The 118196-nt window shown below is 33.4% G+C and overlaps 1 protein-coding gene across 1 annotated transcript; it reads right to left on the bottom strand.

Moving 5' to 3' along the window:
- Positions 1–10177: 10177 nt before the first annotated feature.
- ANXA10 (annexin A10) lies at positions 10178–114244 on the bottom strand. The gene is made up of 12 exons (XM_051964214.1): positions 114100–114244; positions 81003–81084; positions 73755–73849; positions 50856–50969; positions 47475–47565; positions 45895–45974; positions 27560–27613; positions 27351–27444; positions 24043–24138; positions 19214–19272; positions 13227–13349; positions 10178–10527 (listed from the first exon to the last, which is right to left on the bottom strand). Exons 1-12 carry the CDS (start codon positions 114115–114117, stop codon positions 10459–10461), a joined length of 975 nt encoding a protein of 324 aa, XP_051820174.1. The 5' UTR covers positions 114118–114244; the 3' UTR covers positions 10178–10458.
- Positions 114245–118196: the final 3952 nt, after the last annotated feature.

Raw genomic sequence — 118196 nt, 5'->3', positions numbered from 1 at the left:
TCTCTCCCTTCCCCCTATTTTCTCCTTTTCTTCTAATCTATGATATCTTGATTTTATTTGCATAAAAATATTTATTTGTATAATGTAATAAAAAATTTCTGTTTTATATCTCATAATGTTTTCTCTCTTGTTTATTAATAAAAAATTATCCTATACATAAATCTGGTAGGCAAATGTTTCATCTTCTTTTAATTTTTTTATGATATGTTCCTTTATATCTAGGTTACATATCAATTTACCAAAATTTTGCCTTGGTAAAAAGATACTAGTCTATACCCCATTTCTGCCAGACTGCTTTCTAGTTTTCCCAATAATTTTAACCAAATTGTGAATTTTAATCTCAAATAAATATATTAATTTATTACTTGTATATTGTATATCTATACTTTCTACCAATCCACCTTTCTGTTTCTTAGTCAGTAGCAGATAATTTTGATGATTTCCTCCTGATAATAAAGCTTAAGATTTAGTATTTCTAAGCCCCTATTCTTTGCATTCCTTACTTTGACATTCTTAACCTTTTGTTCTTTCAAGTGAATTTTGTTATTATTTTTAGCTCAATTGTAGAGAACTCCCAGACAGCTAGAAACTTCAGTAACTGGGGTGGTTCCCCTCCTCCTAAGATTAATTAAGGATGCATTTAAGCTTGAAATCAAGAGAAAACATAAGATCCTGGCACAATTACTGGGACATTGTGAACTTTATGAAAAATTGAGTCACTAGAAACTAACAACATGCTTCAGAGAGCTACTTCATAGAAAACCAAAACCAGGATTGGCCACAGAACAATGCTTTTCATAATGACATATGGTTTTTAAGATATATAAGCAGCATGATTTCTTTTAATAAAAGGCTCTGTTGAATTATCAGCAACCCCGTCTCCTTATTTTCATTTGCCACTAGCCCCTTTGTGTTGTGCTGGTTACAACATTCAGTAAACTAAAGTTGTTATGGCATTGAATACGTAGATTATTTTAGGTAGAATTGCTATTTTTATTAATAATGACTGCCATCTATAAACAAAAAATGTTTAATTATTTAAATCCAATTTTATTTGTAGAAAAATAGTTTGTAATTATATTTCTGTAGTTCCTGGGTTTATCTTGACAGAAATTCCTGGGTATTTTATGTTATCTATGATTATTGAAAATGGTTTATCTCTTACTGTCTATTCTTGAAGGGTTTTGTTGATGATATAGAAATTCTGATGATTTATATGGGTTTATTTTATACCCTGTTCAGAATACTCCTCTAGTGGAGGAGTAATGAGGTGAGACTCACAAGGATGGTCAAATCCTCTCACCTTGTATATCCTAATATCCTTATATAACCAAAGCAACATTGTGCATACACTAACTATATCTTGTTCATGGGGGACCCCATAAACAACTTACTATTGTATGTAGATGACTCTTCACCACCTGGTATCACTCTGCTTCAACCACAACACAGGTTGTCACTACCCCCTGACTTTTCAGGAAGGCTGAGAGCCCTTAGGGGAGATGGGGAGCTGAGCCAGACATTGTTAGCAGGTTCCCTCTGGGCTGAAGGGTCTTATACCTCACCCAGAGTTCCCCCACTATCTGTGGCCCTCTACACTCTGCTACTTTGCTAAAATTATTATTTTAATTTATTTTTTAATTGAACTTTTGGGATTTTCCAAGTATATCATCATATTATTTGCAAAATAGATCTTTTGATTTTCTCATTACCCATTCTGATTTCTTCAATTTCTTTTCTTTTCTTTTTGCTAGCATTTCTAATAAAATATTGAGTAATATTTGTGATAATGGGCATCATTATTTCATTTCTGATCTTATTGAGAAGATTTTTAAATAATCTCTATTACAAATAATATTTGGGATGGTTTTAGGTAAATGCTTCTTAACTTTTTTATGGAATGGAATATAATACATTTCTCTATCTTACTGATGTAAACATTTAGAGATATAAGTTTTTCTCTAATTACTCTTTTTGCTGCATCACATAAGTTTCGGTATATTGTCTCAACATTCTCTTTACTAAAATATTTTATTGTTTCTATGACTTGTTTTTTAACCCATTCTTTAAGATTAGATTATTTAGTTTCTAATTAATTTTAATGTTTCCATGATCCTTTATTAAATATATATATTTTATTCCATTATGACCTGAAAAATATGCATTTAATATTTCTGCTTCTATGACTCTAAAGCTTTTATCCCTAATATATGATCAATCTTTGTAAAGGTACCATATACCACTGAGAAAAAGATATATTCCTTTTTATTGTCATTCATTTCTCTTCAGATATCTATCATACCTACCTTTTTTTAAAGATTAAATTTATTTAAGATTCATCCACTCCATTTTTATTTATTTGTTTGGTTAGTTATCTCATTCTTATTTCCACCCATAATTCATTTACTTTTTTCTTTAGCAATTCACATGCAAAACATTTGATGCACCTATGTTTAGTATTCTTATTGCCTGTGTTATTATCTGTGATACTTTAACTAAATCTATTTTAGTATCAACTTTGAAATCATAATTGCTTCTTTTTTCTTCTTTTTCTCCTCCTCTTCCTCCTCCTCCTTCTCCTCCTCTTCCTCCTCTTCTCTCTTCATTTTTTTTGGAGCATCTGCTGAAGCATAATAAATTCTACTTCATATATTTATTTTTACTTTATGTGTATCTTTCACTTTAAAATGTGTTCCTTGTAAAGAACATATTGGATTCTGTTTTTTTTTTTTAATGTGTTCTGCAAGACTTACATGAACTGATGCTAAGTGAAATGAGCAGAACTAGGAGATCATTATATACTTCAACAACTATACTCTATGAGGATGTATTCTGATGGAAGTGGATTTCTTCGACAAAGAGAAGATCTGATTCAGTTCCAGTTGATCAATGATGGACAGAAGCAGCTACACCCAAAGAAAGAACACTGGGAAATGAGTGTAAATTGTTTGCATTTTTGTTTTTCTTCCCAAGTTATTTTTACCTTCTGAATCCAATTCTTCCTGTGCAACAAGAGAATTGTTCGGTTCTGCACACGTATCTAGGATATACTATAAACATATTTAACATGTATAAGACTGTTTGCCGTCTAAGGGAGGGGTGGAGGGAGGGAAGGGAAAAGTCCGAACAGAAGTGAGTGCATGGGATAATGTTGTAAAAAAAATTACCCAGGCATATGTTCTGTCAATAAAAAGTTACAATTTAAAAAAATGCATTCTGCACTGCTTCCATGTTATAAATGAGTTTATCCCTTTCAAAGTTAGATCGATTATAACTGTCTCTATCCTATTTTTCTTCATTGTTTATCCTTTTCTACCTCTCTTTTATCCTATCCTTCTTCAGATGTCTAATTTATTTCTGACCACTGTCTCTCTGATCCACACCTTATTCTTTCTTTTTATCCTCCTATTACTTAATCCAACTATTCTTCTAACAGTCGCTCTCTTATCCTGTCCCCTGGTCCTCCTGTTCTTTAAAATAAATTAGAAGACTTTGATAGATGTATATGAAATTCCCTCTTCATCACAATTTTTAATAAGAATAAGGTTCTAGCACTGCCAGCCTTTCACACCTCCTGCTCTCCACTGTAATGGTTCTTCCATTCATCCTTTGTTTATATGAGGTAATTGCTTCATTTTACCGCTCCCTACCCAATTTTACTTTATTTTTTAGAATCATCTCATCATATTTCTAACTAACCTTCTTTCAAACTATGGAAGTGATGATAACATTCTTAAGAGTTACAGATAATGTTTTCCCAAATAAGAACTAAGTAGTTTGATCTTAATGAATCTCATAATTGAACTTTCATATTTACCTTCTTATATTTCTTGTTATTTTTGCAGGCCAAATTGTCCATTCAATTCTGATCTTTTACTCACATTTACTCACATATACCTGAAAATTTTTGAATTAATTAATCAATTTCTAACCAGTATTACACTCAGCTTTACTGGATAATTTATTCTTAATTGCAAATCCATCTCCTTTGCTCTTTGGAGTATCATGTTTCATGTCCTTCAGTCTTTTCATATAGAAGATGCTAAATGTTGTGTTATACTATTGCTCCATAGCATTTAACAATTGTTTTTCTCTGATTGCTTGTAATGTTTTCTTCTTTAATTTGGGAACTTTGAAACTTAACACTAAGTTTCTTTCCCTGTTCCTTTGAGTTTTTCATCTTGAAATTTAGGTGGCAGTCAGTAGATTTTTTTCAACTTATATTTTGCCCTCCATTTCTTGAAATAGTGTGTCTAGGTTTTAAAATTATAACTTTCAAGTAATCTAACAGTTCTTATTTAGGCTTTCCTAAATCTGTTTTCCATTTTAATTTTTAATGAGATATTTCACATTTTCTTCTATTTTTCATTCTTTTAACTTATTTTTATTGATGTTGTATGAAGCCATTAACTTCCTTGCCCCATATTTTAAATTTTAGAGAATTATTTTCTTCTGTAAATTTTTGGACTATTTTTATTTAATATTTTTGTTTTTCCCAGTTATATGTAAAAACAATTTTTTACACTTGCTTTTAAAACTTTGCCTTCCAGATTTTCTGTCTTTCTCCCATCCCCCATTAGTAAGACACATATGAAGTTATGGAAAACATTTACATAAAAGTCATGTTAAGAAAGAAAACAGATCTTTGCTACCTCCCACCCCCTAAATAAAACCTTCAAGAAAAATAAAGTTTAAAAAAACACTATCCTTCAATCTATATTCAGACACAATCAGTTCCTTTTCAGGGCATGGACAGAATTTTTCATTATTAGTCCTTCAGAGTAGTTGTGGATGGTTGTACTAATGAGAATAACAAAGTCATTTACAGATTGTCATTGCAGAACATTGCTATTACTTTCTATACACTATATTTTGCTTTGTTAACTTTCCAGGTTTTTTTTTCCTGAGAGCATCATGTTCATCATTTCATAGAGAACAATAATATTCCATTGCAAACACACACCACGGTTTATTGAACCATTCCCCAATTGATGGGCATCCCCTCAATTTCTAATTTTTTTTTGTCCTGAGAAGAGAGCTGCTATGAATATTTTTTATACATATAGGTCATTTTCCTTTTTTTCTTTTCTTTTTTTTTCAAATCTCTTTTGGAATTCATTCCTAGTAGTGGTGGTATTGGGTGAAAGGATATGGATGAATTAGCTGCTTTGGGGGCACAGATCATATCTTTTGATCATTTATCAATTGGTCATGGCTCTTAATTTTTTATCAATTTGACTCAGTTCCCTCTATGTTTGAGCAATGAGGCTTTATCAATTGCTTTGAATTTTTTTTTACAATTAATTACTGTTCTCCCCCTTATTGTATTCCTCCCTTATTCTCTCTCTACTTTCACCCTGTCACTCCACAAAAGTGTGTTGCTACTGAATACTCTCGCCCAACATGCCCTCTCTTTTATTACCCTCCTCTTCCCATATCCCATTTTCTCCCATTTTCCTGCAAAGTATGGTAGATTTCTATATTCTTATTGAGTATGTATGGTATTTTTATTTGAGCCAATTGTATATCCCTATTTTTCCCTTTATCTCTCTTACTTGTTTTTCAAAGTCCCCTTTGAGCTCTTCCATGACCTGAGACCACTTCTTATTTTTCTTGGAGGCTTTGGATGTAGAAGCTTTGACTTTGTTATCATCTTCTGAGTGTGTGTTTGATCTGCCTTGTCATTATAATAACTTTCAATGGTCAGAAATTTATTTTTCTTTTCTGTTCATTTTCCTAGTCTATTACTGTGCTTCTAACTCTTTGTTAAAGTAGGGCTCTGTTTCCAGGGTGGAGGTACACCAAGCTATAGATCTATTAAGATCTGCGTGTGCTGTAAAATCTGGCCAGGGCAGGGGCTCAGCTGAACAGGACTACTCTAGGACTGCACACAAGACCTCCACACATTGCCACAAAATGCCTCCACGGACCTTTTGAGTCCTCCTTGGTGTTCCTGAGAGATCCAGAAACCTGTAGCACTGCTGCAGATTTAAAGGTCCTACCTTACTGATGCTGGGGTCTAGGTGGGAGCTGGGGCCAGAGTTGGGCCTGCCCTGGGATTGTGGGCTGGGCTTTCTCTTTGGTTCCACAGACCTTTTCTGATTGTTCAGATCCTCTTGGGTGTCTCTGGGCTGAGAGATCTGGAAGCCACCAGAACTGCCACTGATTCAGTGGTCGATCAGACTAGAGCTGGGACTGCATTATGTCCTGCCTGGGATTGCAGGCCAGACTCCCACCCTACAGACTTTTTCTGCTGAGCTTCTAAATTGTCTTCAGCTGGAAAATCTTCTTCTCTATCTTTTTGGCTGTCTTGATGCTCTAAAATTTATTTAGTATCATTATTTAAAGGAATTTGGAGCAGTTTGAGGGAGAGGTTGGGCAAGTTTCTGCCTTTACTCCATCATCTTGGCTCTATTGCTCTTTCTTTTTCTTTTAATCTCTTTTGGGATTCATGCTTGGTAGTGGTATTATTAGGTCAAAATATATGCATGATTTTATAGCCCTTTGGATATAGTTTACATTTATTAATAATTTATCAATTGGGCAATGGCTCTTTTTAAATATAAATTTGACTTATTTCCCTATATATTTAAGAAATAAGGTCTTTATCAGAAAAACTGGCTTCAGAATTCTTTTCACAATTATTATTTATAATTATATTTCTCCTACCCTTCCCATTTATTCTGTTCTCTCTCTCCCTTCACTCTTTCCTTCTTCAAAAGTGTTTGTTACTGACTACCTTTTCTGCCAAATGCCTTCTCTTGTATTACCCCCTTCCCCTTTCTTGAATCCCCTTCATCTCCTACTTTTCTGCAAGATAAGACAGATTTCTATTTTCATATTGAATATGTAAGTTATTTCCTCTTTGAGATAATTCTGATGAGAGTAAGGTTCATTCAGTCCTCCTCTCCTCCCCCTCTTCTCCTTCACTGTAAAATCTTTTTCTTGCCTCTTTTTTGATGGTAGATAATTTATATCATTCCACCTCTTCTTTTCCTGTTCTTCCAGTACATGTGCATACACACACACACACACACACACACACACACACACACACACACATACACTCTTTCTAACTCCCATAATAATAAGCAAGTTTTTATGAGTTACAAGTATTATCCTCCTATGTAGGGAATATAAACAGATAAACCTTATTAAACCTTTATGATATCCCTTTCCTGATTACCTCCTTATGCTTCTCTTGAATCCTGTATCCGAATAACAAATTTCCTGTTTAGCTTCTGGTCTTTTCATCATGAATGTTTAAATGTCCTCTATTTCACTGAATATCCACCTTTTCCCCTGAAGGATTATATTCAGTTTTGCTGGGTAGGTAATTCTTAGTTGCTGCTGTCTAGACTATCGGATTCAAAGCCTTTTGATTCTTTAATGTAGAAGCTGTTAAATCTTGTATCATCCTGACTGTGGCTTCATTATACTTGATTGTTTCTTTCTGGATACTTGCAATATTTTCTCCTTGACCTGTAAGTTCTGGAATTAAGCTATAATATTTCTGGAATTTTCACCTTTTTTAGGAGGGGATAAGTGAATCCTTTTCAGACCCTCTGATTCTGAATATCAGGGCATTTTTCCTTGATAATTTATTGAAATTTAAGTATGAAGAATAATATCTCAAGTTTCACTTTTTCATGCTATTGATTTTTTAGTTCTATCTGAGAGACTGACCTAAGGTTTGCCTTTCTACTCCTGAGCCACAACCAGGGCTCCCAATAATGTTGTCACCACAAATGCCTTTACTCTCTGTAGTCTCCTCTATGGCTGCAAACTTCAGCTTACCCTTCTAGAATCAAAATCAAGGACTCTTCTTTCCTATGTGTGCCCTTCTGTGACTATACTCAGTATGCCCTTACCTCCTCATTTATAGCCATAGCTTGGGATTGCATCTGGTTAGCTCACCTGAGTCCCAGTTTAGTGCCAGAGGAGGGCCCTGCAATCTTCCCTTCATCAGCTGTTTGGCCCTCATACTGTCCATGAGGCAAAAATTCTTGAAGCCGAGGTCCCTGCACAGCTACCCCCAGGGCATATTGTTTGTTGATTCAGTGGTATCTTCCTGGTGCTATCTGAACATCATTCAGGACAAACTCCTCCCCAGAGGTCAGGTCTTTCCTAACATTTTAAGTTAGTTTATACTATATAATTCATTGTTTTGCTCCAACTTTTAATTATCTCTGTCACTCAAAGTTCACATTGAGTCATTATTTTAATTTATTTTTAGGGGAATTAGGACAGCCTTTCTTATCTTATTCTGCCATCTTCCCAGAATCCTCTGAGGCAGGAATATTTTTAAAAGACTTTATTAACAATGAAGAAAAAGAAGCCAAAAGAAAAAAAAAACCTACAGAATATATGTCTGTTAAGTTATAGAACAAAGAAATATTATCTGGGAAAAATACCTAATTCAACCTCATAAACTAGCACAATGTCTTGCTTTTATCTGCTATCATTATGACTATATCATTGATTATCATTGATGTAAAGCATCTTATATTCTCAAAGTCCAATGCTAACCATATTTTATCCAACTGCCTATTGACCAAACTTCTAACTACTCATTACATTCAAAGTATGATCTTTTCCTTCAAAACTATTATATTTCTCGGGGAGTGCTTCTAGCGTTCACTGGTCTATTACTTTGAAAATGCTCTAATAGCTCCAGTGAGTTATATTTCAAGTATATCCCATCCCCATTCAATAAAACAATAACATCCACATACAATTCTCACCAACTGTGAGAAATAGAACATCTTAGCAAACTCAAGGACTATGTCTAAGACAATAATGATAAATTAAAAGAAAAATAAAACAAATGAGAAAAATCTTCCTTTTATAAAATGTCTGTTTTTGTATGTTTTAAATTATTTAACAGTGTTTAATCTAAGGCAACTTGTATTATACAGTATGTAATCCTGGTTATATGGTGCTAATCAGTGATATTATTTATATACTTAATAACTGATTTGTGCCATTTAATTGAAATATTTATATGTAAATTGAACTTATTGATACATTTATTGTAATTCCTTTTAAAATAATATTTATTTGTTGACAACTCTTTATATTATTTTATATCACATCCCATCTCCTTTGACAACTTCTAAAATTAAAATATATCTATACTAGATTATAGATACTCATTTGTTGCTATATACATACACATAACTTATGTTCATACATACATAAATACATCTATCTAGTTGTTATTTGAGAAACAGCCTAGCTAAATTTGATGACAACTTTTTTTTTCCAGCCAAGTAATGTATGAAATTATATTGCAAAGTGAAGAAAAGATGTAGTTTTCAGCAGTGAAATGAAAGTCATTATGATCATTATGAAACCACTTATCCCTGAAGACAAAGTGCTGGATGAGATGCAAAGTTAACCATGCTCCTTAAGCTCATAAAACTTAGAATGAAAAATAAAAAGGAAAAAATCTTACAGGGGAGAAGGAATACTTTCCACAGAGAACATATACTCCAGTGGCTCTATGATATTATCAGTGTAGAAAGAAAGACATGTTTCAGGTGAAGACAAAACTGAAATACTAAAGATGGGAGATATTACCTTATCTACATAGTCAATCTTGCCAGATACTACCAATTTAGTGGTGGCATAAGGAGAAATATCATGTGACAGTTCAGGAAGATGATCCTGGCCCAGAAATTTATGTTGCCATATCTTATTTTGGGAAACAAGATAGCTTATGAGCAGTGACTTAGAGAGGTAACCATATTAGAATAAGGATTGAAGCTGTTTCAAGTTTGCTAAACAAATCCCTTATGGTTTTATTATGTGTATATGTATATATATATATATATATATATACATATACACATGGATGTATACATACATACATAAACATTATTTGTGTATAATGTCTATCTATTTACATACATATCTGATAAAAAACATAATTATTCAATCAGAAATTCCACACATTTTTAAACTGCAAGCAGTCTTTTGTATAACTTCTTTTTCTCTTTCAGTTCCCTTTGGATATTCATTTTAACTTTATTTTTCCAGTACAAAAGATTAGAAGGTAGAGATATGGGACCATACTCTCTGTTGTAGGCTCTGAACCTCGCTTTGGGATTGCTCTAAATTGACCTCTCATCCTGCCTGATCATTAATTTAATGTTAATAAATAAGTTTAAATAAATACATTTAAATCTAATTTTTTTATTATTCCATGATTCATAAATTTGTGAAGTCCTATATTTAGAAAAGATACATTTAAAAGAAATAAACATGTACCCTGACAAATACATATTTTTGGTTCAGTTTTTTATAAAAGAAAGAAAGAATGCTAATTCAAAGGAGGATCTTGTGATTCTTCCAAATTCCTTTCAGAGATAATCAACAGCCTACATTTGTGAAGAAATGTCAATATTTGGAGACCTCTTTAAAGAATGGGGTTGTGGTCCAAAAATCTTTTTTCTTTTAATAGTCTTCAACATCACCAGCACAGATGGCAAGTAAAGCTTTTTCATAATGTCCTGAAGCAAAATTCTGAAATGCAAAACATAATGTTTACAGAGAGAAAAATGTGGCAATATTCCAAAAAACATGATTCCTTTATTTTTCAAAGGTAAGAGAGGTTTCAGTATTCTGGAATTCTCTACAAAAATCTTAAATGATGTGTAAAATAGCCACAATAGATATTATCATAAAGATAAAGTGAAATCACAAATGCAATGCTTTTGTAAGAACTTGGATGAAGTGATAAATCTTGATGTAAATGACTGATTGGAGCAGAAAACCATCTTCTCTCCTTCCCCAAACCCACAACCGTATGTATTATAATGCAACCTATCATATACTTAGTCCAGAAAAGTAGTTCTAAATGCAAGTAAAATCTCTCCACTCAGTATTAGTTTATAAATTAGTTTCCAATTATGAAAACTCTTTATTAAAAGCTGTCATATGAATATTCTCTCTTGAGCTAATGACATCCCAACTGACAACATCTAGATACACAGAATACAGCTGTAGTAACTACATGTAAGTATTAATGTACACTAATGGGTTGCTGAATTATAGTGAATGCCTCAGAAGTAAATATGTCAAAATACTTTTTTTTCCTTACAGGAAAGTAAGCATAATAAGAAATATTCAATTCAATTTAAAAAGCATTTATTAAGTGTCTACAATACTAATTTCTGGATTTACCAAGAAAAAGCAAAATTGTGGCTGCCTTCAAGAAGGGAGGAAAGTACAACATAAAGAGAAGTTAATGTGTGTGCATGTGTGTGCAAATACACATATATACAAAAAGATGTGTATATCACAAATTAATTAGTTACAAGAAGTTAGAAGAGGGAATGACAATTGAGGGAATTAGTAAAGGTCTTTTACAGGTGCTAGCATTTGACCTGAAGCTTGGTTCCTAAGCCCTGAGGTAAAGAGAAAGAACATTCCAGGGAAGGGATCTGTAACATGTACAAAAACACAGATTAGGGATAAAAGGCCCTGTACTGAGAATCCTAAGTAGGTCTATGTCGGGGGGAAATGTGTACATATGTGGAAATAGTGGTTTTGAGTTTGTGTGTGCATGTGTTTTATTTTTTTCCCCATAAGATAATGATAGGTCAGAGATTTTACTCTCTGATTTACTCAAAACTGCACATAAAACCTATCTATTATTCTTTATTTTATCTTCTGCCAAAACCCAAAAGGCATCCTGTCTCCTTATCTGACTCCTACTAATATCATTTCCATAATTTATAATCTTGTAGACTGTTAGCCTTCTAGCTAAGCCCCACATTTTTAGTATAATAACCCCTCCCAAACTATTTCTAATTTGCTAAACTTTCTTTTGACGCTAGCCCATCAGCTTGACACAAATAAACTCTCTTGAGATTTTAAGAGAATCTTTTTGATTTCTTTCAAACTAGAATGTGAGAATACTGAAAAGTTAGGTTTCCACAGAATGTTGTAATCTTCAAGGTAATGTGAGATACCACCTATAAGTACCACTGACCAATGGGTTTTCAGAATATGAGAAATTAGGGAAGGTTAAATTTCCACAGAACAATTGAGTTTCAATTTCTCGAAAGCCTTGAGCAAACAAGGAATTGGGAGCTAGGAAGGCACAGGTGGTTTCAGCCAATTAGAAAAGAGTCTTATGGTTTTGAGAAAACCACAAACTTAAGATAATTAAGATAATTTCAGCCCAAACTAGTTGGCATCATTGACTTGACTTGACCAAATCCCTATTGTATTTACTTAAACAACACATCCCATAGGAGGAATTTTCTGCCATTTGTGAACATGGTATGTATGAAGAAGAAGGGGGAACATGCTTATACATATTTAGGGGGAAACACACTGGACATATCAGAAAGATTGTAACCTAGAAGGGAATGGACTCAGTCTCTAGAGGGAGGGACTACACTGAGCTGATAAATAAAAAGTTTCTCTGGCTTCTGTGTTCAGAAGCCTCTTCCTGAAGAGAAATAGGACCCACTTCTGGCCAGAAATGTTGAAATGATTCCTTAAGATTCTTCTTTGATTAATTTTCCTCAATATCTGATTTTCATTGTCAAGTGTGTTTCTAATACTATGACCTATGAGTCTTTCACACTTCAATAAGATTGTTTTTAAAAATCTAGCTTTAAACAGATCAGACAAAATGGAATATTTTACTTGGAAATAAGAGGGTTCAAACATAAAATAGTCCAACAATTCAATTCGGCACATTTATTAAATGCCCATTGTGTATAAGATACTGTATTAGTATTAAAAATGAGAAAACAAAACAATATTCTCTGCCCTTGAGTAGCTTACAGCCTATTTACAAACATGTCAATAAAAGATAATTTTAGGATCAAAGGAGCAGCAAAAACTAAGGATCTTATCAAAGAATGAGAAATGAAACGACTTCGGAGTATAACCCAATTATAACCCAAGCTTTTTATAGATGAAGAGAATGAGACCTAAATAGGTCTTGCCTATATTCACAGAAGGAGTTAGTGGCAGGACTGGGATGAACTCAAATCCTGGGATTACCAAATCCATTAATCTTTCCCTATACCCTGCTTCTTTCTCCTTCCGGAGGTGGGAAATTTGGACAAGTTTTAGGTGGGGAAGATAATGAGTTCCATTTTGGATATATTCAATTTGAGATTCCTCAAATCAGAGCTATAACAAATATAACTATCAGAAATATAACTAAAGCACAAAGTCTAATAAAAAACTAAGAGACTTACTTTGATATCATGAAACAGAGATTTTCCATATCTTTCTTTATATCTTTTTCTTATATTCATCAGATCTATTTCACTTCTGGCAATTAGAATCCTGATAACGGTTTTGTTATGGAAACCAAATTCCTAAAAGAAGAAAAGAAACTCCTAAAATGAGAAAGTCTAAGGTTTTTCTTTTTCCCCCCTTCCCATAGATTTGACTGGAAAAAAATGTCATGTTAAAATCTGGGCCTTAGAAATCTTTTTTAAAATTTTGTTTTGAAACATAACATCTGAGGAAAGAAAAGAAGCCAAAATAAATAGACTTTGAGAGAGAAAGAGAGAAATAGAAGCAGAGTTGAAGAAAAAGTTTTCTGTGAGGTTAAAGTAGCAAATCTCAGTACAATAGAGAGTAATAGGAAAATTCCCAGAGGATTTTGCTAAGATCAGTGATTGAATATGATGGGTGAAGACTTTGGACAAGGCTAACCTTGGTGAAATTAATATTACATGTCCAGGACAAAAGAGAGAGTGGAGTCATGGATGTCTGAAAGCTGGCCTGGAAGCCAGGGAGACAGCTTCCAGGTAGGTTTGTATTCTACCTTTCAAGTGCTATGTGCCCACTCTTTCCCCTTCTCCAGGAACAGTTCTAGTCAAGTCTTAACAAGGAAAGGCAGAGAACTGTCTCAACCTGCATTAATAGAGGAGGCTCCTCACCAAGAGTTTTCCACACTCAAGAAATTCCAGCTCCAATCCCTATCCCTATCCTTATATGGCATATAAAGACCAGAATAGTCCAATTTAAACTACTTTTTAATTTATATCTTAATGGGGCAATGCTGACATCTAGTGGCCAGAGAGGCTAATCTCAGTTTGGGGGGCTGAAAATTCTAGTGATCTTACTAATCAATAATGTGTGTTCTAAGGAAGATGGAGGAGAGTCCATTTAAAAAACTTTTTCCATTCACAATCCAACATCATCTGTTGAAATTTACTGGAAGACTTTTTTTAATCCCATGGCAATATGTACGGTTTCAAACTCTTTTTCTTTTTTTAACTTCGTGCAAGAAATATTTATTAAGCATATCTTATATGCCAGAACCTGCACTACATACAGGAGTTAGAGACAAAAATGAAATGAATGAAATAACTCTTGCCTTTTAAAAAAAACTTTCATTCAGCTGAGTGTAGTATTTGCACTAGGCTTTTATTCTATCTTTTATGCCAAAATACTAGAATAAAGCACTTTCCTTATCCTGACTCAATTGAAAACTCTCTTCTTCTATTCTTCCTCCCCCCCCTCTTCCCCCTTCCCTTGATATCTCCTTCTGTCTCTTCTCTTCTTCTTTGACTTTTATCTTTTTTTCTCCTTTCACTTACCATTTTTCTGTTTCTTCAACTTTCTATCTCTGTATATTCTTTATCTCTATCATTCTCTCTGATCTCTTTCTGACTGTCTTAATCTCTCTCTCCCTTTGTTCTTTTTCATTATCCCTCACTTTGTTTTTTTTTTCTCTCTGTTTCTCTTTGTCTTTCTGTGTATCTCTCTCTTTCTCTGTCTGTCTGTTTCTCCCTGCCTCTCTCCTTCCCTCTCTCTCCCACTTTCTCTGTCTCTCTATCTCTGTCTGTCTGTCTGTCTCTATCTCTCTCTGTCTCTCCCTTTGATGTCTCCTTCTGTTTCTCTTCTTCTTCGTCTTTTATCTTTTTTCTTCCTCCCTCTCTGTCTCTCTCTTTTTGTTGTTGCTCCAACTTCCTAGCTCTGCATATTCTTTGTTTCTATCATGCTCTCTGTGTGTATCTCTTTCTGTCTCTCTATCTTAATCTCTCTCTCCCTTCATTCTTTCTCATTATCCCTCACTTTGTCTTTCTATCTCTCTGTTTCTCTTTGACTGTCTTTCTGTGTACCTCTCTCTGTGTGTCTGTATCTCTCTATCTCTATCGCCTCTCTTTCTCTCCTCCTCTCCTTCCCTTTCTCCCTCCTCCCCCGTCTCTTTTTCTCCCTTTCTGTCTCTCACATCAGGTCCTTGGGATTTTATTAATGCATAGCATTCTCAATGAGGAAGCACCCTCTGCCAGTGCAGATCAGTGCCTTCCTTGAAGTTTATAGTGTGAAATTGGACGAAGTATAATGGGTAACTTGCTCACAGTCCCAAAGCTAGTTATCATATGTCATACATATGACTTGAATCTGTCTCCTGTCTTCCAAGGTTAGTGTTCTATGTACTCTATCATTCGATCTCAGCATACATTCATCAAGATTTACAAGCACCCACATATTCAAAAATGCATTACTTCCTAGGGTGCCCCCCTCTCTGCCCTGCAGGGGTACAGCCAATTTAACCTCAAAAACAGGCACTGTTTTTGGGATTGGGGGAAATGTTATGGGTAATTCTTCCATTCCAACTCCCAAAATAAAGTTTTCTCCAGCAGCAGTGACTTGTTCTGTAAAGCATCATAATAATGGGTATATTATTCCCTATACAAGTATCATCTACTGGGTTCCAGATCTAAAGTAGATTTATTTTGCCTGGGAGACCTTGAGTTTAAAATTTGGGTCAGCGGAAATAAGCATCTACTGTTTACCAGGCAGTGGGCTAATTGTATTACAAACATTATCTCGTTTGATTCTTACCACAACCCCTGCAAAGTGGTGCTATTTTCTCATATTACAGGTAAGGATACTCAGTGTCACATGGCTAGTAAGTATCTGAGGCTGTATTTTAACCCTGATTTTCTTGACCCCAGGACTATAATGCATTATCCACTCTGCCAGAGGAAAAAGCGCCCCAGATTTAAAGTGAGGAGTCTGATTCAAATTCTATACTTAGAATTATTAGCTATTAACTTGAGCAAGGCCCCACATTTAGAATTAGGGGTTGGAATACTTATATTAGCTATGTCTGACAAAGCCACACAGGAGAAGCATGTTTTACACATTCAAGTCATTTTACAAACCTTAAGGAACATCATAAATTTGAGTTATTATTATCATTGTTGTGACTTAATCAAGGTTACACCGCTAGTATCTGTCAAAGATAGATTTTTGAATCCAGATCTTTCTAGCCAGTGGTCTTATCTACAAGTAATTGAAGAGTTTGCTACATAAAGCACTGAATCAGAAGGATCTGAATTAAAATATTGCCTCAGACACTCATTAGCTATGTGATCCTGGGCAAATCACTTAAACTCTTTTTTTTCATCAGTTTCCTCATCTTTAAAAAAAAAAAAAGGAAATAATAACAGCACAGTTCATAGGCATGTTGAAAGGATCAAATAAAATGACATTTGTAAGGTGGTTTGTAAATCTTAAAATGATATATAAATACTAGGTATTATTATTACTTTCAAATGCTGCTTTTTATGTGTTTTACTTTAATTAAAGCATAAATATGAATCTATTTCAAGTTCTTTGGGTAAGGGAAACATCTGTCCTAGTGGGCAAATAATTTTTATGGCCCTTTAAGATTTATACAATGCTTCTCCTATATCATCAAGTTGGCATTTATACAAAATCTCAAGGTTTGCATTATAAATATTTTCTTGTTGTAAACTTATGTCAACACTGGGAAGGAGATATTATCACCTTCCCAAGTGAAAAAAAAAAAAACCCGAGGTAAACCCTCCATTCTGGAGAGCAATTTGGAACTATGCCCAAGGATTATAAAACTGCATATCCTTTGACCCAGCAGTGTTACTATTGGGCCTGTATCCCAAAGAGATCTTAAAGGAAGGAAAAGAACCCACATGTGCAAGGATTTTTGTAGCTACTCTTTTTGGAGTAGCAAAGAAATGGAAAATGAGTAGATACCCATCAAATGGGGAATGGTTGAATAAGTTATGGTATGTGAAAGTAATGGAATATTATTATTCTATGAAAAAATGATGAACAAGCTGATTATAGAAAGACCTGGAAAGATTTACATGACCTGATGCTGAACAAAACAAGCAGAACCAGGAATATATTGTACACAATAAGAGAAAGAATGTGTGATGATAAACTATGAAAGACTTGGTTCTTCTTAGTGATTCAGGGGTCCAAGATAATCCCAAAAAAGTTTGGACAGAAAACACCATCTGCATCCTGTGGAGACTGAATGTAAATAACTACATCCTATGCTCACTTTTTTCCCCCTTTTCCTTCTGTTTTATTTTTCTCTAGGGGATTTTTCCTTTTTATTGTGATTTCTCTCTTCCAACATGATTCATAAGGAAATATGTAAAAAAAGACTGGATGTATATGTATAACCAAAAAAATTTTTACATGTAACTGGTGAAAATAAAAATAAACAAATTTTAAAAAAGAAACTGAAGTAAACAGAGTTAAGCAAATTGCACAGGATCACCTAGCTAGTAAGGGTCTGATGCTGTATTTTAATTCAAGACTTTCTGAGTCCTTTATCCATTGAACCTCCTTGATCATCAAGTAGAAGCATTATTCTTGCCACTTGACAGAGGAAGAGCTTGAAGTTCAGATATGTTAAGCAACTCAATATCATTAGTGGTATGAATCCAGGTTTTCTAACTTCAATTTGGGTGTTATCTATTGCTTTACAATGCATTCTGTAGAAAAATAATGCTTATTATGTTAGCATTAAAAAATGATTCTCAAGATAGATGGTCATGCTGGAAGTTTAATAGCTACTTAGGAAAAGTTGATGGCTTGTAAAAAATGGCTTCTATTTCAAGTTTTAATCTTTTGAGAATACTAATAGATTTGCTCTCCATATTTTTTCCTGTTCATGAATCTATGATACCTGTACAATTAAAAATAAAATGGGATGCAGAATCTCCACTTGCCCCTGAAAGCTTTGTTGTCATTAAAAATCTTGTTTCACTGACCACATGCTGTTTAAATCATGAAGTCCCTAACCCCATTTAATTCAATATTATTTTTGAGGCTTTTCTTTGGAAGAAAGCCAGCTGACACAATTGATAAAGTGTTAGATATGAAATCAGAAAGACCTTAATTTAAATTCATGCTTACTAATTAGCTATGTGAGTTACCTGGATGATGTTTACCTCAGTTTCCTCATCTATAAAATGGGGAAAATAATAGCATCTATTTCCTAGGCTTCTTATAAGGATAAAACAAGATAATATCTGTAAAGCACTTTGTAAACATTGAAGAGCTATATAAATGCTATTTATATTTAAATAATTTTATTAAAACAACATTAAACTAACATGTGATTTAATAGAAAGGAGAGGGAAATTTATTTCAGAAATTAGGTAAGCTTCACATTTATCAAGAAAATTCTCATTGTGTCCAGTATTTTGGGGATATCCAGAAGGATAGATATTATTGCTTTAAAGCACTATGTTAGTAAGTACTCAAGACTGTATTAGGTGATTGCTATTAATTCTTATCAATTTGTAATGTGTTATATTCTTTATAGGACAGATAGGAAGTATAGTGGAAGGAGGACGAGCCCAGAGACAGGAAGATCTGAGGCCTTAAACACATACTAGTGTGACCTTGACAAATCACTTAATCCCTATTCACTAGTTCCTCATCTGTAAAATGGGAATGCACCGAAGAAGGAAATGGCAAACCATTCCAGTATCTTTGCCAAGAAAATCTCATGAACATGGGGTCTCATAGAGTTGGACATGACTGAACAATAACAATTTGTTTATATCATATTTTATTTCAGGTAAATTTACCTTGCTGTGAAAGTGTGACTTCCAAAGAAGCCTACCAAACACTACAGCTGTAGATTAGCTTTAAAACATCTTGGGGCAATTCAATTCTCAGAAAAGACTACTTCTGCAACCTGATATTATAAACAAATATGAAATATGAGAAAGATTTTTTCATTAAATTTGGAGATTTTTTAAAATCAAGAAGTTCTTTGGGATACACGGTGTTATAATATTTGAAACTGATATGATTCCATAGACTATAACAGATGAGTTTCATTTTAATTAAAGAAAATAGCTAGTTAATCCTTTGGAGATGGGGGCATAGCTCATATAGAAAACTGCTTAAATACATAGAGAATAATACTTACATGGATTGCACTGTACAGCTTATAAGCAAAGAAGGCAGGTTTGTCCCGGACACAGAGAACTATAGGATACAAAAGAGGAAATGCTTTGAGATTTGGGGAAGATTCTTGTATCCATTTTCTTCCACATTTCTGATGAATACACAATCAATTTATGGATTAGTTAGTTATTGGTTAGTTGAGGCTGGTTACCATTAGGGAATACTTATAAGTGATGTTCTTTGTAGATAATTATGTTGCAAATTTTAAGCCAGTCTAGAGAGATGGTCACACTAAGACCATTTGAGAACCTATATTAGGATAGGAACGTCAGTGCCCCTTGGCAATATTCTCATTGAGTTTCTTTTCCAAAAGCACACTCAAAATTCCATATATAGAATGATTAAATTTGGAAGGGAAGTTCCCCCTTGCTCTTCTCATTTCTAAAATAAAAACTTCATTTTAACTCTGAAGATTTTTGGTTCTATAAAGACAAGAACTGTGAAAATCAAAATGAAATAGCAGACACAAGGGGTCAGCACTGTCACAGAAATGAACTTAGAAATATACATGGCCCGTCCTCTGTGCATTTTCAGACCACCACTTCACATCCAGTCAGTTGTAGTCTTGTTCTATCTTAATCATTCCATTTGGCATAGTGAATAGAAAGTTAGCCTTGGAATCATGATGGCTACATTTAAAATTTTTTTTGACATATATTTGCAAGTAATCCTTACCAAGATATTTAAGCTCTTTGTACCCCAGGCAGCCTTCTAAGATTATGAAAGGCAGAGAGAAAGCAAATTCACATTGTTAGAGGGAATTATCTCATCCTAGAGATCCCTAAACCATTAAAATCACAAGGTTCATAAAAAATACCACAACAAAAAATTCTCCCACAAAACCCAATCAAACAATAAGAACAACAGCAACAACAAAGACAATTATAATATGTATCCCACAAGTTTTGTGCAAAGCTGAAATGAGATAATACATATAAAGTTCTATGTAAATGTTAGTGTTATCATTATTTTCAGGATTTTTTTTAAGCTTTTGAGCTTTCAATAAACTGACCATTGGGGATCTCTGAGCAGTTGGTCTTAACCTAATGCTAGAGGTAACCAAACCAAAATTGTATTGGGGCTTGATGGTGTGTAAGTCTAGAATACAAGAAACAGATAATCGTGCAGTAGATTTATTTTCAGAAGACCAATGATCAGATTCAGAAGACAGGGTCTGTCATTTTAAAATCTCTCTGTCAGCCAGTTGACACACATTTATTAAGTAATTGCTCTGTTCTAGGCCTGGGCTAAATACTGAGGATACAAGGAAAGGCAAAAACAAGACAAAGTGCTTACATTTTAATGGGACAAAATCATAAGGAAAGGGGAAAAGAATAAGAACTCATTAAACATCAACCAGGTGTTGTATTAAGCACTTTGGAAATATTATCTCCTTTGAAACAACATGCAAATTGCTAAGTGTATGAAAGATATAGACAGAATAAATGGAAAGTAATTTGAAAATGGAAGGTAATAGGAGCTTGGAGAAATGAGAAAGACCTTCTGCAGAAGGTAGCATATGAGTTGATTCTTGAATGAAGCCATGAGGGGCAGCTGAACTGAGGAATAGCATTCCACATATAGGACAGCCAGTGCAAAAACAGAGATGAGAAATGGAGTGTTTTGTAGGCAGAATGGCAAGTAGGCTAATGACCTTGAAATTGATGAAGGCACTAAACCTCCCTCTATATCTTCATCAATTAAAAGATGGTCTTGGGTTAGATGATCTCTAAATTCTCTTCAATCTCTAGAGTAATCATAACCAGTTATGTGGCACATAGTATATATATATAGTCTGGACCTCATTATAGGATAACTACTGATATAGGTAAACCTCTCAGGCTATATAAACTTTATTAAGCCTAATTGAGAGCACCCAAAATGCCATATCTTGTCATTGCTATTGAATACTTGTGTATTTGGAAAAGGAAAAAAAATAAAAGTATTGTGTTTCTGCTATTTTTTCCTCGAAGTGTCCGATTCAATAATATTGTGAGACAATAAACTCTCCATTTTGCCTTAATTACCTTTAGGATTTGAGTTTATAGGTGGAATGGAGAGAGCGAGAGAAAATAAAACTCTGTCATCTCAGGCTGCATAAGATTAGAACAGTCTCAATATTCCTTAAGATACACAGGTTTCTGGGTGTTATATTGTGTGTGTGTGTGTGTGTGTGTGTGTGTGCATGTGTGTGTATGTGTGTGTATGTGTGATGTATATTGATATATTTGATAACTTAGGTTGTATACCCCATAGTACTTCTAGAATAGTGTATAATGAAAATTTCCATTCTCATTTTTTCTTTTTTTTTCTTCATTTACAAGTGAAAACAACTTTAATATTTAAAACCATCTGTTCTGATTTTTTGTTCAATGGCTAGAGTAATAACTTTGATAAAACTTCTAATTATTTATCTTTTACCTTTTCCCCCAGTTGTGAGTTCAGTAGAGTGACAAACTTCCAGTATAGACAATGCAGATTGTCCATTCATATGTAACTTAGACGCTGAAAGATCTGACTAGAACTCTGAGAATTAAGTGACTTGGCTTGGTCATACCATTTGTTTGTGTCAGAGATAAAACTTGAATCCAAGTTTCCTTAGAAATTTTTACTGGATATACAGCTATACTGGCATAGAAATTAAACATTTATTTATAATTAATCATAATTTCATGACCCTCATGTTCAGTTACATGACACCAACTCATAGTTTAAAAAGCTTTGTTCTACTCTACCTTATACTCAGAAATACATTGATAAATAACTATTTCTTCAGAGAAAAAAAAGGATATAGAACAGACTTTTAAGTTTAATCTGAATTATTAATGTTTTCTTTCAATTTCTTAAAGCTTAGAAATCAACAGAACAATAAATCAAGCCCCAACTTATTATATTTGTCAATTACTGGGATGCAAATACTCAAACTGGACACTTAACAATCAGCTCTTAGAAGCCATCGCAAGCTAATTTTACCACAGCTCTGTGTTATGCTGATTACATGATAAACATAAATCTATCCTCCTAGGAGCTTCTTTCATTCTAAAAGTCTAGTTGGGCTTCTGGCATCCAAGAGTTCTTTGAAATGGGCTAGAAATGTTTTCTTGTTTTCTAGGAAGCATTGTATAGAAGAAAAAGAAAAACATTTTGAGTCATTGCCCTAAATGACTCACCATTCATGTTGACTATCAAGTTTTATGAGACAGGGCAATGAACTGTCTACACTAGAGTTCTTAGCTGTAAAGTGAAGGGCTTGGGCTCTTTGACCCATTAACCGTCTCTGAGTATGTCTTTTTACTTTTAGAAAGGTACATTTTATTAATTATGTATATTTAATTAATATTCATTTATTAAATTCATTCATTTATTTAGTTTGCTTGGTTTATTTATTTAATTAAATTTTATTAATGAATTGCATATTCATATTTTTTATTGATTCATTCTTCAGATCAATATGTATTAAGCCCACAATATAATTCTCTCATTGTATTTTGAGAATCTTTCATTGTCATACTTCAAATTATCAGGGTATCTTAATCTTTCTGCTTTAAGTATGAGGCAAGTCTCCAAGTAATAAATTAGGTTATTTTCTCTCTCTTTTTTTTTAATGTGCAGGAGCTGTGTCAACTCCTTACCTGTTTTATTTTTGACATACTTGAATGGGGTAGTTATGCTCTCTAGGATGAGGTAATAAATAGTTCTCTCTCTCCAAGCAGGCTATTTGGCACATAGCTAGGGATTGTTTGATGATCGCTTCCTCCCCCTCCTTTTTTTTTTTTTTTTTTTTTTATTCCAATAGAACTTACAGGAAAAATACAGAGTTTTTAAGATAGGAGTTGAGAAGAGATAGAAGAGATAAGAAGCTTAGTTAGAGGAGGTCATATTAGAAGTATCTTTTATTCCCTTGAATTAATTAAATTAATATAAAAATAAGATGAATAGAGTAGTAGGTATAATTACTTGTGAGAGATGTTTCAGTGGTTAATATTCATATTTCTAAAAGATGAACTAAATGCTGTTTGAGGTCATGAAGCTAATTTTGTACCTCCTTGTTATACAGAACCACTACAGATGCAGACATCTGCAGACATTTATACTAAGAACAAAAGCTGTAGTTCAAAGGAACCCTGGAGATCAGCTAATTGAACCCCCTCACTTTGCAAATGGGAAAATTGTGGTCTATAGCAGTGAAATAATTTGCCCTGTATCACCTAAGTAGTGATTAGGAGAGCCAGAATTTGAACTCAGTTCCCATGGCTCTAAGCTCAGCACTCCATGTTCAGTTTTCTTAAACTTGTACATGGACAGTTATCCCCTTGACAATATCTTGGACTGATGATTGTCATCTATCTCTGCTTGAAGACTTCTACTGAACCCTTTATTTCTTGAAGAAGTTTATTTTAATCTGGAACAGTCATGATTATTAGCAAATAATCTATTTATATGGAGTAGAAATCTGCCTTTCTGCATCTTTCATTGTTCCAAATTTTGTCTTTTGGGGCCAGGCAGAAAGAAAAATTAATACTTTTCCCTCATGATAAGTGTGTAGACACATACATGGAGCTGAACAAAATGGACAAAAAACAAATAATAATAAAAAAAACCCTTCCAACTCTGAAAGTCTATGTTACTTAGATCTCTTCAAATGGTTAAAGTGTTAGTGCTGTTTAAGATTCCTTTAGAAAACCAGATTTATTCTCCTCCATACTATACAAATACACAATTTATTTTAATCAGAAAAACTTTAGCTTATGGGAGTTTTGAAAGTTATATACCTAATGATTTTCTACTTACCTATTGCCACAAGTAGCTCCTGAAAGTATCCATCGTAACATTCATTAATGGCATCTACCAGGTCTTGTCCAGAAATATTTTGAAATTCCTGAAAAACTTTTTAAAAATTGTACAACTTACATATAACTTTGCAAAGATTAAATATATCATAATAAATATTGGTTGACTAGGTTTTATTGATATATATTTCTCTCAAACAAATCTCCAAAAATTATTTAATATTTACATTGATGCATACTATCATAAAGGTAGGTATTCCTTTCATTGGTATGGATACCAATTCTTCTGTGTCCTGTTCTTCTACAAATTCTTGCCTGAATAGATCTTCAATGATGGATTTACCTTTTGCACTAGAGGCCTTCTTCTAGGTAGTTTTACTTTTTGTGCATACCACCAGAAAAAATACTGGAGCTGTCCACCTGCTATTCCTCATTCCTGCCACAAACTTGTACACATACTACTATCTATTTGTGCCCATTATGTATCCAACCATTATTAAAGAACACAATTGGCATTCCCTTTTAATGCAGATCTTTCCATTTTTGGACAGCATCAATGACAAGATGGGTCAAATATAAATCTAATTCTTTGGGGACTGTGGTGTTTTAAGATTAGGAATTATATATGTGAGTCAATTAATATGTGAGAGAATATGTGAGTCTATTAAAAGAAGACTTTTTGTGTCGGGGAATCATCTCTTGGGATCATTAAAAAGCACAGCATAATTTCAAATGCAATTCTGTTGGCTTTCTATTCTCCTATTCATTTCTGGGTTCATCTCATCATTCCATTTCAGTGCCTGGTACATATGCACGGGTATAATTCAATGTCCAGTCCATCAAACTTTATGCCATAATCTTAATGAGCATTTTTCATAATTTGTTTTTTTTCTCTTTGCTTTGTTAAACCTATTGCTTTTAAGTGATTATCATTAAATAGGCCCTATAATATTCCAGACTGTTTTTCTAAGAACACAACATGATCTATGCATAGAAGCATTTGTTGGACCTCACTCTCTTTGTAGAATTCCTTTCCTATTTGGAGCAAGGTTGGTCATTATTCTCAAGAATGAAGAATACATTTGAAGAGCATACCGTAGGTCTTCCTGCTTTATTTCTCACTTGGCAATAATAACCAGAGGAACATTGAGCAGCATATTTTTATCTTTTTATCAAAAAAGTCTTATTTTACTTTAAACATATATATATATATATATATATATATATATATATATATATATAGGATAAAACTTGTTGAAAGACTTCTAAAGTTGTATTTTACTTTCCTGAATCATTTTCTTATTCTTAGAAAATGTGTAAAGTAGATAATCTAGCATTCCCTAATTTCTAGTCAATTTCATAATGATAAAGATATGATTTACCATAGAAAATAATTTTGTCAAAATGTGTGTATTTCATATTTTCATCTAACATAACCTCAACATATATATGTATATATATGCATATATGTATACATACATATACATATATATCAATGATACTCATAAATAATTTTTTAAGTGAGAAAGGAGATTTATAGGTCAACAGTTATGCTCTGATGATTTTGGTAATATCTTTGATAGTAACATCTGCCATGATTCCCACCCCCATTCTTTTTGATATTTTTTCCTTTCTAAGATAGTTTACAAAGTGATTCCTTGATATTTTAAATATTGTATCACTTTCAACACAAATTTCCTCTCTCTAAATTTAGTCTGATCTATCCAATCTTCTGAATGTCATCCTCTTAAGTGTCATTTCTTCTATGTTATATATTATATGGTAGAATGGAAGGGCTCACATGTTATAATCACAGTGTGGTAGTTTTACCATTATTAATGATAAAGTAGAAATGTGGACATCTATTCTATTTTTTTAATATTTGGCCTTTTATTTTCTTCTATGAATATTCTTAAGACTCATGTTAGTATTCTGCAGAATTTTCAATGCTTCTTCTTCTTCTTCTTCTTCTTCTTCTTCTTCTTCTTCTTTTTTTTTTTAACTGTTCCATGAGGCAGAACTTCTAATGTTTTGCAAATATTTGCATTTTAAACTGGCACTTATTTCACTTGATATGTGTCTCTATTTAGTAAGAAGATCAAGTGTTTGTCAGTAAAAGCAGTTTCTGGGTTCTGGGTGAATGTCTTTTACTGATTAAACTTTTGTAGAAAGTGGTGATTATCAAGGTCAATATCTTTACTTTTTTCTATTTTCCATTTTAAGAACATATAAAGCTTCTTTGAATATAGGGTCTTAAATTGTTCCTAATTATACACAATAGTATCTCCTTGTAATCCTTTTTTAAAATTCTACATTTATTTTAACCTAACTGGTAAATGATCTAGTTGTACAAGTAAAGTTAATTATGCCATGACTTCCAAATTAGTAAACAATCATTTTTTTATCTATCAAGTTAGAGTAAATTTCAATTTGGGGAATGATTTTTTAATATAATGTTTATTTAGAAATTTCCTTTGTGAATATAGTATTCATGATACAGTGGTGTGAAGGTATCCCTGGCTCCTTCTAGACTATACCTTGGGGAAGGGAGTGGGAAACTAACAAACTAAGGAAAAAAGCAAAACTAAATTCTGGCACATACAATACACTGGGATAATAAACTTTAGGAAAATTTCAATCTCTATTACTAGAGGGAATATCCAGACAGATCAAGTTACAAGTCTTTTAAAGCATGGGAATATGAAATGGATCATGGATTTCATTGGTATATAGAACTCCATAACAGGTCAACAATTTCTCTGTAAATTAAAGTCTTAGTTGCTTAAAACACTGAAAAGTTAAGTGACTAACCCAGGGTCACACAGTCAGTATGTGCCAGTAGTGAGATTTCAATACAGATCCTCCTGCTTTTAAAACTGCCTCTCTATCCACTATTCCAAGCAGCCTTTCATTTGAAATATATCTTTTTTTTTAAAAGTCAAGATGAGTCTTTAATGCATTGTTTAAAAATTCCCATCAGTAATTAAGTTTTTAATCAAAAAGTTTTTAGTGCTTTTATCCATCATTAAAACTGTCTAATAAATGTAATTATGAATCGGGAATCATGTTAATCACTGGATGTATTCTAAGAATTGAGCTATAGAATTTAATTTCAGTTATCTGGAATATTCACTAACATGAAAAAACTTTCCTGTTGGAGCTGGAAAAATAAGGCTTGCTACATATAAATAAATTAAATTTAGATTAAGTGGTTACTACAGTTCATATTTTCCTATCTATTCATTTAGCTACTTGTCTTTCATTACATATTTAGATAAGGAAGCAGAAATAAAAATGATTAATAATTACCCATCCATAATTGCTGGTAGCTCTTGTTACAAAGGATCATTTGTAGCATAGTTTTATGTTCTCCTGTCTTTTGTTGACAAGCTTCCCATAGAACCTGGAAGATTATGAGACCAGGAAGGATCATCAGTACAATCTCAAACCACAAGGAGAAGTATCTTCAGGGAAAGAGCTGGTTTGGAATTTTGGCTTTTTTGATTGATTGGACTTACCATTGCATCCTGGGCAGCCATAGCAGGATTGGTGTAACCTTCTTCCCTGGTTCCCTATAAAGAGAAATACAATGTTTGTTCCTTTTGTTGTTATAACTAAAATTGCCACAAATTAAATGAGTCGCTTTTATATTTATTTTTGGGATTTTTGAAATATTATAAGCATTGATAATTCCCAAGAAAACTCCCCTGGACCTATGAGAGAGTGATGTCTTTAAAGTACAGATCATCCTCTTACTCTCTTGTTCAAGAAACTTTAGTGGCTCCCTATTACTGCTGATAAAGTGCCAATTATCATTTTGGCCTTTAAAGACCTTTATAATCTAAATTCAAGCTAAGTCTTTTTAGGCTATTTAAATATTGCTCCCTTTTGTATTTTCAGTGTTCTAGCCAAACTAGATTTCTGAAAATTTCTTATAGATACGAATTCATTTCTCATCTTTCTATCTTTGCACAGACTATTTTCCATGCACAGAACTCTTATTCTTCACTCTAACTGCTTAGAACTTTTAGTCCCTAAGCTAAAGCTCTATTCATCTGCCAACTTTCTTGATTTTCCCAATTCTTAGTGCTCTCCTTTTCATCCCATTTCAACTACCTATTGTTTATTTTGAATATATTTTATATTTACTTATTTCCAATATTCCTTTTCTTCTCCTGTCCCAGTTTTCTTAAGAGCAGGTACTATTTCTTTTTATTTTTAGAAACAGAAGCTAGCATAGTATCTGACATATAATAGATGCTAAAGAAATACATCTTTCTGAATTGAATCATCTCTTCATGTCCAATGCTCTGTCAGTATCAAATGCTACCTAAAGGTCAAGGGGAATGAGGCCTGAGGAAAAAGGTCACTGGATTTAGTATTAAGAGGTAGATAATGACCTTTTACATGAGTTATAATAAAAGGGTGGAGTTGAAGCAGAAAGAAATGGCTTGAGGAGTTTGTGGGTTATGACAAAGTGGAGACAGTGAACTATTTCTGGAGTTAGGAAATTTAACAGTGAAGGTAAGAAAAAGGACAACTGAACATATTTGTTGTTGTTCCTCCTTCTTTCTTAAAGTGGACCAAAGATGTCATGAGACCCATGTCTTGATTTGCCCTGAATTGGATTTAAATGAGATAGAGCTGCTCAAAGTCATCAGCCTCATTCCCTCCTCCAATCACTGAAGTCTAGTGCAGTGGTTCTCAAAGTATGGTCCAGAGCAGCCTGAGAAACTCTGAAATCTTTTCAGAGAGTCTAAAATTCATAATTAGTCTTTATTTTTAACATGATCAATATCTATAACATAATCCACATAAACAAAAACTCTTTGGACAGATCCTTAACCATTTTTAATAGGATAAAGATATTGAGAGCAAAAGTTTGAGAACCACTGGCTAGTGGTAAGAAAATACAGATGACTGGTGATGGCCTGAGATACAGGAGATGATCTTGGCCTTTCTCAGTTAAGATCTTTCCCAGTCTCAGTTTTTCTGAAGCAAAATCCATCTAATGATTAATGGCTAAATAAGAATTGAGACAAAAGATGGCCTAATTTACTATCCCAGAAATATCAATCTAAAAAGAGAAAACCTTTAAAGTTTTTGGTAAGAGCAGAAAACAACTGTTATTTATACTCTTTAAAGTTTAAACTATGAACTATTGAGGCTTGGGTTGAGGACTATTATTTACTTTTCTACAAAAGCCAGTGTAATTTGAGTTTAAAGGCCTAGTTCCATTAAAAACAAAATAAATAAAAATAAATAAATATTATATAGCCCCCAAATTCCTATGGACAGAACACACACTTGTAAGGAGAAAGGAAAGAGAGACTATAAGTGGTGAGGTAAGCAGTAAGTGAGGAAGAAGAAGAAGAAGAAGAAGAAGAAGAAGAAGAAGAAGAAGAAGAAGGTAGAAGAAGAAGGTAGAAGAGGAGGAGGAGGATTAAGACTAAGGCTTAAAATTTTATTCCTTTTGCAAAAGAAAAAAAAAGAATAATACCATAGTACTTACTTCACAAAGTAGATATGAAGATTATGTGCATTTAGTAAGCCTTAAAGTATAAATGATAACTATTATTACCCAATAGGATGCCATCTAATTGGCCTGTTGGCTAGATAAAGACAGAGAATGACTTGAATATTTTAGTCCTCATCATGTTGGTTTGTCAAAGCATTGTTATATATCACATTAAGGTTTCTTGGCCCTCTGACAGGATTCCCTAGGATTCTGTGTAGATGAAACACATTTTAAGCTAAGTACTAATTCTTCTAGAGACATATTCCTCTCTTTTCTCTTTTTCCTAACATTATACCTATTTAACTGTTAGCAATACCATGGGTATCTAGCAGATCAATAGAATCCAGAGGTTGACTGATGAGAAAATATTAAAAATGAGCTGTGTGTCATCGGACAGAGTTCATAGAGGCAAAGATTCAGAGTGAATGATCAATGTGGACAGCCTAAACTAGCAGTAGGTGATGCTTTAATTGATATAAATGTCACAACAATAGTATATAGAACCAAAGAGGTTGGGGTGGGAGCAGGAAAAACACTGATGAGGTCATGCCCAGGAAAGATCAAACTTCCTATTGGTGATTATTAAAGGATGATGGAAATAGTGTTCCTAGAGGCATCAGAACAAAGATTATGAAAGTGTTTTTGCAAGGAAGAACTGGAAGCTCCAGCTGATGGGGTAGGTGGTCTGTCAAATCCTTTCTGCCTTTCTTTTCTCTAATAGAATTTTTTATCTTCGATGTGATTTGCACATGTTGATTAATTAGTCCCTAAGTGGCTAATTTTTCATTAGTTGACAGACAATTAATTCTCCTGTAGTTATGCCTTGATTGAAGAAGTAAGGGAGTGTTACGAGACTGCTTGCCAGCTGGCGTTCATTTACCAGAGATGCTGGTCTGCACTGTTGCACCATACAGGAAGGTCATTGCCCTGTCTCAGAACATTACCTCACATTATATTTTGAACTGCTTGCCTAGTATTGTGACAATCATTCCTGAATGTTTTCATTCCATGAACCCTTGAAGGCTTCAACAGCCCCCATGTTCCATATTTACACTATAATCAAGGAAAAGAATATCACAGAATTAATAAAAGAATATGACAGAATCAGCAGGAGATTGAAATGACAAGATCTAGAGAAGTGCCTTCTCTTTGTCCATGCAGAGACATTATAACAGACAATGGCAGGGAGGAGAGGGGAAATCACAATAGTGACAAAATTATTTTGTGAATTGTTAGAGCTACAATATTATTAGAATATTGTTAGAACTTAGAATATAGTTTTCTTATCTATAAAATAGGAATAATAATAGCACCTATATCCAAGGGTTATTGTAAGAATCAACTGAGAAGATAATTATAAGTTGCTTACACAGTGTCTGACATATAATAAGTGCTATATACATGTTAGTCATTATTTCTGTGATGTACAGGACTACAACTATGATGGGGATTGCTTTTATTACTGCTGATGCTGATGCTACTATAACTATATACAATATAAGGTTATTATTTGTCCTTCATTCTCAGGAAGGGCCATGACTTCAGGGAGGTGAAACCATGACATGCAAGTGAATTGGATTCAAGTGAGAGAGGGTTGTGCAAGGTCACTTGCCTCACTTTTCCCTCCAGAGCCATCTGGGTCCAGTGGCCAGATCTAGATCAGGAGGACTGGAGATGGCTCTGGATTCAGTGGGTGACCTTGACCTTTTTAAACTAAGGCGGTCAACCACCCATTCAGTGATTAAGGTTAGGTAACAACTGAGGCAAAGAATCTCCTCTTTCACCTAGTCCCCCCCCCCCCCAAAAAAAAAAAGTAAGGGAAAAACCCTCCCAATTTTTGGCCAAAGCAGAAATAACTGCTATTTACATTCATTCTGAATCAATCAGAACCCAAACAATGACCAAGTGGGGCTTGGCTTTGGACTTATTAGTGGCTAATCAATGAGAAACTGAGTGATTTTAATTTAAAGCATGGTCCTTAACAAAGAAATCTGATGTGCAGAGGAAGGAGGAAGAGACCTCTTAGAACATCTACCTCAAATAATTACCTCTGAGTGGCATTTTAGAACACAGGATGTCAGAGCTGGCAAAGACCTTACAATAGAAATTGTAAGAACTAAGAGGAAAGAGTAGAGCTGGAAATAAACTTAGATCTGAAAGATCATCATTGAAAAGGAACAAGAAAACAGTGGTTGTAAAAGCCTGGGAAATAGATAACTTCTTATTGAAGTTTTCTCATTGAAGAACTCAGTTCAAATTCAGCCTGGGTTAGTCACTTAAATCTCTACTTAAGTTTCTTCATCTGGGAACTGGAGGAAACAATATCTAACTTATATGGTCATAGTAATGATAAAATGAGAATAATAATTGTAAAACTTATTGCAAATCTTAAGACATCGTGTAAATGCTAATTAGTATAGTAGCAGTAGAAGTAATAGTAGCAGCAGTTGTAGTCGTATTCTTTAACAATAATAATGAAAATTGGGGCAGCTAGTTGGCTCAGTGGATAGAGCACCAGCCCTGATGTCAGGAGGACCTGAGTTCAAATCTGGTCTCAGATACTTAACTAGCTGTGTGTCCTTGGGCGTATTACTTAACCCCAATTGTCTCAGCAAAAAAAATAAAATAATAAAATAAAATACAGAAGAATAATGAAAATTGTTTCCCTGTATTGGTATGGCTAATTAAGGTCCCAGCGGCCACAGTTTCATCTGCTTTCTAGCATGAAAGGTTTAATTGTTTATTTCATTGTTTGAAAACTTGGTTAGACCAAGTAGAATATTGCATATGATGAGTGATTTGGTTAAGTTTTATGTTGTTTGGTTTTGCTTAGCTTAAAAAAAAATCATCATAAGGGAAGACTTGGGAAGGAGGGGGAGAAGGTGGAGAAGAATATCTGGAAATGATTCATAAGAAAATGAAAGGTATCTCTAAAATTTGTAAAAAGGAAAAATCCTGTTTAGGATTTCTACAAGCATTTCTATGTGTACACATTTTGCTCTACTGCTAAACTCAAGAAAGTATTGCCATATATGATATATTCATGAGGATAAATCACCATTTGAGAGATTTCTGTTCACCATCCAAGGTAAGACAAACATGAAATATTAAATGAAATATATCCATATAATTTTTACTTGTTTGACAATTTTCTTGGAATATTTCTGAAAGGGTCTCATTCTCTATAAGAAAAAAAAATTCCCTCCTCCCGTGTTGTGCAATTTTAGATTATGTACCATATGACTACCCCATGGAAAAGCCCATGAGCAATCAAAAGACTAGGAAACTTTTACATAGTGGCGTATAACCAAAACACAGAACTAGCAACCCAAAGGGAAATATAAAGGAGCAATCTATCATTACATTGCGTTGTTCATATCCATAGATGTTCTAGATTTTGTTTTTTAGCATGGGCTCTCACTTGGCCAGCAGATGTTACTCCTGATGATCCAAAACAAGCACATATAAGTGGAGTCAAAATCAAAAGAGAGCCATAACTCACCCTTGGTAAACTACTGAGTATTTCTTCTTGTATGTTTAAAAGAATAAAAGTAGATCCCACAACATCTAAGTGTTCACCACTGTGCTATCCCCAGGCTAAAACGAATGCCACATTTCCTTGAAGTGTGAAGGCTTGGCTAATTTGTACTTGGAGAAGTTTGGATTACTATTTGTCTGTCCCCTTAGCATTCCAAAATCAGCCCCAATGGTTTTCTATTCATTTCTTTTGCAGATGAGCTTGCTAAGACATAGAAAGGTTAACTATCTCAGCCAGTTAGTGGCAAATCATGTAGTTAACATTAAACACCCACTTAGCTTTCATATTAAGCTTTTCTTATATTTTAACATGCAAAAACAAAGAAGAGGCAAGCACTGGTTAATACAAGGTGATTGGCAGACGAAAATACCAAACTAGCCAATGAAAGAGAAACAAAGAAGCCCTTTTGCAGCTCACCAGGGATTTCACTCTTAAGTTTGAGAAATATTAATGTAGCTATCATGCATGATATCACAGAAGTTAAGTTTCAGTGCAAATAAGAATAAAGAGAAGATAGCAGATTTTTTCATTCCCCATATCTATCCTTATCTGCCTCCTACAATGCATATCACCTCAAATGCTGGATACATATTGAAAAAAATTTCTGAATTTAAAATCCAAAGGACTCTGACTCATTTCTCACACATAGAGCATTAATAAAATTTCATAAATGGTTTATAGTAAGTAAATGAGATTTGATTTGATGGCTCGAAAATAATTTATTTACAAGCTAGTATAATGGAAAAAACATTAAGAAATCTAAGTTTGTTCCAGCTCAGCCCATAAACTAGTTGTCCATTAACTACAAGGATTATTTTGTATTTAAAGTTGTATATACAATCCTAAAGTAACCCACAGAATGCATTGTACATAGTAATGAATCTAAAAAATTTTTGTCAAATGAATGGATGGGTAAGATTGGCTCACTGTAACATGTAAATTAATTCATATGTTCTTATATTTTTAAATAGGAATGTTACAAACTCAGATATTAAACTAAATAAAATGACTTTTAATTTCCTTTGAATTAAGTACTTGCTACTTTACTTTCACCTTGAGAATTCTTATATTGAAGCCATAATGATAATAATTGAAAGATGACCAAAAAAACCATTTTGTCCAGAATGAGATTACAATGCAATTACAAAAAATATTTAGGGGTTCAAGAGGGACCCCCAAAAGATTGGACTTTCAGATAAGCATCAGGAGGTGTCTCAAAAGAATTTTCAGGCTTGGACCCATTTCCAAGTCAAAAGGCAAAGTTCATTATAATTGTAATGCCAATTAAAGCAGGCTAAGTTCTAAAAGAAGTTAGCAAAGAACCTAGGGCAAGAAGATAAAAAAAAGAAGGGAAAAAAATTATACTGTTATAGAATTGCTTGTTTTATCCCATAAATTAATAATAAGTTGTTTCCTATCACTGCTATGCTAATTTTACGGCTGAGAGGTACAATTGAGGAGTGGTGTAGTTCTGACTTTGTGTGCAGGTGTAGTACCCATAATCCTCTGGGTAGAGCTAGGAGAAGAGAAGAGAACTTTCTAGAAATGTTTTTAGGTCTGAAACATCACTAGGTCAAGTGGCAGACACCAATTTTGTCCTGCACCTGTGTCAACTTTAAGCCCCTCATTATTGTTGCTCATTAATGTCAGAAACTCTGTTATCACTGACCAGTAGGCTATTATCTGATAGCAAATATTTGTAGCCATAGCATCCTGGTCATATAAAGTAAACTGGGTCAGGATAGCCTAGGAGAAGAAATATGTCACTTCTAACTACATGACTCCCAAGGTCAGGTGTGTCTACACCACGTCATTTACAGTGTTCAAATTTGAGGAAAACTAAACTTAGGGAGAAACATTTTATTCTGTAGGATTTCAGATATAAACTAATGGCGAAAATGAGAGTGTCAGAAGTTTGATGACATTATTAATGCATATGTGCTAAATATTGTATATAATATTTTAGAAAATCATTAATTTTCTTAAGGAAAGGAAAGGAAAGCTAAAAAAGAAGCACCACTGAAAGGAAGTTTGTTTATTCTTTCAAGATCAATGAAAACAGCTCTTGGTCTAAAAAAAAAAAAACTTGTCATCATGAATTATAATTTAAAAAAAATCTTTCTAATTTTTCCTTCTATTTTCTTCTACTTCTTTCCCCTCTCTTTCCATCCCCTCCTTCCTTCCTTCTTTCCTTTGTTTCTTCCTTTGTTCAGTCATTCATTGATTCCTCCCTTCTAAAAATAATATTATCTGCCCAAATATATAAAGATTTAAGAAAAACAATCAAATGCTGACCTTAAACTTTTAGAGGATAATCTGCTCATCCATTAAAGCTGAATTAGCTTTGCAAGGGCACCAAAGAACTATTTCTATTTGATCTCATCCAGTTCACTAAATGACTTTCTGTTGCCTTAGGAGAATTCGATCAAATTAAACTGAAGCATAAAGACAACAAAACTAATGAAGCAGCATAACAATAAAATACAAAAAACAAACCCAAACATGAGAAACTTGTATTGTCCTTTGGCAACAGATTATAGGATCAGAAAGTATAGGAAATATCATAGAAATGGAAATTTCATTGAAGACTAAATCTAATGGCCCCATTGGTGGTTTTAATAAGTGTTTTCAAGAAATAATTAGAAATTTATATAGGGATATGTTTATATATTCTTCTTCAGATCTTTAGGTCTCCTTAAATGCATCTCTGTTATTTTCTATATCGTGAAACTGAAGCAAGGGGAAGTAACTCAAAGTTTTAAGTATAGTTAGCATCAGTAGCAGGATGTGAGTGACTCTCACATCACCAGTCTTCTGGCTAGAGTGATAGTGGTTTTTCCACTCTGGCACAATTTCTTCTCAATATGTGGTTTACCAGACCAAAAAGAAAAAGAAAGAGAGAGAGAAATGCTGGTGGTCTTATGGCAAAAGTAAAGGACAGCCATTGGACAGGCAAATACTTGACTGTAATCCATGAAATGTTTGAAAAATGAGAGAGATGCTTCCATCTTTTGGAACAGAGCCTTTTTGAAAAACTTATGAAAAGATATAGGCAAGGATCTGTTGGGATGAAGAGGCATGGATGGGCTGTGATTATAATGTTGGCTCCAATGAGAATTGAAGTATATAAAAAAGCGAAACTTAAATTTTAATTTGCTTCCTTTGTTTAGGTCCTAAGAATTTTCAGAGTAAGTAGTTGAGAAAAAGCACCTTTACTTTTTCCTGTTGTAGACATTTTTTCATTGTCTGTCAAACACAAGATTATTAAATATGATGATAATTGCTGGCATTTATTTAAGAATTAAAAGTTTACAAAATACTTGGTAAATATTATGTCATTTAATCCCTTCAACAATCTTGGGAGGTAGGTACAATTATTATCCCATTTTATTAATGAGGAAGTTGTGGTAAAGACAAGTTGAATGACTTGCTCTGACCTGCACAATTAATGAGACTAGGCCTGAATACAAGTCTTCCTGCCTTCAGTTTCAGCATTCTATTCATTTTACTGCTTAGCTGTATGGACTTACAGAGAGGAATAGTGAGTTGCACATAATAAATGTTTCATGGGCAATCATTGTTTTAAAAAAATTATACTGTTATGGAATTGCTTGTTTTATTCCATAAACTAATAATAAAATAAACCAAAATTTTAAAAAAGACATATCCTTAAAGGATATGATGCTTGTATATCAAGAACATTGTCTCGGGAATTGTTGTTCTTTATCTCAGATATTTATCATTAATTTAAAGATTGATAAACTACATGTATGACTTTTTATTGGCATTGTGGAATAGAAAGCGGCATGCAATTTTATGACTGATAGGAAAGTTTGATTGTCATTTAATGTTGAGATTATTCAAGAAAAACTATATCCAAATGTATAATTTGATACTTTAGAAGATTCATGACATCATCATTGAAGATATTCCCATTTTAATGCATACCATTATTTTTCATCTTGTACATCCTTATCTTATTCTATCCTATATGCCAATGACTTGGAATTTCATCACCGAGGGGAATCTATCTCTAAAATATAGTTATTCCAATTGTTAGAAACCTTCTTAGAGCATTGTCTGAGAACCTGAAATGTAGAGTATCAGGTACATGCTCACACAGACAGTAAGTGTCAGAGATGGGTGTTTATCACTTTAAAATACTATACCAAACTGACTCTCTAGACACTTGCCCTATCCTCCATTAAAATGCCATCCATTATGCTAGGGGTCTTCCTTCTTCCTTTTTATCTTCAATATCTTATAAGTACCAGGACAGAACTCAGATTGCCCATCATCGCTAATTCTACTTGATTGGTCCTCCTCCTTTTCTAAGCATAGGATTGTAGAATCATGATCCTAAAGCTGTCCAGGGAATCCAATCTCATAATTTTATCAACCCTATTAAAGGAGTTTATTCAACCCCATTAATTTCCTCATGAGGAAATCAAGGGTAGGAAGATTTAAGTGGCTTTCTAAAGTCAAGAAAAGAAAGAATACTTCAAAGAAAATATGGTAGATATTTTCTATGATTCTGGATGATACATTTTTGCCCACCACTTCTTATATATCCTTGGTTGCACTTATGATCAATCTCTCCATTATTCTTTTGATCACCTTGAAATTCTGATTGTTCAATTATTGATCAGATTTGATATGATTATTTTAAAGTTAAGTTATGTTCTGAATCATAACTCTAGGAAATGGAAAATTCAGAATCTTACTTTCTATTTGTGATTTTTAAATAGTTTCTTTCTATTTTCCTGCAGCAAACTCAAGTTAATCTGTGAAATATCTAGCTAGACTTTTTTAAAAATTGGGTTTAATAGCCTCAATAATTAAACTTCCTGGATTCAAACCCAGAGGACAGTTTGGAGGATATAAAATGAAATGTTTCACTGACTCTCCACACAGTTCCAAAACCATATATATAAATTTGCCTATAAACTAACAAGATCTGATTTGGGAGCATTGCATTATAATAAGGTAGTTAATTTTTTTTCTTTCCAACATTAACGATGCTTGAAAGATTCCAATCAGTCCAATCATGAGGCTCTCCTCAATCTCATGAGGCATTTAATAATTGGTTACCTCAGCAGTACATTTTTTAAAAGGTTGTTTATCCTTGGTTGACAATTACTCTGCCATAAAAATGAAAGAAAGAATTAAAAGTCAGTATTGCTTGGCAAGTGTTAGAATAATTAGTTTGCTTTTCCTGTCTAGCAAATATGCTAATTCCCACCTTAATTGTATTCTCCAGAATTTGTGTCAAGCAAAGTATGAAGTTTTTAGTCACAACATTCATACATCAGAGGGACCTGCACTGAAATGTTTGTGAATGTCCAAATGAGAATCTCTGCCAAATGAGAAAAATGGAAAATAGAAGGATAACAATCTGTGCCTCAAATATGTAATAGGCTTTTCTAAGAAAAATAATTTATTGTTTTATCCCTTTTCCAATTCAAGTTACTGCTAACTTTGGTTGCTTCTTTTTCAACCCACAAACCAGCTTCAAAGAGAGAACAAATAATACTGAATTATCTTCTCTCCTAGTAAATATACCATTTTTCATTTAATGTTTGGAAATGTGTTTTTTTCACTTAAAGAATATTTAGTTGATGTAGGGAGAACAAAAACAGAATTTGAGGAAAAATACAAAAACCTTTCCAGTTGATCCTAGAAATTTTGCTTATGTTAAAAGTTTTAACTTTCCATCTTAAAACCAAGAGGAACCAACATAAGATTAACTCCCATTTACACAATATGGTTAGGGAACATCCCATTTTATCCCTGAATACTATATTTAATATACTTCCTTAATATTGAATACTATATTCAATATACTTCCTTAATACTTCCTTAATAATTCCACTATATTTAATAGTCACCATTCCTGGATTTTCAATTTTCAAACAATTTCTATGCACAAAGCTAACTATTTAATGAGAAGATTGGTCATTCACAGGATACATCAGGATTTTTACCTTATTTCAGTCATCACAGTTCATCAGTTCTAGAGCAGTAAGAACCTCAGAAGCTATTTATTAAATATGCAGATGAAAAAATGGACCACTTGAGAGTTTAAATGACTTGACTAAGATCATATAAATAGTAATTTTCAAAAGAAGAAATAAACCTAAGTTTTCATCCTTCAGGGAAGTACTTCTTTGATTGTACTGTTACTTCATTGGGATAAGGGAATGACATGCCTTTGACCCTTTCTCTCACTACTCTTCTAATTCCAACCCAAATTTATCCTTAAATTTCCCTTCCCAATTATAATCATCTGGTCTCATTACCTTTTCCCTATGTCTGTTGCTACTGAACTTAACTTTTGTTTTTTGTTATCATCACCTTTGATCCTGCAACCTCTACAATTTCCTTTAATCCATTGTTGCTATTCTAGATTTATTTGCTCATCTCCTTAGTCCTGAACTTCTCTTCAACAACTAAAAAAAGAATTTCAATAGTGTTTTGGATTCTGTTTTTTAGTCCTATGCTTTGACCTTCCACTGTTTCTATTACTCGTTGGGTAACCCCCAACATTTGTTTTTTCCGTTTCTACTCTTGCTCAGTCAAGTGAAGCTAGAGAAAATCATGAAACCTTTTTGATTGGTATCTGCTACAAATTTATTCTATTTAAACTCAATTAGGCTTTCACTGTTGCATGGTAATACATTTAATAATCTCTTAATGGCCACCCTATTGCTTCTTCCAGGGAAGTCATACAATACTCATTAAACCTCTTTCCCTACTCCACCTGCAATAATGTGGATAATCTCACATCCTATTTTTAAGAAAATCAAAGATGCCAGACAGCAGAGTTTCATCAGGCTCCTCCTCCATATTTTAAGGCTTTCTATTCATTCAATCTCTCCTTTACTGTCATTGTAGAGGAAAGGATAGATATTGCTAAAGGCAAATCCTCCCTCTAAATCTTCCATGTTATTACTTTCTGTTTCCTCTGCAGCACTGAAACTGAATTTTCAAATAGTCAGCAAATTATATAGGACTATATATTTAAGATTGGAAGAAGATTTAAAATCATCTAATTCAATTCCCCTATCCCATTTTATAAATGAAGAAATCAAGAATTAAGGCATGAAATGACCTGCCTTGAGTCTTATAGCTAGTAATATAATTATCATTATAGCTAATACAACTTTAGTTAGAGATAATTGGTAGATCTGACCAAGACCTTTGATACTGTCAATCATGAGGATTTATGGAAAACCATGAAAATTTGGCTGCCTAGAGAAGTTCATCAATAAGTCAATTTCATGATAGCATGATTGCCTAGATTCTGGTAAAGGGACAATGCGCTCTTACTTTCTCAGTCACCAATGGAGTGAAACAAGGCTGTGTGCTTGCTCCCATGCTTTTTAGCATGATATTTTTAGCCATATTTTCAATGAAAACAAACATGGAGTCAAGGTCAGCTTCCACACTGATGATAAATTCTTCAACTTGCAAAGGCTATAAAAGCCAAGATGAAAGTGGAGGGAGTATCGGTCAATGATTTTGTTTTTTAGTTTGTTTACAGATGATTGTGCACTCAATGCACAATCATCTGAAGCTGAGGCAGAAAAGTCTAGGTTGATCCTTTACTGTTTGTGCTCATTTTGGCCAAACACAATACCAAGAAAATACAATCCATATGTGGAGCCATTGGTTACCAAAAATAGAGAAATTTAGAATTGTGGATAAGTTCACTTATCTTGGCAGGAATTTACACATTGATAATGAAGTTGACACATTGCCAGAGCTGTCATTGTTTGGGAGGCTCCAAGGAAAATGTGGGAGAGAAGACTACCAAACTGAAGGTCTACAGAGCCATTGTGCTGACCTATTGTGGTCCGTCGATGAAATCTGGACAGTATACCAGCACCATGTTGGGAAATTGAATCACTTCCATTTGAAGTGTCTAAGGAAAATTCTGAAACTTTCTCAAAAGACGCTGCCAAGCATTCAAATTCTATGGCAGAGAGCACAATTCTGATGGACTGGCCGTGTTGTTTGAATGCCAAATGTACATTTGCCAAGAAAGCTATTTTATGGAGAATTGACACAGGAAGCATTCACATGGTGGTCAGAAAAACTGGTACAAAGACACTCTCAGCAACTTTAGAATTAATCGATGATATGACATGGGAAATACTGGCATAGGACTGCTCAGTATGGTGTGCCCTTATCAGAGAAGGTGCTGTGCTTTACGAGCGAAACAGAATTGAATTAGGTCAGAAGAAACACAAAATACATAAAATTAGAGAATCTAGCCCAAATGTGAACATAGACTATTTATGCCCAACCAGTGGTAGAAAATGCTGTGCTTATATTAGTCTGATAAGCCATATTCAAACACAATGGAACTTCTAATATAGTGATACAATTTTAGAAGTCTTTGAGAATTGAAGGGCAACAATCTATATTACATATATACATAAGTACATAGGTACATAGATGTGTACATACACACATGCATATATTTATCTTCTTTGAAAGAATTTGAATCAGTATTTGATGCATTTCAAGAAAAAAACACTTCAGCATTTGGCTCTAGCTCAGTACTTATCACACTGGGTGGTTTTCTTGTTTGAGCAGTAGGGGTGTGAGGTTGGCCAGGAATACTTCCCAGCTCCCAACTCTCAGCTGAGGCAGCTCTTCTCCAGCAAAGGCAGTGGTAACCGTGATTGTCAGGTTGGAGTCCTCGATGCTGAGGTTTGTGGGCAGGCAGGTGGAGGGACCATTCCTGCAGGATGATGTGACTGCAGTGCATAGTATCCCAGCTCCCAATACAGCAGTATTGCGTGAGACCTGGAGCTGCAAGAGAGCTCAGCAAGAGGAGACCCAGCTGGAGGGCTCTATTAGCAGCAGAGGCAGCCCAGATGGAGGCAATGGTATCAGGGTTCCCAGGATTCTTGGCAGCTCTGAGTCCCAGCAGCCAGAGGCCTGGGCATCCGAGGTGTGGGACCATAATTTCTGCCTCCACAATTAGCACCCCTTTTCCAAGGAAGCTGGAATCAGTCGGGTGTGGGGAGAATATAAAGGTTGAGGTTTCTCTCAGAAAATGAGTTGGATCAAGAACAGAGGGGCCTGGCTGGGTTGGGTTTGCTTGTTTCTCTGCAACTAGAAGCCTTTGAGGGGAACTGGATGGGGAGATGAGGAGGTTGTAGATTAGAGATGTATAGTTCCTTTGATGCTCCTCATTTTCATCACTCATCGTGCCTTCTGTAATCAATTATCAAGGAATATCAAGGTACCACTGTACACACACACACAATTAATATTATAATTAATTATAGTAAATAAAAGTGGGGATTTAAGCTCAGATTCACTGAACTAACTTCCTTCCTTCCCTCCCTCCCTCCCTTCCTTCCTTCCTTTCCCTTCCTTCCTTCCTTCCTTCCTTCCTTCCTTCCTTCCTTCCTTCCTTCCTTCCTTCCTTCCTTCCTTCCTTCCTTCCTTCCTTCCTTCCTTCCTTCCTTCCCCTTTTATCTCTTACTCTATTTGTAAGAGAATAAGACTGTTTTTGGATGCTCCCCTTCCCCTCCCTCCTTTTCTTTTCTCCTCTCTCCTGTTTCCCTTAGCACTCAGAGAATTTAAGAATCTGGCTCTAATCCTGCTTTTTAAATGTTCTCTCCGTGTGCTTTGGGTACACACACTAAATGGAAGTACTTGTAATGTCTCACCACTTCCTGTCTCCACATATTTTCCTCATATCTTCTATGGAATGGATCCCTTAGACCTCATATTATGCAAATACTTTTACAAATCATGTGGTTAACAATAATTTATTGAATTGGTAGAACATGCATATTCAAGATATATAGGATACAGAGGTAGAAGGAGTTTTAAATATCATCTTATTTAGCGCCTTCATTTTATATATAGAAAATGGAGTCAGTGAAGCTTACACATTAAACAACAAGTAACAAAACTCTGATTAGAATCTAATTTCTTTGAGTCCAAATCTACATGGATCTTATTTTTATATGATATATTTTATGTTATAGCCATTTACTTAAAGTAACAAATACTTATCAATATGATTATGTGACTATAAGCGAGTCATTTAAACAAAAGTATCCCAGGCAGCCTTCTAAATTGTTAACATGTGCCAATCTGCATTGGTAGAGGGAGATTCCTCTTTGGAAGTTCGTTGTACAAATGGATTCATTCGTCTAGCTTAAAAAAATTATGACAATTACAACAGAACTTTACTTAATTTGTGGAATATATTTTCTAGTGTAGCTTCTTGCCTTTTCCTCTTTCTAATCTTTTCCCTGTTTTAAAGAAATATTTTTCACAAGTCACTCCTACTCCTAAATTCTGGCATCTTGGATTAAATGTCTCATTTCTTTCTTTTACTTTATAATATGACAAAAAGATGGGATATAGCACATAATTTGATTATTAAAAGACCAATTAGAAGTTAGTATCCAGACTGAAAAGACAGAAAAGAAATCCACAAGAAGAAATGACCTTTGGATAACGTCTTTCATACTATTTTTGTTGATATAGTGGAAAGATGTGAGTTAAGTTATAGTTGTTAGATAGACTTACAATTAGTTGAATAACTTGACTTAATATGCAATGAATGAGTAAATGTCAGCTTCCAGGAAGGTGGTGTGTTCTAAATTCACCTAGTTGAACTATTGTCAAGGCTACATCTTTCTGTCTTGCCCATTTTATTGAAAATTGTTTATAGCATACTCCTGGTAACAGAATCAGAACAACAAGCATACCCTTGATCTAATAGTTTTTTAAATAGTTTATTAAAATTTATTTTTATAATTTATTAAAATATTTTTATATTTTTATTTATTTATATTTATAAAAATTATATATATTTATTATATATAATTATATCTATTTATATAAATTACATATTTATATAAATATATAAAATATATTTATATTTTTATAGTTTATTAAAATTTATTTTTTAATTTATATTTTATATTTATATAATTTATATCTAATAAACTATGTCCCCAAAAAAAGAAACAGAAAAAAGAAAAAAGGAAGGAAGGGAGGAAGGGAAAGAGAAAGGGGAAAAACAAGAAAAGGATGAAGAAAAGAACAAGTAAGAAAGAAAGGTTTATATTCTAGCGTACCACTGGGGACTTAGAGGGAAGGATTAAGAGTGTGATGTTTTTTACACATTGAAAGAAATGATTATAAATGAAAAAAATTAAAAACAGCTATAATAATTGCTGCCCTTGACATTGTACTTTGAGGCTTGAAAAGCATTTTACAAATATCACCTGGGAATACAATAACTCTGGAAAGGTATTCATTGTTATCCTTACATTTTTATTAACAGATGAAGAAACTGAGGTGGGGTTAAGAAACTTGTCAATCTAGCCATATGACAAAATGCTCCAAGTCATTATTAATCAGAGAAATGCAAATTAAGACAACTCTGAGGTACCACTACACACCTGTCAGATTGGCTAGAATGACAGGGAAAGATAATGCGGAATGTTGGAGGGGAGGTGGGAAAACTGGGAAATTGATACATTGTTGGTGGAATTGTGAACACATCCAGCCATTCTGGAGAGCAATTTGGAACTATGCTCAAAAAGTTATCAAACTGTGCATACCCTTTGATCCAGCAGTGTTTCTACTGGGCTTATATTCTAAAGAGATTTTAAAGAAAAGAAAGGGATCTGTATGTGCAAGAATGTTTGTGGCCGCCCTCTTTGTAGTGGTCAGAAACTGGAAATTGAGTGGATGCCCATCAGCTGGAAAATGACTGAATAAATTGTGGTATATGAATGTTATGGAATAATATTGTTTGGTAAGAAATGACCAACAAGATGATTTCAGAAAGGCCTGGAAAGACTTCCATGAACTGATGCTGAGTGAAATGATCAGGACCAGGAGATCACTATATACCTCAACAACAACACTATATGATGATCAATTCTGATGGCCATCTCCAGCAATGAGATGAATCAAATCAGTTCCAATAGAGCAGTAATGAACTGAACCAGTTACACCCAGCGAAAGAACTCTGGGAGATGAGTATGAATCATTACATAGAATTCCCAATCCCTATATGTTTTGTCCACCTGCATTTTAAATTTCCTTCACAGGTTAATTATTTCAAATCTGATTCTTTTTGTGCAGCAAAATAACTGTTAAAACATGTACACTTATATTGTATTTAATTTATACTTTAAAATATTTAACATGTATCGGTCAACCTGTCATCTGGAGGACAGGGTAGGGAGAAGGAGGGGAAAAAGTGGAACAAAAGGTTTGGCAATTGTCAATCCATTAAAATTACCCATGCATATAACTTGTAAACAAAAAGCTATAATTAAAAAAAAAAGAAAAGAAAATATGATAAGGGAAAAATTCCAGTGTTTTAAAACACATACACACATACACACACATACACATACACACATACACATGAAACTTGCCAAAACTGTACAGTTAGTAAGTATTCTATGACAAATTTAAATCTAGATCTCCTTAATTCTAACCCTATCCATTGTACCACCTACAAACTATAGTTGTTTGTATCAATGTTTAGTTTAAATTTTCCATAAAACTATTAATTTTTAAGAAGTTTTTACAATTCCAAATAATATCTATCTGGAGTATTACTTTCTTAACTTTTGGGGGAATAATTTTATTCTCTATATCAAACAATTATTCTGAATGTAATTGTGTTGAATAATAGATTATGAACTATTGCTTCCTAGTATAATTATGAACATATTTTGACCTGTACTCATGTTTTTGAGCAGTATATTTCATGTTTGGCTTAGGGATTACAGTACCTGAACCAGATTCATAAGTGTGTCTCTGAAGTGTCCAGAAGTCTCTGAGTAAATGTCTTGCTGAAGGTCACTATTGTATTCTGGGGAAGAAAAAGCCTGTGTTAAAAAGAATGATTTATTATAGGCCTCCACATATGATGTGCTTGGAATACTCTAGTGATAATTCTCTAGAAACAGTAGGTTCAAAGCTCAGGAAATATATTCTGACTGTTGACATTTATCTGTCTTTTAACACCTTCTCCTCAGAAGTAATCATTAAGGATCACAGCAAAGAAACAACCAGTTGGCTTTTCTTGCTCACTTATAATCCTTTCACAAGTACTGATAAATACTGCTGGCAGCTTTTTAATAATGACTTATTTCAGACTTAAAAGGAATTCAGATTTTTGAGATATAAGGAAACAGAAGCAATTGCTTCCCAGACCACCTCCCGGCAAATACTTGGAATGGTTTGTATTATTTTAAATTTTCTGAGTGATGGTGTCTCCTACAAATTTCACTGGGAAAATCCTATACACAAATATCCATAGAGATAGATGCATACATATGTGTTATGCATGAATGTATGTATGTGTATATACATATACACACATGTGTATATTAAACATTATACACACACACACACACACAATGATTATTTAATGATTTTCTCTTGAATGTCCCTTGATATTCAATTTCAGATCAAGGGTGATAGAGCAGGTTCAATGGCATTCAAGAATATTGGAAATAAAAATAGCTCACATATCTATGTTGAAAGTTTGTAGAAAATTTTATCTTAGCTGAATTGGGGTGACATATAGATTGTTACTATATAAATAAAGCAAAATAATGAGTTGAGACAATTGCATTGATAATTATTCAAGATATAAAAAGGAAAAGCTTTGATTTGATATGAATTGACATATAATTCATTGATATGAATTTTTTAATTGATTGTTGATCATTGTAGAATTCATTAGGTTAACTGCTAAATTACGATCTATTTTGTCTACGCAGAAAACATCCATTTTCCCTTTGGGTATCATATGAACATATGCTGACAAAACAATAAAATTATATACAGTTGAAGGGATCTTAGGTGTTATCTAGTCTATCTCTCTACTTTGACTAAAATAAAACCTAAAAGGTAAAGTGACGTCCATTGTCACAAATTTTTGAATGCAGGTCAATTAATTACCTCCAAATCTACTGTACTACTCTGTCTTCCAAGAAAAAAACTGCCTCAGATATTAGAAAGTGTCCGGTAAGTTTTCTGACTTGGGAAAAATTTGCCTATGAATTACTAACTATTCTCAGAGAATTTGTTTTGTTTAACCTTCTTCTCCAGGGAATCAAGTCAGTTTTGTGTCATCACCAGACATTAGTATTGCTTGAGAGGCTGCTTTCAAGAACATTTAAAGTCACAGCATATTTCCTTGGAATTTTCCAAGCACTTAGCACATAGTAGATACTTAATACATGCATACTGCCTTCACCTAAACTGGAGTTTCTATTTGCTTTATGTGCAAAAAAAAAAGTCTAACATGCATATGTAATTATATGTTGTATAATATGTATGTATATATGTATATAAAACATACGCAAATAGTATGCTTCTTTCATTTGGAAAATTTCTCCATTTGTTCTTGATGCTAATATATCAATGAGGCAATTCTCTTCTGTGCCTGCTCCCTAGAAGAAAAAAAAAATAAAACAATACAAAATAGAGAAAGACACATACTGTGGATTAATAGTTCAGAAGGTATTTATAAGGAGATAGTTACATAAAATTGAATGATAAATGTTTATCACCCCAGCTCTATTACAATAATTCTTTTTGACTGAGCCTGGAAGAGGCATGCAGAGTTCATTGAGATGGGACAATTGCAGTGTGGAAATAAAGGTAAATCAATACTAGTAGCTGAGTAAATTTGATTTGTAAGGGTAGAATTATGGGAATCAACTCCTAGAGAGAGACTAAGTAGTTTCTGACCCAGTGTCGGGTGACTTCTAAGATTATGTGTATTTCTTTGGCCATAGGTGGATTCAATTCAATTTAATTCAATTCTACAAGGATTTATTCAGTTTTGTCAGCTGCCTATGAAAGTCAACCGTACCAGTGCTGAGAATTCAAAGGAAAATAAAAAAAAAAATAAGTAAAACAAATAAAACAAACAAATATTCAATAAAAATAAAATACTCATAGGATCAAACATTGAGAGTTGGAAGGTACTTAAGCCCAATCTCTTTATTTTATAGATGAGCAACTGAGTCCCAGAGAGCTTAGTTTGTTTACCCCAGGTCACTTAGCTAGTAAATGTCTAAAACAGGATTTAAACTAAGTTCTTTCTGATTCCAGTGATTCCAGCATTTTACCACGACCTCAATGAGCTTATATACTATTCTCACTTTGATAGAGGCCAGATTATTTTCTCAATGATTCAATGATTACTGTGAGAATTCAGAAAATATACCATCTCCTCCTTGCATGGGCCTATCACAATGACTGGCACTGACTCTTTAGAAAAGGCTTGCTGATTGACTGTGAAGTTGTAAACATTTGAGTTTTTCAGGTTTTTTTCTTTTTTTTCCTCTTTCCTCCTCACTTGGACAATCACTATTTCTCAGATAACCAAAAGAAAAATCTACTGGGTCAGAAAACAAGACAAAAACAAAAACAAAAAACATATAGAATTGTAGAACTCAGAGTGGTAAATGGCAGCATGATCTAGCCCAGTGACATCCAACTCAAATAGAAATGGGTATCACTAATCCATATATAAAGATTCTTGTAGGCACATATTGATTTAGTTTGAAAATCTGATATTGTCTCTTATTGCATTTTTATCTGTTGTATTACATATTTCCTAATTATATTTTAATCTTGTTTGGACTGCATACTAAAGTGTGATGGGCTGTATATCTGACACTTCTTATCTAGTCCAGGGCTTCTTAAATTTTTTCCACTTGTGATCTCTTTTCACCTGAGAAATTTTTACATCACATAGATATATAAAATAGGTAAACAAATCAAGTATTTACCAATAATAAAACATAACTTCACAACCCCCACATTTGGTTATATGAACCCATATGGGATAGTGACATAGTTTAAGAAGCTTTGATATAGCTAACTCCTTCTTTTTTTTTTTTAAACATTTGAGCAAATTGAGCCCTAAAGTAACTTGGTTAAGATCAAGCAAGTAGTAAGAAGGAAAGAGGGAATTCAAACTTAGTTCTTTCACTCTAAAGCACCTACCTACAATAGAACAGTAGGTAACAGTTACTAAAACTAGGATCTGATAGTGCAGGTGTTTTGGTTCCAGGGAGCAATTGAGATAGGATAATTCTAGGCTAAGCCCTCTGCAGGTGTTTAGATCAAAGGAGATGGAATAATGCTCCTTGGGCCAAGTGAAGGATTTAATCCTTTGGAAAAAAAATCATAATCTTTATCTTCTTCTGTGGTCTGCTAGATCTTAACATAAAAGGCTCAGGTCAGTTATTTCCTTTCCATGTTATCACTGGGGCTAGACAGGTTGTCTTAAAATAAAATGAATTTAAACAGCAATATATTGTATAAAAAAGTCTTTACATCTTTGCAGTTGAAATTTCAGTTTATGAATCATTTTCCTAAATTAATAAGAGTGATAACTAAAGTCTTGGGGACTGAGTATAAAAAAAAAATCAGTCTTAACCAAACTTTGCCCCTAATTCACTGTGATCAATCTATGATAGTAATTAAAATAGTAAGGATGATGATAACATTCATGTAGTACTTTAAAATTTTCGAAATGTGATTTCTTCCCTATAAAATTAATGGGTTCTGATTTTGGGTGCCTACTGATATGAATGGCTCTGTATCAGCCTCCTCTTAGGTTTAAGACTTTTTGACAGTATTTTCTAAATGTGACTATAGGAAGATCTGATGTCTTATCATTGTGGGAAAATCTTATCTTTCATGCAGACTATTTAAAAAATAGGGATCAGAGAGTAGAGATTATCAGTCTAACTTCCATTCATTGCCTTTCTAATTCTTAGCAATACTTGTTACGTTTCTCAGATTCTATTCCACAGAGGGCAGAGGCTGTTTTTTTGCTGTTTCTTTTTTTTAATCTCCAGAGCTGTGTGTCATTGCCTGATATAGAGTAGGTTTTTTAATAAATGTTTATTGATTGGTTAATTGGAATAGTGATTAATAAAAATAATATAAATATATTCATAAGAATATTATAAATCAATGGTTAAATTTGAATTCATTGACAAAAATTTGATACCAGATGTATTTTATAGGTCTTAGCCAAATTACTGAGGTGGATAGAATTGCCATGTATTTTAATAAAACATAAAATAGTTCCAAATGTAGGAAAGATTTTAATGATGTTTACCTCAGTGATAACTACCTGGTAGTTGCTTCACATGCCCTCTGTTCACAGACTGTAATAGTCTCTTCTGCCAACTAATTTTGGAAAGATTTCAGAAGTCCTACCGGTATTTCACTATAGCCTTTAAAAGTAAGAAGGAATGCACAGTCTCCAAAAAGCAGCAACAAAGAAAAAAACCCTTAATAAGATCTATAATTATCTTATTTTTTAAAATGCTTTTTTTATAGAAAAAAACCCACTTAATTATTCAAAATGGAAATTCAGATGCATGAGAAAGCATAGGAGAAACTTAAGGTCTTTTCAAAATAAATAGGCAAAAACATTTCATCTCTGATTCTGTTTACTATTTGTACTTGATGTGCTAAAGTGATTACCAACTATTTTTAAGAGCAGAATATTACTTCTGCCCTCCTTAATATGACAACAAACATAAATCATATTGAACAATGCATTTCTCATTTCTCATTAGGGCTCATTTAGAAATGGCCTTTATAACATTTGAGGGTCCTGTTAAATGTCAGAGAGCAAGAGAAATAAATATGATTATAGATAAACAATATCTTAGAGTATTTCCCAGGGTTTTGGAGATTGGAGAAGTACCTTCATGGCATGCCAGAGCTCATGAGCATCATAAGCTGGTGGTGGATACATCAGACCAACCATAACATCCTTAAAATGCCCAGAAAGATTCTCCTTCAGGTCTGCAATTAAATCCTATAGAGAAAAAACAAAACAATAAATCCATACCCTATCCACATCACAGCATATCTACATCAGAGGTATGGTGGTTGAGGAGTCCAGAGGCTATAGGTTCAAGTCCTGCTTCTGACATTGTGACTCTAGATAAATTAATTAAACTCACAGAGCATCAAGAAACTCCCCAAACTGTAAATTGCAAAAAATTGCTGAGTATGGATCTAAGGTTCATTAGCACATAGTTTGAGAGCTAGAGGAGACTTGAGATGCCAATTAGTCTAACTCACTCATTTTACAGATCAGGAAACTGAGGCCCAAAGAAATTAAAGCAACTTAAATATTCAATACAAGAATTAATAACTATCCTGTCTCTAAATACAAAGTCTTTCCACTGTAGCATGCTTCTTCTGCATTAATCAAAAATCTGTGACCTTATCTCAATCTGTACAAATCATGGAATAGTAAAGAATGCATTTTGTGGAGTCAAATAGTACTTCATCTCCAATCCTTCCACAAGATAGATATCTTCCTGTTGAAAATCATGAATGATTTAGGAACAAACAAATTAATGAATCTTGTTAGACTGAAAACTTCAAGATTCCTATTTGATTAAATTTACATCATTACCTTTTGAAAAAATATCTTAGCATATGCAGCAATATATAGACAGGATAAAATTGTACGTTCCTCTATCCAACCCCCCAAACACACACACACTGCCTTTGTCTCACTGTAAATATGAATAGCAATTGAAAACTAAATACAGTTTACCTGGGCTTACTTACATTAGTTATAGCTCTCATGGTGTCCTTGATTGCTTCTGGAGGCCCAGAGAAGGGATGCTTTAGGAAACATTATTCTTTAAGAAAAAGTTTTTTGTTTTATTTTGTTTTTGTATCTTGGTAATAATGGCACTTAGCGGGAAGGAATTGATCTCTCTATTGCCCAAAAGCTTATGTTATCTTTTGTGACTAAAAAAAAATAATCTTTTAGGCATTTCTGAATATCACAGCTAGATTTTATTGTAATGCATAAAAGAGCATGGAAAGTGAAATATGCATACATACACACGTGTGTGTGTGTGTGTGTATTTTTTCCCTCCCCTAAAGTCAAGCAGACATACTAGATTTTCTTTGTTAAAACATGAATTTAAAAAAAAAATCAATGTTTGCCAAATTACAAAAGTACAAAAATTGATGAGAAAAGATTTTTCATTCTTAATCTTTTGAGATATATTAACTGAAATATATGTAAGTATTACATATATAATATACATACATACAATAATCTTTTTGCAGTATATTTAGCTTTTAGTAAGACTACCAGAAAAAGGTTTATAAATCAATTCCACATGATTTAAAGACTAGCCAAAATGTATAGATAATATTTTATCCTTTTTAATGTATTCAACATATTAGTTCAAATTTGTTCTGATTATATATATTAAGATATCTTAGTGACAGAGAAAGGCATAAAGGTTTTAAGAATGAAGACAGAATAATCATAAGTTGAATTCTCAATGTTACTAGACAAAACAATTAAGTGCTTTTATGTTTCATTTTAAGTTAAAAGCCATTTATCTGCTAACTGAATAGTATGGCTAGGAGGACCACATGACTTGTGCTTTTCTGAACAATTGCTACTTCAAAATTTCTGTCCTATTGTCCTTATAAATCATAAAAATGTCTTAGGAATTGGACTATATCAGTAACTAGAGATTTAGAGAATCAAGACAATAAACATTATAATAAAGCATCCATAACTCACAAAACATTGAGAACTACAAAAGAAATTGGGATTGAAAAAGACTTCAATTTACGGGTCATAATCAAATACTTTACCCTTTAAAATGTGATGTAAGATTCTTGTTCTTGGGGCTATATTTCATTTTTTTCTTTGTATTTCTAGTATATAGCAGAGAATTTTGAATAATATTAATCATATCAGTATAACCCCTGATATGCTTCTTAATAAATGCTTGGTGAGTGAATGAAAGAATAAGTGAAAGACTATATAAAAGATCTTAAGGAGCGAATTAGCAAAATGAGAAAATATGGTATGAACCCAGGAAATGTTGGAATATGAATATGAAATAATAAATGTTTAACTGCTTATTTTTGCTTTCAATATTATTTTTACACATTATAAGATGCCATATAAATGGTAGAAAATAGTTATTATAAAAAGTTAAAATGCTGGGACAGATCTAATAAGATAAATCTAAAAGAAATGAATGAAATCTTATTCTTAGAATAAGGGGGCGGGGACCAATACATTTCACTATTATAAGATTGAGAAGGTGTGACTAGTTGATAGTTTTTTTGAAAAAAAAAACTATTTGGGTATTTCAGGGGGGCAAGAATCTATATGCAAGTGAAAAGTTTGGTTGTGACAGCCAAGAAAGTGAATGCAAACAGCCTACATTAAGAGAGGCATGGTATGCTGGAATAGGGAGCTAATAGTCAGCTGTACTCTGTCAGACTTCATATCTACAGCATTGTGGGTCAGGTCTGGACATCGCGTTTTAGAAGGTTCATTGATATTCTGGGGAATATGAAGAAGCATCCAAACATGATGTTTGGATCCTGTTTGGAAAACCCTGCAGATCTTGCCAAATAAGAATCATTTAAAGTTAAGAGGCACATAGAAAACTTGGACTTAGGGAGTTATAATATTTATAACTATCTGAAAGGTTGTAGAAGAAAATTGGACTTCTGTTTAGTCCCAAGGAGGAGAACTAAAATGTAAGAGGAACGTCATTAAGAATCAAATTTAGGTTTGAAGTAAAGGGGGAAAAAATCTTCATTCCTCTCAATTAATCCTCCACCAAGAATAAGTAGGAGAAGGTCTTTCTGGTGAAGTTATTGGTTCCTCCTCACAGGAATTTTAGAGCATAAACTCAATGTCTATTTGTCCACCATATTTCAGAGAGTATTTTTTATTCTGGTTTGGTTTGTATTCAATGGCATTTTGAGATCATTCTCCATTCGGAGATATGTTCATGATTTCAGAAAAAAGCATGAGCTGAATGTGCGTAAGAAAAATGCATCATTTTTGGAGGAAGTGGGGTTTTAGCTAGGCCCTGAAGGATGGATATGACTGTCAGAAACAGAGTATATATGGGGGTAGAGCATTCCATATAGTAGGAATATGCAGGAGCAAATATAAAGGAAAGCATCTTTGTAGAGACAATAAGACCAGCCTTGATAGACTGCTGATCTTGTGTGAGAAAGTAATGGGACATAAAATTAGAGAAGTGGAGAACTGAAAATAAGATTTTGAGTGCCATGCTGAGAAATATAGAGTATATCTTGTTGATATGGAGGAGGTCAGAAGAAATAGCACCATGAAAGTTATATGCATTAATGATTACAGCTGAAGCTGTGAGAATGCATAACTATTTTAAAACCAGAAGAGAAGGTCTAAGTGAAGATAGGATAAAGAAATAATAAAAAGTATTTGGGGAAGTAGAGGCAGTTAGTGGATAAACTAGACTAGAATCAGAAAGATCTAAATTCAGATCTGATGTTACATACTTACTAGTTGTGTTATCCTAGGTAAGTTTTAGGGAATTCCCTGTGAGGAAATTTTTTACCAATACACCTGAGCATGAACTCTGAAAATTTTGATGTTATAGTTGCAGGCACTGACATGTAAAATGACATCAAGGGGTCACTCAGCCAGTATGTATCTGAAGCATGATTTCTAACTTATTATTATTTGATTATTCAAAATAAATAATTCTTAGCTACCAAGCCATACTGCTCCTCCCAATAAGCAAATATTTATTCCTTCCCCCTCCCTCAGCACCCCCAACCTCAATGTCATGTTTTTGCTGGTTGTCATTATTTTCTCTAATGAACGAGTTCTTAACTTGGGGTTTGTGAACATTTTTAAAATGAGATTTCAAAAATTATATCTTAATACAATTAGCTTCCTTTGTCATCCTTGGGATTTTATGCATTTAAAAGCATTTGTCAGCTTAATTTGTGATGTTCATTTCATAGATGGGACTTTAAAAATTCTAAGGAAGGAAGCATTTTGCAAAGGAAAAAGTGTTGGACTTATAATACCAGGGAAATTCAGGCAAGTAGACTGGTTTAAATTTAAAATGAAGAATTTAATAAGCTAGCTGACCGAATGGGACTATGGTCCAAAGCACTTGGTATCAAGGAACTGAGGCACAGAGTTTATATAGGATTTTAATTATCAAATCAAGCAGGTGATAACAAAAGCAAAAAGAATGCACTTAGGTAATTTCCTTATTTATCAGAAGGCAGCTGTTATACAAGAAAAATATGTTTTTTTTTCCAGCCTAAAGCAATAACAAGATACATACAATGGTGGGAATGGGTTTAAGGGGACCTTCAGGGTCAGTATTTTCAGAAAACAATAACTGATCTTATCTGTAGAAGCACCTTAGTGTGATGCTCAAGAAAGCAACAGAAATAGGCAAGATTACTGCTTGTCACTTTGATCTAGTGTGTGAGGTGGCTAAATTCATGTTCTCATGAGGAATTTACAGGGTCCTTTGTGGTTTAACAGACTTAGAACCAAAGACTTATGTTTGAATTTGGCTATTGTTCCTTATGACCTTTTTGTCCTTGGGTAATTCATTTAATTTTTATGTGCCTGCGTTCTTCATCTGAAAAACGAGACTTGGACTCAAAGATTTTAAGACAACTTCTAACTTTAAATTTATATACATGAAATGCAATAGGAAGAGGACACAGGCCTATAACAGATTTCATGGAGAAAGTCAGGCAGTGTTTTGAATAATTTTTGAAAGAAAATGTGAAAGAATTGTAAAGAAATGGTGCTTTTAACAGGAACTCAGTTTTGTGAGAGTGGTGAGAATAAAAGCCAGATTGCAATGTATTAAGAAAGGAATAAGTATTGAGAAAATGGGGGAAAATGTTTATATTTGTTATTCATTTATGATTTATGGTAACGATATGAAGAAAAGAGTGAAAGGGGAGCCTATATGAAGACAAACAGAAAATTGTTTTTCAAAATGAATAAAATCTGTAATCATGAATGCAGACCAGAAAGAGCCAAAAACTTCCTCAGAACTTTGGCTAAAAACACAGACTTGTGTTCACAGAGGAAATACAGCACACAATTTAGCTAATGATACCATGGAAAAATCCCTGGCTGGGAAATCAGAGAATATAAATTTGGCAATAAGGAAGTCAGAGAGGGCTGGATTGGAGTTCAAATCCACCTAAGACACTGTCTATGTGACTGTTGAGTAAGTCATTTAACCTCCCGGTGCTTCAGGTTCTCCAAATGCAGAATGAAGGATTTGGACTTGAGAGTCTTGAGGTCCCTTCCAGCTCTTTATCTAAAATCCCTTAATCTCAGTTGAAATGCTTGCTACTTGTAGGACTTTGGACAAATCACTCAGAGTTTTTGTTTGTTTGTAAAACAAGAGTGTTTGACTAGATGGTCTTTGAGGTTTTCCCTAGATCTGATAGTATTTTTGTTTTTCTTAAAGAAAAAAAAAATCTTTTGATCAGTTCTGATGGACCTGGCCCTCTTCAACAATGAGATGAACCAAATCAGCTCCAATAGAGCAGTAATGAACTGAACCAGCTACACTAGGGAAAGAGCTCTGGGAGATGACTATGAACCACTACATAGAATTCCCAATCCCTCTACCTTGGTCCACTTGCATTTTTGATTTCTTTCATAGGCTAATGGTACACTATTTCAAGGTCCGATTCTTTTTGAACAGCAAAATAACTGTTTGGACATGTATACTTATATTGTATTTAATTTATACTTTGACATATTTAACATGTATCGGTCAACCTGCCATCTGGGGGAGGGGATTGGGGAAAGGAGGGGAAAAATTGGAACAAAAGGTCTGGCAATTGTCAATGCTGTAAAATTACCCATGCATATAACTTGTAAATAAAAAGCTATAATAAAAAAAGAAAAAGAAAAAAAAAACTTTGTTAAAAAAAGAATTTAAATTGTTAGAGCTGGGAGGGACTTTAGAGATTGTCTGGAACCACATGAAATTAGGACAAGAAAGATCCTTATCAACTATTTTTTTTTAATACATCAAGAAAATGAGGTACAGTTGTCGATTGATTTGTTTAAAATTATAGTGCTGTTGTCAATGACAAGTCAGCATTGGAACCCATTTTTCCTTAACTCTTAGTCCAATGATTTTCCTACTAGAGAACAGTGAAGCATAAATTTTAATTGGTCACTAATTGTTAAACTTTGTTACACATATGTATACATATGTGATGTATATACATGTACACACATATATATGTTACATATAATACACATAAACATATAAATAGATATAGATATAATTTAGAGTAAGGTTCAAAGAAACATTTAGATGAAATCTGGTAATTTTATCACCAAACTAATTAATAATCATTAAGTAATGGAAAAATAAATGATTCTTTCTCAAAGGTTCAATAATCATCTCTCACTCCAAACTTTTCTTAAACTTCAAATATTATATACTACAAATATAGGTCATCTTCCTTTTCTGACCTCTATGCTTCTTGATTATAGACAGGGGGATGTTGGATCCATCTCCAATCAGCTTGAGTGTTAAATTTTCAGTGTTAGAATTTTCACTTTAGAAATCAACAATCTGAACAACTTAGTGCATACAAGACAATAGTTTAAACTTAAGAAAGTGTTATTAATGGAAAGTTAAGTGTATTTGAAGTCATTGCCTCTACCTTTTAGCCCTCCATGGTGGTTCACCAAGAAAACTCTATGTTGTCATCTAGAGATTGCTTGAGCTTAATAAGAAGGCAGCAGAAGGTTCACAGAATTAAATTATCACCAGCCTGGAAGCCACTGCTATTGTTGCTGCTGCTAATAACTGACATTTCAATAGTGCTCGAAGGTTTGTAAAATGCTTTACAACCATTAACTCACCTCCTAACATTCTGTGGATATAAAAACAGATTTGAGGGAGTGGGGTGTGTTTGTATCAACATCCTAATTTTACTCTAATTTGTAAGCCTTCTCTAATACGTGACAACTCTCTACCTTATGTGCCAGAGAGAGAATTTAAACATTTGAACAATTCAAAATACATTGACTGTCTTGTAAGTGTATTATATCTCTCAGTTTTAAAACTGCTTTCAATGCCTCATTGTTATTGGTCCCAAGACCTAACCTATTTAGGACAAATATTATTATTGTGATTTTGTACATGAAGACATTAAGGTTCAGGAAGCCTTATTTCTCTAAGGTCACAGTCAATAAATTAGTGAAGTAAGAAAAGCCAGGTCTCCTGAGTATGATGTAATATGATTTTGTGGTCCCCTGATTTTAGGGGGGTTTCTATTCTAATAATAAGTTGGTAAATCCTAAATCTTCTGGTTTTGGAGTCTGTCTCAGGAGACTCTGGGGCCAATCTGATTACCACTCCTCAGTCAGATAGCTTCTGGCCTCAGGAAACTCCCATAGATCGAACTCAAGAGACAATAGTGAATAGATCACTCCTGAATTCATTGCTGACTGGTAATCTTGTCAATGAGAACCCAAATTCTGGAGATCACTTCTCCTTCCTACCTATGAGCCATGGAATTAGTATATTAATGATTAAAAGCTGGAAAAATGTGTCTTCTTGCTTCTGTTTTTCTGCTTTTTTTTTTTTTTTTTTTTTAGAAATTCAGTCTGCTTTGTAATGGAATTACAACAAATTTTGCCCTATGACTAGCAGATGGATTCAAGTCTGCCAATTCTCTTGAGACACTTTGTGACACCGATCTATGACCCTAAACTTTTGGGGTCCTCTTTCCCAGTCTCAATAAGTATGAATCTTGTATTCTTGTATTCTTTCCTAAACCATTTCTAAATCATTTCCTAAGACATTTCTACAAAAACTGGGTTTAAATTTGCACTCATCACTTCCTAATTTTGCATTCCAGCATCTTCTTTGTGACCAATAAAATTCTTTCTTGTTCCATGTGGTTTATCTTAAATTTTAAAAGTTTGCCCGTTAGGTGGTGTAGCAAATATGATGCTGAATTTGGAGTTACAAAGACCTGGGTTCAAATCCTTATTCAGAGACTTTATAAAGGTTGGATTAAGAGCAAATCACTTAATCTCCATGATCCTTCATTTCTTTTCATCTGTAAAATGGGAATAATAATAGCACCTACTTTGGAGGATTGTTGTTGTAAGGGTCAAAGGAAATAACAAATACAAAATATTTTGTGAATCTTAAGTTATTAACATGTTATATTTTTGTGGGGATACCAACAGTCCCCCAGATATTTTCTTAATCATAAAAGATTTCATTGTAAACCAGCTTTACTAATCTTCCTAATTTGTTGTTCCAATTTACTAATGTTTCCATTTTTTTGTTTGCTGTCATTCATTTTTTTAAAATAGCTTTTTATTTACAAGATATATGCATGGGTAATTTTTCAGCATTGACAATTGCAAAACCCTTTGTTCAAATTTTTCCCTTCCTTCCTTCCCTCCATCCTTTCCCCCAGATGGCAAGTTGACCAATACATGTTAAACATGTTAAAGCATAAGTTAAATACAATATATATATATATACATGTCCAAACAGTTATTCTGCTGTACAAAAAGAATCAGACTTTGAAATAATGTCTTATTAGCCTGTGAAGGAAATCAAAAATGCAGGCAGACAAAAATATAGGGATTGGGAATTCTATCTAGTGGTTCATAGTCATCTCCCAGAGTTCTTTCCCTGGGTGTAACTGGTTCAATTCATTACTGCTCTATTGGAACTGATTTGGTTCATCTCATTGTTGAAGAGGGCCACGTCCATCAGAATTGATCATCATATAGTATTGTTGTTGAAATATATAATGATCTCCTGGTCCTGCTCATTTCACTCAGCATCAGTTCATGTAAGTCTCTCCAGGCCTTTCTGAAATCATCCTGCTGGTCATTTCTTACAGAACAATAATATTCCATAATATTCATATACTACAATTTACTCAGCCATTCTCCAGTTGATGGGCATCCACTCAGTTTCCAGTTTCTGGCCACTACAAAGAGACCTGCCACAAACATTTTTGCACATACAGGTCCTTTTCCCTACTTTAAGATTTCTTTGGGATATAAGCCCAGTAATAACACTGCTAGATCAAAGGGTATGCACAGTTTGATAGCTTTTTGAGCAGAGTTCCAAATAGCTCTCCAGAATGGCTGGATGTATTCACAATTCCACCAACAATGTATCAGTGTCCCTGTTTTCCCACATCCCCTCCAACATTCCACATTATCTATCCCTGCCATTCTAGCCAATCTGACAGGTATGTAGTGCTATCTCAGAGTTGTCTTAATTTGCATTTCTCTGATTAATAATGATTTGGAGCATATTTTCATATGGCTATAAATAGTTTTAATTTCTTTGTCTGAGAATTGTCTGTTCATATCCTTTGACCATTTATCAATTGGAGAATGGCTTGATTTCTTATAAATTAGAGTCAATTCTCTATATATTTTGGAAATGAGGCCTTTATCAGAACCTTTGACTGTAAAAATGTTTTCCTGGTTTATTGCTTCCCTTCTAATCTTGTCTGTATTAATTTTGTTTGTACAAAAACTTTTCAATTTGATATAATCAAGATTTTCTATTTTGTGATCAATAATGATCTCTAGTTCTTCTTTGGTCATAAATTCCTTCCTCTTCCACAGGTCTGAGAGGTAAATTATCCTATGTTTCTCTAATTTATTTATAATCTCATTCTTTATGCCTAGGTCATGAACCCATTTTGATCTTATCTTGTTATAAGGTGTTAAGTGTGGGTCAATACCTAGTTTCTTAAAGAAAATCATGACATTAAGGAGGTGATGTTATGATAAGGAAGTGAATTGGATTTAAATGAGGGAAGACTGTCCAAGCCTCACTTGCCTCACTTTCCACTCCAGAGCCATCTGAGTCCAGGGACCCAGACATAAATCAGGATGGCTGGATATGGCCCTGGATACAATGAGAGACAAGGGCCTTTTAGAACTGTTTTTAACAGGTTTCAGTTTGACTAAATTGAGGGAAACAAAACTTATAGAGGAAACTATGGGTTAGACTGAGAAGTATGTAGTGAAATGTGGTTGCATCTGGGGACTTCATGTACAGGAATCAGGAGCTTTAACTAGTCTGGAATTAGTAGTACCCAATCAATGGGTACTACTCCATTCCTCCAGATGGGAGGAATTGTTGTGCCACAGTTCTCTTAATGTCCTGACCCAGTTTCCCTAATTGTCCTATTCAGTTATTCTGCCTCAGGTTATAACATTCCCTCTTAATGTTAGGATAAAGGTCTTATATCCAGGGGTCCTCAAACTACAGCCGCAGGCCAGATACAGCAGCTGAGGATGTTTATCCTCCTCACCAGGGCTATGAAGTTTCTTTATTTAAAGGCCCACAAAACAAAGTTTTTGTTTTTACTATAGTCCGACCCTCCAACAGTCTGAGGGACAGTGAACTGGCCCCCTATTTAAAAAGTTTGAGGACCTCTGTGACTTAGACCTTAGGCTATAATCATTCCATCTTAACGTTTGATGGGATAAAGGTCTTTATCCATTTTAGACATCATTAGACGATTAGGAGCCTCTTCAATACCTCCCTCCATTATGTAGTCCTAGGTGCCTGCCTCCATTAGGTCATCCCCATCTAGGTGCCTCCCCCATTATGTCATCGTTCTTATACCCCTATAAAAGAATCTTGTATCTGACATTCACTGCTGGATTCTTTGAGCCCATAATTTCATTCAGCCCTGGGACCAAACAATTGTGTACAAATAAACCATATGCAGGATTAAAAAGAAATAATGAATAGAAGGAGGAAACTAGAATTAAGAGGATTGGGTAAGGCTTCCCATAAAAGGTAGGATTTTATTTGGGATTTGGAAAGAATCAAGGAAGCTGCCAAATTCATGCTAAGGAAACCCTCTTTACCAGAGCAGATCAATCCAAGTTTTTTTTTTTTTTTTTTTTTTTTGGCTGAGGGAATTGGGGATAAGTGACTTGCCCAGGGTCACACAACTAAGCAGTGTTAAGTGTCTGAGATCAGACTTGAACTCAGGTCCTCCTGACTTCAGGGCTGGTGCTCTATCCACTATGCTACCTAGCTCCCCTTACAGAGTTGCTTAGAACTCTTGAGAGATTCAATGATTTTCCCAGAGTCATACAGTCATCATATGTTGGGGAAAGGGTTTGAACCCAACCCTTTATTCCAAGACTGATTCATTATGCTATAATACCTCTCTCCCTATCATCATAGGTAACAATTATAAGTCAGCAAATAGAATTTTGATGAAATTTTAAAGGTACCTACTATGTTCTTTTTTTTTGCCAAGGCAATTGGAGTTAAGTGACTTGTCTCAGGTCACATGGCACGGAAGTATTCAGTTTCTGAGGCAGGATTTGAACTCGAGTTCTCCTAACTTCAGGGCCAGTGCTCTATCCACTGCACCGTCTAGGGGCAACTTACCTACTATATTCTAAGTATGGTCTAAGCTCTCAACAAAATTCCATCCTATATACAATTTGTATACAAGTAAGCAAATACAAAGAATTTGCAAAGAATTATAAAATAACATCAGATGTGCAAAAGCATTAACAATCAGGGAGATCAAGAAAAGTTTCATTTAAGAGATGTTACCTGAATTACATATGAAAGGAAATTTGAATCTTTAATTTTCCATCTCTAATTTAGGAAGATATTTCAGATGCTAACATGAGAAATTTACTAGGGTAGATTCTTTTTTGAATAACGCAGGCTTTAGACACAGTATGCCAGCAGTTGCATTGTAGGAAAGAATGTCGAACTGGTATAGTAGTTGTGTTGGAGATAAACCCCTATTTAGGGGACAATAAGGATTAGGGTGGGAAATGATTCATTTTCCCACCCTTCTAATCCTCTAAGATTTGATCACATAATCTTTGGACTTGGATGTCCACTTTTAAGACCATTGGGTAGAGGACCCTCATCTCTACAATGCCCAATACCTTTAGAACCTTTTTAAGACAGGAAGTAGCTCACAAATCATGGTCCTTATTCAACCATATAGGGGATGCTCCCTAACCAAGACATAGGACAAACTTTGCCCCAGGAGAATGAACCAAGCTATTCTGTGGCTTGCTCACTGGTCCTTACTTGACTTGCTATTTCCACCCCCTTGCTTATTCTTTAACTACAAAATTGTGTCTCAAAATGTTTTCTTATTTGTTTTGGGACTATGGACCTAAACCCCAAATCTTCTCTATTTTCTCCAATTTGATCTATTGACCTTGACTTCAACACCAACTTTGCCTTTAGTATTTATAGTAAATTCACCTCACATTCCCTAACATTTCTCCCTGGATTTGTACCCTGCATCTTAATCTTGCCATTCTCTCTGATGGCATGGTTCAGTTCCCTGTCCCAAACCTTCAAAGTCTCAGTCAGCCCTGAAAATTTAGTACTTTACATGATGTGCATCAGAAACAGATCTTCGAATACAATTGGCATTACAAACTTGATTGTGAATTAGGGCAAGTTTCATTTCTAAGAGAGATAGTAGCAAATGCAGATAAACATATAAACTCAACAACAGTTCAGTTTCAATAAATGCCTAATTCCTTGAAGGAGAAAAAAAAAACTGAAGATATCCACAGGATACTGAATATAATTAATATGGTAGATAGAACAGCAATAGGAAAGAAGCCTTAGATATTTTGTAAAAAAGAAATTTTTTGGTCAAGAAACAATTAGTAATCTTCACTGAATGCACATTAGCTACAACTGACAACCACTAAATCACAAATGGAAAAGAAATTAATTCATTAAGACATTTCAGTACTGACACCATGCTAGTGGGAAAATGGATTAATAGTGGGAATGAAGACTAATTAAAAATTACCCCCTGCAATGTGAAACAGGATTGATGGAGAGAAGCATTGAGAAATACAAAAAACTAAATTGTCATTATTTGTGGATTTTTTTCCCCTAATTGTCTCATGATATAATTGAAAGAAGGAGCTATATATGTTCAACCAACTTACTAGACATTTACTTTTCCCTAGGATTTTACTTCTTCCTTTTCCCCAAATCTTTATTTTTTTCTTCTTCTTTCTATGTCCAATTTGACATTTCTACAAAAACTAGGGAAAGCATATTTCTAAATAAAATAATTATTTTAATTTTCTTTTATGTTTATACTACCACATTAAATTTTCCCCACAGCTGAAATAAAGATTTTACTTAGCTTTAAATACTGACTAATAACAATGATGGGGATGAATAAGACTCAGTAACCTTGGTAGTGGGGTGGGCCTTGGGGAGGAGCTTTAACTAGAAAGAGCCTGAATTACTGTAAACCTTGGAAAAGGTAAGCTACTCCCTGAGGTAAGCAATAAGGAGCATTGATAGGATTATCCTGTCCTTAAATGGTCCTTTTGTTGTCTTTAGGAGGCCTTTTTATTATCCTTAAGTAAACAGACTCTTGTTCAACCTTGTTGAATTCCTTTCATTGGCAATAATTATCATGACCCCAGAGTTAGTGTATACAATCCAAAGGCCAAGCTATAGATGTCAACCCCTGAGATTATATTTCTTCATAAAAGAATCTATTGCTACCCCAGTTCTTCACTAACTGCTTTTTGGGAATTTAGCCTGCCAGTCGATGGAGAAATAAAATCTTTGCCTCTTTATTTGGAGATGCTCTAAGCCTACAAATTCTTTTGAGACAACTCAAGACACTGGCTCAAAACCCCAATATATTGTTGGGGTTCAACCTCCATACCCCAGAAATAAGAATCACAAAATATTTCACCTCACAGTCCTAACACATTATTCTATTCTGGGATTTGATTAAATTGTCATAAGTGCTGGTCTTTATTATTCTTAAATACAACATAATAAATATAATATAAATAATAATTTGAGCCAATAAATAAGGTATGTTTATTAACAAATTAAAAGTGGATGGATGTTAACACCTTAGAATTGCTGTAATTTGTGCTGCAATGATTTTATTTTGGCCATGTGCTTGGGAAAGCTTACAACAATCAAGGACTATTTTGTGAAAGTCCCTTGTTTCTTTTACCCAGTTCTTGTGTTTTTCTTTCCACCAATATTACATCTTTTCTGATAGTAAGAATGGGTTATTTTGCAAAGTCTGGACAAGAGTGTAATACCAAAAAAATTGAGGTAGACAGAGATAAGTATTAAATCTTTAATGTGGAGAGTCAGGCTAGCTGACTGAATGGAACTCTTGTCCAAAGCATTAGGCCAAGATACACCAAAGTAGGGAACTTATATAGGGTTTTAGCTAACTAGGATTTAACAAAGGCAGATAAGCAGGGTGAGGATGCTGGGAGGATGGACAAGCCATAATTCCTAGAAAGAATCATAACTTAATCCTGACAAGATTGGGGCCAAGATAGGAAGGTCATGGACAAGAGGCAGCAAGGTGAGGGGCAATACTCAAAAGGAAAGGGAATTATCCTAGCAAGGATTGAGATAAAGCACCTGGAGTTTATGACTCAATGGTATACAGAGGTTGTCAGAGTTCCAAGGTTTTTTTAGTCTTAATGGCAAAGAAGAAGGGAAGGAGGGGACCATAATTTTTATTCATAATTTAACAGAGCATGACATATACATTCACTCTCAAGCTGTTCTGATAAGCAATTGATGTTTTTTCCCCCCTACATTTTGGGATTTTATTATTGTCTTACTAAAGTTTATTTTTCTTAAATTTTTTTCAATTTGATTACTCTGATATCAATTAACTTTCTTCCACTGCGTCTATACTGAAGATTATTCAATATTTAGGTCAATAAAAACCAATATTTAAATCAAAATAAAAACTAAAAAAATAAAAGTAACCCTCCCCCCCCCCAAAAAAAAAAAACAAAAAACCCTCAACATCATAAACAGAATCTTGATGTGTACCTGAAGGATTGAGTCTGAGAACTGAATGTTGGCCACATTAAGGTAAAATGAGTTAAAGTAATTCACCATCATTATTCCACTTGAGAAACTTAAAGTATTTGGTGAATTTATGATGTTATTAACCTTCACTTTTATTTTTATTTCATATATATATTTATTAGTACTATAAACCAACCTGAGACACTTATTATTATTGATTGGGGCAAGTTACTTAACTTCTGTCCACCACACTTTTCTCAAGGGTAAAATGGGACTCCCTCCCAGGTTTGTTAAGTGGATCAAATGAGATAAAGTATGTCATGTAGTACATATTTAATAAATGTTTATTCCCTTTCCCACAGTTTTGAAACTTTATTGATTTTTAAAATTTAATTATTATTTCTCTCTTTCCTCTTTCATTTTACCTTATTAGTTAAGTAGTTAATTAAAAATCCATTCCTTATTATTGGAAATGATCAGTTGGATGATTTCAGAAAGGCCTGGAAAGACTTAAATGAACTAATGCTAAGTGAAGTGAATAGAACCAAAACAAATTGTACACAGCAAGAACAAGATGATCAACTCTGATGGACTTGGCTCTTTTCAATGAGGTGATTCAGGCCAATTCTAATAGATGTGATGGAGAGAGTCATCTGTACCCAGGGAGAGAACTGTGGGGACTGATGTGGATCACAACATAGGATTTTTACCTTTTTTGTTGTTGTTTGCTTTTTTTTTTTTCTTTCTTATTCCTCCCCCCAACTTTTTGATCTAATTTTTCCTGTGTTACATGATAAATGTGGAAATATGTCCAGAAGAATTGTACATGTTATTATGTAACTTCTGTCTAGGGGAGCAGGATGGAAAAAGGAGGGGGAAAATTTGGAACACAAGATTTTATAAGGGTGAATGATGAAAACTATTTTTGCATATGTTTTGAAAATAAAAAAAGCTATTTAAAAAATCCATTCTTGATTTGCACATGTTTAATCTATTTTGGATTACTTGCTATCTAGGGGAGGGAGTAGAGGAAAGGAAGGGAAAAAATTTGGAACCCAAGGTTTTCAAGGGTGAATGTTGAAAACTAGCTTTGTATATATTTTGAGAACAAAAAAGAATGAAAAGCTATTATTTAAAAAAAAAAGTCCATTCCTTTCTCTTACCCTCTAATTTATTTTGTTTCCCAGATTAATTTTTTTTTCTGCACTCTTAAGGGACAGGTCAGTTCTCCAAAAGCCTCCACAGCTGTGGATCATAACACTTGAAGGATTTGCAAGGCAGTCTTTGCTGATACAAGTCTTGCGAACTGGAAATAATATAAATTGGAGGCAGAGGGAAAAGGAGAGAAGTCAACGGCCTCTCAGTCTCCTTGTATCATCTTATCATAAGAGGAGATCCATTCTGCAGGTTTGGCTTGCACCTCCAGCAGCCACTGTCAGGTGGCTCTTGTGTTTTCCAAGAGCTCCTGTATTCCAACACTGCATTTTCCTAAAAAAGATTTCTTTACCTTGTTCTTATTAATTTTCTTCCAAGCCCACCAATTCTATTCAGAAATTAATTTTTAATTTTTATTTTTTCACTCAAGGTGTGTATATACTTAATTATTCCTTCTTTGCCTTCTATTTTTTTAGTAGAATACAAGCTCCCAAAATACCATATTTGAGTTTTTTTTTTTAAAACCAGCTTCTATTATTATTGCCTTTATAACCTACTTCTGTCATCTAAAGATTCTTTACATTTGGTCCATAATTCTTTTTTTTTTTTCTTTTGAGAGGTATTGGGGACTGGATAAAATGTGTAGTCCTCCTCTTATTGGTTGTATTAGCCAGAAGTCACCATTGTTTACTTTATTTATTTGTTTTGAATGAAACCAAGAGCTTGAAGATTACTGCTCATGGAACAGAATATAGAATCTGTCACCACACTATGCTCTGGGGAACTTTTGTAGATTACAGAATTATGGAATTCATAATGAAATCCTGATAAGAAGCAAACCTAGTGACCAAATTACATTTGCCATTTATAATTGTCTCAGATAATATCAGAGAGGCAAGATGGAAGGAGTTAAAATAATCTTAGCCTTGGATCCAGGAAAATCAGTGTTTAAATTTCACTGCGGGTACTGGCAAATCAATATACTCTTAATAGCCCGGACAATTCTACAAGAATGAATAAATAGATTAAGAGAGTATTTATTAAACACTATAGGCAAAACACTGTGAGGGCTAGACATTCAAATAATAGCTAAAGCAAAAACAAACACTTCTTGCCCACAAAGAGTTCACAACTAAATGAGGAAAATGTTATAAATTATAGAGGCAAAATCTAGGTCTGATATCAGAGAAAAATATTCTAACAAACAGAGCTATCTAACAGTATTTTAAGCGGCTTCAACAGTTAGTGGGTTCCACTTCTATGGCTATCTTCAATTGAAAACTGGATGGCCATTGTGGGATAGTGAACCATGGGCTTTTGTTATTGTTTAATTTTGAGCCTAAATAAATGGTCTCCCATTCTAACTTAGAGATTCTGTTAGAATATTTGTTTTATTAGAAGGATTGTCTCAAAGAAATTATGAGATTCACAAGGCAACATAATAAAACCCAAGAGCTATTAAAACAATTTGCATTACTTGACTTCAGGTAATCTTGATTTACTTCTGCCAGAAAATAGTGAAATCTGGGAATTAAATCATTTCCAAAAGACTACTTGAGAAGATGCCTTAGCATATTGCAATATTTACTGTGTAGCTCATAAATAACTATGAATTCAAGTACAAGGCCATGGAAATTGACTGTGGTTCTGATATATTAATAATTGATAAAGATATCTTTCACGAGATATCTTTACTTAGAAAGGACACAAATCAGGTTTTTGTTACTATATTTTTGAATATGCATGTAAAAATTTGTTCATAATAGAAATTCAGAGGTTTCACATAAATAACTTTTTTTATTCTTTGTATATTGACTTTGTTGTTGATGATTGTTCAGTTCATAATTTAAAAGAACACAGGAAATATATATATTCACCTGAACTTTTGGAAATGTTTTTTGAGACTGCAAAGTATTAGAATCCTAGTGTTAACTCATTAGAGTTGATAGAAACAATGCTTAGGTAATTTGTTCACACATTAGAGCTCACACCTTTAAGGGAGTTCACACATTAGAGCTCACACATTAGAGTTCACAAGTTTGGGAGATTCACAAGTCAGTATTCAGTATGAGATGAGTTTAAATCTCCCACAATCCCACTCTCTCAGAGAAGGAGTCAACCTTTGGCTTCACACCTTTAAGAGATCATATAAAAGAAGCTCTCAGTCTCAGAGAGGGTCAGTTGGAGATATTGAGAGTCACAAGTCAGTGAAGAGTTCAGTTGAAGAGACTGAGAGCCAGAATTCAGTCAGGAGATTCAGAACCAAGATTCAGAGAGAGCTGGAGGCTGAAGCTGGCAGATAAGCTGTAAGAGCTCTTAGAACCAAGGAGGGAGATAGGCCTCTAAGAAAACTAACTGGGCTATTTTGGAAGAGACAATAAAAGATTTGAACTTTTATCAGCTGGCTTCATTTGAGGTGATTATTGATCTGAACTGAAACTAAGGCTACTTCCAGAAACCTCCTCAAGAAACCTGCTCCCAGAGAAAACCATTATATTTTAGAAAAGAAGAGAACATTATAGCAAAGAATTTATTAAAAAAAAAAAAAGAACTCATTTAAATGTAACCATAAACCAAGACTGTACAGATACATAGAATAAAACAAATTTTTGCAAAAAACTTCATTATTTATTATTTTAAATGATATTTATAGTAATACTAACAAAACTTCTACTTATTTTTATTTACCCTTTTAATTTTTTTTTTTGATTTCTGGATAATTTTCCTTTTGTTGTTAATGTTATATTGTTTACATAATTGTTATCAACATGTGTATTGGTCTGACTTTGATTTTTTGTATTTGATATCATATCATGCCTTCCTACATTTCTCTATGTTCTTTACTCAAGGTAAGAATGCTACTGTCAATATTTGTGCATAGAAAAACTGTCTTCCTTCTTTTAATCATATCCTTAGGGCATTTTCATGGCAATGGGTTCAAAAATTATTTTTAAAAATTGTAGCTCTTACTAAGTAGCTGCCATAGAATGCCAGAGGACTTGAGTTCAATCCTTTCATTTTATAGATGAAGAAATTAAGTCAGAAGTTTTAGCAACTTGCCCAGGCCTAGTGATGAAGTATCTGAGATGGAATCTAAACACAGGTCTTTCTGACTCCAAGTCTAGCATTCCATCTACTACTCCACACTGCATATTGCTTTCCAAAAAGACCATTGCCAATTGTTATTTTTCCAACATGTGTGCCTATTTCTCCAGGGTCACAGTAACAGTGAATTTTTTCATTTCAGACAATTTTCAATTCAGTGGGCAGGAGGTAATCTCTAATAGTTGTAATTACATTTCTTTGAACATTAGAAACATTGGACAACTTGTCAGTAACCTTTAATTTGTTTTTCTTTTGAGAATTATGTATTCACAGCTTTTAGCCACTTATTCCTTGATGAGAGGTTGATCTTATTCTTAACATTTGAGGTAATTCCACCTAGACTTGTAGATGGAACTTCTTTTTTTTATCAAAACATTTCTTCTCAATCTATTTCTTTCCTTTCCTTCTTGGATACATCATTTATTTAATTATTGACTTTGACAAAACTCTTCTATGTTTTCTATGTTGTTTCCTATAATTGCATTGATTTGTTGCAAGGTGTTCTTTAGTGGAATGTAAGCTCCTTGAGAGCAGGGATTATTTATCTTTGTACCTTCAGTACCTAGCATAGAGACTGGCACATAGTTGAAGCTTAGAGTATATTAACTGCATTGAATAATTATCACAGCTGACATTGCTGAATTGCACATTGTGAATATGCAGAATGATTCTTTCCTGGAGAACCTTGAGTATTTGAAGTTACTCACTTCATTTTTATTTTATTTTGTTATTTTACCATGAAAATTAGTCTGTTATATCAATGCTGGACCATGATGGATATCTGTTATGTTACTGAAGCCATTGAATCATTGTCAAGAAAATTCTAAAATTCATATTAGTTTGGGTAGCATTGACATGTCAGTTAGCTGTGAAGTTAACTCTGTCAAAATGACTCCACAGTTATAAACTCTTAGAAACAAATTTTCTTGAAATGGCTGCCAATTTTTTGGGGGGATGGTTATTTCATTAAAAAACTTTCTAGGATTACAGGCAAAGTAAGCAAATCTTTCATGTACATTGAAAATTATGATGCTATTTTACCTATAAGCAAGAGATATTTGTATGTATGTATGTATATTTATTCCCTTTGGATTTATTCTATATATTTGATATATATATGTATTTATGCATTTACATATAAACATATATCATGTACATAAATACATATAAATGTAGATGCATATATACAGGCATAATTGTCTCTTTCAATAGAATAAGAGCCTCTTTTGAGAGGAATTGTTTCCTTTGTCCTTATATCTCCAGAGTTTAGCTTGGTATCTGGCACATGATAGATGCTTAATAAATACTTGTAGATTGAGCAATTGTAGAACGTTGTAGAATATTTCTTGGAGAAAGCATTCCTCAATACCTAGATCAGATCAGAACATATAGTTGCTCATTCTACAAACTTGCTCAAATTGAGCAATAGATGAGCAATATTTACTCATTTTTACAGTATAGCATGGAAACAGCTTTAGCAAAGTAGTCCTCTAGATCCTCTTTCAGAAATTAAAAAAAAAAATTATTAAAGGGCAAAAAGTGAGGTGTATGTCAGGGAGTTCTATGGCATAACATTAGTATTTTTATTTATTTCAGTTCTTGCTAATGCTATGTTACTATTGAATTGCCTATAATAGGGATAATGATCACTTCTAAAATGGAGAATTTGCTCAGAAGTTTTGAAATAGCTGAATGAAGCCCTGCATGTTCCTAATCTTTTTCTGCAGAAATGTGATGGATGTCAGTACTTGGGATAGGAGGTTGTCATTTTTTACCTTTATAGCTTTAATATTTTGCATTTATTTGATTCTGGATATTTAAAAAGTTGCTTAATGAATGAATGAGCCCAATACAAGATTCATACTGCCACTACAAATGGATTTAGTGATAGGCCATGAATAATGATGAAAATTACTTGATTTATTTCCCATGGACCAATGATAATTTGAATTTCTTAGTAGTATGTTAAAGTGAACATACTCAGAGCAAAAAGTCTATTAAATTCCTTCTATTTTCAAAACAAGACACAGTATTATATTTAATAAATACAGAAATATTCAAAGTAGATTATCATCTACATCTAAAATCAAGGGACTATTATTTTTACAGCTGTAGGATTTAAAATACTGTGGGAGATTTACTTTCACAATTTAATAAATTGTCTACTCCATGAATATTTTATATGTAGTAAAAATTTTTTATTAATATGTAAAATGTATTTATTTCTTAAATATGGAATTTCTGTCTTTGAAAAACAAGAGAATGAATTGGAAAAAACTTTGTTTTCAAAGGAAAACAACTATTAAAGCTATTAATTTTTGTCAAATAGGATGTATTTCAAAATACACACACACACACACATATATACATACACACAAAGATTGTCTTAGTTTTACAAAGGAATATGCTCCTGGATTGAAAAGAATTTTAAATGATTAAGCTGCCAGATAAGTCCCACTAAACTGTTTTTACCTGCTGTGATGTTTAAAGTATACTAATACTCTTTAAACTGAACCTAATCAGTTTATAACATTGCTTCTATGGGAAACACTTAAATACATTAAGCTATTTCTCAATTTCCCAAAATAAATTCAGTTTGTTTTACTCTTGTTCAGTTTTGGTCCCAAATTAATGTTCTCTTTATACATGTACTGATATATCAAGTTTATGTTTATATATGCACATAGACATTGCAATATGGATAGTAGACATTCTTCATCTACTTGGTTTTTCTTGTGTACATAATTAAACCCAAATCTTTGGATTATTATGGATTTCCTTAAAAGTCTCTTCCATAACTTGATGCAATGAACCCAAGGCCATCCACAAACAGGAAAATTTGGTAAGCACTTGTTTCAGGGCTTTTTGATTGGCAAGTTTCAATTCTAAATTATTGGCTTAAATTAATTACATGACAGGTTACTTGGTGAGACATATTTTGAATTTTGAATGTGGGTACTTTAAAATGTTATTGATAATATTTAGTATATGTTGAGCAATTTCTAAACTGCTGATGAAAGATCCTACTTCTCACTGGTCTTTAAAAATATTATTTCATGAGGAGAAAGCCAGGAAGGAACTTACTTTAGTTGAAGACAAGGATGGCAGGGAGGTAGATCACATTGGAACAATAAAAATCATTATTTCTCAACCTAGAGATTATTTCTATTCTACTCTTGCCTTCAAACTTTACAAATGTTCATTCCTAGTGCAATATTTATAATATAATTGGATCAACTTGAAACATATAGTTGTCAAAATGAAAAGAATATTTCTTGGAGAAAGCATTCCTCAATACCTAGATCAGGTCAGAACATATAGTTGGTACTTAATAGAGCCTTGTTAACTTGAATTATATTGTTGAGAATAGTGAGAAAGCTTCTGGGATGATGGAGACACTGAAAGTATTTCCCCTCATAAGAGTTCATATTCCTTGGAATTAAATAAAAAAGATTTTCAATGTGATTGATTTCAGATGGATACTGGCTGACTACCATTTCAGGAATCATCAGTATGCATGTGATGAAGAAAAACTCTTTTGTTATCAGTCCTCATTTGTGTACTGGAGAAATCTGCCAGGGTGAGAGAAAGTAAATCACGGTAAGCTGATAGGCTTGGTAACAGGAGAACTAAAAGGACAAAGACAGAATTCTTACCTTGCCATACATGCTCTGATATGCCTCTGCGATCATAATCCTTTGTGCATTACAGCGCTGAGTTAAAATATCAATCAACATGTCTTTGTTGCAATCTAAAAAGAGGCAAAACAATATTCCAAGATTAAGACTCCTATTTATCTATATGTATATACAACATATTGATGATATTTTGCAAAAATGAATCCTTACATTTCCATGAGATCCTTAATTCACAAGGAGATGTCGAAGGAGTTCATTAGAATAAAATAAAATGAAAAACTCCTGCTTCTTATTTCAATATTTTTGCTACTACTGAAATCTTTCCTTTAAAAAAGGTAGAAGAACAATTGCTTATATACTTTGGTGTTTCCAAAGGCTAGTTGTAAGCAAACTTGTAAATTGGTGTTATGTCCCCGGTAATCTCAAACTCTTTTTATAGCATTTCCTCTCACTTTTCTGACTCTTTTTGGTATCCAGTATCCCTTAAATTTACCCCCATTCCATGGATACATCAGATTGAGAAAATAATTTTATATTTATCTTTAATATTAATTTTAATAAATCCTTTTTTATATTTGGAGAATAGCATGTTATTATTTTTTGTTAGTCATCTTTATCTGAAAGTAGATAAAGCAAGAATCTTTTAGGGAACTATGGGTAGAGAATTTAGTTTCTCTAGTACTAGTAAGTAGTTGTTGTTCACTCTGAGTAGTAAGCTCTGACTTCTAGAACAAATATATTCCTTTTCTGACATGAAAATACTTTCAAATATTTGAAGAGAGGCCTTTTATCCCTGGATATATCTTCTCTTCTGTGGACTAAATATCCATTTGCTTCAGGTGATCATTAGATGGCTTCCATTTTCCCATCAAGTTCTCCCCCTCACTATTTCTATTTTTATTCCTATTACTACTTCACATAGCCATTCCCTCTGTTTTAGATGATCACAAGGTCTCAGACAGGAGTGGTTAGGGTGACCATTAAGTCAACAGATATTTCTAGTCACTAGTGTCTTATTTCCCTCTTTTCCATAGGGCTAGCTGCCCTGTAAAGAATAATTGATCAACACTCATTTTTAAATATTTTAATCAATATTTTGAATCTTGCCTGTGAAACTAGTGTCTTTATAGACTCCACATTCTTTTAAAAGGTGGAAGCCAATAGACTAAAAGCCAATTGGAAATTAAGTAATATAATTTTTAAAAAGTGTGGGTCAAACAATAAATCATAGAAACAATCCATAATTTCATTCAAGAGAATGACAATAATGAGACAGCATACCAAAACCAAGAGACATAGTCAAAGCAGTTCTTAGGGGAAATTTCATATCTCTAAATAGCTACATGAATAAAATAGGGGAAGAGGAAATCAATGAATTGGGCTTGCAATTTAAAAAGTTAGAAAGAGGAACAAATTAAAAATAAATAAATACCAAATTAGAAACTTTTAAACTCAAAGGAAAGGTTAATAAAATTGAAACTAAGAAAACTACTTAACTAATTAATAAAACTGAGTTGGTTTTATGAAAAAAATCAACAAAATAGATAAACTTTTGGTAAATTTTATTAGAAAAAAAGGAAGGAAAAAAATCAAATCACCATCTTCAAAAATGAAAATGGTGAAATTACCTACAATAAAAAAGAAATTAAAGGAATAATCAGGAGCTATTTTGCCCAACTGTATGGCAGCAAATTTGACAATCTAACTGAAATGGATAGAAATTTACAAAAATATAAATTGCCCAGATTAACAGAAGAGGAAATACATTACTTAAATAATTCCATTTTAGAAAAAGAAATTGAACAAGCCAATAATGAACTACTTAAAAAAAATCTCCAGGGTCAGATGGATTTACAAGTGAATTATATGAAACACTCTAAAAACAATGAATTCCAATTAAATTATTTGGAAAAATAGGTAAAGAAAGAGTCCTGCCAATCAGGACAATTATGACACTGATACCTAAACCAGGAAGAGCCAAAATAGAGAAAGAAAATTACAGATCAATCTCCCTAATGAATATTGGTGCAAAAATTTTAAATTAAATATTAGGAAAGAGATTACTATCACCATAATCTACCACATCAATAACAACATCAAAGAAATCATAGGATCATCTCAATAGATGCAGAAAATTTTTTTGACAAGATATAGCACCCATTCCTATTAAAAACACCAGAGAGCATAGGGATAAAAGGAATTTTCCTTAAAATAATCAGTATCTATTTAAAAACAACAGTAAGAATTTTTTTTTTTGGTAATGAAGAGAAGCTGAACACATTCCCAATAAGATCAGGAGTGAAACAAGGAAGTCCATTATCACCACTATTATTCAATATTATACTAGAAATGTTGGCTTTACCAATAAGAAAAAAAAAAGTAATTAAAGGCATTAGAATAGGCAATGAGGAAATAAAATTATTAATGATAAACTTAGAGAATTCTAGAAAATCATCCACAAACTTAGTTGAAACAATTAAGTTGCATAATATAAAATAAATCCACAGAAATCATCAGCATTTCTATATATTATACAAACCCCATCAGCAAGAGATAGAAAGAGAAATTTCATTTTAAATAACAATAAACAAAATAAAATATTGGGGTGTCTACTTGCCAAGACAAACTCAAGAGCTATATGAACATAATTACAATATACTTCTCACACAAATATCAATTGCTCATGGATAGATTGAGCTAATATAATAAAAATGACAATTCTGCCTAAATTGATTTACCATACTAATCAAATTGCCAAAAAAATTCTTTTATAGAAGTATAGAAAATGGTAACAAAATAAAATGTGGAAGCCATAGAGAAATCTTCCAGAAGACTAATATTCTCTGCAAGTTTGCATATATCAATAATATTTGCCATTGTTATGGATCTTTTAGTTCTCTACAGTTTAGAGGCAAAAGTCTGTATGAGTTCAATGGTGTCTCAGGGACAGTCAACTAAAAAATCTAGTGTAAAGGCTTTTATCTAATGAAAAAAGCTTAGGATGGAATTTGTATTTTCAAGAGAGATTGAGTATATATGGTAAAGGTGCAGTGATTAAACTGCCATTTTAATTTTTGTAGATCTGCTTCAAACCAGATATTTTCATAGGGATTGCTTTAGATGAATCCTTGAAAATAAATAAGCGTTTTAAATATATGAAATGTTTTAAACTCATGGCTGGTCACAATATATTTATTTTAATATTAGGAAGTTGCCTGCATGACAAAGTGGAAATGTATTTGGATTCCAGGTCCCAACTCAGTTAACACTAGTTCAGCCAGTGAAACTGATGTGGGGTAAAGTAAGCTGAACCAGGAGAACAATTTACACAATAATGAGACCATAGAACACTTTATACAATAATGAGACCATTATAAAGGAAAACAGCTAAGAAAGACTAAAAGAGTAAAGAATTCTGATCTGTACCACCCATGATTGTAAAGGACCAATAATATAACATGTAGCCTACCTCCTGACAAAGATGGGAAGAATTATAGTACAAAATAATATGATATGTGATGGGGTACTGGGGTTTGAATCCCCCAAATATATTAGGGTTTTAGACTAGAGTCATGAGTTATCTCAAAAGAATTTGTAGGTTTAGACCATCTCTAAATCAAGAAACAAAGATGAATTCCAAAAGGGAGTTGTGTGGTATAGCAAGTCACAACTAAAAATGACTACTCAGAGATTTCTCAAAGTGAAGAACAGAAGCTTTAATAGAATCTCCTGAGAAGCCAGCGATCCACTCACTGAGTTCTCCAGAGAAAGGAGGCTGATTTCACAGAAGTTAAGGGTGATTATATAGTCATTAACCACAAGAATCCATGACCCCTTCCCCTTGTCCAGTTAATTTTCACTACCTTGCTCAATGCTTGCTCAAGTGGACGTAGCATGGGTTTGCTAAATTCTAGTCAGGGCAATATAGTTGACTTATTGAAGATGTGTTTACCTAAGTTTATAGTGTCCAGTTTTACAAGGTTTACAAATGCTTGCAGGTGTGTTTGCCTAAGTTTATGGTGGTCTGTTTTACAAAGTTTACAAATGCTTACTTGAGTTAGTATGAGCATTCTATTATCAAGTTTGTACAAAGAATTTCATTTTCCAAACCCATCAGACCTTCATAAACTAAATTTAGGTTATAGGTTCAATCTACCTTAGTTAATAATTTTATGAGAAATCACATAATCCCTCATAATAAGGAGATTTATTTAGAGGTGAGTAATCCATTAAGCCAAAGGAATTAGAAGGTTTCTAGAATAACCAAAGAGACTTAATTTATTTCAGGCTTCCTCAATAAACAAATAGCGATAACTAGTTTGGAGACTTCTTGAATATCTCCAATAGTTAGTCATATTTTTCTCTAAACATTAAGTAAAGATCAAGGAGATTATCTCAGATATTTCTGTTACTTCCCAGAGCCTTAATGATTAATAGACCTTTGGTGCTGATTCTTGAATTTCCTGTAGTTATTCTGAGAAGTCCTCAGTTTCTCCTTTCACTCAGAGTTTAGCAGTTAATCAGGGGAAAGATAATGGCTTAATTCCCTAGTGGAACTTGCCATTACTAAGGGGAAAAATGCCATAACAAGGTGAAAGACATCATAAGGCAAAATTTTCAGAGAAATTGCTTCCATAAAATGGACACTTCCTAATGAACTTGTTGCTTATTGACAGCTTAGTAATTGGGCTAAGTTCCTAAAAGGAGTTAGCCATTTTGACACTTAAATAGTCTTAAATTCCTAAAAAGAGTAAGCAAAACAGTGGGCTACCAATAGATTGCTTTAAAGGAGAAAAATAATCTCGGGGGTTGACATCTATAACTTGGCCTTCTGATTGAATATTGTAACAGTAGGGTCAAGGAATTCATAAGGATTTCAACAAGAGTCCTTGCAACAAAGATTCACTTAAAGATAATATAGGGGCCACTTAATGACAAGTTATCCTATTAATGCCCCTCCCTATGGCCTATCTAGCTAACAAGGATCTAGTTTTTGTTGGAGTCTTATTCACCCCATCATATGTTTGGAAGTGGCCAGAGTAGGGATCTGTTTTACTTACCTAGTCATATCTGATATAAGATTTTAATTTTTCTTTCTTTGAGTTTGGGAAGGAAGAATTTGGGAGAAGGCAGTAGGGTTAGCATAATAAAAAAACCCAAAAAACAAAAAAAAATGTTATAAAAAGAGACAACGAAGCATTTAAAATGCATAGGTAACAAATATAATGAAGGTCAGTAGAAAAACTTGTATGGTCCTCTTTTCTATTCTGCTTTGTATGTATAAAAGCTCATGTTATCTGGAGTTAAAGTTCAGAATTTTTTTTAAAAAGAAGGGAAATCACAGTTGCTAATTGGCTTAGTTTTATATGCTTACTTTTGCTGAATGCAAATATACTCTATTGGCAAACAGTTAATTTCCTCTATTGGCCACCTATCTAGGTTTGTCATTCATTTACCCCCTCTGGCATATTTCATTGTCACTATTCAAATTGAAGCAATTATCAGAAGATTAAAGATAGAAGCATTTTTGGGACCTCTGACCTTTAAATGTTCAAGGAGAAGCAAATGAGGATGACAGTCAAAAAGAATCCATATTCTGACCCTAAATCTCAATATCAGGTAGACTGGAGACTGGTAAAGTAGGGGGAAAAAATGCTTCAGTGGAAAAAAAAATAGATTTTTCTGATCTAAAGACTGAAACAATTACATTCCTGAGGGGAAAAAAGTTAATCTATAACTTTTTGTCATTTTGTCTTTATAATTTTTCTAATGATTGATATTTTGAAAGACACAAAAGCTTTGCAAATTTCTAAGATAGATTGTTTTTTAGAGGGCACAATTAAAGTCATCTTTGTTGTCACTTTCTGAAATAAGATAGAGACAGCAAAAACTGACTTTCTTCCTAAGGGCCACTTTTTCTTTAAAGAGATGGAGCTTGCTTTCTTGGGAAAGCTTTTGTAGTGTTTTAAACAAATGTTTCTTTTAAGGTTATTGATTATCACAGTTTTATCAAGAGACCTCATCAAAAAACTGGATCCATTTAAAGGAGCACAAGGTGTGTAAAAGATACTTTATTTAAAATTTATATCAGTACTTAGAAGATATTTAATTTTTTAAAAATTCTTTTTGCATGGCCTTCTTTATCCATCTGTTTTACAGAGACAATAATGTGCAGGGAATAGAGAAATAGCTGGAGAATTTGTGTTAAGGTCCTGACTGTGACATATCCTGTTAAATGACCCTCAGCAAGTCATTTTAATTCCTCAGTGCTTCAGGCAATTCTTTATGAGAGTTGGAACTGCCCCTTATTTTTACTTTAAGGGGTTCAGGCAGTGATTTCAGGGGACCATGAATTTGAATAGGAAGAAAAATACATTCTTTATTTTCACTAATCTTTAATTGAAATTTAGCATTTCCTTCAATTATTTAAAAACTTTTTTTCCATGAGAAGGATCCATAACTTCATCAAACTTTAAAAGGAATCTAAGACATTAAAAAAAAAAGTTATGAATCTATGTCTAGAAACAGAGGATGCTGATCTGCTCTAGTAGGAGGTGTTTTCTCATCTTAGAATCCCATATACAAGAAATCACAAATCTAGTACCTATTCCAATACTATTTTAAAACTTTGATTCAAAGTAATGTACTAGAAAGACTACTGGATCTAAATTCAGAGACAATGATAATCATAGACAAGTCTCTCTGGGTCTCAAGCTTCTTTATCTCTAAAAACATTGGGGTATGAAGTACATGGTTTTTAGTTATTGTTCAGTTGTATATGAATCTTTGTAATGCCTTTTAGGCTTTTCTTGGCGAAGATAATGGAGTGGTTTGCTTTTTCTTTCTCCAGCTAATTTTACATGAGGATACTGAGGCAAAGAGCATAAATGACCTGCCTATGATTACACAGACAGTAAGTATCTAAGGCCAGATTTGAACTCAGGAATACATGAATCTTGCTCACTGCAGGCCCAGGACTCTTATTCATTCTACTACTCACCTGTGAATATGATCTTTAAAAAATGTTGAAAACTTTATTTATCCTGTGCACTCTACTTTTCTCTGTCACCTACTTTGTTTTTCTCTTCACTCAGCTCTCTTTCTTCTCTTTTTTTCCTTATTTAACTTCTTTACTTCCGTATATCTGTTCTTTACTCTCTCTATTCTTTTTTGCAAGTACTTATATCATTTCACCTTATAAAAATACTTAAAATAAAAAGATGTAACATTGAAATTAAAAGGCAAAAGTGAATATATAAAACTTACCATATTCTTGAAGGGCTCCTCCTATCATTTGAGCATCCATGACAGGATTGAAATCTGGAGCTGGAAGGATGGTTCCCTGTACCTTGTTAGAAAGGAAATCATAGAATCCATCATTATTGTCATCAAGGTTGTCTTCCAAATAACTTAGTGAAACAAATTTTAAGAGGACTCCAAACATCAGCATTTTCTATTTGCATTGATAACTGCAAGTAAATACTTTTGGCTAAATTGTGAAAGTATAGTCACATAGTCTTCCTTTCATGTTTGAATTGGGTTGCTAACTTTATTGCCTGGCTTTTGCATAAAAGACAAAGATGGCATCCAGATTCCAATATTTTGATATCTATTGTATAGCAAAAAGCACTATTCTATGGTACACATTACTTTGCAGTGTCATAGCTAACATTAGAAAATTATGAAAAGCACTGGATTTAATCCAGCTGTTGTGTTCCTTTTTTTTTTTCTTCAGAAAGATTTTATGACAAAAATGGACTTGTCTGTAGAACCAGTTGTACCTTTTATATGAATAAATAGGATTTATTTTAAAAATCATTCAGGAAAATTGTTATTACTTAAGAGATTTATGGGATTGGCATGGCAATTTATAGGAGTGGATTACAGAAATCTAGTTAAAGTGCATGACAACTCTGTCCCTTTAAAGAAAAAAAAGGCAGAAACATTTAAGTGGTAGATATGTTCTGATGAAACTCATCAGTGACAGGACACCAAGACCTTACCATTATTTTTTAAAAGGATATCTTAAGTTAATAGTAAAATGGCAAACTATTTGAAAAAGACATTTGCTTTATATAGTCCCATATTTTAGAAAGATGCTGAAAAAGTAAGTTAATGAGTCAACAATCATTTATTAACATTTATCAACAAAATTTATTAACATCAATTAAGAGACACTGGATATGGAAAGACAAAAATTCAATAGTTCCTGCTCTCAGGAGCTGACATTCTATTAGAAGAAGCAAAGGCTACATTAATAAGAATATATATGGACTACCTGCCATCTAGGGGAGGGGGAGGGAGAAAGGAGGGAAAAATTTGGAACAAAAAGTTTTGTAAGGATTAAAGTTGAAAAATTACCCATGTATATGTTTTGTAGATTAAAAACTTTAATTAAAAAAAATCCAATGAGAAAAAAATAAGAATATATAAAATTTTTGTAATATAAGTAGAAAGTTAAAAAAATTTTTTTGGGGAGATTTACTAGAAACTAGAAACATTGAAAGAAGCTTCATATGTAAAATAGTGCTGAATAGACTTTGGGAAAAACAAAGGAACTCAAGAGACTAAAGTGAGTTGGGAGTGAATTCCAATTATGAAGATGGGCCAGTGCAAAGGGGCAAGTGTGTGTGTGTGTGTGTGTGTGTGTGTGTGTGTGTGTGTGTGTAAAAGTAAGGACAGTTTGAGTGTTTTATAGCAGGGGAGACATGGAAGAAAAGACAAGTTATGGATAGACTTTGAAAGGTTTTAACACCTTAACAGAGGAGTTTATATTTAATCCTAGTGGTTTCTTGAGGAAGTAACATGGCCAGCCTTGCACTTACAGAAAATAATTCTTTGGTAGCTTGGTGGAGGATGGCCTGGAGTCAGAAAAGATTTGAGACAGAGAACCTAATTAGGAAACTATAGTAATCATCTTGTGAAAGATGATAAGGGCTTGCAGCTGGACAGTCTACTTACTCAAACAGAGAGTGGGATCAAGTAGGAGAAATATTGTGGTGACAAAATTTGGTGACTGGATGGATATATCAGGTGAGGGTGATGGAGAAGGATAAATCAGGTTTGAAATCTGGGTGATTAGGAAGATAGTTACCCTTGACCAAAACAGGAAAGTTTAGAAAAGGATTGGTTTTATTTTCCTTAGGGTAGGAGGAGATAAAATGAGTTCAACTTTGGATTGAAAGGAAATTCAGGGGTTTTCTAGTTTAATTTTACAGAGGAGGAAACCGAAAGCTTGAGTGGAAAAATGAACAAGGTCACGAGGGTATCAAATGGCAGAATGCTTCTTTCCATATCACATTGCTTTTTTATATCTCTGCCTAAAGGAAATTTAAGCCTTTGCTAATGTTGACATGATCAGTGTTCGTCAAAGCAGAAAGTCAGTAAGGCAACTGACAAACATTTAATAAGTACTTACTATGTTCTAGATACTACACTCAAAAGTTATCAAAGTTCAGTAGATAAGAAAATAGCCTTGAAATTTTCTTGGGTTCATTGCTATTTTTTTTTTTTTTTTGTTCTTTTACTAGAAATCATGAGTTTCTGGTAGATCTTCAAATTCACTATCTTGTCACATTATATGAGGCTACACCAGATAAAAGATTGGACTAAGTTTTTATTTAATTTTTATTTCACTGTTGGGCACTGGATATGTTCCTGTCATAGCCACTCCCCCTTCCTTGACATTAGGACTGGAAATTGAGCTTTACATACCATTGTGTCATAAACTTCAGATGCTTTATCTCGATCCTTGCTAGCATAATTTCCCCCTCCTTTTCAGTATTGCCTCTCATCTCACTGGTTCCTGTCCACAACCTTCTTTTCTTGACCCCTATCCTGTCAGGATTAAACTATGATTCTTTCCTGGAATTATGGTTTGTCCATCCTCCCAGTGACTTTGCCCCACTTATCTGCTTTTGTTTCTCCTCTCAAACCCTAGTTAGCTAAACCCTATATAAGTTCCCTGCCTTGGTTGATCTGGGTCAAATACTTTGGACAAGAGTCCCACTTTTAAACTCTCCACAGTCAGTCAACAATCATTTATTAACATTTATCAACAAAATTTATCAACATCAATTAACAGACACTGGATATGGAAAGACAAAAATTCAATAGTTTCTGCTCTCAGGAGCTGACATTCTATTAGGAGAAGCAAAGGCTACATTAATAAGAATATATATGGACTACCTGCCATCTAGGGGAGGGGGTCAGCTAGCTTAAACTTTCCACATTAAAGTTTAGAATCCAATCTCTGTCTGTCTCAGTTTCTTTGGTATTACATCATAAATTTCAGTTATATCCAGAGAAAACTCATGTTACAAGATGTACAGAAGTCAAATAGGTCTATTAGAAGTAGATAAAAGAGCATTTTTCACCTCAGATAAGTGCATGCATTTAATCATATTTAGATTTAGAAAGCAATCCATATACATTTCATTTGATCCTAATAAAAACATTATATTGTTATTACAGGTGTTTATTATTGTCCCCATTGAACATATAAAGAAACTGAGGATCAGAAAGGATGTTACTTGATCATGGTCATGCTAATAATAAGTATTCTGAGATAAGACTCAGACCCATGTTTTTCCTTGCTCCAAGTTCCTTACTCCAATTTTTTCTTTACCACATGACAGACTCAATATCTCACCCCTGTCACCTTTGGCTCTGATTGGTGATTCACCTTATCTTACTCACTTGCAAACCTATTATTCCACTTCCTGGATTTCTCCAATCAGCACCATATTACAAATTTGCTTTGTTCCCTATTGTCCTTTGCTCTAACTCTAGCTTTGAGAACAACAATCAATAAATAGGATCATTTCTGAAAAGGATATGTCAATCATTTAGCCAACGTCTCGGCATTACCATTGCTTTTGACTTCCCTGGCCACAACTCTGTGGTCTTTTATTAGAATGTAAATTACTTGAAGATAATGATTCTTCCTCCCTTCCTCCTTCTCTTTCTCCTTCCCTTCCTTCCTTCCTCCCTTCCTCCCTTCCTTCCTTCCTTCTTTCCTCCCTTCCTTCCTTCCTTCTTTCCTCCCTTCCTTCCTTCCTTCTTTCCTCCTTTCCTTCCTTTCTTCTTTACTTCCTTCCTTCCTTCCTTCCTTCTTTCCTTTCTTCCTTCTTTCCTTCCTTCCTCCTTCCCTTCCTTCCTTCCTTTCTTCCTTCCTTCCTTCTTTCCACTTTAAGTCAATATCTATCACATTAACTTTAGAAATACTTAATGATTACTTGAAAGAGATATTTTATGCTATATTCAGCAGTTGCCCTTCATAGTTTTCAAATCGTTACATGGATTCCATATCCTATGCCAATAGTGATATGACTTAAAACCATGCTATCTGCTTATTGAATTTCCAAAATCAATTTTTAAATAGGATTTTTGGCTTGTCATTTTTAAAAAACAAAATGATGGTCAATTTATTCAAATAACTCAACAAAATAAGTCCCAGAGTTAACTAATTATTTGACTGAATCTATTGGTCCTTGTAGTGTCTTACTTCAATAGAGCAATAAAATCATGATCTTACTGATGTAGCTATTGCCTTTGACTGTTTAGCTCATAACCAGCCATGTCTTTTTATCCCTAAGGACACTTGCCCATTTCTTTCTAGGAATTCTCCTTAAGGAACAATTTAATGAATTTGTTTCCTTTAGTCCTTTAGACTTTGAGACATGTCTGAGATACCAGATAAGTAGTTTGGTTGTTGTATGATGTTTATCCGTTAGTACTTGCCTCAAAAATTGTAGTATAATGGTGTGGTAGAAAATATCCTAGATTTGGGGTCAACAAATGCCGGGCTTGAATTGCTATTCTAGTATTAGCTAAACATGGGACAATTTTTTTGAACCCCACTTTTTTTTTTTTGTCCAAAGAGAACACTAATTATAGTAATATTTAACTTAAATATTAAGAGAGTTGTTTTGATGTTTTGATGAAGCCATGCATATATATATATATCTTAAATACATTAATATATGTATATAAGTACATACACACATAAATGTATATGAAAACACATATATATCTATAATACTTTATAATCTTTAAAGCACTATATAAATATCAATTATTATTTTTCAAAAATATTTATTTAAAAGTAAATACAAAATGAGGAAAAAACAGAAAAAAGAAAAACAGAAAAAATAAAGTAAAATATCAGGGAGGATTCAAAATATATAATAATAAATTCCATTTCAAGAAAGCATTTATAATAAATGACATCATATTCATGACTACTTCCTTGTAGATCATTCTTTTGTTTTCTATTGTACATTTTTTACTTTATTCTTTTTTTTCTCCATGGATATATTTATTTTTGTGTGTACTGTGTGTGTGTGTGTGTGTGTGTGTGTGTGTATTCACATCCACACCCACACACTCACTATATACATACATATTCATATACCTACATGCATACATAAACACATATACACATACATGCACATATGCATTTATACATACATAGTAATACATTGAAAACAATATTTATATGGCTAACATATAATACAGATTTCTCTATTGATTGAAACTTTGAGTTTGTTGAAGTCAATGATTACTACCCCTACTATTTAAAATTTTTAGTAAATTCTACTCTTGATCCTTGTTATTGTGTTTGTGTATATCTCTTATTTCAGGTCCTTACTAACTCTTTTGCCTTACTTCTGCTCCTTAACTTGCTTTTCTGTTACATAAACTTCCTTAACTTTTCTCCTTATCCTTTCCCTCATTCTTTATCCCATTTTGTTAATCTACACAGTGACCTACTGCCAAAAAACGTACCTATTCTTCTATACCCCACCTACCTTATCTTATTCTCTTTCCACTTATTTCTTTATAGATTTTTGGAGGATGCTATATCCTTCATGTTCCTTATTTAACCCATTTCCCATGTGAGTTAAGTTTTCAGAACTATCAGTCCTCCTCCCCCATTTAATGCCTCCAAATCAATTCTTTCTTTGCACCCCATATGTATTTCATATTTACAATTTTTGCCTTTTACTAAACAATTTTGCTTTTTAAAATTAGGACATATTCAGCTCTGTCCCAAATTTTCTTTTGAACTGTCTAATAATTTCCACATATAAAACACAAACAGTTTGTCTTTGTTGAGTTCCTTGAAATTAGACTTTGATGTTGGATATTATATATTAAAATTCCTATTGAATTCAGGTTTGGTTGAGATAAAATCTTGAAAATCTGTGATTTTGTTGAATGTCCATGGGGGAGGGGAAGGTGTTCAATATTGTACTTAGTTTTCCTGAGTATGATATTTTTGACTGTAGGCCCAATTCTTTTGATTGGCAATATATAATATTCCAGGGCCTGTGGTCTCTTATTGTAGCTGCTGATAAACCTTGTACGATTCTAATTATAGTTCTAGCTTATTTGTTTTTATTTTCCTTGAAAATTTTTCCCTTTGATCTTGGGTATTCAAAATTTAGCAATAATGCTTCTATGTGTTTCCTTGTAGGATTTCTTTGAAGTGAAGTTGGGTGGATTTTTTCTATTTCTACTTTCCTCTCTTGTTTTGTCACTTCAGGACAGTTTTCTTTGATTATTTCTAGCATTATTGTGTCATGGTTTTTTTTTTTTTCCCTCATTATAGCTTTCAGGTAGTTCAATTATTCTCATATTTTCTCTTCTTGATCTATTTTCCAGATCTGTCGTTTTTCTCATAATATGTTTTACCATTTGGTTCTATTTTTTCATTCTTTATATTTTGTTTTGTTATTTGCTATGGCTTTACTGGTTTCACCTTGGCCAATTCTAATTTTCAAAGAATTATTTTCTTCTTTAAGACTCTGGATTTCCTTTTCTAGTTGGTTAACTTTTTTTTTTTTCATAATCTTTTTTTTTTCTTGGATTTTATTTATTTATTTATTCTTTCCTCAATCTCTCTCATTTGATTTTTAATTTATTTTGAGTTCTGCTATAAATTCTCTCTGGGCAGGGAGACATTTAACATTATACTCTTTTGGATAGAAGAAGCTTTTTTTTTTACTTCACTGTTCTCCTTTGAAGATGAACCCAAGTTTTCTCTATTCCCATGCGAAGTTTCTATGGTTGGGTTCCTTCTTCTTTGTCTGCTCTTACATTTCACACACACACACACACACACACACACACACACACACACACACTTTTTAAAAAATGAGAACATCAGCATATAGCTTCACTTCACTTCTCCCCTCTGCTTGGAATCTTAAACAAAAAGCTTCCTCCTCCTGCAAGTGCTCACAGACATTAGTATCCCTCTCCTACTGCTTCTGCACTTCCAATGTGCTGGTTCCTTCTCATCTAGAGCCTCATCTCAGCAGCACAACTGCAGAGATTCCCTAAGTCTTCCCACACTCAGACCCCTCAACTCCCCATAGAGAGAGATGAAAGTTCTGGTGGTTTTTGTTAAGGAGAGCTCAGAAGTTAGCTAGCCTCAGGGCTCCCCAATTGTTATATATGTGGAACTAACTAGAGTATTTATATTTCTTCTGGTTTTCTTGGTTGTTGGAGGAGGGGAGGAGGACCCCTATACTGCTTCTGTTTTATTTGTTTTTCGCTGGTCTGTGTTTACCTTAAGGAACAATTTTGTTTTGTTTGTGAGGGAAATCTGGAGAGCACGATATTTTCTGATCTACTCCATCATCTTCCCAGAATTCTCTACCAAATCAATTATTTTTTTGATGATTATTGATAGAGAAATGAAAGGAATCTTAGAAGTTATTGATTTCATTTTACAAATAGTTATTATTAAAAATTGATTTTGAATCTAAAAATGTTTTTGCTTTTTATCCATAATGTTTCTCTTCTCTCTCTACTTATGCACATCTTATACATCTTTCAAGGTCCTGATCAAGGCCAGATTACTTTGAAGCTTTTCCTAAAGACCATAATCTACATTGATATTATTTTTCTAATTTTTTTTAAACATAAACCTTTTTATATCTTAACTTTTAATCCAATGCACTGGCTTTCTTGTCCTCAACCAAGATGTTCATATCTGGAATCTGGGCACTTTCACAGGTTACTCCTACTGCCTAGAATTCTTTCTGTCCTGTCTTTCTCTTGTTCCCTGATTTCTTTCCAATCCCGTTAAAATCACATCTTCAAGGAAAAACCCTTGATGATCCCCTTTAATAGTAATGTCTTTTGTTTACTGATTATTTCAAATTTCCTTTATGTTTTGTCCCTACTTACTTATTTGTATGAAGGTTCCTTCAATAGACTGTGAGCTCTTGGAAAGCAAGAACTCTCTTTTACGTTTCAGAATTCTTATTCCTAGAACTTAGCATAGTGTCTAGCATTTAGCAAGCACTTATTGATTGACTGTTGTTTGTATGGATCTTACTCAGTGTATTTCTCTAATGGCTTCTGCCCAAAATAAGCACCTAAGTCAGCTAATTAATCAATAAATATTTAAGTGACTATTGTGTTCTAGGCACTGTACTAGATACTGGACATTTAAACATAGAAAACGATACTATCCCCACTCACAAGGAGCTTGTAGTATAATGGCAGAAGTCAACTAATCTATATGCAAGTATATAAAACATAAAAATAAAGAAATAAATACAATGAAATATATAAAAGTTAAATATAAGCTAGTTTTAGAGGGAGGGCATAAGCAGTTGTGGGATCAGAAAAAAAAATTCATGTAAAAGATAATGTTTACATTATGTCCTAAAATAAGCTACAAATGTAATGTGACAGAAATAAGAATAGAATGCATTTCAGGTATGTGGGACAGCCAAAAGGCATAGAGATGAGAGATTGTATGTGGTTTGTGAGGAACCAATGTTTGGCTAGACTGTAGAGAGTGGGAAAGAAAATGATATCCAACAAGGCTGGAAAGATCAGTGAGGGACAAGCTCTGAAGAATTTCAAAAACTAAAAAAAATAAATTTATCATTTTCTTAGAGGAAACACAAGCTCCCCTGAAAGTAGTTGAGTGAGGGATTCATATGGTCATATCTGTGCTTAAGGAAATTTATTTGGTAGCAATATGTAGGCTGGTGGATAGCATGGTGACAGACTTGAAGTAGAAGGTTTGTAAATAAAGATGGTGCAAGCATAAACTATGAATGAAGAGAAGTCACATTCAAGAGATGTTGCAGAGGTAGAAACAGCAAGGTTCAGCAATTAATTGGGTATTTGGAAGAAGGGGTCTAGAATAATGTCAAAAGTCTGATCAACTTGAGAGACTGAAAGTGCCTTTGATAGAAATAAAAATTTGTAAAGTTTGTAAAAGGAGAGGGGATTTTTTGTGCTTTTTGTTGATGGAGGGGAAGATAAGTAGTTTATTCTGAACATATTGGATTTGAGATGTCTTTAGTATATACATTTATAAATATACAATGGGCAAATGGTAATGTCGGTCTGAAATTCAAATAAAGACCTGGAGCTATATAAAAACCATATGTTCATGTATATACATCTATCTATCTAACTATCCTCATGTATAACTATATCCAATATCCATATGTCATATCTATTCATCATTCATCCATCTATCATCTTTCTATATGTATTTTGCATAAAGATGATAGTTAATTCATAGGAGTTAATGAGGCTCCTGAAAAAAAAGAGTTCTCAACTCTTGCTAGCTCAGGCAATTGCTAACTCATCTGAGAGAATAGAATAGAAAAAGAATAGTGTCACAAAAACTCAAAGAGTGTAGCTTATCCATCTAAGGATCAAAGATAGCAGATTGTTAAAGAAAAATGAAGACTGATGAACTCAATACATACTATTTTATTTCATATTTCCTTCCCATCCTTTGTATTCCCTGTTCTGCCTCCTTCTGCCTAAATCCCATTGTAGCCTCTTAATGGCTCACATTACTTGTATGAGATGGGAATCACCAATTCTATTCATTTTATTACATTTGAGGAGTAGGAGACATAACCATCTGACTTTCCCCTGCCTCCTAAGCTTTATCATATGCTGTGCTTCTATGTCTTCCAGAACTCAGCTATGACTAAATGTGAAAAATGATTAGAATAGAAAAAATGTTTATCTAATTAAGTTGATCATAAGCCACCTTTAATTGGTTGCACAAATGTCCTTGAATAGTATAATGTACAATTAACAAGATAAAACATGAAGGAAAACAGTGTATCATAAAAAATTTCAATTCTCCTGAAATTATTCTTTCCCCACTAGGGAACTAGATATTAGGAAAGAAAAAATCATAAATAAGCATTATTTTTTTTTGCGCCTTTAAGAAATTTCTTTTTTAAAAGATGTTTCTTTTTTCAATTTAAATGATAGCTTTTCCTTTTGAACAAATTTCTCTGAATTTTATTTTTTCAGAATAAGCTCTAAGAAATAGGTCCTCTCTACTGCAAAAGATATACTATATGGTTTTAAATGCTCTCTAGTGAATGAAACATCCAATAGGGGTCTGAATAATTCAGGTAACAATGCCTCATCAATCAGGATGAATTATTTGGGGAAAAAAAAACTACAACACTGGTATCATCATCCAATTGCAGCAGCTTTGAGGCAGCAATTCCATTACAGTGACTCCTTCTGTGGATTAATCTGAAAGATTTCTTAGAACCTGAGAGCATGTCATAAATCAGGGTGAATAAGAGCCTACAAGGTCCTCCCGCCAAATAGAAAACATGTGGTTGTAGCTGCTGTAGAGACAAATCATTGAATCTGCTGTGCTTGGTGTTTGCACTGAAGTTCAGTAGGTTTGTTAGAACACCAGGTGATGGAAGATAACAGTTTGGAGTTCTACCAGTTACATGTAGAATGACAGACAATTCTTATATTCCAGAATCTCAGAGTTTCAAAGGATTCCAAGAGGTTATCCAGTCCAATTTATACACCTCAATGGAAGTTCCTTCCACTGCAGGATCTCTTAATCTGGGATATCTGCTTTCCTTGATAGTTTCAAGAATTTCATTGTATTTAAAATTTTTATTCTGACAAGTCCACAGAATTCACCAAACTGTCAAAGCAGGGCATAGTACAATAATAATAATAGTTAATGTATAGCATTTACTATGTGCCAGGCAATGATACTTACCAAGTACTTTACAATAATTTTCCAATATGATCCTTATAATGCCCCTGGGAGATGGACTCCTTATTATTTTCATTTTAAAGTTGAGGAAATTAAGTTGAAGTGACTTGCACAGGCTCACACAGCTAGGAAACAGCTAGCTGAAGCTAAATATGAACTTGACTTTCTGATTTCAGACTAGTTCTCTATCTACTGTATTAGATTAAAACAAAACAAAACAAAAAAAAACCCATAAGGCTGCATTCCTGACAAGTAAGGATCCAGTGGATTCCTGAAGACAACAAGTGATGGGGAACATATTACCTTGTAATATAACCCATTCTACTTTTTTTTCCCTGAGGCAATTGGGGTTAAGTGACTTGCCCAGGGTCACATAGCTAGGCTAACATAGCTAACACTAGAAAGTGTTAACTGTCTGAGGCTGGAGTTGGACTTCAGGGCCAACACTCTATCCACTGCACCATCTAGCTCTCTACCCCCTCCATTCTACTTTTAAATAGTTTTAATTAATAGGAACTTTTCCCCTTATATCAAACCAAAACAAACCTTTCTGGAACTTGTACCCATTGCTTCTATGGAAATTCTCCCATTGAAGACAAGGAAGAAAAATTCTAATTTCTTTTCAATATCAATAGCAGAGTCCTTCCATTTTTTCAAAAGAGCTCTGGTCACTCTTTTGATCTTTTCATTTTTAGACTAAATATCTTTAGTTCTTTCAATTAATAAACACCTGTCCATTATAATCTCCAAGCCCTCGTCATCAAGGTTTTCCTGCCTTTGAACATGCTCATTATTATTAGTGCCTTGCAAAAATAATGGTCCTTAGACTAGGAGACAATGAGAGCAGAATAAAATTTGGATCTTCACATCCCTCTATCTTGATACTATGCTATCTTAATGAAACTTAAGTTCAATTGCATTTTTTGAGTGTTTTTTTGAACTGCTGATGCATCGATCTCAAAGACTCCAATATTACTTCTTCCCCACCAAAGAACTGTTATCTCTCTCGTCCTATATATTTGTTCGGTTAATTCTTTGTTCCCATGTCTAAGACTTTACATTTATTCTTGTGAAGTTTAATCTATCCAGTAATAGCTAAAACAGTCAAAGAAGGAGAAATATGAATGTGGTTTATGGCTTTAAGCCTTGGATATCATTTAACTGTTAACAAATGTTTACCATATGATGTCATATAGGCTTAAAAAAGTTTAATCTATCTTATTTGAATGAATGAATTGAAAGAATGAATGAATCCATTCTTATAAGAAATTACCCCTGCCTATAAGGAATATTAGGCCCAGATAAATATGATTTTGAAGAATCAGTATGGTATTTTGAACAAATGCTGGTTGACTGACTGACAGAATCTTTTATGAGGTTCTGAAGATGCTGAAAAAACGTTTTCATAAATAGCATTCTAGGTAGAATAAGTGCTTTTCTTTATAAGGATGAATTCATTTGCTTCAAAAGTTTTGGTATTTTAATATATAAAAATCATTTCTGTAAATATGAGAAAGAAGGAAAAATCATTAGAATTTTTAGAAAAGCAAATGACAAATATCTTATCAATACTGGATATAATGAAAAACATTTGAATAGATGATTAAAGATGTTGCAACTTGAGTCAAATTCATTTTGCCTTGTCTCAGGTTTTGAGTTAGTTGCTAGATCAGTTATAATAGACATAACAAAATGGTCATTACCTCAAAGCATTTACATTCTATAGTAGTGAACTAACTTGGACAAAAATCAAGTAAATATCAGGCATATACAATGAAAATATAAATGCAGAGGCAGCAGAGTATAATGGACAGAGAGTCAGTAAGACTGGATTTAAGTTCAGTCTTTGAGGCACATTGTTCCATAACATTGGGCAAGTCCCAATCCCATAATATCCCATGCAACCTTCTAAGTCTTAAAATTATAAAGTAGGTGCTGAATGGCCTTCATGGAGAGTTTCCTAAGGAGGGAATTACCTACACTGATGAAAGCTCCTGCTTTCAAAACAGTCAAATCATACTCACCTCTGAGTTTATTAAAGTTTTTAATCAGATTTTACAAGCCTGACTTTTAGAATGCCAACTGAATTTCTGGAAAACAGGGAGGAATTGTAACTATTTGTAGAGGTTAGGGGTTAGGAATGAGGTGGGGGTAGAGAAAGAAGTCATGAAATGCTTTGTATATTCCAAAACTGTTTCTTGTTTTGGAGTAGCATTTTAATATTTAACTCTTACTTTAAAGTTGCAGTTTATATGAAGATAGAACTTAAAAAAAATAGTAACCTTAAAAAACTGAGCATTCTTTTCATTTCAGAACTCAGCAGATTTAGAGAAAAATCTGTATAGGGCTATTTTCACTTAGACACAGACTTTCTTGTATTTGCTAGAAATTACAATAATAAAACTTGCGTCTCAGTCTCTGTTGACAGGTATATAGGATTGATATCAATTAGATGCTGAGCAGAATAGATTTTTCATGTCTCGGTCTATTTCTCTCTTCCCTGGGAGTATGCAAATTCCATCTAAAGGAGTCCAGTAATAGCTAAAACAGTCAAAGAAGGAGAAATACGGATGTGGTTTATGGCTTTAAGCCTTGGATGTCATTTAACTGTTAACAAATGTTTACCATATGATGTCATATAGGCTTAAAAAAGATAACATAATTTTGACTTGGTATTAACTGATCAAATTAATGGATGAAGGAGCTCTAATGTAGTTTTAAAATAGAATCTAGCAAATCAAGCTTGTAAAATCTGATTGGAAATTTGAAGAGGCTCAGATGTAAGTGTTGTTGTTTGACTGAAAGTTGGGGGACACAGTGTTTAGAAGAATTAAATGGCAACCCAATGAATAGACAGATGGAGCTCTAGGGGATGGTGAGACTGTTTAGTGAAGGGCTCAGCAAATATGAATTAGCTCAAATGTATTTCTTCTCCTCAGTAATGACCTAGAGGATATTGTGGAAATCCCATGAATTAATTAAATTGAGTGTTTAATGTACTGAAGTACATGCAAGATTGATATCATGGAGCTTAGGAAACTTGTAAATATGGTAGAAAGATCTCAAAGTGAAAATCTACCTGGGGAAAGGCAAGATATATCTTCAGAGAATAGCAGTTCTGAAAAGAAATATTTAACAGGGAGAAAACTACTGGGAAACTGGATTACCAAAAGAGAAATAAGTATGGAAGTAGAGAGAGATTGGGAGAGAGGGTCTGCCCAAGGGGTCATTGTGAGTGATAAATATTAGTTTGCAGCAGAGGGAGGCTTAATCCTACCTTATACAACTCTAGTGAGAATTCTTTTTGTCTTTAAGCAAAAAACACAGAGAGAGAAATGTAATGCTATCTGGAGGGAATAGAAGAAAAATAATAGAAGAGCCTAAGGACTGTAATAGGAGAAATGTGAAATGCTGAATATGCAAGTATGGCTGAGTGATGACAAAGGTTCAGGGGAGAATGATATGGTGCTTCTAATATTTAAAACATAAGACAAGCAAAGAGACACACTGTCTAAGTGACAATGAGATAAAATTAAGGTCACAGACACTGGGGCTGGGTTTGAAGAAAACTATCGGCCAGGTTGAATTTAGTTTTTCAATGAGGACTAAGGTAGAAGATCAATTCTCCCCACTCCCCAATCCCAACCCTACTAGTGTAAAAACATTAAAGTTAAGCTGGGGCAATGTAAAGGGAATGAAGGAAGTAGGAGAACTCACATAGTAAATATTTTCCTTCAATGTCTTTTGCAATTAAATGGATGGACATTTAAGTGTTTTCTAAAATCCAAACACATTAGAAACCTTCTGTGTCTTTGCATAAGGTTTTCATTAGTGACCGTTCCTATCCCTTCCCTTAAAATAATATCTTCTAATGGCTAATCATGTGAGAAGACTTCCAAGATTTACTAGTTTCATCCTTAGTACTAGAGTCCCTGACCAGACTATATAGATGTCTCAAAAATCATGGATATTTTATTTTACAAAAAAGAAAAGAAAAGAGGATTCTACATGGAATTGTGAACTTCCATTACAGATGTTTTTTTTAAAATAAAAATTATATATTAAATTTAACATGACCATAACAAAATTGCCTTGCTTCTCTGTGTCCCTCTCTGAACATTTTTGGCTGTCATTTGTGCATTTTAAAATAACATTTCATAGATGTTCCTTTATTTATTTATTTCTGCTCATTATGTATTGACTAATTTTCTGACTCATCTGTATTTTAAGAAACTAAAAAAATCATACTTTCTCCATCACAATATAAATGGAGTTTTCAGTGGCCTCCAATTTTGATAACAGTTTATCTTGTTGTTTCCTGCTTTCTCATAATACTTGATTGTCTCTCTGTCTTTTCTCCTTCCTCCCTGTCTTTCCTCCCCCTTCCCCATGTATCCCCTTCTGTGTCATCTTTGGCCCCTCTTTCTCTTTAATCTTTACAATCCATTAGCTGCCATGTCTATCAGTTCTACTTACACAATATATCCTGTATACTAGATATATTGTGCATACATAATTAGAATTTTATGATCTCCCAGATCACAAATTTAGGACCTCATTGCCTTTTGCTGGACTATTATAATAGGACCCTATTAGATGACTCAGATTCTAGTTTCTTTCTTTTTCAGTGTATTCTCTACATAGCTGCCAAATTAAAGTTCTTTGAGGACATTTCTGTCCATATCAAGAAGCCATATCATTTCCCTGTTGTTTCTGGGAAAGAATTAAAATTCATTCTTTTGAAAAATCCTCCACATATTTTCTGTTCTAGCCTGACCAGCCTGCTTGTGCTTCTCTGAGAATGAAAATCCATCCTCTGAGAATGAAAATCCATCTTCTGTCTTATGCTTGGGAATATGCTCACGAAGTTCTTTGTCCTAGAATCTAACTTCTTTCAAAGCTTAGCTCAAATGCTACTGCTTATAGAAAACCTGTTTTGATTCTCCCAGTTGTTAATGTTTCTTAGAAATAAGTATGAACATATTTTAATTTTATATGTAGATGATATCTTTCCCCATATAAGTTTGGGAGCAAGATTGATTTCACCTCTTATTATGTATCCATCACCCTATCACATACAATATGTTTCATAAATGCAGATGATCAAATAATAAATTGACTCAACAGAACTTTTAAAAAATAATAGTAAAAATCAGAGAAAATCTAAAAACTGGGATATTAATTATAAAGACAATGCTTAATGAACACTACTTGGTGTTGGATTTAGACTGAATTTAGTAAAACTTCATTAATTTGAAATTCTGGGCACTAAAAAGATCTGGCCTTCTAATTGGATGTTATATATGAGCGCATATCTATATTTATAGATATAGATATATATGTAAAAAAAGACTTTTTTATATTTTCTGGATTGCACATAGATATTGTGAGTCTAACCCTTTTATATCTAAAAGATATGACTATAAATTACTTTTGAGAAAATCAGGGCCCATGTCAGAATCATGAACCTATCTCTCAAACTCAAAACATTAGATTGGAGAAAACCTGCATCAGCCTCTTCACACTTTTATTTTTAATACACATATTTCTAAGAAATATTTGAATATGAAATATTCCCAATATGACCCGGTCAAATGGGCAAATCTGGGATTGAAAGCATATTCTTTTGAATCTAAGTTCAAAGTTCGAACCACTCTCCTAGAAGTAAGTGAAGAAAATTAACTGAGGCAATTGTATTGTCATCTTGCTATATTGTGGAGATATTTCAGTCATGATTGATTGGGTTGTGACCTTTGTTTGTCTCTACTGTTAATGTGTTCCAGAATGCATACTTTACCAAAAAATGTTATTTTGTCATTTGTCCCCCAACAACAACAGCAACAAAACCAAACACTTACAGCCAGGAGAGCTAGTTAGAGAGGTGATGAAATATGTAATAGCTCCTATCAGGAAAAGCAGTAAAAAGAAGTAAATTCAATACGACTGGAATGATGTTCATGCTCAAAGTATAATGTGCAGTTTTGAATTTCATGCTTATTCTCTATTATGCTGACATTTCATGTGTGAAATATTGCATTTCATGAAGTTATTAAATCTACTCCAGCAAAACGATGTTGTTGTCCTTAGATGAAGGGTGATTCCACAAATTCAGCAGACGACTTTACCTTCATCGGCTTTCTTCGAAATAGGTCATTAAGCAGCCTCTGTCAAAACTTAAGCAATTTCACAAAATAGAAACAAAGGGTAGAGACTGCACTGGTTGTTTTCACTGTATCCTAGCACCCTGCTAAGTAGGGGCTTAATTAATGTAGGTCCATTTTAATGCTGTTTCCCTGTGATCAAAGTATTAGTTTTTCCTGATCAGAATATTTGGTGTATTTAACTTTAAAATTTTATTATTTTTTAACTAGATCTGTGATTTCATCAATTTAGGGAGCCCGGTGATGAATTCCTTCTAAAAAGACTATGTCTTATAATTTTCAAGAGTTATTTGGAGGTAATAGTAGATTTTAAAACTTGTTGGAGGTTTTATAAGTATTTTGTGTAATAATGGCGACTTCAACCCTGGTCTTTCTTACTTTGAAGCCACATCTCTTTTCTCTAGGCCAAACTGTAAGATTCCAAGCAGCTGTTCTGCTTGTTTTTGTCTTCCAGAATATTATGTCTTTTCCAGAATAAACATAAAATCCCAAATTACTCCATCATGAAGACTGATTAAGCTTTGATACTCAACACCTCCTTGGGTCTCTTACCTCCTTTCCCTTCTGGTTGAAGGACAACAACCCCTTGTGATATTCACTTTTTATAGAGAATTTTGGATTATCCATTAACTTCATTTCCCATCATCTGGGGGCCTCCTTGCCTTTTTAGGTTTTTTTTTGGTTTGTATTTTGTACATTGTTTTTCCCCCTTAGATTGATTATAAATTCTTATTTGCATTCTCAGCCCTTGACATAGAGCTTTGCATATTGTAGTTACTTAATAAATGTTTGTTGACTATTGTCCAAGACTATTGTCCTGTCAAGGAGTATTAGATTCAGAGTTGGAGTAGTAATCGTAACTCTGTGCTTATCTGCTACATATCTTTGAGCAAGTTATTTCCCCTCATTTTTCTTAGCTATAAAAGAAAGTACTTGATTTAGACGATCTTTAAGGTTCTTTCTGCTTGAGTTGTAGGAGGAAACCAATTTGGAATTAAGACACTTTATAATTCCCAGAGATAAAATTGCTTTTAGATACAATTGAAGATAGATTATTCATCAACAAAATAATATTACTATGTGGTCCAAACATGAGTGGGGCAATTTAAGGTCAATACCCAACTTATTTAAAGCTATTTCCTGTTCTCAGTGACTACTTAATCTAACTTTCACTCTAGGGTGGATAATAAGTCCATAGATCTAGGGCAAAGAAGGATATGGAAGGATATTTAGTCCAATCCCTTCATTTTGCAGATGTAGGAAAGTTCCAATTAACTGACTTGTCCAATGCCATGCAGATAATAAATAAAAAGACTAGATTTGAACTCAGGTCCTGCCATTCCAAATTCACCATTTGTTCCTCTATACCACATTGCTTTGGTTCCCTTGAATAAGTGCAGATGTGAATTATGCTAAACTAGGTGTGGATTTTCATCTCCATAGTTTTCAAAGGTCATGCAGAAGGATAATCATTAACATGGGTGGTCTCTGTTTTATTCATGAAGTTTTATTTATAGATATCAGATGGGCATCTAATCATATTTACTAAAAGTACTTCAACTTATCTTACTTGACTTAAATGAATATTGCTAACTAGATTTCATCTTTGGGGAGAAAACATGTATTGATGGCGATATAGAGAGGAAACCAAAGTAAATAAGATATTTTTGATAACTTTCCCAATAGCTGAATGAAGCTAAAGTATTTACACTAACTGAAGGCAGTGGCCAGTTCCCCAAAGGTATTTTGCTTTATAAAAATTCTGTATTTGAGATTCTAAAAATGTAAATTGGATCAATGATATGATATGGATTCATTATATAATGACTTTGTGATATAGTAAATGCTGCTCCATCAAAACTTTGAAAACTATAGGAAGGAAAAAAAGACTTAGAAAATATTATGTTTGTAGAACAGGCAAAGCAGTGTTAGACCCATAAAGGCAGAGAAAAGATACTAACACTATCCAGTGCTTTGAACCCCTGCTAGTAGATGGAATTCTATAATCTAAAATTCGATAGAATAAATCAGTCAATCAATCAGTCAGCATTTATTTATGTGCCAGTCACTGGAAACACAAAGACAATGATGAAACAGTTTCAGAGTTAAGAAACTTATAATATATGAAAGAAATATGCATAAATATAAGTATATACATTCTCTGTATAAAATAAATATAAGATAATATTGAAGAGATGACCAACAGATGAGATGAGAGAGATTAGGAAAGACCTCATCATATAAAGGGTTTTTGAGCTGAAAAGAATTAGGGATTCTAAGAAGTAAACCAAGGTGGAAATGTATTCTAGGCATAGGAAACAATCTTTGTAAAGGCATGGAGACAGTAAAGAGTGTGTTCCAAGTGAGAAACAGATAGATTGTAGAGTTCATAAAGGGGGTTAATATAAAAGGCTGAAAAAGTAATTTAGAGCAAGATTGTGCAGGAGGTTTTAATGCTAAAGAGAAAATTCATGTTTGATTGTAGAGGTGAGAGGGAGCCATTTGAGTATTGAACAGGCAAGTGATTTGGTCAAACCTATGCTTTAAGAAAATCACTTCAATGGCTATACAGAGGGTGGGTCAGAGAAGGAGAGAGGATCAGAGAAAATTTTTAGGAGACTACTGCAGTAATTCAGTGGAGGTGATGAAGTTTGGGGGGGGAAATGGTTCATGGCAATGTAGGTAGACAGAAGAACGGATGCAAAATATAATTTGGAGATAAAAAGCAATAAATAACTGACAATTGAGTCATCCTAAAAGAATTTGGAGCAGTTAGGTGGCACAATGGATAGAGCACCAGCCCTGAAGTCAGGAGGACCTGAATCCAAACCTGACCTCAGACACTTAACACTTTCTATCCGTGTGACCCTGGGCAACTCCCTTAATCCCAATTGCCTCAGCAAAAAAGAAAAAAAAAGGAATATTGTCATAAACAATACAAATAAAGAAGTAGGGGAAGAATGATCTAAAGAGGCCATTGTGAATGCACAGGGAACTTCTCAAACAGCCTGGATTTTTAAAGGACATCTACAGAAGGGAGAAGGAACTGGATAGTGGAACCAAAGATATGTTAACAGAGAATATTTTTAAAAATATGGGATTGTTCTTTAATAATAGTTTATGGAGCTTAAAGCCTGAGTTAAGTTTGATAAGGAACCTTGAGGTCTTCAAATGAGGCTTTTTAAAGCTAGTTTTAAAACAAGGGAAATCAAAGAGGGCTAGGGCCATAGTTCAAGACAGATTGGATGCTGATATGAGGGAAATAGCAAAACCACTCAGCTTATTGATTTTTTTTTTTTAAAGGAGAATGATTTCCTGATTGGGAAGGATAGAGTACAATCTTTTGGGATACACCAATATAACCTTTCCCTCTCTCAACTTTAAAAATTAAAGGTTTAATTTATGAGTATTTAAAATGGCAAGAGTTGATCACTAATAGATAGTATGGCTTCATCAAGAACATTTCTAATATATCTAATTTTTTTTTTGTCACAGGCTGGTAGGTCAGGGAAAAATTTCAGATTTATACATAGATTTTTACAAATCATCTGGCAAAACCTCCCATGCCATCTTGGTGAATATATTGGGGAGATATGGGCTTGGTGCAGTTCAGAGAATTTAAAACTACTTGAATCACCAAACTCAATTTGGTGATTGGTAGATAGAGAACAATTGGAAAGAAAGTCTAGTAAAGAAGCCTAGTCTTCTTTCCTTTGCCTTGTGCTGCTTTATACTTTAGTTGACTATACATAAAAGCTTTGCATAGATGTCCTTATTAAATGTGCATATTATTTAAACTCAGAAGAGATACCTAACACATTGTACGATAGAGTTTGGATCCAAAAAGATGTTTCTATGTAAGTCTGGCGAAATTCCCGAATACAACCAGAACCAGATTTAAATGATTGGGAATGTTTAACAAAATAAATAAAAATACAGTGAAATGAAGAAAATGTTAATTTGCGGTATTCTAAGTTAAAATGTAGCCCACAGGCTTCTATTTCTATTTGAGTTTGACAACACTGAACTAGAACATTAGCCAAATCAAATGAAGGGAAATTGTTAAGAATTAATTTGTAATCCTTATCTGTATTCAAAAAGCAAACTCTCCAAATACCACAGGAAGGTGTAGATATCCAACAGTCCTGTGGAAATGATGTAGAGATCTAAAATGTTAACAATGACACATAGCAATCTAAAAAGTTAAAGATAACCTAGATTGCTGTAAAAGGAATAATGTTCTGCCCTGGTTATATCACGTGTACCAATCTGGGCCTTATGTTCTAGGAAGAATATATACAAAATGGCCAGTATTTAGAAAGGAATGATCAAAATTGTGAGATGACAGAAAAAAAGAGCATAATGGAGTCAGCTGGAATTGACTTTCAAGAAGTGATTGTTAAATTTTCGGAGTGAGCATTTAACACTATTAAAAGTGGAAAATACTGCAAATTAATACTTCATTTCTTGTTTGGTTGGTTGTCTAGAGTAAAGAAAAGGATGGAAAATATGTCCATTATGCAGATTAAATTGAAAAGTGTATTACACATACTTTTTTTTTCTTCTTCAGAGAGTTGGTTGTTAAACATTTACCAGAATAGTGATTACAAGAAAGAGAAAACTGAATAGATTAATAGCATTTGAGCTATTTGAAGGATTGTATGTAGAAGAGGGATTGTTGTTTTTATATCTAACCAGATATAAAGCAGACCAGAACTAGTAATTAAGTGAAATTCATAGAGAGGCAAGTTTCAGCTTGACTGGTCCCTCAGTTACTTTTTCTTCTTCCCCTTTATGCATACTTCTCTGCCTACTTCTTTGTGTTGTTTCTCCAAATTAATATATAATCTCATTAAGATAGAGAACTGTCTTTCCTATTGCTTGTAGTCATATTCCTAGAATTTAAGACAGTACTTGGAACAAAGTAAAAGTTTAATAGGTGTTTGTTGCTGACTTGAAATGAGGAAAATATCTTAAACTGTAAGACTTATTTAAAAAAAATTTCTTCAGGATGAGAATTTCTTCCAAATTGCAGGCTTATAATAATAATAAAAACCCCCTAAATGATCTCTTTTCTATTGAAGAGCATAAATTTAAAGCTGAAATAGGAGTTATCATCTGGCTCAACCCCATCATTTGCAGATAAGGTCCATAAGGATTTAAATGACTTTTCTAAGATCACAGCCTGGGATTTGAGCTCATCCTATAAGCTTATGTTGAGCCTTTTTTTTTTTTTCACTGTACCATTCAATAAATACTATAGTAATGAGGGAAGCTACTACAAATAAATGTCAAGAGGGAACTAGGACAATTTGAAATAATCGAGAAGCTTTATGGATTCTTTCTTCTAGACAAATTGATACTTCATCTTGGCATGAAGATGGCAAAGAAAGCCTCGAAAGGCCAGAGCAGTGAAATCTCATCCCTGGCAGTCTTCTTAAGCTAGGATTTCAATCTGAAAGGATCTTATGATCATATGGTCCATTACCCTCATTTTATAGATGAATAAATTGAGATCCATATGTGGTGACTTATAGAGAGGTATAGTGTGGCAGATTGAGGAGTTGAGTTCTGTGATGCTGGAACTGGTGCTCTTTCCACTACACATAAGGATGGCTACATATTTAAATGTAAAAAGCAAGAACCTGATTCATACATTACTCTGAAGAGAGATCCAAAGCATTATCACAGCCTAGGACTCCTATCAGTATGTTTGTAGAATTCAAGACTTGCTGGTTGCTATTTATCTAATGCAACTATTCTTCAGCTGTTCTCAGAGAGTTGCTTCAGAGAGGATGCCTGATCTTCATACAAATTCTTCTTTTCTTTGTACAAATATCTTCTTAGAGGTATAAAGGAGATGAATGATCAGGGCTGTGCCCAGGCTACAATCCATGTTCTATTAGGAACAACAAAGTTATGTACTATAATGATTTAGGATTTGAGAATGATAAATATATGGACTGCTGGTTCAGCTAAATCCTATTTGTGTTTAAGGACACTATCAATTTTAGTTTCTAGATCATACTCTTTTAAGCTGGAAAATTGAAGAAGTGCTGTGAGAAGGTTGCTTATACTCTCAATTGTAAGTACTAAATAGGGCTACCACAAGGACAGTCATGGTCAGACATTGTCCTTGTGGCACATAATTATACCTGGCAGGGATTGAGGGAACAGGTAGTTACTCCTGCCCAATACAAAGCTAGGCATCCAAGGTTAGAGGATCCTGAGATTCAAACAACAAACAAGGTAGTTAGGGACTGTTACGTTTCCTGTCTGTTATCTCTATAGACATTTTTTCAGTCCTGAGGAAAGAATCAGCTTTAATATCCTAATATGAAGACAAGACCTCATATGGAAAAAGTGAATAGTGTATAAAAACATGTTTGAATCAAGACATCTGACCATAGTATAGAATATTTTATTTTCTGTGCTCACCGAGAATGGTTTTCTAGTACTTAGAATAGCCTGGAACACAGTAGATGCTTAATAAATGTTTATTGCTTGATTGTTTCTTCATGGTTAAGGCTCAGGCTTGTTGAAACATACAACAGTTTCTACATATGGGCGGTGAAGGATACACAGATGCTGTGTGTGACTGCATTTGGAAATATGTTGCTATTTTAGTTAACCTTTAGAACACTGACATTTCAGAATTGGCAACTAAATAGATGCCTCAGAGAACATGTAAATAGGTTCAAATTCTCCAAAGTTATACAATAATTTAAGAATATCCTATTAGGAATGGTGGCAACAGTATAACAGTGACTGATAACAATGAGTGACTTTCATTTAACAACTTTCTATTTCTTGCTAATGTGTAGTACTAATGGCAATGAATTTTCCATGTGAAGAAGTTTCTCTTTTTTCACTTCTCTTCTTTTCCTTTCCTCTATATACTTTTCTCTTTCTTTTTCTTTTATCCCCCCTTTTCTCCTTTTCTCTCTTTCTTCCTTCCCCTCCTTCCTCTCTCCCTGTTTTCTTTCCTCTCTCTCCCTCTCATTCTTCTTCTTCCTCCCTCACTTTCTCCCCACCCCCTGTTTCTCTCCCTTCCCCCTTTCTCTCTTACTGCTGTTTTTTTTTTTTTCAGCCATAATTGACTGCTTCTTCAAAATTTTTTTTTAATAGCTCAAATGCTGCAATTAGGAGATGACAGTGATGAAACACATCTAGACACTCTACTATTTATTCAAAATTATCTACTATCAATTTGGGCTAAAAATAAGGAAGCAATTTCTACTTTATCCATGAAAACAATACACTGGGTGCCATTACCTTGGGCACAAACTGCATGTAATTACTTTTATGTACCATACAAGTTATTTGTCAGGATCTGTTTTAGTTTTTTTATGGTTTCTTTGAGAATAATTACCAGATTATTTGAAGCACATAAATAATACTGTAATTTCTTAACTAAGAAAGTGTTCACAACTATGTGATTACTATGCTGAGTTGCTCAAGCAAACACCAATTGGTTGTAACATGAAATGTGATGTGATATTAAATGAAAAGCATGGCAGGAAGTTTGATACCTTGCCTTACATCACAGAATATGAAAACATAGTCCAAGGGCTCTTTAGAAATTTTAAAATACAAGAGCAATACCTAGATCTAGAATGGAAGCAGGGGAATTCAATTCAATTTAGTTCATTTCAATGTACTTTGAGTGTACAACACATAGTAAGTGTTTAATAAATGCCTTTTTCCCTTCCTTTCTTAAGTAAAATAGACAAATAGTCCATATTTTTTTGATATATGTGCATTGCTATAGTTTTCAATCCTTTTTATCTAAAGGAAGGGTGTATATTTCATCTTCATTTCTGTGGATTCATGTTATAGCATTCATTGTATTAATCTAAATTATGGAATATTTTTGTGTTGTTTTCTTTAATATTATTGTGATTATAATAAAGTCAAGAATTTTTTTGTCCAGAGTAGATGAGAAACTCAAGTGTGGTTTCAAATATTTAGTAGCTATGAGAACTTGAGCAAAGTCATTTAACCCTATTTGCCTCAGTTTCCTCATCTGTAAAATGTGTTAGGGAAAAAAATGAGAAACCACTCCAATATCTGTGCCAAGAGAAGCCAAAATGAAGTCATGAAGGGTTGGACACAATTGAAAATGTGATTGAATATCAACAGATCTGAAGCATTTTTTCATACCATACCTTCACTGTATTTGCAGAGATAGAAAGAATTCCATCACAAATTGACCATTCCTAGACTTAGAAATGGGGAGGAAATTCCACTGCTAGAAGGAAAAAGCAAGACTTTGTTCAGTCTATATTCTTATGGAAATATGGATTTCAGAAAGTAACCTTGTTCTTCTTCAACTTCAAAATGAAACGAGCACACCAATCAATTATCGCTTTTACCTTTTTAATCTCTTAAAGAATTAAGTGCTACAGTCTAGGGCCAGTGAATTGAACTTTGAATTAATTCTAGAAAACAAATGCAAGAGGGGCCCAATAGACCTTATTTGGCTTCTAGTGCTAAATTCACCTTCTTGTAGAAAGAGGTTTTTAGAAAGGCAAATGAATTCCTCCACTAGGATGCCATTCATCATTCATCCAATACTATCTATTTGCCAAAGCCAAGTTTAAATCCGTTCTCTGAGAAAATTCTCTGGTTCTTTCATTCTATATTGATCCCTCTTCCCCCCTCCTCTCCCCCCCCCCCCGAATTTTAAAGCACCTACATTTGAAAGGGTACAGTTTAACACTTTATTATTTCCTAATGCTTTCTTTTCAGTAAATCTTGTTTCAACATGTTTTAAATTTTTCTGAGGTCAGGGAACATGACTACTTTATGCTTCCCTCTCTCCTCTCCCCTTCTTTAATACTCTATTCCACTGAACATAGTCCTGAGCATAGTATCACAGGATTATAGAAACCACCTTTAGAAGTCATTTTGTCCAATCTCCTTATTATAAAGATTTGGAAACTGAGGTCGTAATTTGCCTAAGATCAAACAGGTTAATAAGTGGTTAATTTAAACTAAAGGCTTCCAACTCCAAATTTAGTTTTCTTACTATTATACCATTATCTATACCTTTCTTTCTATTGCAATTTTTACAATTCTAGTCTTGGCCTTGATGATCTTATGTCTGGACTACGGCAAAACATCTGCTAAGGGCTTTCCCTTCCTTACCTCCAACCCACTATATAAATATACACATATATGTTTATACATACATACATATCAATATTTTTCCATTTATATATGCTGTTTTATATGTGTGTATATGTATATATTCTCTATGTATTTCTATATATACATATATATGTATAAGGATCAGAAGTTGCCAATGATATCTACATATTTAAATGTACTTTTCTGATAATAAACAACATAATTATTTGAGAGACACATAGCAAAGCAGATAAGTAATAATTTCTGAATAAAGAAAATTTGGGTTCAAATTCTATATCCTGTACCTACTTGACTGTGTGTGTAACTTCTTCATTTCACCTAATATTTCTTGCTATCTGGCTACATTCCTCTGGATATTAACACGATCTCTAGAATTCCCTCATTTGATTATGGCAAATTGATTATGTAAGTTACATCTCTTGAGTGCTTCCTGCCCCTGAGCTCCTCCCTCTCTTTGATTGGAAGGGTGGAGAGTAGGCAGTGGTAAGGTCCTTCTAGATCCTCCATTTTAAAGAAGGAATCTCAAGGCAGATAACTCATGATTGCAGTTCCCTGGACTTCATGTGCTTATGCTGTATACCTTCTTTCATTTACCCACCCCTTTTTTGGTTCTGTGTGTATGTGTCCGTGCACACATACTTCTTTTTTCCCACTTTGAGGGCAAGAACTATCTTTTTATCTCTTTATCTTCCTACCATTTACCACAATGCCTGGTACATAGAAAGCAATTAATACATGTTTAACAATTGACTAATTTACAACAATTGGTAGCTCTCCAAATCTCTCAGCTGCACTGGAAGAATGATTTTCCTTACTGGAAATTCTCTATGTAAATGAGAACACAAGTTTGGGCTCCTTTCTCACAAAAATGATTAATTAAAACCTAAAATTTCCCTTTGATTATGGAAGACCTTTGATCAAGTACTTTGCAATGGTTCTCTGTTGTTTAAAAGAGGTATGTTAAAGGCCTGTTATAGGTCTGCTGTCTCAAGCTTATATGGCTCATACCACTTTTGAGGGCCACCTGATAAATGTAATTGGGAAATTAGTAACAAAATGAGTAAAAACATGATAAAATATAGATATAATACAATAACACAAGTTAATATTTGGTTTTCTAAATCAGTAAAGGCCCACAGGGTCATTATGTATGATTCAATAGTGGGCATTTCTATTTAAATTTGCCTTAAATAAAATACGGCATTCATCTTCTCATCCTATCTGAATTATCTCAACTCTCTGTGTCTGCTATCATGAACCTTTAAGTACAGTGAGGTTGTTCACCTAACTTCAAGAATTACTAATATTGTTTGCCTGCCTAGAATATTATTACTTCTCTGCTCCATGTTTTTACATCCTATCAATTCTTTGGAACTTAGCTTGCATTTCTCATCTTCCATAAGGCTTTGAACTCCAGAAGGCTATTTAATCTCCCTCTACTTTAAAGTCTCATAGAATGTATTCAATTAAGACATTCTGTCTCTTAATCAATCTTGTACCTCCTTAACAATTATTTAACTGTTTCAAATAGGCATGTCCTCAGAGTCAGAACAGTAACAAAGACAATAACATTTTGGGAAATTCCTTAAGAAAGCATTTTTCTCCTTTGCTGTAACTGCCATTCTCAAGGTCCACCGCTACCTCTCATGGTGATTACCTGTCACTAAGGTGACTTCAAGAGGGTACCCACTGGAATTACTAGGTGACCAGTTTCTCCCTCTCCATACCTTATTTATTCACAATGTTTATTCTAGGATAACTACCCATTCTTCACTTCAAATGAATGTGGCTAGGCACCAGAATTTCTAGTTACAGCTCTAGAAAATCTAGTAACAGATTTTAAGTTCCTTAAGGACAGAAACTACAACTTAGTTTTAAACTTCCTTCTTACATCCCTCTTTCTCCCTTCTTCACAAATACATAGTGTATCTATTGGGCATGTGGTAGATGCCATGTCCAAGAAAAGTAAAAATGTAATAACTTAGTGAAATTAGAGAGTAAACACTTAGAAGCTATCTAGGAATATTTAGACCTAATATAAATATAGAGTCTTTGTTAAACATAAATAATCATTTATACATGATATTCAGGTATTTAATCTGTGTGCTTAGTCTTCAGTAGTGTGCAAGATTTTTTTTGCTTACTATTTCCACTTTAAATGTATTGGCTTCATTATTTTAAAATATTGCTATTATATTAATAAAAGAATTTACATTTATATAGCTTTTTACACTTTGACACTCTCAGATGGGTAGTCAATGAGTCCTTGCTGATTGACTTAACATTTACCATTTTAAGGAAATAACATATCAAATGCCAGATCTGTTAGGGTATATATAATCATGGGATACATAAAGAGTATTTCTTCATTGCTTCTCAAATGTTATCTTAAAATTGGAAGAATGGTTCCCTTTCCATGTTTGTTTTTCCATCAGTCTTATCTTTTCTGGGACTTACTTTGGTCACAGACTGAACCAACATCCCCTCAACTCTCTGAGACAAATGTTGGGAACTTGTCTTTAAAAAATTCTAAGTATAAGCATATAAGTTGGACCAGGAGAAAAAAGAAAGTTGCAACTTTATGATTTCTTCTGTCTGGGGTTTAAGGAGTTCAACAGAAGCCTCAGGAAAGGTTGAAGCCATAACTAGCCCATTTCACAATTTTTATTGAATCAAGGTGTGTAAAGTTCAGCCTATGCAGTCTTGTGATTGTAAAAAGCAATCTGGAGTGTGCACAACCTTTAATAATATTTGTTCAGTAAGTCATAGAGCTGATAAACAATCAAAGTCAGATTTCTTGCTTAGAACAGTTTCTGTGGGAATGACCCCCTTATCCTTCACAAAATTAAAAAAAAAAACCAACATATTCCTAAAAACTTACTATGTACTGCCTTCCTTTATGAACTGATTGTTCTCTGCCATAAGATCTACTATGAGTAATGCTTATTCCTAGATAAAATGCTTTAAGGTGGTTTGGATTTACTGAGTGAATTTTTTTTTCTATTTTCTGTACTCTATTGAATGCATATGCATATGTACATATCTTTATATAGCTACTTTTATATTTTTCAGACCTATGGGTTCAAAATTAAAGGAAAATCTAAGTGAACAACTTCCTCTGTGAATACAAATGGTACCTGTTCTGCTATTAATCTGAGAGAAGGACTTTTAAACTTTTTGTTGAGTCATGGATTTTTTTGGTAGTCAGAAAAAAACCTATGGACCCTTTCTCAGAGTAATTATTTTAAAGTCAAGAAATAAAATTCATAGAATTACAAAGGAAACCAATACTATTACTATAAAGATGGAACTTTTTACCCATTCAAATTCACAGATTTTCTGAAATTTACTATCAAACACCATGGGAGTCCATTAACCCTCAGACTAAAAATTCTTAAAATATTGTTTCAAGCATAGAAGGTTAGAACTGAAAGACCACATAATGCAATGGATAGAAATCTGGTCTCAGATTCAGGAGAAGTTAGTTCAAGATTCATATCTGCCACATAAGATCTGGGATCAAGTTTAAGACAACTAGATAGATATTTAGATAGATAGATTAGAATGAACATTTTAAAAGTATCTGTTATGTGCCAGGAACCATGTTATATGCTAACAGAAAGAGAGATACATACACAGACACACTATACACACACACACACACACACACACACACACACACACACAGATATACATAGAAAATACAAAACAAACATAGATTCAAACTCAGCATGCTGAAAATAACCCAAACCCATGTGATCTATTCTTTGGAAACAAAATACTGTCACTGAATCTCTGCTATAAGTTCTTTCTTCACTTTCTCACCATTATACTATGACCAACTGAACAATTTCCTAAACTGAGAAAAAGTAATTCACTTTGTTATATGGCATTTACGGCATTAATTTTTCTAGATTAAGGCATCTAGCACTTAGGGTATCTCCTCTCTGAAGAATTTACAAAGATTTACTAGATGAAAATTGCACAGAATGATCTTTATCAGTGAAGGGAGAACCAGTAACAATAGCCTCATGGATGCATGTTTATAAAAACAAAACTTTACCTATGTTTGCAATCTTTAAAACCCAGAAAAATAGCTGACTAGGTAATATATACATAAAGTGTTATATAAATGTTAATAGCTAAAACATTGATAGATTCTATTAGAACAATTTTATTAGTTATCACACTGGAACTTCACTTGAGCATTGCATGTTAGTTTTTTTTCTTTTGATAAATTGGCACACAGTTATGAATCTAATGCTTTATTAGATTATATTATTTCCTGTCAGTTAGACAGTCAGTCCATCAATAAGCTATTATTAAGAACTTACTATGTGATAAGTTCTGGAAATAAAAAGAAAGATAAAATTGTGGTTCCTCTTCATTTATAATTATTATCATCACCATTATTAACTTTTAAAGTACTGACCTCAAATGTTTGCAGTAGAAAGTTAGACATAGGCAAATCTCACATTGTAACTTTCCATTTTGGTGGGGTATAAAGCATTGAGGAAAGGATTAAACGAAAAATTAGGGCACTTAAATTTGAGTTTTAGCTTGGCTATTATTACTACTAGTAATTAGCTTTTATATAATGCCTACTATGTACCAGGCACTGTACTAAGCATTTTATAATTGTTATCTCATTTGATTCTCATAACAATGGTGGGAGGTAGGTTAGTATTATCTCCATTTTATAGATGAGGCAAACAGGTTAATTGACTTAGCCAGTTTAACTAAGTGTTTGAGATGAAATTTGAACTCAGGTCTTCCTGATTTTAGGCCCTTATCTCCCTGTGCCACCTAGCTGTCTCCTCTACTCTCCAACCCCAATTAATTGTGTGATCTTACTTTACCAAGCTTAAATGTATATTTTATAAAATAAAGGAATTTCACTAAATGACCTCTAAGGAACTTCTAGCTTAAATCTATAAGTCTATGAACTACACTTCTGATAGATTCTCTTAGCATGATCCCTTTTTAACCATCATTGGGATATAGTTTGAAAATTATCTGGAGAGTTCTTTCAATAAAGTAGCATATTAATATGAATCTGGTGTTACACAGTACTGAATATGCTATATGAATTATCCAAAAATAATTAGGCTTGATTAGTCAGAGACAAGAGAAAAAACCCAATAGCCTTTTCCAAATTGAAGCAATTCCCAAGTTGACTCAAATGATCTAATCCTCTCTTTTGCTTTCTAGTGAAATATAATGACCACAGAATTAGCAGAGTAGTAATGAAAAATTCACTGCCTATTTGGGAATGTGAAACACAAAATTGGACTCAAATTTCCTAACCCCACACTAGTAGAAAATCAGATTATTATAGACCTCTATTTAATGCCAATTTGACTGGAGAAATAAAGATGATCTAGAAAATTCTACAGGGAGAAATGCTTTGTAAGTAAATTGAGATGACTCAGTGCAGCAATAGTAACTTCACACAAATGGTTTAAAAATCTGGTGTTAAGTTTTGGCATTGTTAGAATAATCTTTTTCTTCCAAAAAAGGCTAATTTTTTGGGGGGTGTCAATATAAAAATTTATTACAAATGAAGTTTAATGATTGTGAAAATAACTTGCTTAAATGAACAATTTTTTGGAGTATCTGGGTTCAAATTCTGTTTCAGACCCTACCATACTGGGTCTTTATAAGCTTACCCTTTAACCTCTCTGATTTTCAGTGTCCTTGTCTGCAAAATGAAAGCGATACTTTCAGTTCCCATCTCCTATAATTATTGTGAGCTTACCTGTGAGAATATATGGGAAGCTTGCTGGCAATTTTAACTGATATAAATGTCAGTTATTATCTAATTAGCTATTTTAATTGCTTCTTAAATTTATACATGACAACTTCTAGGTGAATAAATTTATATTTGAGCCAAATAAAGAGGTTCAAATTTCTTACATTGTTCAAATTAACCAGATGCTTTTTCAATTAATTGTGGGCAAAGGATCTTAGGTTTTTCAGATTTTTTTTAATGATCACATCCAATATTGCATATTTTTTGTAATTGTAATTGTAATATTTATTACAGGATAGAAATACAGAGAAGATAGCCCTTACTTCATTCTTCTATAATAGTTCTGATAATTATAATATTGTATTAGTTAGTAAAACATTGGGCTTATCTTTATCATCCTCATCAGGTAGTATCTCAACTTTAAAATATGGTTTAGATACAATAAAATTCTCTTCCAGTTAATATGCATTAACCCATTGAATTCATGGTACTGAAGAGGATACAAAGATTAAACTACAAAAATCTTTTCCAAATCTAGATTGCTCATGACATTTAAATCTGTAAAGAATCTTAGATATCACCTATTCTTATTCTATCTACTTTTATAGATGCTTTGTATGCAATGTATTTAATACATTTGATGCATTTTTGATGAGAAAACTTGAGCCCAGATAAGCATGGCACAGCTGAAATTTGAACCTTAGTACTATAGTTGCAAATTCAACATGTTTTCTATTATATGTAAGTAAAAGGTTCACAATTGCATTGCAATTGAGAATTTTTTTTTATATAAATTTTATTTTATTTAATAATAACTTCGCATTGACAGAATCCATGCCAGGATAATTTCTACACGACATTATCCCTTGCAATCACTTATGTTTCGTTTTTTCCCCTCCCTCCCTCCTCCCCAACCCCCAGGATGGCAAGCAGTCCTATATATGCTAAACATGTTGCAGTATATCCTAGATACAATACATATTATTGCAATTGAGAATTGAAAAAAGCTATATAGTTAAACAGTATTCCTACTGAAATTCTAAATGGAAGCCATTTTAATCATTCATTCACAAAGTTAGTGACTTAGAGCTCAATTTTTATTATTCCACGGAAATACCACATATATGTATATATATCACAAAATTTTACTTTATTATATATTATGTATTATATTATATAAAGACTTTATATCATCTTATATACTTTGATACACATGTAATATATTTTATAAAAATGTATATGACACATAATTATACTTACATAGTCCCCAGAAAACATTTTGATGTTGAAACGCTAACTTCAGTCTAGATCAGAGAATTAGCTGGAAAGAAAAGTGGCTCTTGCTGTAGCAAGAACTTACTACAGTAACACTGGTATTAAAATTAACTGACAAATTAGAATGGCCAATCACATTTAGTGATTTTTACCATTCAAATTAATCAGTGGTGTAAAAATGAAACGCTGGCACAGTATGTTCCTAGATGCAATATTTATACTATGCCATTAATCATAAGTCAGTACGTGGAATTATTGCCCCAGACAAATAGAGCCATTGAATTCACACCCAGATGCATATTGATTCAAGAAAATTGAGGTAACTAGCCAATGAAAGAAGCAAAATCTTCTGAAAAATGATGTTTTAGATGATTAACCACTAGGTTAATAATTTACTTCCTGCCTTAAAACAATCAGCATTTGGGCTCTATATAACACAGAGTTTCAAAATACCACAGTTAAAATGTCAATTGTCAGTTTGTAGAATATAAGATGAAATGATATGTAAATCTATCATTTGCTAATGATGATTCTCTGGAAGAACAAGGGGAAGGGTACCAGAACAAAATACAATGATATTAAAAAAAATACAGAAAACACCTCCTTTAGCAAACATTGATGAATACTTATTCTGATTTTTGAAACGTTGTAGGTCTTTTTCTATTTATACATTATAGTATCAATTATTATCACTATACAAATGGCTTCTATATATTCTGCTCTACTCCTTCTTGAGCTCTTGTGTTATCATTTGCCTGTTGGACATTTATACTAGTATTAGAATGTTCTTTGCCTCGTTATCTTCTTATTCACTACTCTACTCCTCCAAAATTCCTCTTTTCTAAAAGGGGAACCATAATTCTTCCATTCATCTGTGTTTATAACCTTGGAATCATTCTTGAGACTTTTCCTTTTCCCATACCTTCTATAGCTAATCAGTTGCTGAATCTTGTCTGCTTTCACTAGGTCTTTCTGTCCCAAGATCTTCTTTCCATTTACATATCCATTACCTTAATTCAGATATTTTGGAAAGTTTTAATAGTATCCTAATTAGTCTCTATTATTCTTGTCTTAATTCTCTTTCTTAATTCTTCTCAGCTGTTAGCATTTTCTCTCTCCTTCATTTTTCTTGTATTTACTTTCTAATACCTTCTTTCTCTCTCCCCCTAATGGCAGAGTGGATAAAATCTTGAATCTGAAAATAGGAAATATTGAGTTCAAATTCAGCTTCAAAGACTCAAATAGCTTTGGGACCCTGGTTAATTCACTTAAATCTATCTGCCTCAATTTCCTTATTGGTAAAAGGTGAACAATAGTAACTCCTACTTCCCAAGGTGTTGTGAGGATAAAATCAGTTAATTTATAAGGCATTTTGCAAACTGTAAGGAGATTTTAAAACACTATTATTATTAATTTATATGTTATAGCCATTAGTAGAGTATAATTTCTTTAGAGTCAGGAAATGTTTCATTTGATCTTTGTATCTTCAGTGTCCAAAAAGGTATTTCACCTTATCCTGTCTGATTTCAGATTCTTCACTTCACTATGCACAAGTCTCCATGCTATATATTATCTCCTTCCTAGCCTTGACTGTCTTATAGGATTGACTGTGGCAGCTTATGATCTAGGTTCTGATTGTTACGTAAGTATTTAACTTTGTTAACCTACCATGTATATTCAGACTATGTTCTTGGGATGCCATTCTTCCCAGGTATGTACAAGTTCTCCTGCATTCATCCCCTTTTCCAACTCTAGCTCTGAAAACAGTTATCAAATCCATATATATCCTTACAGTCAATTGCTCCATCTACCATTCTCCTTGACTTCTCTGTCCAAAATACTCCTCCCTGGACAGCAATCCCCCATTTGTGTTGTCTTCTCCTATTAAAATGTAAGTTCCTTCAGGGTATGGCCTGTCTTGCTGGTTTGTAATTTTATCTCCAATACCACACTGTGTGACACATATTAAGTATTTAATAAATGCTTTTTTCATTTATATAAGACACTTTATAAATGCCCTTTGGTTTTGAGTGGATTATTCAGCATCCCAAATAGCCACATCCTATCATGTGTATTGAAGAGGAAAATTAATATTGACATCAGGAGCAGTTTTGCATGTAAAACAACACAGGATACAAGACAGAAATCAACTGTATGCCTAAAAGGCAGCAATGTGCATAAGAGGCTCACTGCTATTTAGATATAACTTCCATCAGACCCTCAAGTCCATGTTAAATGAGAAATCATGCTGACCCTCCCGCCTTTTATATAAATAGAAGCTATGAAGAAAAAAAAAACTCAGTTTAATTATTTTCCCAATAGATAGCCATATTCTTGTAAAGGGCAGCTTAATTAAAAGGCAAAGTAAAAAGGGAGTTACTACAGTATTATTCTTTTCACTTCCTTGAAAATGAGATTTCAGCTTATCAGTTACTGGTATGACGTTAAAACAAATTTCACCTTTCCAAAATAAGTTTCAGATAGTTCTTTAGAGATTGAACATCAGTGAAATATTGAAAGTAGAGATCAAATAAGTGATGTAAGGATCATCCTTGGTCTATATTCAATAACTATAAGAATCAAATTTAAATATTGCAATAGTAGAGAAGTTACATATGTTAAATTCCTCTTTGTGTAAACTCATATAGGAATATAACACATTGTATCAGTACAATTCTTATCAAAATTTATTAAGGCAAAAAATAAATTAAAAAGATAAGGCAAGTGAGTTTTCAATCAACATGGAAGAAAAAGTGCCTTAAAGGGAGAAAGCTTCTTGAAATGCTTCTAAAAAAACAAACAAAAACAACAGTGGAAACCCTTCAGAAAAGTAAAATAAATAAGGAAATATCACACAAGTAAAAGATGGTGAATATGAAGGATTAAAAGAAAAATGGGAAGTTGAAGTTGAAGAAATTCAGAATGAAATAGAGCCAAAGGAATGTTTTGAATAGTGACTACAATATAAATTAAAAGATCACTAAAGGGAAGCCAAATCCAGAGTAATCTTAAAAAGCCAACAATGATTTTAGAAAGTTAGTCATAAACCACACCTCTCTCATGGCAGAAAAATGGAGAATTAATAAGACAGAATGAACTGCACATTTTAAAGTATGTTGATGAAGTACAATGAGTGTTTTGGTTTAATTGTCTGAATTCTTCAAACTGATAGAGGAAAGAGAGATTATTTTCTTATTTCTCATCTCACTTTCTTTACCTCCCAGTAATCTTTGTCATACAAAAGAAAGACATAAGATATCAATAAATAGGTTAAAATATATAAAACTAAAGACAAACAAAAATTTAAGTAGGAAAGCAAAGACTTCACACAATTAAAAAACATACTATTGAACACCTGAATGGAATAAAATACCATAAACAGTTAAGATGAAAGGAAGATAACTCATAATATCATGAGAAATATTCTTAATTAGATGAGTCTTTAAGGAATTATGGAGGAATCTAAACTGGAGGAAACTCATAAAATTAAATAAAATAACTATTTATTTATTTTTTTTGTGTACATTGTTTCCCCCCTCAGAATATTTCTTTTTTTCCCCCTCAACTGTATTTCATTTTTCCAGTTACACAAAGATAGTTTTCAACATTCAGTTTGGTAAGCTTTTGAGTTCCAATTCCCTCCCTTTTCTTCCCCATCTCCAAGATAGCAAGCAATCTGACATGTTATACATGTACAATCATTTTATATTTCCATATTTGTCATGTGGTGAAAGAAAAATCAGCACAAAAGGGGGGAAAAAGCCATGAGAAACTGAAAGTAAACAAACAAACAGAAAAGGTAAAAGTTGTATGTGTCTATCCTTATTCAGTCACCATTGTCACAACCTCTAGTTGTACATGGCATTCTGTATTCCAAGTCTACTGGAATTGTCTTGATCACTTCATTGCTGAAAAGAGCTGAATCTCTTATAGTTGATCATCATATAATTTTGCTGTATACTGTGTATAATATTCCCCTGATTCTGCTCTCTTCACTCAGCATCAGTCTTATCTGAAACTGGCCTGCTCAACATTTTTTAGAGAATAATAATATTCCATTCCATTCATATACCATAACTTAT

The sequence above is a fragment of the Antechinus flavipes genome, chromosome 6 (genome assembly GCF_016432865.1).
Source record: "Antechinus flavipes isolate AdamAnt ecotype Samford, QLD, Australia chromosome 6, AdamAnt_v2, whole genome shotgun sequence".
Taxonomy (NCBI): domain Eukaryota; kingdom Metazoa; phylum Chordata; class Mammalia; order Dasyuromorphia; family Dasyuridae; genus Antechinus; species Antechinus flavipes.
Note: the sequence above shows the minus strand (reverse complement) of the source record. Positions and strands in the feature narration are given on the sequence as shown.

Excerpts from the sequence above, each read along its gene's own strand:
- ANXA10 (XM_051964214.1), bottom strand. Across the intron at positions 27,445-27,559 it reads TGGCTGCCCAGGATGCAATG|GTTCTATGGGAAGCTTGTCA; the intron begins GTAAGTCCAATC and ends ATAATCTTCCAG. Across the intron at positions 13,350-19,213 it reads AGCTGTACAGTGCAATCCAT|GAATTTGGTTTCCATAACAA; the intron begins GTAAGTATTATT and ends TTCTTCTTTTAG.